At 38.1% G+C, this 144,179-nt stretch overlaps 1 protein-coding gene and 1 long non-coding RNA gene across 4 annotated transcripts; one reads left to right on the forward strand and one right to left on the reverse strand.

Annotated features, from left to right (window-relative positions):
- Positions 1–26,386: 26,386 nt before the first annotated feature.
- Positions 26,387–40,002, reverse strand: LOC108648384. The gene is made up of 3 exons (XR_004219721.1): positions 39,744–40,002; positions 39,454–39,664; positions 26,387–27,207 (listed from the first exon to the last, which is right to left on the reverse strand). It is a non-coding gene; the product is annotated as an uncharacterized LOC108648384 (long non-coding RNA).
- A 1-nt stretch (position 40,003) lies between these two features.
- flrt2 (fibronectin leucine rich transmembrane protein 2) lies at positions 40,004–81,266 on the forward strand. 3 transcript variants are annotated; one of them, XM_002933192.4, is made up of 2 exons: positions 40,004–40,773; positions 78,548–81,266. In XM_002933192.4, the coding sequence occupies exon 2, from the start codon at positions 78,879–78,881 to the stop codon at positions 80,952–80,954; it is 2,076 nt and encodes a 691-aa protein (XP_002933238.1). In that variant the 5' UTR covers positions 40,004–40,773; positions 78,548–78,878; the 3' UTR covers positions 80,955–81,266. The 3 variants fall into 3 exon arrangements, with proteins under 3 accessions (XP_002933238.1, XP_031747011.1, XP_031747010.1); XM_031891151.1 differs by lacking the exon at positions 40,004–40,773 and adding an exon at positions 44,630–44,711; XM_031891150.1 differs by lacking the exon at positions 40,004–40,773 and adding an exon at positions 72,730–72,938.
- Positions 81,267–144,179: the final 62,913 nt, after the last annotated feature.

A 144,179-nucleotide genomic window follows, 5' to 3' on the forward strand; every position in this document is an offset into this window, starting at 1 on the left:
GACCTTGCTTGGTATAAACAGTTATATATACAGTCCTAACAGTCTCTATACTGTTGCATCCCCTGCAGACTAAACACTTGAATCCCTGTACTGGTGGATTATTCACAATGAGGGAACTGATTCTTGTGCACATTGGTCCAATGTGAAGGTCAGTTAGAATGAAAATCAGGGTAAATGCCCCCAAACCATATTTATATATGTATGTCATCATGTTATAAGCTAAGGGCACCTCACCAAATATTTGCCCTCAAAAGGGAACCTGAATCCAAAAAGTCTTAAAACCACTTCCTTAGAGGATGCGCTAGTTTATGCCGTTTCACATATAGTACATGAGTCTTGTATATTACATTTCTGATTCATTATACTTCTGTCAAAGGTTTATGTTATATCATAACAAGCTGCAGTACAGGATTATCAGTTTAGTGCAGTTAGAATGTTGAAGATCAAGTTGTTTGATTGGATACTATGGGTCACTAACCCAGAAAAACTTTTGCCCATGTTCCTACAAAAGCCTGTTGGCATTATGATTGCATTACTGAATCAATAAAGCCAACACAGAGGAAAAAGTGATCACTTTTTTTATATTCATATTGTTCAAACCTCTATCATTGCATTGCCCCCTTATTTTACAATGGAGGACTTTTATATCAATATATTATCCAAATTCAAGAAATGACTACGGCTGTATTTTTCCTGTACCTCAGTGGAAAGTTTTTCACTGGATATGCATCAGTTGGTAATCCCGCTCTTGAAGAGAATATTTTTCATAAAGAATGATAACCAGTGTAGGTTGAGAACTGACAAATGGACTTAAACCGTGTCATAATTAAAATATCGAGCCATTCTAAGAACTTCGTTATATAATAACTTGCATAGGTTAAATGTAGCCTTCTGAGGTTAGCAAAATAATTCTCTTGAAGATGTAACATTGGAATGTTTTGTTGATTGATGAAGACTCCTGCACTCTTCTTAAGTGCTGACATTCGTGTTTGAGTAAGGATATTGCATGAAAAGAAAGAATAATCCCATTTCAAGAAACTCCTTTGTGCACCCATCACAAAAAGTTCATTGGGACTTCAAATTGAATTAAAAATCATCAGAAAAGCCCTGATGGCATTGGAGCTTCCTACAGTGAATGATTGATTTACTCAGTCTCTGTTTTGATTTCCTAAATATGAACAAAAGACCCAGACACACTGTATAGTCAATTATATTGGAATTTACAAGTATGGTGTCTAAAGTAGAAAAAACTCTTGAGTCTCTGTAAGTAGTAAAACAAACTAAAAAGGTAGATGTAACTGAATATGGCAGTTTTAATATAAATGCCTTTTTGCCAGAGTTCAGTCATTTCCGGTACATTGCATAATGTTTCTTGGTGAGTCAGCTAAGCAGAAACCTCTGACAGCTTGCAGTGTTTATTCACTTCTACTGCCACATTTGCACTATTTTACTGTAGTATGGTGAAACAATAAAGCAGTGATGCACCGAGTACATATTTGTTGGATTCAGACAAGTAAACAAATTCAATTTCAAACATCATTGTATTATACAATCAGAACTTAATGTCAGTGCTTAAATTACCACTTCCACAAGGGTTAGATTATAAGTGAATATTAAGGGTTCACCTGAAGCTTGCACAAAGTCCTGGAATTCTACCAAATCCCACATTGCAGTAGTACAATGCAGAGTGTCACATCTGATGTCTGCATAATGGAAAGCTCATCTAGTATGGTGCATAAACTAAGAAGTCTGTACACGTTAATTTGTGTAGAAATGATAATTAAACCGGTTAAGCCATTGTCTGAATGGATTCCTTCCTAAGTGTTGGGTTATCCCCAACTTCATTTGAAAAGACTTTATAATATTAAAATATTACTGTAAAGACTTCCCACAGCTACATGTTCTTTCCTGCCATGGCTTTCTCTTTAATTACTTTTACACCCTACCCACACACTTTAGTTGGGAATTATTCCTTTCTTCCGATCTCTTTCCTAAACTCTCAGCAACACTGGGTGAGGCATTTATTAACATTAGGATTTTTGTAGTTTGAAGCCACGAATGTCATTTATCAAAAGATCCGAATAGAAAAAGCACAAATGAAAAAGAGATACAGAAAAACCGTGACCTTTCCTTTTTGTCACACAAAAACCGCAACTTTTTCGTACTGTCATACAAAAGCCAGCATAAAAGCTCTACAGAGCAGGGACTTCTATCCTCTTGTCTCCTTGATTCTTAACTTATTGCAACTGTACCTTGTATTTATTTATATTTATTGTTATACTTTGTATTTCTTATTATTTTAACCCCCTGCTGTATTACTCTATTCTACTGTACTGTGTACATAAGTAGCGCTTTCTAAATAAAGATATACATACTGTACATACATATATTTAAAAAACTGAAAATCTCTAAAACCACAAAGCAAAGAAAGATCTTCCAGTTGTAATAATAAATAAATTATGACAAAATTGCATTTTTGTCTGCAACAAAATCGTATTTTGGTGCCAAAAAAAACACAAAACAAAATAAAATGGACATTAGTTAATGCCCCCCTAAGTTCCAAAGTAAAAACAGCTGACAGCCAAATCTCTTTTGAAAAATACAAAATGAGCAAGAAAATAACAGAAAAAGTTATTCTCAATATTCTATTGCCTTCATTTTTGCATGGCAAATCTTGGATTACGGCAAAAGGAAAGCAGTACATTAGGACTGGTCTCCACTGCAGTATAGCAGCACCTTTCAGTGCCTGTCAAGCCTGAAAGAACTCTGATCAAGGTTACAGAAGGTACATGCCTCACTCAGCCGCATGTAATTAGAAATTGTTCAAAAATAAACGCTTCCATATAAACAATTTTGGCAGACACAGATTTCCTGCCGCCCATACATGTAGGAACAGAGAAACTGACAGCAGATAACAGGCTGAAGGCAGCATGCCCATTTTACTTACAATCCTTTTCCCCTAATTAGCTAAAGGCATATTTACAAGCTCAAAACTTTAAAAGAGCATTGAAAATGTACTTTTGATTTACTACAGCCATTTATTTTTTTATTTTAAATAATTATGAGTAACTGAACATTAATGGTTACTGAGTGGTAAACTCTTCCTTAACATTGTTCTTTAATGTTAAATATGCAGATTCCCTGTAAGACTAATGTGTCCACACACAGGGCTGACTTTTAGAATATCAAACAAATGGGCTTTGGGCCAATCAGTTGCTGTACAATTTGGCAAAACACAAGGATGACCCATTTGCTCTTATCCATGCAGTTGAAACATTGTACAGATGTATGTGAATGTGAAATTTCAGATCAACCAATAAAACAATATATGGTAAACAGACTCATCAGTCAGGCCGGTTTTCCCTCTAGCCAGTAAAATGTTAAGAAATAACCCACTGTTTTACTGTGCCTTAAGTTATTATACTCTTGGTCAACACATCATAATTGTGTACAGGCCACACAGTTCTGAGAAGACATCATAAATGCCCAAACTGCAACCATCGAGCTGTAGCAGAACTTAAATTCTGAGCACCTTCAGATTAGGATTTGTAGTGAAACAGAAACTGGGGTTCTTCATGCCAGAAATTCTGGATTGCATTTCTGTTGGAGCTATATTATTTCTTACAATACATGCATAATATTACATCCTATAACATAAGATGCTCCGAATTCCCATCTTCTACAGGATTCATATACAGTGTCACTGGGAAAGATGGCCACAGTTATACAACAGTCATGCAAGATGACTGAAATTTAAGATAAGTTGATACAATACAGACACAATCATGGATTCACCATTCAATAAAATTTCAGCTGGTGGAACCCAATTTCAGCTGGTGGAACCCAAGGATTGCACTTAAAATGCCTGCCAAAACACAATGACTGTTTAAAAATTATTGTGCTATAAATATACAAGTATATTGGTATATTTCTAAAAGAGAGACTGATTTTTTTAATAACGTTTTGTTATTAGTTCAGTTGCACTCTTTGTACCATGCTTTCTGCTGTGACTCTTTCAGATGTCACTCAGAAACATTTCATGCTTCTCTCTAGGGAGCAATAGATTCTTTATGTGTTTACATTCCTGTATGACAGATCGTGTGCAAAATGTGCCTTAGATATACTGCAGCTATTATTTAACCTCATATCGAGATAAGCTGTTGTCTACCACAATTGCCGGTTGCTATTAAAAGCTTTATTTTCAATCAAAAAGTACCCAGCATTTTAATGAAGAGGGATTTTTTAAGGCCTGCTGAGACTGCAAAGGGTCACTTGGGTTTTTCCACAAATAAAGCCAGTCCTGAGGGTTGAACACCCACTTACTACCTGTGTGATTGCAGTGCTTTAATGCAATTCTTGCAAATATAGGGTGGGGCCTTCTGGTCTCCACCAGTGCCCTCACTCATTATTATATTGTGTTCACTGATGACGAGCCTTTTTGGACAGGTAATACAGTTAGAAAAATATTTTATTTGCCTGAGGCAAATTGACATATATAAACTGTTTAGAATTTAAGATTAACCACACATAAATCATTCAGTTGGGACGTCAGTCATTTGACCCACACTAGAGTAGTATGACTTACATCCAGTTTATACTGGATTATAGTAATTGCAACTCTCACGGAGCAGGCGACTAACTACTCCAATATGGCTATCCACCGGCATCAATAGTAGTTGCCAGTGGAAAGCCCTTTTGCATCGCTTCAGTAATCCAAAATTGTGCAAAGTTACCTCCTGCAGGCAACTTTGCGCAATTTCAGAAAACGAAACAATGCGAAGGGCTTTCCACCGGTTACACCTATTATTGCCAGTGGATAGCCATTCCGGAGTGGTTATCCCCCGAACCGTGGATGCTTACTCTTAGCTCTGAACAGTCAATTTTATGTTAGAAAATGAAAGAAATACAGTATATAGATGGTACTATTTATCACCTGTGCTTGTAAATCAGTTTAGCTGTTTTCAGTGTATGTAATGAAACTTATTCTTTAAAAGGAAAAAATGCTTAAAAAAGACCTTTGTATAATATATTCCAAAATGTGAAGTTTTATTCTTTTATGACTTTCATTACATTCCCCCATAGGTTCCTTATAAATCCTGTCTTTTTCACCTTGCTCAGCTGGGCACCATAAACTTTATAAATTATATGGGAGGCATAATTTGGGGTTTAACCTAAAACAGTATTGCTATTTTCTTTAGGATTATAGGCTTATCCTGCCAGTGACACTGTTATTTCAGAGGTTTAGCTTGTGATACAACAGAGAAACAGGCATTGCAAAAGCTTTTGGAACATCACTAAAGCATTTGGTTTATAATAATTTAAGTATTGGGTTTGCAGAAACTTGAATTTTTGATTCTCTGTCATAGGGCATATTTATTAGGCTAAAGCCCTGTAGGGCTGATTTTTGGCCTGCAGATAAAGGCAGCTGAGAATCAACCCTTACTCTGGCATCAGCCTTTCCCTGTTCCTGCACCCAAAGGCATTGAGTTGGCCAGGGCACAGGCACAGAGTGGAAATTGCCTTGTGAGAAAACTTTAGGAAACCAAATCGTTGCCCACGGTAAAGGACATTAAAGCTGGCCATACACGTACTGAAATAATGGTATAAAACTACATTTTGTACCATTTTCGAGCCATGTGTGGGCTCAGAATTATTGTCACAATAATTTTCATACCATGTTGATCAGTTGTTTAGGCGCTTGGACAGGTTAGAAAACTTCAGTTGGATAATGATAAAAATCTGCGCATGTATTGTGTATCTGATGATATCCTTGGGGGGCCTACAATGTCTCTTTTGTATGATTGGTGTCTGCCAACTATTTCATGTTCAGAACATCCTCCAATCTGGAGGATTTATCCCGTATTTTCAGTCTCTTCGTTTTAGATCATTGCATTTAAATGCACGATCGATATCCGAACATTTGTCAGAAGAAGACTAAAATCTGAACGTGTATGGCCACCTTTATTGTGGACAACAAATGTCCTAGGGGCCAAGTGCGATAATGCTTATCACATGCTTTTTTGCATTAGAAAGCATGCGATAAATAACAACCGATTCGTCAAAGTAATTTTGCATGCGTTAAAACGCGCGCTACTGCAATGCATTATTTTTAACTTATTTCGTTAATTCGTGCATAGAAATAATAATAACACATGATTCACAAACATTAAACAAGCTAAATATCGCATTAGTTTGTGCAAAGATTAACACTTACTTGGGGCAGGTGGTTCGTGAGCTTTTGGCAACACAATATGGACTTTGCAGTGGGATTTTTTTTTCAAGTATGTGTTGGCCCTAGAGCGATGCATCTTCCAGTTTTCAGGGAAATGGTAATTATCGGAACAGTAGTTTTCCGAAAGTAATGGGTACATGCTATTTTAGTACACAGCAAAATAAATTGCGCGACAGGAAATAACGCACGCGGCTGAAAATAACACAAGAAAAACGCTCATCGCGAGTTAAATAACGCAAACAGCATCGCGTCTAAATTATGATGCCTGTCCTTTTGGTGAATCGTGCATTAAGCCGCAAAAAATAAGAAGCGTTAACATTTTTAACGCATGCTATAAATAGCGTGCGTTTTAACGCACTTTAGTGAATCGGCCCCCTAGTGTGCTATAGCCCTTAGCCAATGGCGGTTCTGCATCTTCCTCCATTTCTTAAGGATGTGTATATAATCCCCCTTGGACTGCACTTCATACTTGCTAAGTTCATTTTCCGATAGAGGCTGTGAGCATGCTGGGAGTTGAAGTCGGTAAGCCACAGCCTGCTTATCTCTTTCCAAATATTTTATGCTTTGTTAATTGACGAAAATGGTGTAAGTGCAAATTTCTATGCACATTGTATAAGTTTAGACTTGATTCTAAGTGAATAGGAAAACAAAGAAGTCTGTTCAGCTCACTGTTTCTAACAGTGACAAGGTTAAACTTGTCGTTTATTTGTAATTTGGCACCAGATACAATCCTGCTGTTTTAATGTTTCATTATCTGTTTACACAGACTCTGTATGAATACAGAAGTACAGTCCGGATCTAAAGCAGACATTCAGTAATAGAGTCAAATATTAAGAGAGCGGATTATATTTGAAAGGATTCATGGGGGGATCTGAAATGGGATACAGTCCATCTGCATCTGGCCTGAATTAGGTGCAATATTCCAGGGCTTATCTCAAAAGCTGGCAATGTCCATAAATTGTTAGTTGCCGAAAAGATGAAGGCTCTGCAAATCTTCCTCCACCCACAGGATGAACTGGAAATTCCACTCCTTTCTTATTATCGGAATGCCTCATTCATGGATGTAAAGATGATGAAGTGCCCTGCCTGTAGTACAGAGTCTCATTTGACAGTACAAATGTCTGGGTGCTCTTATTTCCTAGTTTGATGCATTCAACTTAAGGAGAAAATTAGATTGTTTATGGAAATTGCAAACAGGCAGTTATGAGTGAACAGGCAGAGTCTTCCCCATTTAAAACTTGAAGAGAGGCAGTGTTCAGGTGGGTTATAGAGGGCATTTTTATGGGTCCCCAGCATCTCCGTTGTCCCTTAGGGGGAAATTTTTGATAAAATCACAAAAAATAGTCTGTATTTGTAACAGTTGGAAGATATTTTGCTGTATCCTACTGGCTTCTGTCATCTAATAAAAGCTGCCAGAGGATGTTGAGAGTTGGTACAACAACATCTGGAATTCTGCCAGTTGGATATCTATGAGTTACATTATATATTATTTTTTGTCAGATCAAAGTCCCAGTTTGCCCAAAGCACCCTGATGTCTAACTCTATCCCTGCAAATGTTTGACTTTTTCCAATGTCTGCTACCTGTAATTTTCCTGTTGTTGCTAAACTACAACTTCCACAGTCTCTGATTGCTGAAGGCAGAGGCCATAGTCTAGAAACCGTTGCTGTTATGTATATTAATGGAAAAGAGAGAACGCAGACACAGATTTGCTAAAATCAGATATGCAGAATAAATTAACAGTTAAAGATTTAGGTCATGTGGATGGGAGGAAGCGCCAAAATCTTCAGACTTTATTAGAGTAAAAATTAACCATAAAAATATCAGATCAAACAGCCCCACCCATGAATACATTACATTTATTGCTATTATTAAAATCCAGTTTGAATTCTGATTGTATGAAGTACATTCGCTTTTGCATCACATGACAATTCCCTTTGTCAGAACAAGAAATTTTGAACATATGTACGAGGTTTTGGCTGTAAAAAAAAAAGTACCAACATATGGCAAATTATTTTTCTAATGTCAATAAAAGGGCTGCTGTATTTCTTTGGCGAGACACTAGTCCATTGGTACAGTATATCACATACTATTTATTGCTTTAGTCTAAATCTTCAATAAACATTGGTTCTCCATTCATTTTGACAATTATCTGCATATACTGAGGTATAAGTGAATGTGGCAGTCCATTAATAAAGCTGTGAGGTGCTCTGTCTCCTGGTTCTAGGGAAATATTCCATCCACATTATCAACCCCCTCATCTTAAACATTGTATGGGGATGGAATGTGTCCGGTACATTAATGTATGCAATTGTTTCAATGAAATGATACTATGTTAGCGCTACATGGCATGGAATCATTTAGCATTACTACTCTGTTTTAACCCAGTCATTAGTAAATAGTTTCTAATGTTGCCCTTGCAATTTATATGTGCAATTAGGGACACGTTATAGAGCAGTTAGCAGATGAGTCCCAGGAATGCAAGCCTGATTAGGATATGTTTTTTCTGCTGTAGTTTGTGAATCTATATACTGCAAGTCACACAGATCTACATGACAGACCAGCAAGTGAAGCTGCTAATGATCACTCAACAAAAGGCAGTTACTTCTGGCAGACTGTATTAATGATTTCTGCAATTTGGTACAGGAAAGAACTGGCCACTATATACAGATCTTATAAAATAAATCCATATTCACAGAGATTAGCCATATACCTTATGTTGTCACTGCCATTGCCAAGATCAAGGCCCCTCTCTCTAATGATGAATTGCCGAGTGACATTACAGTGCACATCACAGAGGTCACACTCTCCCCCCATGATGATCCTGCCAACTAGGGCACAGATTCTACATATCTCCTCTCACTTCAAACTTCAGAATTCAATTGACTAAACTCTAGTTTTCATAATATTCAAATTATGACTCAGGCTAAACAGCTAAATGTAAAATAATTATATATTTATATAGATATAGGACTGAAATTAAGCACAAATTATTATTTTTTGGTTGATTATAAGGCTCACAAGGTGGCATGTGTGCTATAACAGACACAGCACTTGCCATTTAGGAAGATTTAGGCAAATACAAACAATTTCTCATGTATTTCTCATTTAGTCCTTACATTTTTAAAGAACTGCAAAGTATTACTGGCAGGCATGCATATGGAATGACAAGGCTTCTGTAGGTCACAAGAGATCAGTGATGTGATGGGGTAATGTTCTGGACAGTGTCTGCTTGTGCCTCGCTCATAATTTTTCCACACGTTTGTCCTCCCCTGCAGGACACATCATCACATTCACCTCATTAAAATATCTCTTTTGCAGTGGCATAAATCAAATTTGGATAGGAAGCTTATCTTAAAGTTCCAAAGCTCAGCTAGGGTGATGCTGCTTGACGGTCACTTAGTTCTCTCAAGCTCTGCATTTATGCATAAAGGACACAAAGGTAGTTCATAGGTGCTGAAAATAATGACATTTAATAAAGTTGCCTATGGGATTTTCAGGAGATATTTCTGTGCTAGAGAAAAAATAATAGAATCAATTTTGCTAATGAAAGAAAAACAAGTAAAAAAAAGGCCTATGATCATTGTAATCGATGACAAAGAAAATAATGCTTGTGCTTTATGTCACTTTCTATGTATATGCAGAGGCAGACAGAGAGAGATCAGTGTACAGCACTGCACTCAACAGGTCAAAACAAATGTATCTGTTCACACAAAATTAGAGATTCAACAGTTAGGTCACAGACTGTGACATTCTTTAGGTATAATATATATTTGGTCACTTCAGCTTATTTCATGTCATTTGTTAGCCCAAGTTTGTTATACATCTGCATGCAGCCATTTTCCTAATTAATCTGTACAAAAAAAATCCTGTTTGATAATGCCTCCCATAGATACAAGTAAGAGCGCATTAACCAACCAGGTAGACACGAGCTGCACCTACCTCTTGTTTACTTACAGAGTAGATCAGTCAGTTGTTAGATGGGGCAATAATAAACACAAGCCACTGGGATTTCTGCACCAATTAACCATAAAAGGGACAGACACCAAATTGGATGTGTTGAGGCTCATTAAGCACAATTACGAGGCGGCTTCATTTGACATAATCTGGGATAATTATATATATATTGTGCACTTTTAAGTAGAAGACATAGTTACCGGTGCACTTTTAAGGGAAAGACATTTTTATTTAAATTATTAATTAATTACACATTGTGGATGACTACCTGGTTAATGGGATTTCTGTGTATATTAACTAACTTAGAGGGGTTGTTAACTTTCAGTATTTTATAGAATAACATATTCTTAGTAATGTTTCCATTGGTCTTTTTAATTAGTTTATTAATTACATGTATTTTTCTGCTGCCTTTTTCCAGCCAAGAAATGAGACAATTTTGTTGTTGTTACTTCTTTTTCTACTCAGGTCCTCTCCTTTCATCCTTCTGTCTTTTATTCAAACCACTGCCTGGTTGCTTGGGTAAACTTAACCAAATCACACAGACAGCTCCTGGAGAGCTGCTAAACAAAAAGCTAAATTATTAAAAAAATAATTGTAAATGTTCTTAGAATATGAATATCTACATCATACTAAATGTTTTTTAAAGCTAAACCACCCCTTTAAGGCACAGATGGGAATATTGTTTAACCCTCAGTGTGACACCAGACAAGTGAGTGTGCCAATCTTCATTATTACTTTGTATTATGTATTTGTTGTATGTATTGTGTATTTATACATTAAGATACATCAGGGATGAGCCCCTTTCATCCTAATCTGCCTGTGTAACCTTTGTATTGTTTTTGTTGTGGGATTTTTAACAATTTGTTCAAACAATTCTTTTTTTTTTTAGCTATAACTATTGTTTCATGCTCCACAATATTCCCTTTTTTTCTTTTACTATTGCTATGTCAGCTAAGGAATTCACTTGTTGATCTAACACAATTAGTTATGTATTAGGTTAAGTCACCTTGCCAAACAAACCTGCATACTAGTGTAGGGACCCTCTTTTCTATTACTGTTGCTGGGCAAAGTCCCATGTATCTAGTTCACCATACCTTATGCCTTATTGGTCTAGTTAGGATGACCACTCCCTTTGCAGACTAATAAAGTGTCTAGCAAGGAGGAGTGGCTTCCTCTTTGGCTGCCTTCTGACTCTCAGGGAACAACTCCATTGAGCCTGGGATCAGAATAGGCCCCAGTAAAGCCACCTGCCCTAGAGTAGCCCCTTGGTGCTCTAGTGAAGTCAGGGACAGGGCCCCGTGAATGAGGTGAAGTTAGTGGTAGGATAGATCTTGTTATAGCACGCTTTAGAGAGTGTGATATAGTTAGGGTTATCTAGTAAGAGCAGTCCTGGCTCCAACATAGGAGAGAGTAAGGTTTCAGCATACCCAGGCTCTGTTGCCTTGCTGTAGGGACCGCAATTAAGACACAGGTATATCAGGCAGTATCTACCCCTGATCCAAAGTTATCTGTAGGGATCCGGTCCAGTAAAGGGTGATCATCCTTGGGATTACTGCTAGTTCCTCATCTATCTCCGCTGTGGTGCTATTCTGCCTTTGCCCTTTTTCAACTGCTTCTACTCGCTGTGTTAACTACCTCAATTATTGTGAGTATAACCCTGCTTCAACCTTGTCTGTGACAATAAACATTCTACAGTTATTCAGCAAGAACCTTCTGGTGTCCTAATTGCTACACCTACACCATACAGCCTCAGGGAGTTGTAGTTCAACAACATACCCATCTCCGATTTAGCTCCTATAGGCCATCTCCCACTTAGCGAAGGCCCATCCTGGGAAAGGGGGATCGCATGTAACACATGCTCTACCATAAATTAGCCTGGATTAACCCCTAATTAGCCAAAAAGGTGTTACACTAGTATGATTTACCTGTCCAAATATCATTGTTCAACTAAAGGAATCATTTCCACATGGTTTTATAAGTAAATGCTAAACATGTTGGCAGACACACCCTTATTAAAGGTGAACATGTCTCCATTCCATTGCTGTTTCAGGAACTAAATTTGATACAAAATGAGTCAGAGGGAATTTATTTCTGTGACGTTTATTAGCATATGCATTTGTGTGATTCTGTCACATGAGCACAGCAAAGAAATGTAACACAGATTACCCAACTAACAAATTCCCTGTTCACACAGTCACTGAGTTCACAATATAAACAGCAACCCAGACGAGAATAGGTATCCCTTATTGTGTTTAACAAGCTCACAGCCTTAGAAACAGGCAAAGAGAGCAGATATGGCATATAGGAACATGCACGAACAGTGCTAAGGTAATTAGCAACATTCAAAATGAGTCTAGGAATGAAAAATATAAAGCAGACTATGAAAGAAAAATGGCTAGTTCCAACCTAGAAATTAATAAAGTTCTTTAAGATTCTCCTTCTGCGTAATGGTGTTTGCCTTTACTAATTTATTGATATTATGTGATTAAAGAGGCGCTTGCGAGGGGACATGATTACTCTGTACAAGTACATTAGAGGGGATTATAGGCAGATGGGGGATGTTCTTTTTTCCCATAAAAACAATCAACGCACCAGAGGCCACCCCTTTAGAGGAATGGAGCTTCCATTTGAAGCAGCGTAGGTGGTTTTTCACGGTGAGAGCAGTGAGGTTGGGGAATGCCCTTCCTAGTGATGTGGTAATGGCAGATTCTGTTAATGCCTTTAAGAGGGGCCTGGATGAGTTCTTGAACAAGCATAGAATCCAAGGCTATTGTGATACTAATATCTACAGTTAGTATTAGTAGTTGTATATATAGTTTATGTATGTGAGTGTATAGATTGGTTAGTATAGGTTGTGTGTGCTGGGTTTACTTGGAAGGGTTGAACTTGATGGACTCTGGTCTTTTTTCAACCCTATGTAACTATGTAAATCAGATAGCGCCATTAGTATGAAATTTAATTATCACATTCATTATCTTCACAAAACTCTTGACATTTTATGGCAAGTGAAAATCACAAATTGTTTGCTATATTAGGAATAAAGTGCAGTGTTGTAGCCTTACTATATAACATTTGTGTGGTTTACTGCACAATTACTGCCATCACAAACTATTGCTATTTCCACCCAATTCTTTTTCCATGCTGCCCATGAGCTGCAATGGCACCTGTGTCACCCGTCTTATACCAGGCAATCTATATAACTAATACTTCTTCTTCAGATATTATAAATACCATTGTGTGACCTTAATACACACTTTGATGTCAGGATATCTTTCCCACAGAGATTAAGCATGAAAGGAACTAATCCGAATCCAACACCGCTGGGTGGAGCTACGTTTATAAATGAGCAACAACTACAAAGTTCATTGCCAAACTATCATCAAAATATGTTCTAGCCATACATAGAGCAACATGGTAGGTTTGTAGCTTTCTGATCAATTGTTCGGCTATCAGTTTGTTTTGGCGTCTACTGAGGGATTTTCATTATGGTCTTAAAGGAGAAGGAAAGGTAAAAACTAAATAAGCTTTATCAGAAAGGTCTATGTAAATACAGCCATAAGCACTCACAGAAATGCTGCACAGAGTCCTCTATCAAAAGATTTGTTGTCTCTGTTTTCCTCTGCCAGAGACATGCAGCTCTCTCCCCTCTCCTGCTCCCCCCTCCCTCAAGAATGCTAAGAACTCCCTCCCACCCTTAGGAATGTGGATCTGAGCCAATCAGCAGGAAGCCTCCTCATAGTCTTACAAATTGAGCATGTACAGGGGTCTTGGTCTTGGTGCAGGAGTGAGGCATTATGGGAACTTTCTTTACAGAGCTCAGCATTTTTTTTTCCTATGAGGCTTCTTATCATCAGAATGGGAGAAATATGGGGAGACTTAAGGGCACTATTGAGAGAACTGAAGGTATGCCTGCAGCTTGAGATTAACTCTTTATTAGCCTTTCTTTCTCCTTTAAGGAAGAATATCCAGATTTACAATGCCTCCCACTGATACATAAGGGATGTCATAGACTTCAAATGAAAGAAACAGGGGCCACATCTGTCTCTTGTTTATCATGAGATCAGATTGGTAAACTAAGGCTATCCATGTGTAGAGTCATATCATAAGAAGACCAGTCTGTGCGGAGTTAGATTTACAAGTAACATTTTCAAGAAAATGAATTAGTCACTCCCTTCACTTAACAAGTAGCCCATCTCTATAGACCTACTATGTGGTCTGTGATAATCAGTCAGCTAAGGTTATCTCCTCCATTTCTCTTTCCACATGGAAAATAAAGAATCTATAAGGAGACCCATTCTTCTAACCTAGATAATGATAACTTCATTAACTTATTTTCAAGAATTAAATCTGAAAAAGAATGGCTCATTAGTCATTTTTATTCTTTGTAGTTATTTAAAATATATATGGGTGCCTTCGTGTCATTCTGGCGTATAGATGGCAGGAGTCCACACAGACAAGGCAATGCAAGAGAGGACTATGGAATTCCAGCTATGGAAATCTTTCTTCAACTACTGGGTTCACTGAGCTTCAGAGTAAAACAACAGGATGACAATGAGGGTCTCCTCATAAAAAAAGTGTGTTTTACAAGTCAAATGGAATAATGTTATATAAATGTGTCAAACCGGTTTACCAAGAGAATACAAACAGCCATATAGAATACATAACTGTAAGAGATGGTCATGAGTTTGGCAAAGTCATATCTGAAATTCTTTTCAGTAAGTGAAGCTGACATACAGTGTGCTGAATTTTTCATAGTCACACAAAAACAAAACCACTGTCACCATAATTTCTGTATGCATGAAAGCAAGCAGATCTTATTTGTAATTACTTAACCACTAATGGGGAATGCAATATGTATCCCACAATGGGACCAAAATGGTGCTTTGTGACATGGCTTTTTTTCGCAACAACAAAAAGCCCATTAGTGAACCCTTTGCATTTCTTTCAATAGAAGAATTATGCACGTGCGCAGTGGATATAATAAAACTGTTTAGTGAACATTATTACATTGCAATAAGCAACAAACATTCGCAAAAATGCCATTTTAAAAAGTGGTTGGGATTTTTATTACAACCCCCCTTAAGATTATTTGTGTATTAAACCATATGTGCAATGGCAAAAACATACAAAATTTGTGTATTATACCATATCTGTAATAGTAAACTACACTAACTTTTGCAGACAGAAATCCTGAGAGACAAAAGATAATAGAAGCAGCCCTTATTTTCATTACAGACAAGTCCTGCTACACAAACGTTTGTTTGTGGCACATTCCTATGAGGAATCTATACTTGGATGCATTCAGCTGACATTGCTTCAAGCCCACACCCTGTGACAGCGATATCCTGCAGCCTGAACTCAGTGTTAGACTTTCACAGTTCTTAAAGATTGTAAAATACATTTAATTATCAGTGTGCTTGTAGCTTCCTTGGTCACCCCCAGTACAGTTTGAGGTGTGATCTATATAAAAATAAAAGTAATTTATGAAGTTTATGATATGATGTTTGAATCCTGTGTGTTTCAGGGAAGCTAGCTGACCCATTTTATCTGCAATACAATAAGCACAGAGTGAAGACAAAACAAATTTCAACACATCCCCCTGGCAATACCTGGATGAATTGTCAGTTACCTAAGTCATGATGTACTGTTTGTTTATTTTGTTGGTTGTTAAATAAAATGGTGGGGAGGCTTCTTTTTATAGCTCATTTGTGCCAGGAAGTCTGTATAATGTAAAACCACTGTAAAGGAAACTCGCCTGAAGCTTTCTACTAGCAATAAAATCTGCTAATTGTGGACAATTGATGGATAGGTGCCGAAGATATCCACAAAATCCAGAGCTTAGTGCGTTGCTCTCAAGCTGTGGTTTAACTACAAATCAGAAGATGGCAGGCCACAGCTTGGCTGTCAAAGGATCATGGGGCTGGTCTCAGTGGCAGCATGGGTAGGTCAAGTTGGTATTTCCTGGTTCAAGTAAAGAAAATTAGTTACATGGTAAGGAGCTTTATTAATGAATTCATTTTGTTTAAAAACATGATGCATTCAAAACAGAGTAGAATTCCTGCTACTATTTAAGTACCTGTGATTCACTAAAAAAAATTGCCCGCCCATGTGGAACAGCATAATAAAGGCTCAATCTTGGCACCTAACATAAAAGCTTAATTAATGTCCCATGAATCATGATGCTGTATCTAGCAGCAATAGTACTATCAACATTTATTTGTAATTCCTGTCCTGGACTGGGAAATCTGTACTACCAACATATTTTTCTTTACATTTGCAATAGGCTTTTGCCATAGATTTTAAGGTAGTAAATACAGGCAATGTACTAGCTTCAGAGTATTAAACTGTCTGCTTCAGCCTTAGATCCTACGAATCCCGATCTCATCTCCCCAGGGACAAGTTCCAGTTGGTCAAACACATCCTCTTTCATCATCCCATATCTTAGCCAGAAAATTGCCTCAAACTAGGGCATGTGTTTATTAACGTGTGATAGATGGCCATAATGACTTATGTCACACATAACACAAAAACATCAGAAAAATATGGCATAGCTGGTTTGCTAAACTGCAATCATACTGCCACTGCAGATTTTCCGATTTTATTTTTATTTTATCAGTAAGTCTGAAGAAGCAGTGAAAAGAAGTCCACTGGTGAAGAATTAGACTTATCAATGTATAATTAGTTTATTAATTATTAATAAAATCATATTCATCCACTGAGCAGAAACATAATTTAATTTTCTAATAAATACTTCAATTGCTAATAATTACTATTTTACAGTGTTGCAATGTGCAATAGCACACAATCAGAATTATCACCAGTCTCTATTCAAATGCCACATATGCAGGTCTGTAAATTTGCCTATAACCACTCATCAACAGTATCCCAGATAGGAGGGGTCCCTAAAGGTGGCCATACGCGTTCAGATTTTAGTCTTCTTCCGAGGAATGTTCAAACATTGATCGTACATTTAAATACAAGACCTGAAACTAACATTCAGACTGAAATTGTAGGATAAAACCTTTAAAATACAAATCAGAGGGTGTTCATGAAATAGTTGGCAGACACCAATCATACGAAAATGACTTCCATTGTTGGTCCCCCAAGGATATCGTCAGATATACAATACATGAGCAGATTTTATCATTATCCATCCAAAATTGTTTAACCTGACCAATTGACTAAACAACTGATCGCCATGGTAAGAAAATTATCGGGACAATAATTTGGAGCCCCCACATGGTACATGTATGGCCAGCTTAATGGCCAAACCGCCCCAGACTACCTTACTGGAAAAAGCAGACCAGATCATAAAGTAGGTACTCCTATACACAATCAACATTACCCATATTAAATTAAAACTTAATATGTATTAAGCCATTTGATAAAAACGCACATCAGATTAGACTGACTACTCTTACAATGCAAGTCACATCTGCACAGAGCAGAGAAATACCCTTAAAAACATTTAAAATCTGACTAGGTGGACCAAAATCAGTTAAGGTAGCCATACACTGTAAGATCAGCTCATTTGGAGAGGTTACCAAGCGAGCGGATCTTCTCAACATGTAGATGTGGCCCCCGGTCCGACGGAAAAATCAATCCTGCTCGATCGAGATCTGGCAAATTTCAGGCCAGATATCAGTTGGGGAGGCCCATCGGTGGTGTCCATACACAGGTAAATAAGCTGCCAAATCAGTCTAAAGGACCGGTTTCGGCAGCTGAGTTTGGCCGTGTATGACCACCATAGGGTGAAGGCAGTGACAAAACACTTTATTGCTGTCAACCCATATCAGGAGGAAACAACTACACCTATAACGTGGCCCTTAGCTGCTTCCTCAGAATATGCTTTGTTAATCGTAATCTAACACCAAAGGCTTATAAGGTGATTAATGCAAAAATAAAAAAAAGATATGAAGCACCATATATTTTTTTTGCACAATCCGCCCTGCACTTGACACCTGCTTTAGTCAGGAGTATGCAGCATTTGCAAAGCAATGCATAGTTTTACTGTACAATACCTAGGTGCCAATTCTTTGTATATGGTAATAGTACCCTCAGTCCTGTGGCCCTTAGTACCCTAGAGCAGTGCTGTCCAACTTCTGTAGTACCGAGGGCTGGAATTTTTCTTGCCTACATGGTGGAGGGCCGATAATGGAAGCCAGTTTTGACCACTCCCCTTTTTTAAACTACACCCACTTCAAACTACACCCATGCTATCACAAGAGCTTTTAAGACCATCCCCACATTAATGGTGGCAACACAGCAAAAACCCAATGGTTGGTGCTCACTGAAGGGATATCACCCTTCATTTATATATGGAAGAATTATATTATGTCATACACTTAAATCGATATGCCTCCTCCTCTTCTGTGGATAGCACAGCAACCCCCCAGCATATAATTACACCCCTTGGGGACCATATAATGACTATTTCCAAATGCCAAACTCCAGGAACAAACCCCTGCCAGGTTCACCTTCCACAGGCAGCATAGGGCAGGGAGAGTATGGCACACACAGGCAGCATAGGGAAGGCAGAGTATGGCACACACAGGCAGCATAGGGGAGGCATAGAGCAGGCAGAGTACTGCTTGCCCTACCCCTCCTGTGTGTGCCATACTCTGCCTGCCCTCCCCTGCCTATGTGTGCCATACTATGCTTGTCCTCCCCTTCCTATGTGTGCCATACTATGCTTGCCCTCCCCTTCCTATGTGTGCCATACTATGCTTGCCTTCCCCTGCCTATGTGTGCCATACTCTACCTGCCCACCCCTGCCTATGTGTGCCATACTATGCTTGCCCTCCCCTGCCTATGTGTGCCATACTATGCTTGCCCTCCCCTGCCTATGTGTGCCATACTATGCTTGCCCTCCCCTTCCTATGTGTGCCATACTATGCTTGCCCTCCCCTTCCTATGTGTGCCATACTATGCTTGCCCTCCCCTGCCTATGTGTGCCATACTATGCCTGCCCCCCCTGCCTATGTGTGCCATACTATTCCTGCCCACCCCTGCCTATGTGTGCCATACTATTCCTGCCCACCCCTGCCTATGTGTGCCATACTATGCCTGCCCTATTGCACACACAGGCAGCATACAGTGACACAATGCTGGATGTGTCAGAGGGAATGTCTGAGGTGTGAACAGGGGAACAATGTGGGTGATTACAGCCTGAGCCTGAGGTGTGAACACTGCAGGGGGAAAACAATGAAGGCATTAAAAGGTGTGAACAGTACAGGGGATTACATGATTAAACAATACAGGGGGATTACAGCCTGAATCTGAGGTGTGAGCAATGCAGGGGGCAGTTAATCTCAGTACTGATACCATTTAAAGGTAATACACAAAGGTAAGCCATCAAAGCAGCCAGACAGGTGGGGGGCCACCAGTTGGACAGCCCTGCCCTAGAGTGTTAAGGTGGCCATACACAGGCAGATTTAAGATGCTGATTCAAGTTCTTAAACCAGATTTAGCAGCTTATCTGCCCATGTATAGGACCCCCTGACAGCCCTACCCAACCAATATCTGGGCCAAAATAGGGCAGGTGTCGATTGGGCGGGTTTGCTTTTTCTGTTGGATTAGAGATTGTATCACCTTATTAATGCAGTCCTTGCTCCAATGGCTGTTATACCCGTCATTGTAATTCTATCATTTGGCCCTAAGGCCAAACAATAAAATTAGCTGGATTTTGTCCACCTTAGGTGGGCATATCAGGAGAAGAACCACTTGACTGGCGACCTCGCTACCTTTAGACATGGGGCAATCCAATTAAAGTTGAGAAAATGTGTATAAATCAAGAAGCAAGTTTCCCAACAACACTAAGAAGTGACAGCTATTACCTGCATAATTTTAAAATAAAGCCAGCTCACTGTAGATTAAAAATAAACTTTATCAAGCAACTGATAAATACTGTGGGCTAATTTACAAGTTTTCCCTTATCCCCAGCTGTGTAAAATCAACCCCATTTACAGAAATAGTGTTCACTGTGGCTGATTATTATGGAGCTCTATAAGAAACAAAAGCAAGTGTTTTTATGTTTTCTGTGTTAATGGTTGAAATGACACAACCAGAAAGATCTTAGGTAAGTCCCTTATACTTTAAGTGATGAGTTGTTGATATGATATGACATAAAGCAAACAGATCATTTTTTAATCTAATGCCAATTGAATGTTGAATTACAGGAAATACAATTTGTTGAATTTGGAATTTGGGTTAGCTCACAAAACTGGTATGTCTGGTAACTGACCTCCAAGTTCATCTTAAGCTATGAGCAATTCAATGGGGGAAAGCACACCTTTCTCTTAATTAAGCAATACTTATGAATACACATTCTTTTCACTTCCTTCTATAGACTAAGATTGTGCCCCAGTACCATGTTTGCGCCTGTATATACAATGCATTGTACATTGTATAAATAATTTTGAAATGTATGAGAATGACAATACTGAGAATTGCCAAGAGAGCAGATCTTCACCCGATGTCCCCACCTACAGGTGGGAGATATTGGGGAACATGTAGGCTAATTCGATCCCCTAGGGCCAAACGGTCGGATTATAATGGCGGCAATGGGGCAGTCGGTTCGGGGACCGCATCAATGAGCCGATGCGGTCCCCGATCCGACTGAATCTTTTAACCTGCCGATATCGGCAGCTACAATCGGCCAGTGTATGGGGACCTTAAGGGCAGCGGCACACGGGGAGATTAGCCGGGAAGTTGCCTTGAGAAGAAACTTCGGGCGACTTCGGGACATCACAGCGACGCGTATGCCATCCCACCGGCGATTTACATTCCAGTGGGATGGCATTGCGGGGAGATTAGTCACCCATGAGAACATGCGCCACTGCCCTTAAGGTTCTAAAAAAGCAGTTTGTTTCAACAGTATCTGGATATTTAGAGATCTGGCTCCACACTTTTAGATTAATCGCCCTACTAATCAGATAATCAAGAGCTCTCCCAGTTTATCAGCATCTAAACATGAAACTGGAGCCAAATATACGAACATGCATAACTTGGAAAAAGTTATGGCAAGGCATATTCTAAGTTGTCACCATTCACCTCCCATTGCAATCAATGGCAAATGTGGGATGTACAACACACAGGCATGAATATCAAGTAGATATGAGGATGGGCTTGTTTCCAGTCTGGCAGTACAAAACATAATTCCCTTGCACTACAATTGGAAGTAATCCAAAACAATTACAAAGGAATGTCATAAAGGTAAAACACCCTAGACACTAGTTGAAGACTTGGTTACATGGGGCCCTTTAAGGCTTGAGAAATGGGCAATAAGGAAAGCAGGTGTTGCTGTCCTGTCTGAATGCATTAGGGATGGGGTCTGGGTTAAAAACAAAGTAAGATCATGCTGTTCCTCAATGCCTGATTGCCTTGCCTGGCAGTAATGACAGCTGCATGAGACAAAACATGTCCCCGCTGGCAGCTGCTCAGGACACACCATATTGCTGCAATTGAAGTCCCATGTTAATCTCTGGCTCTGCATCCCTCTGACATTCAGTATAGTATAGTAACATGATTATTCTGACAAGGAAGCCTATTTCTTCAAAAAAAGAAGGAGTTGTCTACAGTTTCATTTTTGTCAGCTACAAATTTAGGCCTAATCTGTTATTATTATCCAGATCCAGCATTATCCAGAATGCTCAGGGTCAAGGGTATTCTGGATAAGGGGTCTTTCTGTAATTTGGATCTCCATACCTTAAGTCTACTAAAAATCAATTAAAACATTAATTAAACCCAATAGGGTTGTTTTGCATCCAATAAGGATTATTTATATCTTAGTTGGGATCAATTACAAGGTACTGTTTTATTATTACAGAGAAAAAGGAAATCAGTTTTAAAATTCTGAATTATTTGATTAAAATGGAGTCTATGGGAGACAGGCTTTCTGTAATTCGGAGCTTTCTGGATAACGGGTTTCCGGAAAAGGGATCCCATACCTGTACTGTAATTTGCAATTGCCTGAGATAGCAGTGCTGCATGATGGAAAGCAATCTTGGAATATATGAAAATAAATAAATGAATAATAGTACTAATGCCAAGTGGTTTTGTCAAATAGGCCCAAGAAAGAGTGGGAGGTCCAGACTGACCCCCCCCCCCCCCCCAAGCATGTGGGGTAACTGTAAGGTAGCTAGCATTTAGCTCTCTGGGGGGCACGTTAAACTACTGTTGAGCTGTTTGCACACAGGATGCCTGAAGCACGTCAATGTATACTTATGCTTATTTAGTCCTTTGTGATCATAACTAGTAACACACTGCACTTGACTGTAATGGTTCTTGAACAGCCATACAGGATGCATCTAAATAAAATACCAAATTAAATGGGTAAAATATCATCCTTAGTTGCCTAGGATTTTTCTAGCAGCACTTAGGTGCTAGAAGAACACATGCTTAGAATCAGGAGTAGATGTGCACTATATTATAAACAGTAAAGTGGCATGTATCTAAACTGAATAGTAGTCATTTATTAGGTCTGTTTGTTAAGCATCCAGTTTTAGAAAGAAAATGATGGCAACTGGAAATATATGGCACTATACAAATATAAAAAAACCTGCCCAGATGAGTTTTATGCTCCAGGGCTCAGTAGTAATTACCAAAAGCCATAGATAAAAGGCAGTAGTTACCTCTCATCTGCTTAAATGCAGCAGTGCAACTAACCTCCTGCAAGTGATTCAAGACAGAGAGCGTGAACAGTTGAAGCAACGTCTAAATCAGGTTCAAATAGGCATGCTCAGTGTAATAGCTTGGAAGACAAGATTAAAGATGGCCATACACTATAATATCCCCTCGTTTGGCAAGTAGATCTCTACCTCAACATGCCCACCTAAGGTAGATGGTATCGGGATAAAAGATCTACAACAACAAGAATACAATCTGTTGGGGCAAAAACCACATCATCAAATTTTCCAAAAATAAAATCAAACTTGTCCAATCGACAAGGGCACATTTATGCCTGTATATGGCCACCTTAAGGGTCATGGGATGGCTCCAGCCAACCCCTCTGTGCTACTCTGATTTACTTATAAGGTAAAAATTTGCCCAGATATCTATTAGGCAGATTTGGAAATATCGGTTAAGGTCCACATTGGTTCATTAAGGCCTGCATTATGATGTCAAGTTGACTCAAGGGCTAACAATCAGAATATCGGAATAGCCCCCATTTGCCCTGGCACATGGGTTGCCATTTAAGACAAAGATCTGCTTGTTTGACAACATCACCTAATGAGTGGATCTAAATATATGGCCAGCTTTACTCAATCTACAGCAGAATCTGCATGAATTGCCAACAGCCAAGCATCATGATGATTCTGCTACTGTTGTGTTTTAAAATGAATTCATTAGCATATTTTATCCCAAATGGATTATTTATGATTTAAACAACTTTGCTCTAATGGGAAGTTGGACAGTTTTTGCATGTAAAATATTAAATCATGTACAAATATATTAAAAACTCCAGGTATAGTTTTCTTCATCCCTATGATTGAAATGCATGTCTTCCAAGTCATTCTGCAGAAGCTTCTGAAATTAATTTGCTACTTAGGACAAGTCACTTAACATGTCTACTCCAACTGTTACACCCCCCCACCCTCATGTCAACCTGACCCCACAGAGTGGTAAGCATATTGCAAACAGGAGAAGATGGATAACAGATTATTTTTACTCCTTCCGTTATTCCATATTGCTGAAGTGTTGTTTATATAACTGAAGTTGTTTCATGAAACACAATGGGATAATTCAGCAGTAACGCTATGCACAGGAATTTAGGTTTATTTTCAATGCTGGAGGAAATCATAGTTTTGTGGCTTTTTGAGTAATGCAAAAATAGAGATGAATAGAATGGGGTCTGCTAAGAATAGAACAAGCATACGAAGATTGCTCCAGGAAACCCAGCCACACTCAGCTTTACAAAGAGAAAGAAACCCAGAAAAATTCAGCTTTGAAACGCCAGATAACACAATCCAGATGGCAGCCATGTTGGCACATGAGAATCCAAAGTTCCCGAAACAAGTAGTCTTATCTAGTAACTTTCATGCATTTAGATTTGTTTTGAAGATAATCCCATTAAACATTTTGCTGAGGAACTACTGATATAAATCAGTTAACAAAACTTACCTGTGATTGTATGATTTATGGATTACACTTAGATACATATGGATATGTATAACATTAGATACATAACTGCAAAATGGAGGACATGCCATACACTACTATATGAAAAGCTGGAATACAGTAAGTAAACCAAATCTGACCCTTATGATACAGAATAGCTTTAAAGTGGACCTGTCACCCTAAGAAATAATTCAAAATTATTTTCTATTGTGTTTATTAAGCAATAAACTTCACTTACACTATATAAGTAACATAAATCTTGTTTCCTTCTGTCCTGAAATTACACAATCACAGCAAATAGGCAGGTGCCATTTTGTGGACACTGTTACTAAGGCAAGCTTTGTATCCCAAAATCTTGTGTATGTGCCAGCCACAATGGGGGACCAGATGCCCATGCCCATGCACTGGCTACACAATTAGATGGTCAGGAGGGAGGGGAAAAGTAAGAGCTCATTTGGAAGTTTAACTACCTGCCCCACCTCTATGCATAAGGCATAGAGGCAGGGCAGGCAATATGATTGACAGCTGGGATGTTTAAAAGCCTTTATAATGGGTTTGGATGTGTTAATATAGAAATGAATTTGGGTATCTTGTTTAACTTGAAAAGGACTTTTATTATTTATTATACAGCTTTTTATGTCTGGGTGACAGGTCCACTTTAAGAAATTATAATAATGAAAATTCACATAAAATGTTTACATCTGGGTGTATGGGCTCGCTTTAATTAAGTTAATTCCAAATGGATGCAATTTAAAAAAAAGGTCTGATAAAAGCTGAATTGCTTTGTGAGGCAAAATTAATAAAAACATCAGTCTTTGGCCAGAGCTGATCATTCAGAGCTAACCTTCTGGCCAACCTAAGCATCTCTCTCATTTTTGACATTCTGTCCAGGCCATGAAACATTAACTGTGCACTTAAACTTTCATTTTCACATCAGTTGTTCAGCATCAGAGTAATGGCATACATGGTGTTATCACGGTCAGTATTAGCTCCAATCCACCCCATGCTGCAGAAGCAACATGCATACCACCTGTCAGTGAGCATATGGGGTAGATTTTGGCATGAAAACACAGACATGGTGTATTTTTACATTGAAATATGCCCACATAAGCACTGACAACAAAGGGCAGATAGAAAAAAATAAGTGTTTTTTTCTCTCTGGCATTAAAGGCACTGGTTAAAAAAAAAAACTGCAACTGTGCCTTCCAAGTGTATGGCCAAAATGCACCCTGGGGCCTATTGGTGTAAGTGTCAAATTACTGAGAAATCTGTCTGTGTGGGTCAGTGTTCACCAATTCTTTCTATTTTCTAAGAGCCCAAAATGCAAATAAGAAATCCCTTCGATATTTGGTGGAATCTTTTGTAAAGGATTCAGGGGTTCAGCCAGATCCTAAAATATTTTACTCATCACATCCCTAATGGAGTCTATAGCAGATGGCCTTTCCGTAATTCAGAACTTTCTGTATAACAGATTCCATACCTGTACACAGTTCGCCACTCACAACTTGAACCTACAGTAACTGGATTGCACTCTCCGTGCCAATACCAGGTCATAACGTTTTGTAAACGTTTAGTCCTTGCTAATTTTTCTATTCCCAGCTGTTGCTTTACTACAATGTTATGCATGCTTCAATAGGTGAAGGTATACTGAAGCATGCTATGAGTTAAACTAGAGGTCAAAATAGTTGACAATCACTGTTTAAGACTACAGGAACCAAGGGGGCCATTTACTAACGGTTGGATTCTTTTTCCAATTCAGATTTTAAGTGCTAAGTAGCAGAAAAAAAAAATGTTGCGACTTTTTTGAGATTTACTATGCAACAAAATTGCATAAATCCAAATCTGACAATTTGCCATCTAAAACTTGTCAAGATTATGTAGGTCAATGGCAGATATCCCTTTCCTTTCTTGGAGGAGCTTTCTTTACTTCGAATAGTTAGTTTGACAGGTTGTTGACGCTGCTTTTTGTGCTACATTTCAAAAAGTAGAGGTTTTCGTGCACAAATTAGAAAAAGTTGTGAAGCTGCAACTTTTTCCCACAAGTACTTTTTCAGTTCAGGCTTTTTAATAAATGTCAGACATTCATGGAAATGAGTTTATTCAAAATGTAAAATGTACATATTTATACACCACTGTATAACTTATATCTGTATGTAGTACTGAGCAAAAGGGGATGCAGTGAGTAGCTCTATAGGGGAAACACTTCTATAAATCCACAGGTAAACTTTACAGTTTGTATAACTAACCTTATAAATAGTTTAGACTATTTTTGATGACTGAATTGTGATTAATTGCTTTCAAGAGATAAAATTGGGCTGTAGGGTATTAGAACCTACTGTATGTCCCCTGGTACATTGCTGCTGATGGAGGTCCAGTCAAGAATGCCAGGAATCTACAAGTAGAAGTAAGCATAGCCAGTGATCTTTGCATACACACAACTGATACAAATTCCTTGTGAAACAGATATGTTAAACATCCACTACAGACAGTTATGTGAATCTTTATAAGAAAAACACTTCCACTTTAAACATATAAAAATGAGCATAAATGTGGAGAAAGAGACATGAATCACTCTTCCACAACAATATGCAATTTTAGGGTATGCAAGACAAACTGTAAAGGCACAGATTAAAGTATTTTTCTTGATTGTTTCTTTTCAGATTCCCTGTTTATCAAGATGTATTCTGTTTGACTGATGACAGTGAAAATTGTAATTGTGCACAATGGAAATGCGACTACCACTGATTTCCTTCAGTTTTAGGATTAACCAACATTTACTCTGATGGACACAATTTTCTCAGCAGGGCTGCAGGTAAGGAATATTTTTCCGTTGAAGCTAATGTCACCCTTGTCTTTTTCTGTATGTGGATTCTTATGTGGATACACGTACACTGTAAATCTCCTAGAAGGAAAAAAAACAGTGAATGGCAGATTCAAAGATAAGGATAACATTTAAGCACTGGAGGCCTTATGAAATCATACATTGAATATCTGCTCATATTTGTTATATGGTCTGGACAAAACTAAATGTCAACTAAATGCCTAGGAACTGGTTGCTGGTTCACCCTTATGTTAACTTTTAGTATGTTTATTCATAGCAAATTTTACATGGTTGTAACACCTATTTGGCTATAATATGGCCAACCCAGGCTAGTAGCGTGCTGTAGAGCATGTGTTACATGCGACCTTAATGCACAGGAGTGGGCCTCCGCTACGTGGGAGGTAGATAATGGAGCTAAGGAGTTGTTGAACTACAACTAGCTGAAGTAGTGTGGTGCAATAGAGATAAATGGACGCCAGAGGATTCTTATAGATTAACTGGATAGTACTTTATTTGTCCAAGACAAAGGTAATCAGGGTATTGCAATACTCACTTAATAGATGGTATACAGTATGCAGTTATACAATTGATGTAATTCGGATTAATAGCAGAAATATGATGCTCCCCTGTGTATCCCTTCTCATCAAGAGGATTGGGCAGGTAGAACAACAACAGTGTGATAGGTAGGAAAGCTCACCGGCATAGTCCCATGCTCTTTTGGAGGTTAGGGCAAGGCATATTTGCTAACCTATTTCCCTAGCACTTCTGTGTCCCTAATCTAAGGCCAGTAATGCCTGTTAGGAAGACTACTCCTTTGCTATTATCCTGGATGGAGCAAATGGCTGCTCTTTCTATATAATTCTGTCTGAACTCACCACTTCTAGAGGGTGCTATGAAATATGCTGCTATACTGTCTTTTCCTCATTCACGGGGCCCTGTCCCCGACTTCATTTGGATGGATAGTGGCTTACTGGGCCGGATCTGTACCCAGGCTCGATGGAGCTCTGCTTCAGGTAGCAGATCAGCAGCCAAAGAGGAAAACACTTCCTTGTGCAAGACACTATATAGTCTGCCAAGGGGAGTGGTTAAAGGAACAGAAACACTAAAAAATAAAAATGTTTTAAAATAATTAAAATATAATGTACTGTTGCCCTGCACTGGCAAAAGTTGTGTGTTTGCTTCAGAAAGACTACTGTAGTTAATAGAAATAGCTGCTGTGTAGCCATGGGGGCAGCCATTTAAATTGAAAAAAGGAGAAAAGGCACAGGTTACATAAGAAGATACCAGATAAACTGTGTAGAATACAATAGGAATCTGCTAATTATCTGTTATCTGCTTAGTAACCTGTGCCTTTTCTCCTTTTTTCAATTTAAATGGCTGCCCCCATGGCTACACAGCAGGGTATTTATATAAACTGCAGTAGTGTTTATGAAGAAAACACACAACTTTTACCAGTGCAGAGCAATAGTATATAATATATTAATTATTTTTATACACTTTCATTTTTTGGTGTTACTGTTCCTTTAAATGGGCTAAACCTGTAAGGGATAGCTTTTGAAACTGTAACCTGAGTATAGAGGGGTCTGCCCTATAACAGTACAGATAAGGAAAAGTAGGGAAGTAAAGCCATAAGGAGCTTAACCCTATGGGTCCCTACATGGTCTTTATTATTTTTTTTTTATACATTTTTAATCATTTGCCTTTGTCTTTTGGCTCTTTCCTGCTTTCCAGTTGGGGTTACTATGAGGCTACAATTTTATGGTTATTGTTACTTTTCAACACCTGTATTCCTATTGACACCTTTTTTCATATTACAGTCTCTCATTCAAACAACTGGATGGTTGCTTTTGTAAAATGATCCTAGCAACAGGCAGCTTCTAAAATATTAAAATGGAGAGCTGCTGAACAAAAAGTTGAATAACTGAAAAACCACAAAAAATTTAAAATGAAATCCAATTACAACTTGTCTCAGAATATCAAAGTCTCATTATACAAAGAGTTAATTTAAAGATAACTAACTCCTTTAACTTATAGTTGTCAATATTTCTCAGCATCATTTTCAGGGAAGGGTGGATGGAACAAATGTTCAGCCTTATAAATAGCTAACAGTTCAGTTAGTTATACAGTCATTTCCAAGCTTTCTACTAATCATTCTGATCAGTAAAATATCCAACCAATCTTCCAATGGATGATATGGAGTGGATTGTTCACCTTTCAGGCATAAAATTTGTACCACTTAGGGAGCGCAAACCCATGAGGTCACAGATGTTAATGACTTCACACATTCTTTGAATTGGGTCATCAGGCTTGTTGGTTTTCATTTCTTTTTACTGGTACTGATTTTTGGTCTAGGTGTTGCTGTGACAAACAGATGGTTTTTAAGGGCCCACTTGCACAATCATTCAACTTAGATTAAAAGTGTAAGAAAATTTATAAAAAGTGTTCCTGGTTATTGCCTGGAAGAGTAGAGGGTACGTTAAAATCCAGTGAATTCTAAAGTAGAGTGACTTGCTAGAGTAGTCACTGCTAGAGTAGACTTTTGCTAGGGACTGAGCTTATATGGCTGTAGGACTGATGCAACCAGCTCTGGACTGGAGATCAAAACAGGCCCAATATACAGTGACTGTCTATGGCATTGCCAGTCCTGTATAGAACCATAGGTTAGTGCCACACCGCATTTTTTTTGGGCTTGTGTTGGCCCAAATGCAGACACACGGAGCAGATTTCAGTACATACTCACATATTTTTCTGAGTGCAGACACACCATAAAGCACATCAGAGCAGAGGGGGAGTTTCTCTGCCTGCTTATAAGCCATGTGGCAATGACCATAGTGTGGGCTGCCAAGTAAATTTCACATTTTTCATGGGCTATTTAATACCTGTTGCACATCCGCTTATCAGAAACAGAATGCAAAGGGTGTGCAACAGAATACAGCAATCAAAAACCCTTCATTTCCAGTTGGTACATGCCTAGGATAAAAGAAACCAAGGTACCCAAAAGGATTGGGCACATAAAAGAAAATGTAGTGGCATGCATATCATTTGTAATGTAGCATTATATGTAACATTCTCAGTAAAGAATGCAAAAAGCTGAGTACAATGTGCTTGAATTGTTCAAGAACACACTGTATAACGCTAGTTTATAGAGTTAACATTGATCAAATGCCAACATATTGTGTGTAACTATACAATTGGGTACAAGAATACAAAGTATGACACTGATACTTACTGTTCCACTGCAGGAAAATACATGCAGCAAGCGTGTCAGCTTACTGTTTTGTTTGTGGGCATAAGCATTATTTACAGTATTTCTCAACTCGTAGGTAGTGCAGCTCTAAGCTATGACTGTTTCCTAAGCAGATCACCTCTATGTAATCTTATTTAGGAGCTCTATACATTGATGCTCACTTGCATTCTGTTTTTATCTCAGGAGATTATTCAGTAACTGTATTCTTGTGATTAGCAAGCCTTAGGACAAAGACATGCAGGGCAACTAATCGGCACAAGTATTTTAGTCACAGCGACCAATCATCACATGTACTTTTGCCCTTAAAAACAGTATCTGTCATACATGCAACAAATATTACATAGTTACATAGGGTTGAAAAAAGACCAGAGTTCATCAAGTTCAACCCTTCCAAGTAAACCCAGCACACACAACCTATACAACAGCCCAGTTCTACACTGTGCAAAAGGCAGTACTCCCTTTGCTAGAAGTTTAAGTTAATAATGAATTTTCAATTCGCAATATAAAATACAATATTCAAGTTATAATAAATATAAATAAGCTTATTTGTTGATGAAACTGATGTCAGTCATGTTGGATCCCACAGGCTGTTGGGTTTTTACAGATATGAAACTTATAACTTATATATTATTTACATAACTGTAAAGAATTACAACATATAAAACAGGTATTTTGGTGTCTAAAAGTTTGATTGCAGATGCTATTCAATCAGAAATAATCTATACAACATGAATAGAGCACTTTTGGTGTCACTGACACTTTAACAAATATTTGAAGGAAAACTGTGCATGTTACTAATTTGTAAAAAAAAAAAAAAATATATTATATATATATATATATATATATATATATTAACATTTACAAACATTTGGGTTAATGTCTACAATTTCATATCAGTATGCTACCTGCCAAGTGGAGCCTAAATACACCCTCTGAATCCTGAACACAGATAGTAATGGCCTGTACCGGATAACCGGAGGCTGCTAATACAAGCCAATATTTTATTTTCTACAGTGTAACTGCAACCTAATGTTACACCCTGCAAAGAAGCATTGCACAGGAGTATTCATCCAGAATGGATTGTAATGATTAGGGTAAAACAAAACCTTATTCTAGTTGACGTATTTGTGCTTGTGAGGCTATTGTTTCCCTGTATTTTTTATATGCTTCAGCTCCCTTTATGTATACACTTTTGCATACAAGAAAATCCCAGGTACATTCTGGTTTTGGTACATATATTTTCTTATTTATTTTTCTTAAAATATCTATGAGTCTTGTCTTGGAGGGAGTCTACTTGAGTCATTAAGGAGACGGCTTTCTGTGCTTAAAGAGATACTGACACCAGAAATTAAACCATTTTTACATCTATTATAGCATTGGCTTTGCATGAGCTTTATAATTTTGCCATACAGCGCTGCGGAATATGTTGGCCCTATATAAATAAATGTTAATAATAATAATAAAGAGTATTTCCTGATGCTTTTACATTTCAGATTGATCCCCCATGTTCCTCTATGAGGGGGCTGCCATATTTGTGCATTGTACCATTAGAAGCTATAACTGACAGGTTGAGAAGGGACAGTCAGGTTGACAAAACAGTCAGGTTTAAGAACTTCGAGTAGCCATTGCAGCAAAAAATGATCAACATGACTTTTGGGAACTTTTTATGTTTTTTCTTGTCAGTATAATTTTAATAACTACACTTCTGCAGGGTAAGTAAGTCGTAATGAAACTTAGGTTTATAGGTTGCTTTACATCCCTTATTACTTTAAGGGCTCTGGTACACGGGGAGATTAGTCGCCCGCGGCAAAACTCCCTGCTCGCGGGCGACTAATCTCCCCGAGTTGCCTTCCCTCTGCCATCCCACCGGCGAACATGTAAGTCGCCGGCGGGATGGCAGACGCGGCGGCGCGATTTCGCGCAAATCGCCGAAAAAGACTCGCGAGGCTTTTTCGGCGATTTCCCGAAATCGCCTCGCCGCGTCTGCCATCCCGCCGGCGACTTACATGTTCGCCGGTGGGATGGCAGAGGGAAGGCAACTCGGGGAGATTAGTCGCGAGCAGGGAGTTTTGCCGCGGGCGACTAATCTCCCCGTGTACCAGAGCCCTAAGGGTGAAGACATATGGAGCTACTAGTAGCAGCTACTTGTCATGGCTACTAAAAAAGACAATGCTGATCATTTACTGATAATTGTCTCTATGTGTGTTTTAGCAGAGGCAATTCTCAGTATTGTCTATGGCAGGGTATTTTCTGGAGTTCAGTAGCCTTGAAAAAGTAGCTGCTACTAGTAGCCCAGTGTGTCTTCACCCTAAGGGCAGTGGTACACAGGAAGATTAGTCGCCCGGCGACAAATCTCCCTGCAATGCCATCCCACCGGCTAGAATGTAAATCGCTATTGGGATGGCATATGCGTCGCTATTTGCTGTATTAGAGAGCCTGATTGTGTTTTATCTGCTATCTCACTGGATAATGCAAGTATAAAATAACCAGAGACCTCTAAGAAGAAATGCTTACAGGTCCTGGATCAGTGCATATTTTTTTTTTTTTTAACTTAAAGAATAAAAATAAGGCACATAAACAAATTCCCATTTTAAATAAATGAGCAGTTGATGGGGCCAAAATCTGGGGAAAAATGAGGTTATATTTTAATTTTACTAATTGCCATGTCAGCATCATTCACAGCGTACATGGGTAAAATGGTATTTATTAAGAATCTGTGCTTATAGACTGCTTTGCACCTAGAACCAACGTGCCTGTTGTGTTTGTTAATATGTATCGGTTGGCAGAGACAATGTGCAGTGGTGCAAGGAGGCCCTACATTTTTACACCTATCATTTACTGCAGGCATTGCTTCTACATGCTAAATCTTTGAAGCAAAGAAAATGTGTGCAAGCAAGGGGTTGCTAAGCTTTACACCCCATGCCCCTTCATAGTAATACTCATTTCATTGGAGACAATATTGAGAGAGATTTAACAAGTGGCAACAAATTAAAAAGTCAAAAAGTGCTGCATTATGGGGCAGCACTTTCAATTTGCCCCCATGGACAGTAAGCCTCTATGTTAAGTTCTATGTGTCATGCCATAGTTATAGATGATATCCCAAATAACCCTTTAGCCCTCATGGCCCAGTACCCATGAAAATGATTATTACAGGAAATTCACAAAAATCTAACCAAGATACTTAACTGCTCCACTTAAAACAAAGGTAAACCTCAGTATATAGCTTTGTGCATTTATATAAGTACAGAAATTATTAGAGCTAGATATTATATAAATATAGCTTACATGGATGTCTGAGCCTCACCTCCTCCTCCATCCTAAAGTGAAACTTGACAAATCCATTGCTAGCACTCCCTTTGTTTCCCTATAACTTGATGAGCCTGTAAAGCTTATCTTATCTAAACAGTCTCCAGGTGGAAGGCTCACAGCAGCACAGGCGACAAAGTTATCTATTCAGTAGCTTGTTAAACACGTTTATTACTCAGGCTGAAGTGAGGGTTTGTTTGGATACTTTTAGACAGTACAATGTTGTGTTTGCGGCATTGTTAGCATTTATGTGCTATGTTCTTAGCCTAATTATCATGGCCACATCTAATTGACAAACTGACTGGCCTGGGGCAGTATTTCTCAGTCTCCCAGTTTTGCAAGAACTAAAATCGCAGCACCAGCAGCACCATGCATGTTCATAAAGCCAGAGGGGGCCTATATGGGAAATGGCTTGTTTTAACTCTTTGTGTGTGTGTTTAAAGGAAATGAAATAATGAGAAGCACTAAACAAAATCTCAAATCAATGATAAACATAAGCATGCATGTCTGAGGCAGAATGTTCTTTTTTTTTTTTTTGCTCTTTTTTTTCAGAAGGCAAAGAACACTTTTGGGTGCAAGGGAAAAGATGGTTAATTGTTAAAGTGCTTTACTGTAATGATGCACTTCTAAACAACTCACAGGTAGAAGTGTTTTCTACAATATGCTTAATAGAACAATGCTTCTAGAAAGCATTTAGTCTTTATTTTTTTAATTTACTGGTTTAAAGTAAATTTACTAAATGCTTATGCACATTAAGAATAAAGTCTACTTGCAAATATATACTCATAGAGTAACACAGAGAGCAAGATCTTCGGTTTCACAACTCTTCTCACTTCTTTGTCACATGGTTATAATTTTGAAGATAATTTTCTCTTTGTAGCAATATATTCGTGCCCAGAGTATTTTCGCATCATTGTAACTATGTAAAATCAATCTCCTCTCAGTGTCACATTTGTTGCTTATATAATGTCTGAAAGCTATGAATAAAGTCCTACAGTGCGGTGCATATTTATACCAGTAGCAGCTGCTTCAGGGTCTATTGAGACTTTCTGCCTTGATTTTGATAGAGTGTCTTGAAGCAGACTTCTGAGTGGCATCTGTACTTTTGACAGAGTCCTAGCACAATATAAACTTCCCCTGTTGCACATCTCTGGTAGCCACATATCCTAAGGGTGAAGACACACTGAGCTACTAGTAGCTGCTACTTTTTCAAGGCTACTAAATCCAGAAAATACCCTGCCATAGACAATACTGAGAATTGCCTCTGCTAAAACACATATAGAGACATTTATCAGTAAATGATCAGCATTGTCTTTTTTAGTAGCCACGACAAGTAGCTGCTACTAGTAGCTCCATGTGTCTTCACCCTTAGAAAAATGGCTAATGGCTAAGGATCTGAATGTCCTCCTGTTATGCTATCCACAGTAGCAGAACTAATGTTTTAGGGCTAGCATGGAGCTACTTAGTAGCAGCTAGTTGAGATTTTTATCAGTAAATGATCAGCATTGTCTATTTTAGTAGCCACTACAAGTAGCTGCTACTAGTAGCTCAATGTGTCTTTGTCTTTTTTGCTGAAAGGGCTGCTTTTGTAAGCAATTGCTACTTGAAGTTCTAAAACCTGACTGTTTTGCCAACCTGACTGTCCCTTCCCAGCCTGTCAGTTATAGCTTCTAATGCTAACGAGCTTCTGCTGCACAAATATGGCAGCCCCCTCATAGAGGAACATGGGGGATCAGATAGGTAATGTAAAAGCATCAGGAAATACTTTTATGGCAAAATTATAAAGCTTATGCAAAGACTGGGTAACTTTGGCGATTTGCTGAAATCGCCTGCTCAGCGTGTGCCATCCCACCGGAGACTTACATTTTCGCCGGTGGGATGGTAGTTTGGGGAGATTAGTCGCCCGTGACAAGGGAGATTTGTCGCGGGCGACTAATCTCCCCGTGTGCCAGAGCCCTAATAGATGTAAAAAAGGATTCATTTCTGGTGTCAGTATCTGAGAATTGCCTCTGATAAAACACACATAGAGACAATTATCAGTAAATGATCAGCATTGTCTTTTTCAGTAGCCAGGACAAGAAGCTGCTACTAGTAGCTCTGTGTGTCTTCACCCTAAAGTTTGCTCTGACTTCAAGGAGGGTGGATTCATAGTAAACCAACACTGTTATCCCATTTTTGTATTCAAACCTCCTGCAAGGCCAGCAGGCGTTAAATAAATTCAGTGCTCCCCATCTTGTCACCTATAAACTGCTCTCAAGTCCAGTGACTATGAAAGCTCAGTCTCTGCCAAGGCAAAATTCTTGAATCAGGTTCAGAGTTTCCTTAATGTGACCTTTCAACTGTTGATGTACATTTCCCAGCATTCCCAGGCAACCACAATGTGCAATAACAACTAATATCACACCTTTTAACATGACTAATAAGAGAATTGTTCCTCTATAAAGGTCATTACAAACAACAGCTTTCTGTTTATCCTGCAGAAAGAATTTAGGCTTTAGTTGTACAAAGATGCTGGCCACTAGATCTGCATTATTTTAAGCACACAAACTTTCATTTTGTTGTTATAAATGCTGAGTTTATGTTTAAGGTTATGAAAAGCCACCCACTCACATTGCTCCCAGGTTATCTATTTGTCTGCCACATACCTGAACTAAGGTGTAGCATGAGGTATTCTATGTGCTATACTGTGACCTGCAGGCCAGATTTTAATCAAAGATTCTCCACTAACTTATAGGGTACCACCAGGTTTAGTATCTTGTTTTGCTTAATGCCCTAAAGGGCAACATAGTTGGTGCTATAAATTGCACTTGACATGACTAACTTCAAGCTGTTTGATGTAAGGTAGGGCGATGAGATCAATTGAAAATTCAGGGACACGTCTAATAAATACATGTTGCTGGGCAGCCCTGATTTTATTTTAATTAAACTGCAATCAGTTCAGCCCTGCTGGCTGGATTTTCTAAATGTGTCTCTGAATTGAAGTGATCTGGTCACCCTAACGTAACTACTAGCATGTTTAACGATATGCACTGCACACACTCTACATATACATATACCTTGCCTTTTGCAGCACAGCGTTACTGCTTAACTACCACATTCACAAAAATGAAAGTAACGTCAGTGATTGTGCAGACCTGCCACCAGCATCTCTTGTGTCCACACACGTTTTCCAGAAACATGAACAGGTTAATGCGCTGCAGTAATAAAACCAGACGGACCAGAAATCAATTAGTTCAAAGCAAATAATATGAACGGGGACTAGGAACCACAATGATATTTCACTCCCACCGCCTATCGCAATCCCTGTACTGCAGCGCCACCTGTGGCAAACCAGCAGCACTGCAACATACCCCTCGCTATTAATCTTCTCATAATCCCTGGGAGAAACTCCTGCACAGACTGAATGGGAGATTTGCTCGGCAAACCTGCAGCGCTGCCGGTATATGCTGGCGTCATTATGGCAGCACGCAGCGTCATTTAGTGCTTCTTTCACTCCATCAGTCAGGGCTCATTTCAGACGGGTTAAAGCATCGTATCATTTCCTTTAGGAGAGAGTAATTAAAATGCTCCGGATAGCTTGCACTCTAATTGGGCGGGGTGGGGCTGCCCAGGAATGATGACTATTACACACGAGTCTGTCACTCACTGGGCTACCTGACTTGTGTTGGGATTATTCAGGAGCTGTGACATCTCCCATTGTCACCCCTGAGTGATTCATTCAGCGAGATAAGATCATTCATTTTCCTGGAATCTTTAGAAAACCCTTTTAAACGCCACTCTTTGCCTTGTCAAGGACATCAATCCACCGCTAGGCAGAGGCGATCAACAACTCAAGCAGCCTCTTTGTATTGACTGATCTGTCCCCAATATCTAGTCCTTTGCCGTGTGTGTGTGTATGTGTGTGTGATTGTATGTAAGTGTATGTGAGTGTGTATGTGAGTGTGTAAGTGTGTGTGTATGTGTGTGTGATTGTATGTAAGTGTATGTGTGTGTGTGTATGTGTGTGTGTGTGTTTGTGTATGTGTGTATGTATGTATGTATGTATGTATGTATGTGTGTGTATGTATGTGTGTGTGTATGTGTGTGTGTGTGTGTTTGTGTATGTGTGTATGTATGTATGTGTGTGTGTGAGTGTGTAAGTGTGTGTGTGTGTGTGTATGTATGTGTGTATGTGCATGTATGTGTGTGGGGGGGGGGGGGGTCTCACTGGGAACAGACACAGATTTATCCAAAGTGAAACACCAGTACATACAAGGTTGCTAAATGTTTTCCTAAGTGAGTAAGTTTTGGGGGACGATTTTCGACCAACTGTTAGCGCCCCATTTAACGACAGATAAACTGCGGACTGAAATGGAAGAATCGTCAGTTTAAAGCTTAAATCTGCCCTTGTATCCTTGTACGGCCGGTATATTGGCCACCTTACACACGGTCACACCAGTCACTAAATGTGCTATATTGCACTAAGCTCTATGCGATACGTTATATTAGGATTGTTTCAAGCGTTCTGAATATTTCCGTTGCGGTGAAATGCTCATATTTTTCATGTTCCTTTTCCACAGCCCATTTTCCCAATAAAACTACATTTCATTCTCATAAGGGAACTACATTTCTGGAGTGTGAAGTCGCAGTTAATTATAGATCCAGCGCTGCGCTGGCAGAATGAGCCTACGGACAGTGTTACACGTGTGTGTGCCTCTCTCAACTGGCACTTTAATTAGCCCTAATGTTTAACAAATTTCTCATATATATATTTATGACTTAGGACGTCATCACATGCCTGTTGCAGTCTGTGGCCGTATATCTCTACCTGTTGCATGTGATGTGCATGATGGAGCTGTCTCTTATAAGAGCCTAGTGTCTGTAATGGTTCCTAGCTGTCACAAATCTAGTGTCTCTAGGGGTTCTAAGCTGCCCGTAACACAAGCCGAATATCTCTGAGTGGTTTGAAGCTGTCCCTTTATACAAGCCTTCTGTCTATGGGGGTTCTGAGCTCTCCCTTACGCAAGTCTAGTGCCTCTGGGGGTTCTAAGCTTTCCTTTACACAAAAATTGTATCCTTTCTGATTCTGAGAAGTCCGTTATACAGTCCTTGCGTCTCTGGTGTTTCTGAGCTGTCCCTAACACTACCTTAGGGGGGGTTGGAGCTGTTTCTCACAATTTTAGCATCTCGGGGTGGGGGTGGGAGCTGTCCCTTACACAAGCTAAATGTTTCTTGGGGTTCATAAATATCCTTTACACATTCCCTTTGCCTCAAAGACTGTGACTACTAAACCACCCTCGTGTTTTCCCCTTATCCCTACAGAATTGCTCTCCATATTCTCGGCCAGATAACCCTATCCATGTGTAATCATTCTAAGTATCAGTGGCAAGAAAACTGTCACTTGCCCACCCCTTTGGGACTGTCCGGGATTTGATCCGCAGCAGCAGCAGGACTGCTTGTAGGAACCAGTGAGTCTTCTGCAGCAGGGTGGTCTTCTAATCAATACAATTAAGTGTCAGGGAAAGCGCCTAATTACCAACCTAATTACCAACCTGTGGCCGTCCAGCTGATTTTTAAAGAAGTCCAACTACCATCACCCCTCTGCCCGATAAAAGCAAAGTGCGTTTTGGAGAGCGCCAGTAATCGCTTGGGGCATTTAGCCCCGCACTCACTTATACCGGTGAATTGTACCTCTGTTCTACATATACAGGGGATGTACATAGTTCCCAAGTCAGTGCAGGCAAATTCCCACCCAGCCAGCATTGGGGGGCACAGTCTTACTTACAGTCACTTACCTACGGTGCCCCACGATTTAAGATAAAATGTAGCGTTCCCTTTTCATCCGCTAATTTCCTATTATTACTCCTGGGTTGCTGCTGGCTGGACTCCTGCCTTCTCTCAAGTGTCACAATCATTTGCCCGAAATGCCTCTTTCTTCCAGTATCTGATTCATGGTTAGACATGCGAGCAGGGAAGGGGTTACAAAACGCTAGTAGTGGGTTAATGCTGTTTGGACAAGAATGGGTTAAACGACTTGGGAACTTTGGAACAGTCAATTAGTTCCTTATTAGATTGCAACACTTACCTGCGGGTTTGCCCAGAATAGCTCGGTGGGAGAGAGAGAGTGGGAAAGTGAATGGGTGAGTGATTGCCCATGAGAGTGAGGGATGTATATAAGGATGGGGGCCGGGGTGCTGCTGTCCCTGTAAGATCCAGTGAGAAGGTTCAGGCGCGGAGGGAGAGAAGAGGCAGCGGGGCAGTAGAGAGGCAGCGGGGCAGGTAGAGAGCAGGTAGATCACATCGCACAGATGTCAGGAGTCCCTCGCTGCCGGGTCGGGGCCAGAAGGAAAGAAGTGACACATTCCATGTGCTCATTTTCATAGCCACGCCCCGAATCTTTTAACGTCTGCAGTGCTGAGCGCAGCGGGGATTTGGGAGGCAGGACCAGGGAGTGGGAGGCAGTGTGAGGCAGGGCTAATCTGTGCTGCGATCACACGACTTGTTGGGACAGACACACGATCGTCTCCGTCAGTGCAGTGCGAGCAGCAGCCAGAGCGCAGCTCCCTGAGAGCGCCCAGTGGGATTAGGGGCACCTACAGTTTCATAACGGAGTCTCCTACCTGGGAGCTGGACTGGGTTCCAGTTAGTTTTCTTTGTGGACACAGTGGGATCCATTGAGTTACTCTGGGTGAAACTAGATTTGGGCTCCAGGAATCTCTACCCCTTGGGATTAAATCCAACAGGCGACCTGGTTACCCCCCGTGTGTAATTCCGTGGATCAGGGGCGCGGATATGTCCCACTCGTGTCTGTGGAGGCGGACGAGAGGCGGCGGGCAAGATGCCCCCCTGTGCTAGGGGTTTGGGGCTGCATCTGGTCACCCCCCGCGGGAAGCAGCAGCAGGAGCCTGCGGGGGTGAATGCTCTGACTCCCGGCTGCCTGGGATGCGATCAACCGGGTGCTCTTCTGCTTACATCTGGATAGCGCCCATGAAAAACAACTCAAGGACCCGCAAAGTTTCATTGGAATTTCAATTCATGTATTTTGGTTGTTTGGTGAGAGGATCCGAATTGGGGATTATGCTGAGAGCCGGAAGAGGACAGAGAGCCCCAGTAAGGTACAGAATGACATATGTCTCTCTGGGGTAGAATAATGTGCAGCTATGGGTCTGACTGTTTCATTGCTGGGGAGTTGACTCTGGAGCATGGGTTCATTGTCAGAAGGTGGCATATACCACTGAGGGGTAGTCTCCTTTCCAATGCTGGGAAGAGGGTATCACCTGTGAGTCTCATTTGGTGCCTGGCAGAAATGTGCTGTAGCAGAGTCAGTGTGATAGATGATAGATAGACTTTCTCCTTAGGAAAGAAAATGTCTTTCTGGGTGGGAACATGTTGACTGTGGAGAATGTACTACTGGCGTGTGCATGTTTTACATACAAGCAGGTAGTAATTGGGGATCCCTTATATATTTTTATAGGTACATGTCACTGGTGAAGAATGTGCCACTGGTGTACATACCTAGTGACTTAGCAAGATGTGTGAGTGTGTGCAGACACTGCATATGTTTTGTTCTTCTGTCTTATGTGCCACTGAAAAGTATAATCTTGACCACTGGACAAATATGTGCCACCGGGTTCATAAATAGTGCCAGTTAGGGGGAACTGAATAAACAGTATCATTTAATAGAATGTATTAATGTTATGCACGAACAATGTTGCTGGGGGAATATGAGCCACTGGGGTACTTAAATAGTGGCAGGAGGGTTAAATATGTTAATTAGGTGCATAAGAAGAGTGACTAGGGAGAATGTGTCCTTGGGATTCTTGAATGGTATCACTAGGGGGGAAATGAGCAACTGGGGGTGCATAAACAGCTTCCCTAGGAAAGTGATTTGGGTGCATAATAAGTAGCAGTGGATGAGGATGTGCCAGTGGGATGCTTAACATATGGAGTGCATAAACTGTCTTACTTGGGGTGAATGGATGATTGGTGTCAATAAGTAGTAATACTGGGATTCATTCACCTCTAGTGTGTGCAAGTAATGCAACTGGGGATGGGAGCTTGGTCCAGTGGGGGTGTGAATGACAGTTTAGGGCAAAATGTGTGATTAATCAGTGTTATTAGGTCATAAAAATAGCCCGCGGGGTACATAAACAGCATCACTATGGAGAATGGGCAACAGGATTCATACAAAGTTACTGGTGGAGAATGGGTCAATGGGTGCATTAAAGGTGTCACTTGGAGAAAATGGGCCATAGGGGTGTAGAACAATGATAGGCGCAATTTCCTTACATTACAATACATTGTTTAGGAGGCATAAATGTGCAACTAGTATGAAACTGCTTACAGAGTAATATAAGCCAAATATGGCACAGGGATTGTTGGTTGTACTGTGTTAATGCTCTAAATCTGCCATTAAAGAGAAGGTAATATGGCACTTAGTGAGTGGAAATAGTCTCACCCATGCTGAATGCTACAGTGTGGAGGAGAAGCCATGACAAAGTGAAGGGAGATCTGCAGTTTCTTGATATAGATTTTACCTGTGTATGTGTTAATGGGCCAATATAGATGCTGAAGCAAGATTTCTATGTGGAGGGACAAAATGCAGAGGATCATTGGGGTATGAGAGAGTAAGGGAGTCTTTAGACAATACAGCTAAATAATGTCAAGCATATCTGGTGAAAATGATGTTGTTGCATGTGTAAGGTAGGAAAGTGTGGGAAAAGGAAAGGAACAGTGTAGGGAGTACATATGACTTACTGTAGGGGAACAGTCTGAGTGACTTGAGAGAACAACTCTTATTCTGTTCAGAACACAGACAGTGATTGCTAATGCTAAGGGGGATGCAGTGATCTGTACTGGAGAGGTTCAGTGTGTGAAAGTGGGCAGATTACAAGGGAGGGTGATGGCTGGACTACCTGCTTAGCTTGTAGGTAGCACTGCACAGCATGACGATCGGCTGATCCTGGTCTGTAGGACATACATAGCATAACAAATCTGTCTCTACAATACAGTGGTATGCAGCACACAACCTGTCCAATATCACAAAAATGTACAATAAGTACTTCTGTGTCATAATGAGAACTGTCATTAAAAGGGTAAAGCTATGGACGTATTGAAAGAGGGTAAGAAATGGTGAACTGTACACACACACATACATATATACAAACGCAAAGAATCACAGTTGCAACACAGTTTTTTGCTTATACAGAACAGATCCAAATGTTACCAATAACACAAGCCAAGACTTGTGTAAAATGCTCTTTTCACCTCTCCAGCGCTGGGCTGATTTATTCGACTGTTCTGTCTCAGAGCTCTCAATACAGATTCTATTGAAAGCCTGCCTTAACTCACACTGTGCCTGCATATTTGTTGGCAAGCAACGCCTTTCTGCTGAATGCCTGGCAAAGAAACCCTTTGGAGCCTGTCCTGTTTAATTAGCCATCTTTAGCTATAGCCTTGGTAAAACATAAATACAGACTCTTCTAACTTCATACCCCACACTTGGCCACATTCATGTCCATGTCTCAGAATGTTCATGTGTAAGTGGCCTGCCTATGGGCCCAAATCACTGTAGAGCTGAAACACTGTGTCTTGGCTCCCTGCTGGATTCTTAGGGGGCATTTAACAAGGTCTCTGGCCGCTGTTTGCATGTTTTCACATTTTATGAAGCAATTTTTTTTTTTGGATAATACACGTCACTGATCTAATTTTAAAGACCGCCAACAGAGTGTTCTCCAAATGGCAACTTTTACATTACCAGTGAAGCATTTTTACTACTAGAGAAATCTTCTGCATGATCTGAGTTGCACAAGGTCTAACTTCCCTCTGTTGATCCCGTGCCCAGCAAACGGCCGTATAATTGAACACCATATGGGCCATTATCGCCTTAACTATATCCAGCGGTAGCAAAATTCTTGCATTCTCAGTTTAAAGCTGATATTCCCATTATATTTAAGTAGCACAAATTGAACAGATTACAGTATTATGGGTTATGAGGCAGAGGGCTGCCTTCTCCCTGTCTGAAGCTGGGAAGCTATTCAGTGCCGTTAACCCCTGCGTGCAGACAGAGTGCTGCATTCATTCAGTTACAGATGAGGCATTTATGTATTTCCTTTGGTTAGTGAGAGATATGGGAAAGGATTGCAGTACAAACATGCAGTCAGGGAGGCTATAATGCAGAAAAACTTAAATCCGTCTAAAGGTGATTTTCAATAAAATGAAAATTCCTGATAAGCATTATAGTATATACTGTAAGCCTTTATGATGAATGCCACAAAATCCCATTCAGATGTATAGGTAATCATCATATTCTGATGGCAGGGAGTTGTGGGTTTAAAGAACTGGTCTCTGCTGATGGCAAATGCTTTTCATGGCAGTCAATTGAAGGTATAATTAACATTCAATTACCTTTCAGCCCTTTCTGTGGCATCTTAACGACAGGGCAGGACTTGTTATTTGAAAATAATTATTTTATAAGAATAAAAAGCAGCACCACAATGCATGATGGGCTGATAGATAATGGCATGTGACTTGTTCCCTTTATATCTCTGACTGCAGTAGCTTCAGTAACTTCAGTGTCAGGGGCCTATAAATATAACAATTGTTATAGTTTTCTGTGAAAGGTGTATTCAGTGTGACAATGCTCAGTGCCTTATAAACTATAAAGATAGAGTAGTGTTGTATTATGTTTGTCATAAAAAAGTCGAAACAGTGAGATATATATATATATATAAATAGCTTTTGTCTTATATGGCATTTTCTGGAAAATAAAGTATGTGATTTTCTTCTGTTCTTTTATCCTCCTCCGCTTTTCTTTCTTTTATTTTGGAGAGGTGGGGTTGTTTTAAATGAAAGCAATTTCAGTTTATAATACCTATAACAAAAAAAAAAAATTGGGTGGAGTCATTACGTTTACAAAGTTTAAGCAAACTCTTAAATGTTGGTCACTTCCCAGTAAAATTCATTCTGCTTATGTGAGAAGTTGTGGGACTCCTGCCTTCATCTTTGGAGAAGAGGCTGATACTTTTAACTAGCACCCAGACAAGATCAAAATGTGAGTGCAGCTACCTAGACAACGAACATATATTACATATGTATATGCATTCAACTAATAGGATATAAAGACATATATAGAAAGATAGATACTTAGATACGTTTAGTGAGTTTTAGTAGGTTTTCAAGTAGTATATATGTGTGCGAATGTGTGTGTATATATATATATTATATATATATTATTGGCAGAAGGTCAGTTATTTGCATAAATGTGTACAGTGTACAGTGGAAATTATGCAGACACAGGGCCCAAGAGAGAATCGGAAAGCTGAAACTAAGCAAATTAGCCTTAATGACGCATCCTTTACCAATAATAATTGGGGTCACACGAATGCAAGATACAGTTTTGCTGTTGCCAAGACTGCCCAGTGTTAGTTTTACAACATGAAAGGCTTTCTAAACATGAAAAGTATAAATACATTGCAATCGTATTGTTCAGGAACTGATACAATATAGATGTGTCTATGCCCTTCTTTTCCAAACTATTGTGGTTCTATTGCTAAAGTTTGCTGTGACAGACTTAAAGAACATCACAAGCTGGTTAGTTTAGTGGGTTAGTATAGAAGGACTCTTTACTTCTTCGATTTAACTGCGTGGATTTTTTTTCGTCTACTTTGAAATTACGGAACAGTTATGCAAGTAGTCCAAAAAGACTTCATTTCATTTTCATAATCCAACTTTTGCCCATTGGGAAGCAGAAATAAAATTCTCCAGCTCCTCGTGTTTCTCTCTTGTAGAGCTAGTTAAAGCAGTTTCTTGACTGAGCAGTTTGTACTGAGTTGATTCAAATTCAGTCCATTACTGACCTCTATCTGCAAGGACTGTGCATTCATTGTTTTTCAGGGCTATGGAAAATGCACTTAGGAGAGCCAAGTTCTCGCTTGGTAACCAGAATTTTTATATTTATTTATTTTTAATCCTAGACAAATTATACATTATACTCTCTCTATATTTAGATAGATACATGATATATAAAACAGTATATATATATATATATATATATATATATATATATATATATATATATATATATATATATATATATATTCATTCAAATCCATGTGGAATATAGACAGAATATTTGCTAGGTTTTATAGGTTTCCCTTTTATTGTAAAGCTATAATGAACTTGTTTAAGCATTTTAGGTTAGTCTATTTTTTTTTTTTATAACTCTAGAGTATCGTTTGACATTACTGTAATAAAACCAAGGGTGCAAAAGCAGCATGCAGTCATTAATTGCTTTTAGCCCAAAAAGTGTTACAAAGAGGAGTAGTTGCTGCCAAGGTTCAACTAATGGTGGAGAAAGTTCAGAGGGTGCTAAGAGCTGCACATTTGACATAGTTATATCATGGCATACTAGTTAGGTCAAGGCATCCAAGAAACATAGATATCTCTTGCTGTTGACCAGGTCAAGAATGAACGTGGCTTTTTGTTCTGGGGCCCCAAAAATATTCTCCTCAGAAATTGAACTCTGAAGCATAGAAAATGTAATTTGTGCAGCTAATACTTCATACGTCTCGAGAAAGTGTGTTGTAAACCCTGAAGGGAAATGACACAGTGTCATGAGAATAGCCTGGAAAGCAATTATTATTTCCTGCTTCTTTGGGAGTGTGTTTTCTAATGATACATATTGGCAATACCATTATGTTTTCCAATAAAGCTTTTTCCCTTGCTGTCCTGTATCACAGCAGATCTCTATGTGGAATCCCAGAGATTTGTCCATTGACACCAGAAACTGATCTGACAGGTACAGAGTGGAAAGAGTGAGAAATTAGTGATCAGGAACAGCATCGCCAGCTACAATATGGGCAAAATAGTTTTTTTCATAGTGAAGTAGATTAGTCATAAAAGGAAAATTACATTATTTAATTTGCACTCTAAGGGGCTGATTTACTAATCCACGAATCCGAATCAGAAAAATTTGGATTGAAAAAACGAATATTTTGCGACTTTTTCGTATTTTTGCGACTTTTTCGTCGCCGTTACGACTTTCCCGTAAATTGTCGCGACTTTTTCGTAACCGGTACGATTTGCGCGAATTGTCGCGATTTTTCATTGCCATTATAACTTTCGAGAATTGTCGCGACTTTTCATTGCCATTATTACTTTCGCAAATTGTCGCAACTTTCGTATTGAGAGCTCGAAAAAGTCGCGACAATTCGCGAAAAAGTCGCAAAGTACCGATCATTACGAAAAAAACGCATTCAGACGCTTTTCGGACGTTTGTGGATTAGTAAATGTGCCCCTAACTGTAAGAGATGCTGCTAAGCATTATATTTGGAAGTACATTTATCTTAAAAGTCAGTGAGTTAGGATTAAAAGTTACTTCATTTTAGCATATGTTCTTAGGACTCTGAGGATATTTTTTTTAAGTTAATAGTATAATCATTCTCCCAAGATCCGGTTTGAATTAAGCAAGACCCTCTTATTACACGAACATTCTGAACATCGGTCACTAAAGACAGAATTGATTCGGATTACGGAGAACATTTCAGGTCCAGGAATTGACTGCAGAATAAGGAGAATTTTAACTCCACACCTACTTAAATATTTCTGCCATATAAGTGATTGTCCACCAAGGTGGAGGCAGTTGGATGGCAGGGGCACTGTTTTACCATCTTAAGTTCAATAATTCAGACCAAGTTTTATAAGTTTGTTTCTTTATAGGCTTTCTAGAGATAAATTGTAGCTGTTTTATTTGATGGTCCAAATCAATGAGCGGCAACAGGAATATAGTACTGCATGTGAACTGGCTTTGGTATAATTTACCTTTTAGAGCTTTGTCAGAGAAATATATTATTACTAATTGCAGGCCGGCAAGTGAGCAAAGAAAAAAAAAAGTGCATTAAACGATTTTTTTTCATTGGTAAAAGATTGAATTGTTACTATAAGAAAGGCGTGGCCTTCAGCTGTTAATAAACTACAACTCTCAGCATACCCAGTAGTCAAAGGCTGTCAGAAGATGCTGGAAGCTGTAACTGAACAAGTAGCTGGCTGGCTGCAGGTTGGTCTTTCTCCAAGTTAAGGGTGGAAGGGCACTATTTAATTGAATAGAGAGTAGATGTGCATATTTGCATCACAGTGGAATTGTCATATGTAACAAAGGAAACTAACTGAAAGAATACTCAGCATAAAAAGTCTTTTACAAAGAATATTATATGTTTTAGCCCTGGAATTACATTAAACAGGCCTTATGAACTAGACAAAACTCTTGGATTATGTACTAAAACTAGTAATAGATGTAAGCTGGATATTTCAATATGTGTCCTTGTATGTGCATTATACTAAAACTACTTTCTTCTTGAAAAGTAGATGCAAGTTTTCCAACCTTTACAGAACTTTAAATATAACATGGGTCAGATTCAAATTGAGGAGAAAAACATATCCCTTAATTTAATTCTTTATAGACTTTCATGATTAAAGCTCTTCTCATTGCATTGATTCTGGTATGTGGAACCCATACACTGTTTTAAACTGGTTGAGCAGGAAAAGTCTTCTTTTGTGCTGAAGATGTTATGATTCCTACGTGCCAATCACTTGTGTGTGTGCATGTGTTTTTCAGAACACAGAACATAAATAAAGTTGTTTATGCAATATTTCACTTGTCGGAGGCCCTCACTTTTCACAGACACTTGACATACATTGTGTGCCATTATGTATAATTGTTATAACTTGCACTTTAAATAAGAAAGAGGTGTATCTTGTAATATGCAGCTAACAATGTGCTATTATCCTGTAGAGAAGGTGAACATTTGTAGAATTCTTTCAAGTTTACAGAAATTTAGCTGCTTCCCTCAGTTTTTTAAACTACTACATAAACTACAGTTATAGGACTTCTTAACTAACTATGGGTGAAAGTCAGACCTCTTGATGCTTTACTGTTTTATAGTTTAAAAAAAAAAAAAAAAAAATATATATATATATATTCATTAGCACTTAAAAAAATTTGTAAATATGTAAATGCCCTGTGTGGCTGATGCGTTCTTAGTTTTCATATTCCATCGAATGTATTTTATCTTCAGCCTTCTAGCTGCCTAAAATTATGTTTTCGGGACTGCTAAAAGAAAATCTGCATTATTTAATATTAAATATTAAATCCATATGGATTTTAGCTCTAGTTTCCATTTTAAAGATGGCATTGATTGTCCTGAGTTTGAAGGCGATTTCTGTTTTAGATCCATTTTATGTAAGTGCAAGGCATTTTTAAAGGTTGATAATGAGGACTGCGGGAAAGAATATCTGGCGAGCAAAGGTCATGTCAGGGGCTTTGAAATGTAGCTTTTGTTGGAAAAGTGTAATCTGGTTAATAGAGTTCTTATAAAGCTCAATGTAAATGACAGACTGGCTTTGGCTGAATTCATAACTCTTCTATTAAAGAGTGTGCTCTGTCAGACACTTCTTTTTGTACTACAAAGTAGCAAGTTTGCTGTTGCTGTGCAGATTCTTCTGTTACTCAATATAGGGCAGCATGTAATCTTTGTAAGCACTGCAGTTTCCTGCCTTATGGGGTACAACTTTGGTCAACTACATAGTGATAGTGATTTTTTTTTAAGATGCAAGCCACAATTTTATAAATGTGACTCTATGAATATATTAATCTATTTTACATATGGATCTTTTGAGTTGTGGTTTATTGTTCCTGGGTATATGAAATAAATAATATTACTAATATGTCTATTATATATGTGTGCAAGGTATGAGTGCAGAAGGTTGTGGGCAGCTGTAAAGAATTGAATAGCTTTCTGAATCTGGCCAGGAAGTATTCATTCAGCTGTATATATATGTTTTGGCTTCCAGTCATTCTCCTGCCCCATTTATATTGCTCTGCCGAACAATGTGAGAGGAATAGTGCAAAGCCAAAGGGAGGAATATGTCTGCAAGGAGAGAGAGAGAGAAAGACAAACAGAATTGGGAGAGCTTAATTTAGATATACAGAGGTTTTGTTTGTTTTATTAAAAGATTACATCTGTAAAATATATACCTAATTTGGCACACTTATATTAATTAGTGGTTGTACAATTTATATTGGAGCAGATCATCCACTTTGGGGGCCTGCGCTATAAACAAATTTTGTGCCGGCCTTAGAGTGATAAATCACATGCAGTGTCACCTTGCTAACTTGACAAAAAAATAACTGGGTGTTAGCTAATGTTTGCAAAGAGGTTAAAGAAAAAAACACAGGTCCTGGAAGGTTTCAATTGTAATCCTGTAGTAGCTGGAGGGCCGCAGGTTAGGGACCTTAGATTTATATGCTGCCTTTATTGGAGAGACAGAGGCCTTTATTACCTGAAGGACTGATTGTTCCGTACAGAACATTGTCAGCTCCTTTCAGTTCCATTTAACATTTCTTCCACTCTCTGCTTTAATTTTCTCCTTCCAGAGCTTCACATTTTATCTTTTCATACAGGCAGCCGATTTGTCCTCATTATGTGTTAGGATTCCTAATGCATCATAAATTTGGAAGGAAGGGATGAGCACAGAGCAAATCCAGTACCAATGTGGGTATATTAATCAGAGCTAACTGCATAGAGGGTCATCACAACATTTCCATCAAACGAACCTAATAAATAGTATCTTTTTTTTATTTTGGTCATAACAACAATGTGCTTCAAACCCCTATTTATTTAGCTTCATTTTCAGATTTACAATTTGACCAATATTTAATGACCTCTAGCCGCTATGGGAATTAGCTGGTACATCAGAAGTATGATTTTACCTTGTAAAAAAAAGTAAACAGTATAATACATACTAAAATAAATCCTTATAAAAGTCTGTTTGTCTTTGTGCCTACAGGTCAGACATAGGAGTGATTCCTACTCAACAGTGGGCTTGCATTTGTATATAACAAGAATAGAAAGAATGTTCACAATAACTTTTTCTACCATCAAAAAGTCCAGCTTTTCTGTAAGCCCAAAGGCGTTATTTTACAGAACTAGTATTAGTGAAACAACTGTAGTAAGCTATCTATATTGAGACTATAGGTATAAACACATGTTTTTCAGCTATTTGTGGCAATACATTTAATCAAATCTGGAGTGGAACAGGCAAAGTAGACATGGCAAAGTCTACTTATACGCCTAAATCTTCCAAGATGTTGGGTAATGCTACACTTGTTATTCTCTATGTCTTTCCTGTTTCTTCCTTTATCTTGCTCTTAGTAATGAGGAAAGATAATAAGGGTAAGATAATAATAGCAGTTGTGATATTATTCAATTATTCAATTCAATTATTATTCACAGCAGATGTGATATTATCCAATATATAAGGTACAGATTTATATTTTTTTTGGAGAAAGCATAGGGCCAGCCCTGCCTGCAGTAGAGCTGAATGCTGCTCATTGCTGCGAGAAAAAGGCATTTTATATGCTTGGCAATTTTTACCTTTTCATGAAAAGCTTCTCTTGCACTTTTATTCTCATAACGAATTTACAAATAAAAAAGAGAAAGCATGTGTGGGGGTTTTTATATTCTAAATGATACTGATTTAAATAGATCCTTTTTGTTTAAACAACTGTCTGTGGGATGTGTTGCTAAGGATATATCTGTGATTAGCTTCAGTGCAATAAACCGTGAACAAATCTGGAATCTATTAAGCACCATAAAAATACTTCTAGAGGAACTGGATTACAACTCATAAGTAATTGAGGGGTTTATCTTGTGGACCTGAAAGCGATCAGTGGTAATGAGTTACAGGCCTCCGAGGGTTAATTCTTTAGAGTGGCGTGTCAGGGTTCATCAGATCAGCTCCAATACTTGTTTTGAAGATCATTGCTTGAGAGTGGAGAAATGCAAACAGTTTATCATTGTGGCTCAATTTCTAGGGCCACTCTTGGGTCTGAGGGCTACAAGGACGTGCAGAAAAGTCTCATCTTCAGATTCCCATGTAGACAGTAGTTGCTCACAATGTCAACACACTGGTGAGCTGTCTGTCAGTCAGGGGGGTTCGTGGTGGAGTGTGTGTGGTGTAGTGGGGGCCGGTGGGGGGGGGGGGGGTTCTAAGTAAATGTATGTGCTTACAAAATGTTCTCGGCCTCACAGTTTTTTATGATGATAATGCCATAAATTGCATGTGAGTACGGCATAATGAGAACAACAGGATTGCTACTTTGCTAATGATGTTAATAGCAATAAACAGTAAAGTAAATCAGTGACTAAAGCTAATAATGTCTATGACTTGACAGAAGACAAAATGGCTGAACCATGGCCTTCCTTATAACCTACATAATTTATATCCTGTTATAAAACAATATAAATTCACATCATTACTGATTGAAACTGCTGTAAATTGTGATTGTTGGAGCTGTGTTTTCTTATGTTGAAATGATTTGAATGCAAAGTTAGTCACGTGTTGTATATAAACCTTGTCACTGTCTGTCCTTCCAAGTGTTAGCTTCTTCTTGAGTCCCTGCTGGTCTGCCCAGGAAAAATTACTTGAGTATAAAGTAATTTCTTTGGCTCACATGATGGTTCAAGATACAGGATATTTCACCTACTAAACTGCTTTGGCCTAAAGAAGTTGCTTTTTCCATCAGGATAGCATTCAGCGAAGCAGTTACATATATACATATATATACACACACACACATATATATATATATATATATATATATATATATATATATAATATATATAATATAAAATGATATATATATCATTGTTGTAATATAAAACTGTGTTTCACTTTATTTCATTTGCAAGGGTATTAAAAATTACCTTGGTTCTATTACCAATATTAATGCTCTCATCCTTCAGTTTGGGATTTGACTGAGCTAAGAACTTCTTAATGACTGTATGTAATAATGTACTGTAAAATAGAGTAGTTGTCACATTGTCCCATCTAAAACTCTGCTAAGCAATGGTACATACCTGTGATGTGAAGGTTACAGCATGTTCTTTCATGTAAGGCCAAGTCTGGTAATGTAAAGATTTCCTTCTGCAGAATTCTAATTTCTCCTTCTGTTTTTCAGTTCACCAGCTCCCCCTGTTGCTCTATTCATGAAATATCTTCTCCCTATGAAAGAGATCATTATAAAAGCCAGTGTTCTGTACTCTTGCCTGTGATTTTTTTTTCTTTAAATCTTGAGTGGAACAAATACCTAGCCCTGCTGTAACTTTAACATTAACCTGGTGCTATTAATCTTTCTTCACTTTCATTTTTATCAGCTAATGCCAGAAAAAAATTATTTTGACCAGGGTTACTCATATTTTCCAGCCATGTATTCGTATGACAGAATGTATTGTCACTGAAAATAAATGATAAAGGTCAGTTTGTGGTGTTTGGTGGAAGAAACACCTTTCTGTTGGCTAAATAAATGATTTTTTGATGTGTGTGTGCAGTATGAAAGTTGGTACGTGATGGAAATCCTGTGAAAGATGCAGCAAAAGACATTTATGGGCTGAAATGAAATGTAAGGTTAGATCAGGTTATAAAGTAAAATATGAAGCTGGGAATTAGCCCTCTAAGCAGTATAAAGAAGAGTTCTTTGGGTGGGCCAAGCTGTTTTAATGTGGTTTCTGGGATTGTACTGATGCGCTAAAAAACAAGAAGTGTGCTGGAGCTTTCATTTGTTCCAGTTGCCTTTTGAATTATTTACCAATAATTTATCTTGTTCTGCTGCTGTAAGCAGAACTAACCGTTAATGCGGCCTAAACAGAGGCTCCCAGCTGCTGAGCCAGAGGGGAAGACTTTGATTAAAATACAGAGAAAAGGCAAACTAAATTGTGGTGCTTTCATCCATCTTTAAAGACAAAAAAATCCCCAAAACTTGCATGCAGAATGGAATACTTTTCCTTGTTATTTTGTGTTTTTTTTACACGTATTTTAACACAAGTATTTATCATAAATTTTTAACCACAAAGCAGTATTTTTCCCGGATTTTGAAAGGGATGAGGAAATGGCAGATTAATAAATCAATGGAACCTGAATTTTTACAATGTTTGAAGGATTCTGCCTTTGTTTTTTTTACCTGTGTCATCATGCAAAAGGTATAGCTGCTCCTGAATTCCTGTTGTATTGCATTAGTTATGTAGCATGCAGAAGAACTTCAGTCATTAAACTACCAGTGTAAAGAAAAGACTGATATGTTAAGCAAAGGCAAAGACTGATGTCTAGACTGATAGGTAGACAGATATCTTTCACAATGTTCCTACTTTTCTGAGCAACTTGCCCTTTTGTATATTTTCAGTTAACGTAGCTAAAATGGTCAGCCGTAGAACAAAATCTTTCACAAGTGGAATGGTTAAAATGAATAACAATGCCGTGTGCAGTTCCCTAAAGCTATATATAACTCGCTGGCCGCCTCCATGTGTTACGTCTATGGGAGGCTTTGTGCTGCAATACAGTTATTTGTGTGCAGACATTCAGTAGGATACAATATGATATTTTTGTAACTCAGCTCTCAGTAATATCTGTGAAGGGAATTTTACGCTGAGAGGGAATGAGGTATGAAGGGAAAGTAAGCAATGGAGGAAGAAATGTCTCCTGACCCTGCCTATTAGCTTACGCTAGAAATTGTCTTTTTACTTCACTGCCATCCTGTTGGTGTGCCAGTGCCACTAAGCCTCCAGGACCTTGTGGGTTAAATTAAGTTTGCTTGATTTCTGCATTTTGTTTGTTCTTTGCTAAAGAGCTGTGACATTTTGCTGTGCCCTAAGCAGGAATAATGAGCTTTGCTTTGCGCTTATGAAACTATGAGATGAACTCAGTCTGATTCCCAAAGAGAATGTGACTGCAGACAATGTCCTCATCTAAAAAGCCAAGTGTCTGATACACATTTCTGCACAGAGGAGAGAGCTGCAGAACCTCTTATGCTACTTGCAATTTTTGTACAGACTTATACTAGTGACTAATACCTATCCAAGTTATAAGGCTTTATTTTTCTCCAAATGAGTTAATAAGAACAAAGTGGTTACATGTTACCCGGGGGTTGTATGGGGTGTAGGAGTTCTTCTGTTACACAGAAACAATTGTCAGTCTCACTCAGTCATATGATTCATTAGATTGCTGCTGATCACATGCTGTTGGTCACATTGGTAAAGAGAATAGAAATTGTTGCTCAGTGCTTTTATCACCACGCAGGGCCACAGTCTCGCTTGACCTCAAGTACCATTCCTCCCACTCTCTCACTGCTAAAAACTTTGAGCAATGCCCCTCTAACAAGAATTGCTGCTATTCTCTATATAGAAAGTATAACAGCTTATGGTATAGAGAGTCATTCACTTGTTTATTACCATCTGGGCACACATTAATGAGTTTTCCTGGCCTCGGGGGCCGTAGTACCAGCTCAAAGTGAAGATGAAATCTGCACCCCAAATCAGGGCCGTATTTACATTTTATGTTGCCTTGGGCTGTTTTTGTTGCAAAATCCCCAACCCAAGTCGATAAGATAACTAATGTAGCTCTCTTCATCCTAACTCAGTTAATTAAATTAGTTGAAATTACTTTTTAAACCTCCCCTAAAGTAAGTGATAGTTCAAACTGTAAGCATTGATGGACATTTTAGAATCTCAAATTTACCAGTACCAGCATCCACAATCCAACCTGTTCTGCCTAAACCTTAAAAGAAGGACATATTTGCAGCATAAAATTGATTAATTGTTTACTAATGGGATAATTTTTCTATATTATGTTTTTCTATAAAAAAAAAACATTCCTGAAGAATGGTATTTGAAATACCCACTACAGCTGTGCAGAAAGGTGAAGCTCAGAGAAACCTGCCAGTGAGTTTATTAGCGTGAGCAGTAGCCGCCACCATGAAGACATTTATGTCTATGTTGGGAAACTCCCTTGTAACTGTAGTGATGCCAACTAGCACAAAATATGTACAGTGTCATTTTTATTATTTATCAATGAAATACTAACTTATTACACAGCAGTTTTCATTTGGAAATAAGCATGCATGCTTTATAATACAGGAACATGCCTTAGAAGCTCACAGGGCCTAAACCAACCTCTTTTCAGCTTTACATTACATTACATTAACATTTATTTATAAAGCGCCAACATATTCTGCAGCACTGTACAATAAGTGGGTTACATACATTGGACATACAGAGTAACTTATAAAGCAATCAGTAACCGATACAAGAGGTGAAGAGGGCCCTGCCCAAAAGAGCTTACAATCTACAAGCTATATTAATGACCTTGCTCTGTACCCACTATGTAAGAAAAATTTCCATGGTGTTGCAGTTACTGCAGACTTGTGCTGTTTGTGTAAGAGGCAGTAGGTAGATACTAGATTCTGCAGGTAAATATTCGCTTCATGAAGTTTTTCTTTCTTTTCTCCTTCGCTGTCAGCGTCTCATTGCCAAATCGACACATCATTTCTTCTTCCATACCCCCCTCTATTGGTGCTGCACACTCTGCATTGACTCCTGCTACTTTCCCCTTCCCTTCTGCAGTTTTTTTACAAATCACAGTAAATCTCTCAGGCCGCATTAAGAGAAAGCCGTTCACTGCTCCCTTATCTACAGCTTCTGAATTTGCTGTAATGAAAATACATCTTTTAGAGCAAAGCAGAACATCCATTTACAATTGTAAATGGAAATTACAGTGCTATAATAACAGAGAAACAGATTTTCTTTTTCTGCCCCGAGCTGGCAAACGTGTCAGTGATGACTGAATGCAATGCTTCTCTTTCTTTGCTTAGAGGCATGTCAATAACTGCCTCATATCTAAAGCAAAATCAATGTGTTTTTAGACTTCTTGTACTCTGTTCAGAAAAAAGGCAGGAGAGAAATAAAGCTGCATTATGCATTTTACCCTAGAAGCACTTATTTCTAATGCCAGAGGCATTCCACCTGCATGATAAACATGTTTGTGCTTAACTGGCTTCTGCTGTTATAAGCTACGCTAGGAACACATTGTGTGGCATGGAAATGGTTACCAGTGGCCGTAATTCAATTATAAGCCAATATAACTTGAAATCTTTAACTCTGCAGGAATTTTAAACACTCCTCAGCAGTTACTGAACTACCATCCCACCTATCTACCTCCCATACTATCTCATAAGGGAATTTAAAACATTCTAAGCTGAGGTCCATTTGACATCTTTTCTAAAAAATATACCTGATTTATATAGGGGTGATATACATCTATGTACATCATGAGGCCAATACTGTAGGTCCTGTTTAAAATATGTACTATTTATTTGTTTTCTTTATAAAACCCATATTGTTTTTGCTTTGTTTTTTATTATCAATCACTAATGAATCATTGTTTTTTTTATCATTTACCTCCTCCCCCTGTGTTTTAACAGAAAAAATAAACCTCCCAATAAAATAGGCCCACCCTTCCCCTAATACATGTCCAAAGAAGCAAAGAGCTTAAGAACACTATAAATTACCTGTTTTATTACATATAAAACAGCACTGCATAATATTAATATATGGATAGAAAATGTTGCATTAATTGTGCATTAAAGTTATCAAAACACATTTAATAGATTTCATTGCCTTCAGCTTGCTTAATAACAGATCATGTAGTACCAGCTTCCAATTCTAGCAAGGTAAGAGAATCGACTTGGCATATCTGAAATCTCTGATTCTTTCCATGTCCTGTAGTTTCTCATATAGGCATAGGTCATTGAGTTCTGGCAACATGCTGTAACAAGCAGAATGTCCATTTGATGGATTGCTGTCTAGGAATGTCCATGACAGGTGCAGACATTATTGACAATAATGTTGACTGGGGGCAAATGATCATTTCCCTTATCAGTTTTGATTTAGACTGAATAATTCAGCCAGTATAGGATGTTCATGCTCAACCTAGTTGTGCAGGCGCCACATTCAGATTAATCAAATTTAGCCAAACACATTGGTGTCTCAGTTGGGTAAGGCTGTGCTTGTTGTGCAATCCAGCTGAAGAGGAGGTTTTTGTACTGTATATATTTAGCTCTAAAATTCAGCTTTAATGCCCATTAATTGACAGACAAAAATCATAGCACTTGCAATAATATTGGCAACAGTACATTAGGAAAAGAAGAATATCATTTGCAAAACTTGCAAAGATATTATTGTTATCTGACAGAAATTTTATTACCTGTCCTATCAACTAAATGATGTATCGCCATTGCATGAAAATTGTTGGGACGATTATTCATAGCCCATACGCAGTCCGAAAATCATACAAAACTTTGTCTCATACTATTATATAGGCACATGTATGGCCAGCTTAACTCAAGGACTGTTTTCTAAAGGCTAATTTTCTTTAATAACTGTACTCATAATACAGTCTACTGCTTCTCTTTTACTGCTACTGCATTGTCTTTCTAAAATTGCACTGCAGTCCCAAATAGAGCACTGGGATGGCCAGTTTAAAAAGGAGAATCAGATTTTGCATTACAGATTCCAAAAGTACCAGCTAGTCAACCCAGGAGGGCCAAGGACAAGTACAAATATGTGACAACTTGTCCACATAGTCAGCTATTGAGTTGCCACATTATTGTAACTTTGTATTTGGGTTTTAATTCCCCAAAAATGAAATCATTTTTAAAGTTACTTTCTGTAGTATACAATTTTACAGGTTTTACACAAGGACAGCTGGCAGTTTGCACAATGTGAGACTGCTAGACCTATCGAACCAAATATATTCCATACTTTATATCTTTTATATATCTTGAACAAACAGAGGCAGCATAGATGATTTGCTCCATGTTTAACATAATTTCCTATTGTCCTTTGTTAGGCTATTTGCAGTGCACCTCCTTCGCCAACAGCAAAAGAAAGGAATTGTTTCCCAGGAATACATTATAGCATCATTTATTAAAAATATATTACTGGGCCTGTATCCCTGAACTGAGAGTTAATTATTATTATAAAAATGTGAAATGATGTGTTAATAGTGTTCATTTAACAGGAGCTTAAAGTGTACTTCCACAGGATTAATTTAAGTGCTTCCCAGCTTTCTAGAGGTACAAAGTGCTTGGAAAGTTGAATAACTTCATCAGAATCTATGTAAGGACTGACCTCCTGGCTTCTTTTTTTCTGCTTTTCTGATCCTAAGCTTGTGATGTAATCCCCCCAAATCTACCTTAATCCGTGTCAGTGTGGGTTCATCCCTCTATGATGTTACAGGAGTTTCCTGATAACATCCGAGAGCAGAGATGCGGAGTGCTTGCTTGCCAAGATAAGTATTTCCCATGAGGCTTCAGGACAGTGCTAGAGAGACATAAATGAACTGCTGAGAGCATTACTTGTCTTAGCAAGGTCATCAGGACCATCATGGATGAATTCCTTTTGCTTGCGTGGGTCACAAGCACACTATAGCCATACTATATACAGTGTATTCTAAAATACCATATAAGTCACTGAAATATATTAATGGAAAAAAATGTATATAAAAAGCAAAGTAAAAAGCAAACCTATCAGTGAAGAAGAAATTTATTATTAAAACATATAACATAAAAAGAATAGGGCTTGTTTGGGTTGGGGAGTTAGTCTCCCTACTGCATCTTGTGGCAAATAATGTACAAAAAGTAGCTTCTTCTGATTGTGAATAATAATCTTTTTGGGACAATTTTTATGTATCAGTATGCTAACGTATCAGTATGCTATATATACTGTATATATTCTATTATATATAGGCTGAAAGTTCTGCTGTAAATAAGACTCTTACCTGGTGTCTCTCTTTAGACCATATCACCCCATCATTAAAAAATTAACGTTTTGCCTAATGAAGGAAAATGTAATTCTAAGCAACTATTATGGACTGTTATAGACAGGTTTAGTTAGTTGCTTCTCTTGACATTTAAACAGATGTGCAGGAGATTCTAGGTGCCCATCTGGTGCCCCTAGAATGTATGGGATGTAGGGATAACACCCTACTTTGACCACCAGACCACATGCCTTTATGGCTTCTTGTTACAGAAGAGGAAGGGTTTTGGAGCTTATGTGTAAAGGCAGCAGGTAAACAGTTGCAGTTAAGTCTCTTCAAGCTAAATTAGTAACGTCTGCATAAAAACTAATGATAACTAATACAAAAAAGAAATAACATCATATTAGCTATGATTTTTCAGCTATTTATATTTCCATACAGACAAAAAATTCTAAATAATAGCAATTCTTTAAATGCTAATCTTACTTGAATGTAAAATGCATGTAATAAAAACCAGATTTCTTGATTATTAATAACAATAGTCACACAGGCATTTACATAATAATATTGAGTGTTAATGAATTTTGGCCCTAGAAACCTAACTGCCAAGTATTAAATAGATTACAAGTCCTTGTACACAGGAGCAGCGAAAGGTGAATGCTTGCATGTTTCAGGCGACTAGTTGAGTTCTTTGGTAACATAATCCAGCAAAAGTAACCTGATCTATTGATTGTGCTGTGAATACTTCATTAACTTTTGGTTGTCTGCCTAAATCCACTGCATAGTTTTCTTGCAGGTGATTAATACTTGCAGGTGCCCCCTCCATAGTACCTGCTGTCCTCGCTTTTCCGACGCTTGTCTCTGTTGTGGAGGAATTAAGTGATTTCAACTATAAGCTCTTTTTTATAGAATGAGGGTAACGTTTGCCTATCTCTTTTACAGCCTTTTACTCCTACTAGGAGATTGAATGTCCTTTATGACTGAGATTAAACACCTGTGACCAAGTCCTTGTTTGGAAGGGTGTGGCAGTAAACACCTTTAAGGAATTATTGTCTATTCTTTTCTGTTCTTACAGAAGTCAGTATGATTTAATTTCCAGAGATATCTTGCATGAGTGCTTATGCTTAAATGTACCTTGAAAGCCTATGAAAGAACTACAAATATATTATATTAATTCTTTATCCCGGGCACAAATTAAAGGGTCACATAATGTAAATTACACAGTTGAGCATTTCTTTTTTTAAGTGGACCCCAGATGTAGGTTCACCCTTAAACATACCTTTTTGAGCATATGATGCACAGCATGATGGAATACCTTATGTAATTGTTTCTCAGGCTGCCCAATATAAGTCAACCCAAAAAACTGATTTATTTCTAGAATATTTATTATTGCTGGAAGAAACTTCATGTTATTAACCTCAAGCCTTCAGTTCACATGTATAGACTAAACAAATCCTTTCTACAATATAAGTAATTTAAGACATTGCTTTATATTGACTTAAGCAAAAAGGATATTTATTAAAAGGGTCTTCCTTTATCAAGTGATGAAGTCCATGCAGCACTAGGAAGGGAAGCAGTGTCATTAAAAATATGCTATGTTTAGGTCAACGCTTGTCCTCTTATGTTACTGCCCTAATTAAGTTATTTGGCATAACTGCAATGGCAATGTACTTTTCTTTGGCGTACTGTGCTTTTACAAATATAGACCTTACTTAGTGGTTCACATGGAAACTTCAGTTACACATACCTATGAAAAGCATAATATTTTTCAAGGGTAATATAGACATATATAAGCTATTCTTATATCTACAGTAATAAGTATCATGTCAGATGTTGTAGTAATTATTATGTTGGATGGCATAGAATAGCTGCCCTACTAACTAATAGGTAATGGTGGTGTTTGATGAATGGTGCCATCAATATCCCCCCCAAAAAAATGTGCAGTATCCAGTAGAAGACTTTGTTTAGGGTTTCTTACTAAATTACCCAAATAAGCATAGAAATTAGTTATTTTTTAATCCATTATTAAATAAAAATATACTTCTTTGCGGTGACCCCAGTTATTACAAATTGACATGACATTTATGTTTTTGTAATCGTCCGGTTATTTACAATTTTTTTATTTCTATCCCTCTTTTTTTTTGGTTTTACTGGTTGCCATAGAATTAGCAGGTAAGCTGACCCCTAATGTTTGTTGCAAGTTCAGAATCACAGTGGAAATCGAAAGCAGACTTTGTTTCATGGTATCAGGTTCGTCTGGTGTCTGTCACATATTCATATTTCTTGGAACAGACGCATGCCCTTACTTGTACTTTGCTGAAACCCTATCGTACAAAACTTGTTCTCTAGACACAAGGCCAAAGGCTACTTGATGCTATCTAGCTATTTAGTCTGATGGAGTAATAGAACTGTACCTTCCATTGTCTCCCTTACACAGCTTATGTGATATGGCTGGAGGCAAATTACTACTTAGAAACATACATTACAATTGCAACAAAACTAAATGCATTCAAGCATGCAACACAAAATTTCACAGCTGCCTTAAAATATATCATTTTCATCTTTGACGGAATGAGGTCCAAATCAGAGCTAATAATAATCCATTTCTGACAGACGGGTTATTAATGTGTTCCTGTGCAAAGGCCACATAGGATTAATTCTAAATTTGTTGCCTTTTTTCCCCCATGGATCATCTGTCAAACTATATCGGAAAAGAACATTACACTGTAATTTTAACTTCCTTATGTTATGTTACAAGATCATGGGTGTAACATAAGGTAAATGCTATTTTTGTGGTTTGCCAGCTAGAAACTTGCCCCAAGAAGGTAATTTACCCAAGTGTCTAACAGTGGATAGGCCGCTGCTCAACCTGTCCTGATGACTCAAAGCCATTTGCTCATTTACCAGGTTGCATATGCCAGGACAAGGCATGGCTGCAGTTGGTGAGTAATATTCATGTAGGAATTTGAGGTTCTGCTGTTCCAGTCATACTGCTATTTGAGCTCATCCAGACTGACATATGAGAATGACAGCATAACCCTTTGCTGTCACATTTCAAATCCAGAATTCTGGCTGCTTGTCTAATCCAACCCCGATTGTGCTTTCAGTGGGACTTGAGATTGGCGACATAGTTCTGACAATATCAAAATATACTGACATAAGGGTCAGAGGATGGAAAAACCACATAAATAAATAAGGAAGTCTTGAAGAGAGGGTAATATTTTTATGCTGGGCACTATGGGTAGTTGGAGAATTACGCAATGAATGTCACATTCCCAGGTAGTTGTACCTTCCAGGAGCAGAATAACCCATGCCTTTGAAAACCCATTCCATCTTTTATTTACTTTAAAAAAAGTAAATAAAAGATGCTAATTCTTAAATTGAAATAGAATGTGTCCATGGCCCAAGGCCCTTCACCCTTCAAGATAAATAAGATCATGGCACATATTCTTCTCCTAGTGGTAGGTGGATTTTAGCCCAAAAATGCACAGTTTCTGGAAAAATTCTTCTGAAACCAACAGTGACATGCAGTTTACATTCATGCAAATGACAGGATGCACACCAGGGTTCAAGTGCTTTACTAAGTCTAAAAGTCTGAAATCCATCTATGTGGTTGCTGTTGCCGGAAAGATTCATTCATGTTCAACACTTGATTAGTAGTTTTAGTCAAGAAGTATTTCTGTAGATCAAAACTACTAGAAAACTTAATTTCCCCTGTAAATTAGACACTGGCAACTTCCCAAAAGGTACTACGTTCTCAAAAAACCCAAAGACCAGTATAATAGTATAAAAAAAGGTGGCATCCCTAAATTCCGAATGGAACAAGTGGTAACAGCTGGAATGGGGCATTTTGATCGCCACTCTTTTCCACCTGATTATGGCAGCAGTCAAATCGTCCCATGTGCCACTGGGTGTTAGTAACTTTTTCAGTTGAAGCTGGTGCGTGTTTGCTAGTTTCAAAACATACATCAGGTCTATAGATATTATGTGTAGATTCAGGCTGTGAAAACAGAAAACAGAGAAAGGTTGCTTTGACTTTATCTGTGACGAAAAGGAATGTTGAACCAGCCCAAACCTTGTAACATTAGAACCACTCTTTAAGCAAAAACAATAGAAGCTATTATAGAAACTGTGCAGAATGCTTTGTAACGATAAATACTTCTAGCAAATTCTAAGTAGAACAGCAGTTTCAGTGTATTTGTCACCATATAGCAATTCATCTGTCAACAGCTACCTGGCTGGTCACAGACACTGAATATCTCCCTCAAGGTCACCTTTTGTGTTGGTATCATCAGATCAGAGCTCATCCGATAAACTATGAATTGTCTTTGCTGTGAAGATACATCACTGTCTGCTAATTTCATTTCATTTATTCTCCTGCCGAGTCGGCACCTCAACAGGAAGTCGAACATTTAAAAGTATTTTCTTGAACAAAAGTGTGTAAATTAACCGTGAATTAGGTGTGTGTTAAAACTATATTTTTGTGGGGAGGCCTATGTCAGAACGGTGGGTTAGATACCTACCAAAACTTGCACTTACCAGGGAAAAACCTTCCACCATGTTAGTGGTTTAAACAGACAACCATCAGCCTCCTGTCATAAATTCCTAATAAACCTTACAGATTACAGAAAAGATTACTGTAGGCTCGTTTGTTTTTTTAGCTTTTTCTGGTGGGGTGAGATTTGTTATCAAACAAGACATGCTTTGCATGTTTTAATCTGGTATTTTGCAGGTAAAGGTTGAGGTTATTTACCTTGGCTTCTTGCTGGAACGTGGCTTTGGTGTACAAAAGTCCTGTATACAAGTTGAGTAATGTTTGTGGTATTTTCCATTTGTGCTAACTAGACAGTAGTGTACATCAGCTGAAATATTGATTTACCAAATGTGTGAGGCCACTTATATGTTTTAGTTCAGAAGATAAATACCAGTTACCTCACATTTAGCAGCATCTGTCTGTACAAACCATTTAATATAGACCTTGATCCCTTTCACTTCTGCAGGCCTTTGGCTAAGGTCCACATTTCCTCACCAAACTCTTAAAGTACTGCCCGTACCTTGTTACTTTTTGCCCATCCTGTGAGGGTTTTTCTTACAAGCTAGAGGATATTCAGTGCTTGAAATGTGTAATGCTGTCCATTTATTAGGACACATAGGTGAACACACAATGTTTTGGGGGGTATTAGTTTTCCCTATTTCTCAGGAGACAATGCTTTCAGGTATTCTGTATTAGTAGCCAGTGGCCTTTTTTCTTTAACCTAACTTTCTTCAAACCTAACTTTAATCTAGACACTTTCTAGTAAAAGGTATGGGAGAATGAATTTCGAATCCTAGTTTTAAGATTACATTGCCTTGCAGCAGATGAAATTCTGTCTAAAAAGTCTGTGACTCAACAGAAGTACATATTTTTCAAACCTCAGAAATGGGACCTTCTCTAGCTCTTGTGTTTTAGCTATTGGTCTGGGAATAGTGGCATACAGCTTGTGCCCTTAGTTATGCAGTTATCTACATTACACCATGGTGACATAGACGTAGGTCAGGAGTGGCCAAATCAAAAGCCAGTACTGATAAAAATATGGCTTGCTATAGACAGACTACTGTCATTGGAGAATTTTGTTGCTGTGTTTTTTTGCGTTTACAAAGTCTGTTGGGTTGCCACAAAATGCATTTTGTGAGACAGGGGATCAACTAATAACAATCATGCTATTGTTTTCTGTTTTCATAATACAAAGCTGGCTTTTTGCTAATTTTTTGTTAATTTCTCCAAAATATATAGCCATATATATAGTTAGAATTACTCCAAAAATATATTTCTCCAAAGTATATAGAGTTAGTATCTGGTGAGACTAAACCCCCAGAGCCTTCATTATTCTCTTCCAATAAACTAAAGAATGAGAGAATAATATGATTTCTGAAATTACAAAAGAACAGTGATTTGCTCCTTTTGCACTGCTGTAATGGAGAGATAAATTATTTATTGGCATGCTCTACAGTAGATGAATCCTGGCATGTCATTGGGTTTTTGGAGATGAGCGCACTTTGTAGCCAACATATTAACTGTTTCCAGAATCCAAAAGCTAAAACCACAAATAAATTAGCAAGTATGCAGATGTACCCTGCAAATACAACTAATAGTATGCATGTATGTCTATGTAGCTTTGTATTATTTATTTTTATTAGGCTTCTCCATAAAATGTAAGTATATTAAGTCTCAAAATAGAATTGGCCTTATAATATATTTTGCTGAACTATCTTTGGGCAATGTCAGACAATCCACTATTAACTACCAAAAAAAGTAGGCAGAAATAACAAACAAAAATTGAGCGATGACACATAGGGCTTGGGTTGGAAGCACCACATTGCAGTTAATTGATTGAGCTTCAAGGGAACAAACTCCTTACTGGAGCAAACAATATCTGAAGAAAGTATAGGTGACTTAGCTGGGCATGTGACCCCAGCCTTGTGTATACAGGGTTTTCTGGATAAGGGATCTTTCCCTAATTAAGATCTCCATACTTTAAATCTACTAAAAATAATTCAGCATTAAATTAACCCAATAGGATTGTTTTTCCTCCAATAAGGATTGAAGGAAAATAAAATAAGAAAATATAATGTACTACTGCCCTACACTGGTAAAAGCTGTGTGTTTGCTTTAGAAGCACAACTATAGTTTATATAAACAAATCTGATGTGTAGCCATAGAGGCAGCCATTTAAACTCTGCTATCTGCTATGTAACCTGTGCCTTTTCTCCTTTTTTTCAATTTTTATGGCTGTCCACATGGCTACAGAACAGCTTTATTTATATTAACTTTAGTAGCGATTCTGAAGCAAGCACACAACTTTTACTGGTGCAGGGCAATAGTACATAATATATTAATTACTTTGATACACTTTTATTATTTGATTACACAATTTTTTGGTGCTACTGTTCCTTTAATTATATCTTAATTGTGATGAAGTACAAGGTATTGTTTTATTTATTTATTGTTCAAGCTTGTTGATATCCTATGAAAAAAGGTTATTTGTTTAGATATCAACTTATACTTATACTCCTACATTGCAGAGTAGCGATAAGCTGTTTACAATACAGGTCTTCTATTTACTAAGTACAGAGGTTTGTACAGACAGTAGGCGTGAAATTTGGTTGTTGTAGACATTATAATCTCTTGGAAGTCATTAGTTCACTTATTCTTACATGCACAATGGTTCTGTTTAAGGGGAGTTGTCAGAAAGAAGTATATTGTAGACTTCACACCGATTAATGCTGCAATATCACCCCTTCCCTTTCCCCCCAGCAGCTGATCAGCAGAACAATGGGAAGGCAGCAAGATAGCAGCATCCTGACAGCTGTATTGCTAAAAGTGGTAGATATCAGAAGAGCACTCAATAGTAAGAAATCCAGGTCTGCTTGGGACTCCTCCAGTTACATGGGAGTAGGAGTAACAATAGTTCACCTGAAAGCAGTTCTAATGTGCAGCGCTGGCTCCTTCTGAAAGCTCAGACTCAGGCACAATGCAGTGAGATGGCTGCCTACAAACCAATATTACAACTAAAAAAATACATTTGTTGGTTGAACAATAAAATTTTAAATAGTAGAGTGAATTATTTGCTATGTAAACAGCGTAATTTAGAAATAAACATGACAGAGTCCCTTTAAATAATGAGGCCTAATCTTACATGCGGTTGCAATTACTGACTTAAAATTCCTCTTATTCTTTGACTTTTACTTACTTTGACTCTGTTCTCTTTCTGCTATAGCACTTTCTTTATTATGCTTTCTTAGGCTCCTCTTTCTCATAGGTTGTCCTATTTGCTTTATTTTTCTCATTTCACTTATTTTCTCCCATCTCTGTCTGTCATTGGTTCCTTTTTTATTTGCAGTCCTCATGTAATGTCATCTGTGTCGTTTTTCCTCTCTTCTCCTTTCTGTTTCCTCAGTATCCACAGATTTTCAGACTAGCAAAGAACCAAAACCTTGCAAGAATGGTGAAATATAGTGTTTAAAATGTAGGTGGTGTTGCCTTTCTCACTAGTTTCTGTATAGCGTGCATGAAAATGTCAGATCATATTGCTTCTTACAGGGGATATCAAGTTGCCCAGGAATGTTCCCTTATTTTGCTATCTCCCACACTAGAGGTAAATGTCTCATTACTTCACATTTACTGCAGTTACACTAAAGACAAAGCAAGATATAATTGGGGAAAAGCATAATATTGGATGCCCTATACTTAAATCTTCTAATTTTGCTTTATAGTCTAACATTTAGAACTGTGTTCTGCCTTCCATTTAGTTTTTTTTTCAGCTAAGGGTTATGGCAGCCTTACTGCACATTATTTTTGGACAAAAGACCAGCGTGTACTTGTAACTGCAGACCTTACTATCTGTCCTAATGGTTCATTCTAAAGCTCCAGATATCTAAAATCACTTTCAGCAGTGTCTGTGCGCTCTGAAAGCCGTCTTTCAAATTATCTAAAGACACATTTTGCCCACATCTCCCAAGATAAAAGCAAACTGCTAGCTTCATTGTGCAGAATAATTCATATGGGGAGAGCAATTTACTTACTGAACAACTGCAGGTTGTCTGCAGAAAACACTAGAGGCGGAATATTGCACACATATCAGCTTCTACTTTTAAAATCTATTGTTGTTTAGTGAAGTGCAAGATGACTACAGCTAAATATATGTCTCTTTAAAGATAATGGCTATGCAAATTGGGATTTAGTGATTTCTGATACTTTTCTTCAAGTTTCTGAAAATATTATTCATACACAAGTGTTTGTCAGAGGGACCACAGCAATAGATTGCATGGAAAGTCTAAAAATATTCATACAGTCGGGATCTTGAAAACTCAAACGCAAGTTTTATTCATATCACATATTTTTTGAAACAAGTGGAAATAAAAGCAACAACAGATGTTTAATATTTTTCTAAACCTCATTTAGGCAAAGTGCAAACCTTTCATTCAGTAACTTTTGCCATGCTAGGGGATGGATTCTGTAAATGTTAATGGACGTGAGTGCCGTGCAGAGCAAATACATAATTATACAGGGAATCCTCATATTAGATGACTTCCCATGTGTTTTAGGATCAGCTACATACATCTGCTTGACATCTAATTGTAGAACTTGCAAGAGAGTTATCTAATGTAACATAAGTTAAGAATCCAAGCAGAAATCTTGAAGGCAAAAGGTACATATGTAGGCTGGTACTAAGCAGTTGCCTACACATGTGGCAAATTTATTATAGTGTATGAGCCAACATCACTGGTGGTGTTGCCCATAGCAACAATTAGATTTGAATGGTCACCTACAAGTTACATTGCCAGTGATTGGTTGCTATGGTGCTTATCGTGGTGTTGACTTACACACTATAATAAATATGCCCCAATTATTTAGTTCTAACTAACTAAGCTATAATTGGAGCCAATGGACGTCCTCTTAAACATGAGCAAATAATCAAGTATAAATGTCTTTACTTTTTCCATGCTAAACTTTTCCACTTTGCCTTGGCTACAAGAAAACAACTATCAAGATAGATCCTGTTCATTTAGTTAGCCATACTGGGCAATTATACAACTTAATGTTGTTCAGAACATGATAGAGAAAATATGTTCAAAAACATGGCTTATGCCCATATAACATGGGAAGTATTCCCATTAAAGTGAATGGAAAGAGTTAAAACTGTAACCCTGGTAATTTATTTGAAACTCCTAGATGATAATGGCATTGTCTGCCCGCACACAGTGCTTGAACATCAGTTTCAGGGCACAGGAAATAGTGTTAGATACCCAAGACATGGTTATTACTAATGAAGCACTTTATCTAAGCTCAGATTCTTAAGGCACGTTGAGTGATGGTTACTATTTGGCTGAGAATTTTCTTTTCACTGGTCAGAGTAACTTGAATCCCCAGCACAAGCAGAATGTGATAATCTCCTGGTGACTGGAACTGAAATGTGGACCAGTTGTCCCTGCCACAACAGCTGTGGCTCCAATTTTATCAAGCCTGGTATCTTGAGCAGGCATGGAATCACTGCCTCATCTGGGACTGATGGCATTTTCACAGCAGTGGAGAGGTGACATTTTCACTTCTTCTATTCTAGAATTTACATTGTTTTGTACTAATAATAAAAATCAGTTCCATACTCTCTGTGTGTGTATATATATATATATATATATATATATATTTAGATGGGCTCCCCCCCACATTTACTGTTTAGCAACGCCTGTAAAGAGATAGCTGAACACCCATATGAGGTTTTCATAGTTAAGAACAGGTGGCCTGAGTGCTCAGTTACACTGCATAAATAGGCCTATAATATTAAATTGTGCTTCTCCAGGGGAGTGGTACAGTGTTTCGGGGTGTGGAATCTTATTATTGGAATAGTCTGTTAATTGACATTCATTTTGTACACCTATATCAGCAAACTCTGCCCCCTTAAATAGAGGGGCATTTGAGAAAAACTTGTTAGGCATGTTGGGTGAAATATTTGCAGTCATACTTGGGCATAATCCATATGTTTTCCTGTAGGAAGTAAAGGTTTGTTGAATTAGAAATATCATTATGAGAATAATCCTAGAATCTAGTGTGCCTGTGTGAGCATGTGTGTTCTTAGTGGTGCTATACCAAAAAAAAACCATTGTGTACCGCTTTAACCACTTTGTCTGAAAATATGACATTGGTGATATTTTGTGTATAGCAATCACTCGCTAATGCACACAGGTTTTATGTCGAACAAAAACTAATGGTATGCCTGGAATGCTTTTTCCTTTTCCCATGAAGAAAAAAAAAAGCTGTAAATATATGCAATTTTCCCAGTTTCTTTCATCCTTATGAATATACAGAACAGCCAGCTATAGATTGGCCTGCTTATGTGTATTTTAATGGTGCAACCATTTTGCAGAGATGCAAGTGCCTTGAGGAGAATTGTATCCTTGTGCAAATTAAGCATGGTTATGCTTTAAAACAAATAACTAATTTGTTGGGGTTTGCAGCAGAGGCAGGACTAACAAGTCCATTAATAAAAGTCATGCCCATTCTCCATGGCACGTTTATTAAAGGGGGGAAATAGTATGATAAATCTGAGACATTTGTCCTGTGAAATTTGTTCAGTGATTTCACTTATGCTGACAGCAAAGTGTGGGACAATACCCTGTTATGTGCACAGGACTGTATTTCTATATTTGCAATTCTGCATCTGAGTGGGGCCTGTCATATGGCTTTGTTTCCTAAATCTATGTTGACATACCGTCTGTTAAAGGGGAAAAATGACACTTCCTTTAAAAAGGATATATTTCCCTTTAACCCCCACACAGCTGACACATATGCTTGTTTTTTTAAGTCACAGTCACATATTAGAATACATTTCATATCCAGATACAGAACTGAAGAGATAGGCACATGATTAAGAGGAAAGGCTGTGACAGATGCTAGAGATTTCAGCTCTGTTATTATTGAAGTTTGTCCTGGGATTTCAGGATGATTTCAAAATTAGATATGTTTCATAGGAATTTCCTAGCCTTCTGTTGTCATGGTAAATAACTCCCCCAAACACACATTATTAAATGCATTGGTGGACATTGACAATATCCAACCTGCTAGTGCACTAACTATATCAAAGATTCTGAGAGCTGGTAGTTTAACAACAGCACATAAATGGAAATTAATTGAAGTCTGAAGTCTGAAGTCTGTGTGTGGGTGTATTTCACAGTGTGAGCAGCTAATCTACCTAGAACACTAGATGGCTTGATACTTGGAACCCTATCCTTTTACTACTTTATTCTACAGAGCATTCAGCAGGGATCTCACTGTTGCTGAATGGTAATGTTGACTGGTGATTCTGCAGGTTGTAGTTCAGCACTGGCTTGAAAGCAGTACTTAGAATATTGTGCTAGAATGTAATCTTAAACTTCCCTATGGCTTCATGTTGTGCTGGCACCTACAGCTTTAAGTATGGGTCTGCAGCAGAACCCAGCTCTGTAGAAATGGAAGCTAATTACAGTAATTTATGAGTGATATATGTGTGGCCAGGCTAGGTCAGGAAACTTTAAGGCTATTACCCACTTTTTACTACATTATGTTTAACATTTTCTAATTGCTGGATCTTTTTTTACAGGAAAGAAAAGAGAAAATGTTAGTCTTTACATAAAATGTAGGGCTCCTGGTTGTAAATAGATATGATAATGTCTGTTTGTAGTGTACAACTCGTGCTTCCTCATATGACTGACACCTTTGTTAGGGGCTTGTGGGTTCTTCTTGGAAGACCAGCTGAAGTTTGCAGCTCATAATGAAACTGCATAGGCAGCTCATAATACAACTGCTGGAGCATGTCTTAAACAAGGAGCATTTACAAAAGGCTTTTAATGTATGAAAACCACAAAACCATGTGGATTTACCATGTGATGTCATTCATATCTGATAGTCTGATAGCAACAGTGACAGCCGTGTGGTTTCAGAAGTCTTCAGACAAAGATGCTCTCTAGACCCATTGTCCTATGCATTTCTAAAGGTCACTTTCATTAACTGCATCTCAGGGCTTATGCTTAAAAAAAAAACCAAAACAACTATGTCTGTGTTTTAAACTTCCACTTGCTGACGGAGGTTTAGGAGTTGTAGTTTGAAGAGCTATAATTTTTCTAAACTGTAAATGTTTCTCTGTTCTCTATAGACAACTGCAGTGAACAGCTCTGTGTATGGTTCTCATTATTCAAAATATTTCGCCACATTGCACAGGGGATATACAAAACATAGTTTACATTATATGCGTGATGTCTGGTACTCAACAAACTGGTTTATCTTGTCAAATTGGCAAAACCCTAATGCTGAAGTCTAGGAGCACTGCTGACACCTGCTGGTAAAACATAGGGTGCTAATGATAAAAATGCTATCGCAAATCTGCCGGTTTTATTATGAGCACAACATGTTATTTATTATATTATTTACATACTTAATACGGAATACAAATTAGAGAAGTGAGCCCTCCTATAGATAGTTTCTTTTGTTCCTGTCGGAGCATGTTAGCATGGGTTAAAGCAATCTGCACAGCAATTTCCTTTACAAGAGAAACCGTTCTGTGTTAGCAGATTGATATTTTGTTGTTGAAGGACAGCAAAAGGCAACATATCAGATTTTATGATGCAGGCCAAATTGGCCGTTTATTGCCCATCTCAGTACTGTAGCTGACATTTATGGATATTATTGATACTTTCAGTAAGGCAGTTACAGGTACCCAGGTACATTTAACAAAGCTGTTTTTCCCCATGTAAAACCTTAACAGCCAGTAGGCAAGTTACTGTGCAGTATAATGAATATGTCTTTATGACTTCCCTGGTCATATTGGTAATGTTGCGTTCAATGTCATTTGGTTCACACTGCAACGGGTTAAAGTCCTTTCTTTTTTTCTCCCTATTCATCTTTAGGTTGTTAGATGTTTCCCCTGGTGTTCTTGTCTTCTGATGGAATTTCTGAAATGATAACCATCAGGGAGGTTGCGCTGTGCTGGGATTCCTTTGCAGTGTGTTGATTAATGTTGAAAAAACAGTTTCATCTGACATTCATCAGATGAAAAGACTTGTGTAGTCCTGTTCTCTCTTCATTCTTTCCAATATCCATCACTAACCTCACCTATGGAAGCTGCTGGTAGGCTAAAACATTTGTTTTCTTAATGCTGTAAAATATATTGGCTTTAGAAGTATGTTCCTTGGGGGTATTTATGGGACTGGTTGCACCACATTTCATATCAGACACACACAATAAAGGGAGGTAAAGTAATAGAAGCTGCACAACTTGTGACTGGTCTAGTATCCATAGCAACCAATCAGCAGGTAGCATTTACTAATTACCTGTTTAAATGTAAACTTCTGATTTACTGTTGCCAATTTACTAACTAAACCCACCTTTTTTGCAACCTGAACCTAAACTGACCTGTGGTGAGTAACCAATTTAATGGCTTGAACCCAGCAAAAGTTGATAAAGCCAGTTGCAAAAACGTTAAAGGATAAATAGGGCTATAGGACACAGGCTTTTTGGCCTTCTGGAGAAAAGCTATGGTGGGCAAAACACTCCTGTCCATCAGTCACCTTCCCATCAGAGATGAACAAAAAGAACTATACTGAACACATGCAGAATGGCAACAGATGGATCTCTTTTTTGCCTTTTACCACTTTATCTGTGTCCGAAACATTATTTGTTTGTTCTGTCTGGAGTAATTACAGGCGGCCAGGTCAATTTCACAATGGCTTGTATTCCTAACTAGCACAGGCAAGATACGACTGCAGCCTGAATTTGTCCAACCTACAAGTTCTTTGAATTTCTGCTCCACTCAGTCATCCCTATAGGTCCCCATACACGGGCCGATCGTAGCTGCCGATATCGGTCCCTTGGACCTCGCCAAGCGAGCGAATCTTTACGTGTATCGGCACCTTTACAGACACCCTGCTGTACTTCTGCTAGTAACAGACACATTCTAATCTCACCTAAATTTTACACTGATAGACTAGCCCCGACCAGCCATAAAGTTTGGGTTCTACAGCACTAGACTAATTGGGATTTTTGAGACATTCAGGACTAGATGTAAATATGAGGTATATGCAGCTCTGACACACATTGAGCATTCTGCTCTATCAGATAAATTATCAGTGCACTTAACAGCATAATTAAAATGGAAATATTTGCCATAGAATATAAAAGCCCTTATGATATCTAAATTGTCATTTTGCTGTCAGCAGTAAAGTCATAAAATACTTATTACAATTTTCTATGCAGTTTGCTTAAAATGATTTGTGGCTTTGATGTGACAATTTAGATTTTCTATGCTGAGGCTTTAATGACCTCTGTTTATTAAGCAGAACTGGAGTTGGCCTCTAAAGGAAGGTTTGAATAAAGGAGGTAAAGTTGAATGAACTCCAATCCACTTAATATGGATGTCAGGGAACCATTATTAATGCAAAGTTTAGTGCAAAATGCAATATTTTAGGGTGACAATAACCTCATTTTGCACATTAATAGAATGTCTGGTAACACCCTACACATTCTAGCAATAAGGACAGAGTGCAAAGATTATTGATCGCCTGATAGGGTAAGGTATTTGTAAATACAGATCCCCAGTTTCTGCTTCTGGAACCCACAGACAGAATAACTCTCTTACAAGCTTCCAGCTGTTGGTGACCTGTCTGGGAAATGTATCAATGTGCAGCTGCATCTAAGCCATTCTTTCTATGTGTCCCGATTTGCAACCAATTCACACATTTTAATAGCAGTTTTTTACATCACTGTACATCATTTTTGGCAAAGTGTATTTTAACAGCTAGAGTCATGGTGTCATGGACTTCTGAATTTGACATTATTAACACAAGGAAAATGTAATAATAATTAAAAATGGAAGCTAACTCTAATCGTTTATAAGGTTTTCTGATCAGTTGGTGGTTAGTCTAGTTACTTCAACTAATTCCTGCTGGTATTAAACCTCCTATTATCTAATGCAGTTCTTTGGGGTTTTTTGCTTTTAGTTTAGTTTTTATGAGTAACGGTAAATTAACATCTAATACCAAGTCAGAGCTAATGTGATTTAGTAATCAGTCACTGCATTTTTTATATTGTGGGAGGGCTGTTTAATCTTCCCTCAAATACATGCAACTATTGTGCTATGGCTTGTCAGTCATTATTCAGATTGTTCCGCAATAGGACTATGTTGCAACTTTTTTTCTGTTTGCACTGGTGTCCATGGGAATGCTGTAGGATAACATATACAGTGAATACATTTTCTAACAATGATCTTACTTGTATTAACTCGTTGCTCTCTGTAACTTAGTTCCTTAGTTCAAAAACTTATGTAGTTAAAGGAGAACTGATATGTATGACTCATATGGCTCATGCTTCAAGACTGTACTGTTTCAATCATTAGCTGTGACTTACAGGTATAGTAACTTTGGTCTGAAATGGCTTAATGTGGTAAGGTGGAAGCCATATTGGAGTCAGTGCAGTATTTGGGCTGCTGTGGATTGGGCAGAGTTCAGGGGATAGACTGTGTGCAGCATTCATAAACGTCTACCTCACTTGCCATTCTCCGTTGTGTCTGTAGTCTGTCTGGTTAACAAGCTTTTTCACTTAATTCCCACAGTATTTAATACTGTCTGAGAGCTGACAGAGTTTCGGTTAATAACTGTAAATTGGTATAGCAATAGCAGAGAATCCTATAAGTCAAGTGCAGTCATGTCTTTGCATGTGCACAGTGTGATAGAGCTAGTACTGTGGTTTCCTCGGCAACAACTGTGCAGTTACATCATTGTGGGGGGGGGGGGGGGGAGTGAGTCGGACACCTCTCATGATGAAAAAATCTATCCTTATTAAATACATACAGACTGACTTTCCTATTGTTGACAGTTATGAATAAATACAGAACGCAAATTTTTTGGCCATGTGCTTCTACCTGATGTTTTTGGTTTAGATTCCATAAAGTCCAACACATTCAATCATTTTAGCTTTTTACATAGTGCATGCTGGTTAATTAAAGAAGTCTGAAAAAATGATTTCATGTAGTGAAGTATATCTCAGTACTTTCTGTTTAATCAGTGCCTATGATTTAATGCAGAATGTATAAATGCATATGCGTGTGTGTATATATGTGTCTGAGCCATGGTATCATTCATTTCGTGGAAAGTGTTTTATTTTTATCTGCCTGTTTCTTTAAACAGCATCCGCCTTGCTAAACACCCTGCTGAGAATGAATTGACAGAGCAAGTGAATAGAGTAGAGTGGAATTTGATTTGTCCCAGGCTGTGAAAGGAGAGAATGAAGACTGAATTGTCTCAGTCAGTAAGCAGTGGGATGTGACTGCACAGGGAAGTGTTTTCATGAGGCTGGAGAGGTGCTGCAAAGCTGGATTTACAGCTAAAGCTTTCCTGGGAGCTAATGCTGCACCTGCCCTGGCTATTATGGGATTTAGGGGGGTGACATAAGCTGTGAACTTTATTTATCCCTCTGTGACTTCTCTTACTGAAAAGCACAGCCGCCCTTGGCTGATTGTGTGGCGCAGAGTAACAGATCAAAAACAAGAGCAGAAAGGAGTTTTCTGTGAAGATGATTTGTCAGATGCAAATATTTGGGATAATTTGTGATGAACCCTTAATCCCCCTTGGGCAAAAAAGAGGGCTCAGTTGGCAGTCAGGGCAAAGGAAGTAAGACTCTTATTAGTGTGCTCTGTGCCGCCATGGCAGCTTATTAGTTAACACAATGCGATGGGCATTGAGAAGATCTTTTGCCCAGCGAGACAGAGTCATTGAGATTCAGTTCGCACAGACAGATGAAACCGTCACAAACAAGACAGCACGATCGAGACACAAACCTCACTGCGTTAAGAAGGATAAACTGTGACAGTCAGAATTGAGTTAGAAACCTAATCCAGTTACAGGATCTTTTTATGCAGCCTCACGTCACTGGCAATAATTGGAGCCACACTGTCCCTGATCAGCAAGTTGACACGTGACTGCACTGCTTTTGCCCCATTCTCCCATTTCTAAAAGAATTTAACAGCATGTATTCTACATACGGTGTGCAACTTTTGGGTCTGCAAATGCAGCCTTTCAGAGTTCTGAATTAAACTACAACTCCCAGGAACCCCTGACAGTCAAAGGCTAAAGTTTTGCCAATCCGAGTGCAAGTAGTATTCCTGTGTAAGAGCCAACATATTCTCTGAGATGATGAGTGCTTCAATTAAACCCTTTTTTATACAACTGTCATGTTTCAGAGCACATCAAATGAGTCAGTCATTACTTTCACAGTTTGCATTCGTAATTATCATCATTCCTTTAGTATTATTACATTTGTATTTTCCCGGAGGGTGCTCACAGTATATAAGTGAGTTTCCTTTCTGTGAATATATCTTGCTTCCTCTAGAGTCTAGAAAACATCAGTGTTTGGAGAAGGCCCACAACCCTTCACCTCTGTAATACTGCGTGAAATATAACAAATCTCCCTGTGATTTACTGGTGATGGTTGGTTAAGTAGACAGGCCCAGTAACATGTAGCTATTGTATGATTTCAGAAAATTGGCTTCTTGTCACTGTGAAAAGCTGAATGTGCGCCAGCCTGATGTGCAAATCTTGAAAGCCGCTTATCCTTTGTTTACCTGTTGCTATTTTATTTTTTATATACCTTAATGGTCGACAGTGACAGTTGAAATGTAGGTTATTTTTGATCGCTTTTGGCAGTGGGCTGTATTATTTTAAGGAAAGGGAAACATGAAAAGGACAAGGCGAACAGGGAAAAAAAATCTGTACTCTTTTCTAGTCATGCTTAATAGCAAGGGTGCAAGGCAGGCTTTGTTGTCCAATCAAACCATCCTAAGGAATTCAATAAGAAGCCGCAGGCTACAGCATTCTCCAAACACCACATATAGTTGTAATGGAAGAAAGTCCCCCAAATACCTGTATTTAAATAATGAATTAATAAGCCCATTTAAAGCAGCATTGTTTTGTTTAAGGGCATCTCCGCAATTGTGTTCACTCAAAGAAGCATTGCACTCTGCAACTTGTCTACATTAGGGCATTTTCACTTACCTAAACACAGTGTGCCAAGCGCAATTTCGAATGCAATGTGCCTATTGATTTTTTTCTTTTGTGATAAAGCATAGAGGAGTATTACGTAAATTTTGATGCTCCGGGGTAAAGCGGAGTTGTAGTCATGCAGCAACTAAATTTGCAAAGGTTACTAGTGCCTGGATGCACAGGCTGATATCGGCGAGGTTAACCTAGTGGGGTATGTTTCCTAATTATATAAAACAAGAATAGGAGCATTGAAAGCAAAACAATTTCTCTGTGTTATATTTGATTTCTGTCAGATTATACTCACCCCTCAAATGGATATATTTAGACATACTGATTTCAGCTGGTGCCAAATAATAGCGCATTCAGTCTTGCTTTTTGTGTGTGCCTTGCACTTTCTCAGTGGCTTTCCGGTTAGCAAACCTACACAAGCTTTTAAAAGGAGGCAGGACTGAATTAGAGACTCACCCCAGTTGCTTTAGCCTGTCTCTAGAGAAAGAGACACTTTTTTATTTCAAATAACCCAAATTCTGAAAGTGAGATGTTTGATTGTTAGATCAAGATTTTGCTCCTGGAACTACTTTTATCTGAGCCCTTGCGTCTCTTTAAACTGATGGCCATTTATAGCATTGTGCAGTGTTATATTATCTGTGTTTGACCAGGGCTTTTATCCTTTCTGACATTTTATTTCTATTTTTTTCTACACAGGCTGTTCAGCCGGAGGTTGAAGCAGATGAGATGAGAGTCCGTATCTAACAAGACTGTTCCAAAGGATACCTGAAAATCAGAGAGGACACTGTCAAATCCCTTGTAATTTTCACAGGACTTTTCAAAGGCTGTTTACTTTAAAAGAACAGAAAAGGAGTGGTTAATCAGAATAGCAGTTTGTATGGATAGGTGCAGTAAAGTGTGCAGTCCTGGCTAACAAGACTTCAGTAGCCTCACGGATGGCAGAAGACATGCCAGTGTGAAAGGATTACATTACCTTTAGCTGCTAGTATATCTGTGATTGCCAGATGGCTGAACAAAAGCACGTTAAATGCTGAGATTTGCACTTCATTTTCTTTCTCACCTCATATTTCTACAAAGGCCTTTTTTGTTTTGCAAACCAGAGATGGGCCTTGGGACAGTAATCTGGCCCAAAAACTGGGTATCGTTTTTGAAGTCATGGCTTGTGTTTTCATTTGGACTTTCTATACAGTTATCCCAATCTGTGGCGTGTCCAAGTGTGTGCCGATGCGACCGGAACTTTATCTACTGCAATGAGCGGAGCTTGACCTCAGTGCCTCTTGGAATACCGGAGGGTGTAACCGTGCTCTACCTCCATAATAACCAAATTAATAATGCTGGATTCCCAGCAGAACTGCACAATGTCCAGTCAGTGGACACGGTTTACCTGTATGGCAATCAGCTAGATGAGTTCCCTATGAACCTTCCCAAAAATGTCAGAGTGCTTCACCTCCAGGAGAATAACATTCAGACCATTTCAAGGGTGGCACTAGCACAGCTGACAAAGCTGGAAGAATTGCACTTAGATGATAACTCTATATCAACAGTAGGGGTGGAGGACGGTGCATTTCGGGAAGCCATTAGTTTAAAGATGCTATTCCTATCCAAAAATCACTTGAGTAGTGTGCCAGTAGGCCTTCCATTATGTTTGCAAGAGTTAAGGTTGGATGAAAACCGCATAGCCACAATTTCAGATCAAGCCTTCCAAAATCTTACTAACTTAGAACGTTTAATTTTGGATGGCAATCTCCTCACTAATAAAGGAATTACAGATGGTACCTTTAGCCATCTACCAAAACTTAAGGAATTTTCAATGGTACGTAACTCACTCACCACTCCTCCTACTGACCTCCAGGGCACTTATTTGGTAAAGCTTAACCTACAAGACAACCAAATTAACCATATACCAGTGTCAGCCTTTGCCAGTCTGCACAAGCTTGAGAGATTGGATATTTCTAACAACCGCCTCAAGATGTTGACTAAAGGGGTTTTTGATAACTTAACAAATTTAAAGCAGCTAACTGCAAGAAATAACCCTTGGTATTGTGACTGCAGTATTAGATGGGTTACAGAGTGGCTTAAATCTCTTCCAGCAGCTATTAATGTTCGTGCTTTCATGTGCCAGGGACCAGAGCATTTCCGCGGAATGGCTGTTAGGGAACTGAATGTGAATCTATTATCCTGTCCAACAACCACCCCTATTCTGCCACCAGTTACATCTGCCTCTCCAACTATTGCACCAACCACACCACTATCTACTGTCTTCATTGTAACACCCACTGAAGCACCTACAGAACCAACACCTACCCCATCATTACCCCCAATATCCCCTACTTTACCTGACCAGGTAATCATTGTTGACAAGGTGACTCCTTTACACCAAGATCGTCTTCAAATAGTCATTCATTATGTGAATAACACCTGTGTCAATGTCAAGTGGATTTCATTTATTTCAGTAATATCCTTCAAACTCACTTGGGTTAAAATGGGACATAGTCTGGTTGAGGGTATTGTTCATGAACGGATAGTTAGCAGTGACAGACTGCATTTCACTCTAGTGAATCTGGAGCCTAAGTCCACTTATAGGATTTGCTTGGTTCCGCTTGATGCTTTTAATAACTATCAAGCAGGTGAAGAGACAGTGTGTGCAGAGGCAATCACAAAGGCTTCTCTTTTAAATAATGGCAGCAACAGCCCATCCAGCCATGAACAGACAACCCCTCAAGGCATGGGCTCTCCATTTCTGCTGGCAGGATTGATAGGGGGGGCTGTAATTATTGTACTTGTTCTTCTCCTGAGCATCTTCTGTTGGCACATGCACAAAAAGGGTCGCTACACATCTCAGAAGTGGAAATATAACCGTGGGCGACGGAAAGATGACTATTGTGAAGCTGGCACCAAAAAGGACAACTCCATCCTGGAGATGACGGAAACTAGCTTTCAGATTGTCTCCTTAAACAATGACCAGCTCCTTAAAGGAGGTTTTAGACTGCAGCCGATTTATGCCCCAAATGGGGGTATTAGTTACACAGATTGTCACATCCCCAATAACTTGAGGTACTGCAACAACAGCAGTGTTCCAGACTTGGAGCACTGTCACACGTGATAGACACTGTAATGCCTTGGACTCTGGGAGATGCTAAGCTACAATTAAATACAGACCTTCCGAACCAGAACAAAGACACAAAGTTACATTTGATATATGATAGGCAGATGCGTTTATGCATCAGAATACTCCATAATTTATACAATGTACTATATAATGGAATTTAAAAAAAACAAAAACAAACAAAAAAAGCGCTATCTTTTCTATTTCCGGTTCATCGCAAACAGTTTTGTAACTCTTTGCTTTTTAAATCTTTAAAAATGCTGAAGTACTGTACAGGGTTCTACAATAATAACCCCTTTGCCATGATAAGGAGGCATTGTGTGTGTGTTTTTTTCTCCAATATTTGAATGCTCAGTAACTGAGAAGGCTTTAATGCAGCTATTAAAGTCAGTATTACAGATATAAAGCATCAGGTATGTTCTCAGAGTAAAGGATCCCTAACCTGCAGCCCTACAGCTTTGGCTTATTCAAACTTCTTCATTCTCTGCTCTTCTTTAGCTAAAGAGCAGTAGGAGAAATGCTGCAGGCTGGAGATTCAGGATCTGAATATGATGAGATAAAGTTGCTGCTTTTTCCCATATTGATCTTTATCTCTTTATATCCAGTTATAATATTGGAGCACATAAATATAATGACCGTGTGTTTAATTGGTTCCTCTGCCTTCTGGGGCCTGGAGTGTACATCAAACAGTGTGAAAGCGACAATTTTTTTTTTTTTTACAAATCAGGTTTCTTCTCTACCTGTGGCTGCAGGCTAAATTCTGTGGAAGAAGAAGTGCAGGGAGTCTTCTCATCACCCTGTGGTTTCTTAATGCTATAGCACAATTCTAAATGGTTATACATTCCAAATTAACTCTTCCTAAGGATACATACCCATGATATGTGTTTTGTTTTTGTGTGTTTTACTCTACACAAATGTTAATTTGTTGAAAGACAGACTTGGGCACTGCCCCAATTCATAACAATTTAACACATAAAACTGTCTATATAATATGTTTTTCTATGTAATATTTTTTGTTCAAGTAAACATGAAAGCCAAAATGCTCCATGGGTATGTGCCCTTAAGGCTGGGGTCTGAAGGTCAATTCAGCCTAGAAGTTGCTATAAATGGTTGGACCATGAACTTTTCTAAAGGGAGCCAACATCAACACTGAACACAGAAAAAGCAGGTTTTTAATTTTTTAAACGGGATTTTTTTCTGTATTCTATATTGACGTCTGAGTCCCTTGCTAAAATAGCAGCATGGAAAAACTACATTAGACACCATTATCCTTATCACTCAGGTAGGCCTTGCCTAAATTGAAGTTCAGCTAAGAATTACAATAAAGTGTTTTTTCTTAGGGGGTGATTTATCAACGTTCAAGTTTGATAAAAAAAAAACTTGAATTCAAATTATGGTTCAAAAACTCCAATGTCTGGTGTTGAAGTGCAAAAAACCCGAAAACTCGAATGTAAAACTTTGCCATCTAAAAGCTTGCAAGTTTCTATAGAAGTCAATGGGAGTTATCCTAGGCAATGTCAAGCCATATTTTCAATTTGAGTTTTTCGAATTTATCTCGTTTTCACGAGTTTTCCTAATTAATAAATAGGCAAGCATTCAATATGCAAGTGTATTCGATTTAGAAAAACAAACTCGAATCCACAAACTCGAAAATCAATATGCCCATTAGTATTTACTTAACCAGATGACTGGCATCTAAATTAAAGAATGGTGGTATGAATTTATTTTTAACACTACCAAATATTTTTTACACCGTCTTCAAAGGAAAGTACATATTATATGAGTAAATTTCAATTTTATTTTGTTTTCTTGTACATGTACAGTAAGGCACTTTTGCACAAGTGATTCTGACCAGAAAGCTGTATATAGCTGCATATTTTGTGTATTCATATGAGTAGTAGTTTAGATGCTGACACTTGTCAGAGCAACCAGTTAAAGGGCCACAGTACCTTTATTTTTCCCCTGTAGATGTTTAAAGTAAAAATGAACTCATTATATATTAATTTTACTGTTGCTTTATTGGCTCCAAGCTTCTGTAAAGGCATTACTGGTTCAACCTGCAGTTTAAGCCTTACTCAGTCAGCCATTCCCATGCTGGTGTTCAACAAGCTATATTAAAAGCTCCATGGATCTCCTATTGTTTAATAATCTCATAAGAAAAAGACAGAGAATGTCCTGGCAATCTATTGGCATTGCAAGATTTTTTGGGGTATTTCTAGCCCATCAATTTCTTCACTTTTTGTATCATCAGCAATATCTTTAGGTTCATATAGACCTTTACAAACAGTAAACAGTAGAAATCTCCACCTGCATAATTATTCTCTTGTATTAATTACTTTCCTGTGGAAAAAATGGGGGTATAGTGGTCCTTTAAGTCTCATCCACGGACTTTAGTAAAACAGAGGTCTCAAATGGGCAGACTGCAAAAATGGTAGAATGCTTGCTTAGTACCCAAGTGATTACTTTTGCCATAGGAACAATCTTGTTTTACACAGCAAGAAAAAATGAAATAAAATTGCGGTTGTTTTTAAAATTCCCAGCTGATCACTGGTGTTGTCCATTTCTCCATCATGACCAATATATATAACTTGTGATAGTGTTTGGTTACTCTGGTACAACAAGGACTGCTAATCTCTGCCACACTTTAATAAAGGGAGATGTTCCATTCTATCAGAAAAGGGGCACATTGCCAACATATATTTGTGTCCCAGACAGAATAACGCTTGCAGAAATTCAAGTATCAAGTATTGATTGACAGTATCAATGTTTTCAGGCAAAAATAAATATTTTATTGAGAGGTATCAGTATCCCTTTAAAGGGGCGGTTTACCTTTAAAGAACCAGTAACACCAAACAATTCAAGTGTATAAAAGTAATTACAATATAATGTACTGCCCTGCACTGGTACAACTGGTGTGTTTTCCTCAGTAACACTACTATAGTTTATATAAATAAGCTGCTGTGTAGCCATGGGGGCAGCCATTCAAAGGAGAAAAGGCACAGGTTACTTAGAAGATAAAACACCATTGTATTCTACAGAGGTTGTTATCTGCTATGTAACCTGTGCCTTTTTTCCAGCTTGAATGGCTGCCCCCATGGCTACACAGCAGCTTATTATATAAACTATAGTAGAGTTACTGTAGCAAACACACCAGTTTTACCAGTGCAGGGCAACAGTGCATTATCTTTCATTTACTTTGAAAAAAAACTCTCATTTTTTGGTGTTACTGTTCCTTCAAGTTAACTTTTAGTATGTTAAAGAATGGCCAATTCTAAACAACATTTCAATTGGTCTTCTTCTGATTCCTTGCAGCTTTCAAAAGGGGGGTCACTGACCCCAGCAGCCAGAAAACTATTGTTGTGTGAGGCTACAGCTTTAATGTTATTATTACTTTTTAGACCTTTTTTTCCTATTCAGTTCACTGTGTATTTATATATCTGTCGAAATTCCAAACTGGAAAGCTGCCAAACAAAAATTGAAATACCTAACAAAAACTACAAATAATAAAAAATGAAGACCAATTGCGAACTGTCTTAGAATAGCACTCTCTACATCACACTGCAAGTTAACCCATAGGTGAACAACCCCTTTAAGTTTTTTTTTTACCTTTGAAGACACTACCTGAGAGACACTAGTGTATAGGTTAGATGTCTTCTTGAGATAAAAAGAGAGTGACTTTGTTATGGGAAGGGACCTTTATCGCCACCCTTGCCATACAGATCAGCATCAGTGGCACATACTCATGCATTTTCCACAGAAGAACAAAAGGATCCCTTTCTGATTGTGTTCCAGCAGCAAGTACTGTGAGATTTTTTTTCCTTGCTTTCAAATAGCTTTTGCTCGTCGGTTTTCCAGCACAACAGGAGCACCAATGTCCTCATACATTAAATTCTGTGTGTGAATGAAATATAAAACTTTGTGAACAATAAGTTAAACAAAGATCTTACATTTACCCTTTCTGCTAATTTAATTAATCCATTAAGTGATACAGTGCATTTATTAAAAAAAACAGTAAATCAAAACTGGCTCTAGACTTATCTCCCAGCATGCTTTGTTAAATAAGGCAGACGCTGTACTGCTGGAGTGATGCAGCATGAGTGTCCAAGCTATACTTTGAATACTCTTTTTTTCTCATTGTCGATGGCATTTTGAATTGGAAATTGTCAAAATACTGCACTAGACTCTTGATACTGCTCCATCTTTTTAGATCCCAATGGAGACAATAAGTTTTGATCATTCTGTTACAAATTAGATTGTTTGGCACAAGAAAGTGCTGTAGTACAGGCACATGGAGTTGATTTCAGTGCAAAATGCTTACTTGCACATTTCTGCGCTGAAATGTGCTCAGTGTGCCTGCACCCTGGTCAATGCTTCAGGTGCAGGTACAGGGAAAGTCTGATGAAGCATTTGGCATTAGCCAAATACCTCTTAATCTGCAGTGCAAAGCAAATTTCATTTGGAATAAGTTAAATATTTGCAACCTGCTATAAGAAAAGCCAGACCTTGTGAAGACTTATTACATACATGTACATGGTTCTTATCCAATTAATCAAATATCCATTTAAAGGTACAGACATACCCAGGCACAACTCTAGCAATATTCCAGATGAATAGCAATAACACATGCACAACAGGACTGTTGGTTATACCACATATTTCCTCCTTAACTGAGGCCTTCGAGGATGGAATCTTATCCTATACAGTTGGTGTCATCTGACAGAAGTTTTACTAGTACTCACTCTGCTTTTATATATATATATATATATATATATATATCCAGTACATCTCCACATAACCCTAACTTCAAGGATTGATAACAATAATCTGTAAAGTTTACAACAAAGCATTGTTTATTTTGTTCCTATTCATCTATAGCGCAAGGATTGCATCTGGTACCATCCAAGTCTGTCACTCCAGGAGGCTGCTGCAGCAGCTGGGCTAAAAATATTTCTTTAATTCCTTAACAATTATGTGGTTTATGTTCACAGTACACATACAGTTGGATAATGTGCCATCTGGTATATAAAAACAGTTTTGCAGTTAATGGGTTTTCCCATTGAAATGTACTATGTATACTCTTGAAAAGTACTTTCTGTATATTATCTTAATGCCAGTTTGATTGATGGCATTGAAAGGGTATTATTAGCAGTATTCTAGATATAGTTATTGACTTGTGCTTGTTAGATGCTTTAGCAGGTAGCAAGAAAAATTATCAGGTATTAGGTATAAAGGAACAAAATAATTTAATCCCATCTGCTTTTCTCAACATGGCACTGTCTGCAAAAGCTCAAAATTCATTAGTGCTTATTTATCTGTTTCATGCTATGGAAACCATTGTATCTATACTTGAGTTTCTCAGATTTCTTAATGATTAACAGTAGCCTGTCTCCCAAGAATATACTGAGCACATGCCGGGGCTATTTTCATGATTACAAGTATGCAAATGGTATATTAATTTAGAAGATTTACACATTAAAAATGTAATCTCCAGGGCCACAATGTCACACAGCCTCTTATCTGTGGTTTTTTAATATTCATTTCAGTGAAGTATATCTCACAAATGATCTCTAGTTTTACAGTCTGTTTCAGACACTGCCACCTGGAGATTTGTCGAGTGTTGAAAAATCACAGGCAAAGCCTGTCCTAATTATATACATAAGAGAATACTCATCTTAAAAATAACTGTATAATGTAGACAGTGCTACAGGTTTGGGATCCCAAATCCGGAAACCTGTTAACCAGAAAGGAAGGTCATATCTCAAATAACTGTAAAACAGTACCTTGTACTTGATGGTAACTAAGATGCATAAACCCATATTGGCAAAATTACACAATTAGCTTAATTTAAATTAAACTAATTAAGTTGAAAAAAACAACGCAACACACAAACCCCACCAGCTATTTCCATGATCACCAGTGGGAAAGCATTAGTTGCCCTCAGTAGTGCAGATTTAAGGTATGGAGATCCAGATTATATTTATATATATATATATATATACAGGGAAGAGTGGAGCACACCCTATAAAGGTTTAAATGCCTTAGGTGCTGGCCAAAATAAGGACAGTAAATAAAAAACAGTATGTAATTATTTCCTTTTTTGGTATTTAAACTGCTCTGATAGCTAGGGTCCCTTTTTTGTCAGCAGCCAGACATTTTGAATGTAAGAATGTAAAGGTAGCCCTACATGGGCAGATTTAAGCTGCCAATTTGGATCCTTCAGACTGATTCAGCAGCTTATTTAATGGACTTCCCTGACAGATATCTGGCTGAAAATTGGCCAGATGTTCATTGGGCAGGCTTAAAACCAGCCAAAGGCAGTTCCATATCTCTCTGCTTTTGTCACTTTTATTTATGGTCTAATTGCTAGAGGCTACAAAGCACCTTTTGTCCCCTCTGGTTTGCCTTCTTTTGTCGCCTTTCTTTGTACATAGATATGACAGACACAGAGCAGGTGCAACCATGGAAGGTGCATTGTGGGTAAACAAGATGGACCTCATTGCCTGATAAAAAAAGACCTTGTATGTTTATCATACATGACCACTGAGACTAATCATCTACAAACAGTTAAGTGCTTTCTGAAATGCCCAGTTTTTCTATGAGCATGATCCCAATTTGTCCTATAGTCCAGGCCAAAACTGAAATATGTTTATCCACAGATAAAACAGCTGTAAAATTATTTCAACTTAAAAGTAGAAATAATTCTTTCTGTTAGAATAAAATTCTTACCTAAATTAGAGTAAGAATTCTTTCTGTTGGAATAGTTCTTTCGCTTTACATTCTTTCAGATGAATTACATTCAATTAGTAGTGTGGCCCAGTAGTGTATCTCTGATTCTGAGCTTTGATTTGCTGAGAGCATATTAAAATTTTCCCCTTGTGTAAGTAATTGGAAAGAATAAATGTTATCGGTTCATGGACTAAGAATATAAATCATGCTGCTTGACAATGATTTGTAGCCAGAAGATATCTCTATATAGCAAAAATGCTATAAATTGAAATATCTATTTCATTGCCTTAAAGAAGTATCATATCTATATCTTCATATTTGTGCCGGAAAACAAGGTTTAATACTTAAGATAGTCCATGTATCCTTTCCTCTTCCAGAAAGCCATTATCCGGAAAGCTCTAAATTACGGGGAAATTAATTATAGGCAAATACTTTTAATTTTTAAAAACAATTTCCTTTTTGTCTGCAAAAATAAAACAGTACCTTGTAATTGATCTTAACTAAGATATTATTAATCCTTAATGGAGGCAAAACAATCCTATTGGAATTTACATTTTTATCAAACTTAAGGTATGGTGATCCAAATTACAGAAAGATCCCTTATCTGGAAAACCCCAGATCCGGAGCTATTTGGACAAATTATTTGTCTTAGAAGTAGCAAAGTTCAAGGCCAGCCAGCAGGTGGCACCAAGTCCATCTGAGAGCCTATACAAGGCAGTGATTATCTGTGCGCTTACCCTTTTGGTCTAATAAGATCAGCAGACAGACAGACACCACTGTGTTCAACAATGTGGGCCACCCAAACCTTGTTAGGGAAAATAGAGAGGTAGAAGGTGAAACTAGTTTCTTCTAGGAACAAGAGCTAGGCAGGCTAGGTAGTGAGGACAGTTTGGGTCCCCACAAGGAGTAAGTATTTGTGTAGAGGACAGCTGTCGAGAGAGAGAGACAGCTGTGAGACACTTGGGCACTTTAATGAGACAGGGGTATTGGAGGCTTCAGAGAAGGTGGGCTGTGTGAAGCTTGGACACTGTAAGAAGACAGAGGCCCTATAGGCTTAAGGGTAGATACGCTGTGTGAGTATAAAGAGAAGTTTCCTAGTTGGTCTACTCCAGTCTGTCCCGCTCTGCTTACTGAGAAGCCTGCAATTATGACTACACTGGTCCCACGCAGAGAAGGTAACTACCCCGGGTACCAAGTTTACCAGTAATGCTTACATATGAAAGTATCTCATTCCTTAAATGGTGCATTGTCAAGCTGTTTAATCAGACCTGCCCTTTTACCCATTGAAGACTATACCTTCTTGTTACCCTAAGTGACACAGGAACCGCTTCAGCCAAAATAACTAAATATAAGCAACATTATAAATTACCATACCCACACAGAAATGCTTGCCTACCTGACTTATCATAGTAGCTATGTAAGAAACCCACACAGGGAATAAAGATAAAGAAAGGAGGCACTCACCAATTAAAGGTTAAAAATGTTTCCTCTATTGTGCAACTACTTGCACACACACACACCTCTGCATAAATTTTTAAAACCATATCAAAAGCTCTAGAGCTTCTGAGGAAGTAAATTGTTTTGTTCCTGGTGTAGGCATATTCACTGTTTTTAAGATGTACTTAAGATGGATGTTAGTGTTTTATATTGATTGAAATCATCCATTTTTGGTGCACTGTGCAAAGGTCTTTTTTTGAAAGGCACAAAAGGTCTGAGATCCAGACCTGCAGAAAAGTCCAATGCACCACACCTGACTAACCTCTATTTATACTCTAGCATTAGCCTTTTACTTGGTAAGCATTCCATCATTCAACCCCCTCCACCAAAATTGGCTGCCCTAATACCACTATTTTGTATGGCAGTGTGGGACGCTTCTCCCTTGTGCAAATACAGATGTGGCAGACACTGCCTTACTTACTTCTTCTAGATCTCCCTCGGGGGATCCTGACCTCTGTACCTGAGGTGGCGTTTCTGGTGCCAACCCCATCACCATGGTTGGACTAGGGGTGGGGGCCCCCTCTTACCTTATTCTTGCCTTTGGTGCAAAGTGAAGAGTGATCTTTAGCCCTGGGGAGAGCTAGCCTGGATTGGCCCAATATGACCCTACCCTCACCCCCCAGTGCTTATCTTTTTTAGGGTAGCAGAGGGCGAGGAGGGGCCAAATTGATAGTGCAGAAAGTATATTTGTGCTCTCTGCACTAGAAGAGCCAGAATTCCGATTTAAAAATCAGATTTTTTCCCACCCTCACTTACTTACTTACATAAGTAAGTGAGACTGATTTCTGAGACTATACGTATTGTCACTCTATAGTGCATTCAAAGCATTCTATTGCAGGGGAGCAAATGTAAAATTGCACCCTTAGAGCCCATATGTGAAGCACTAGCTCCCCTATCTACAAGTAGAGCAGACAACAATATTTGCCTTGCAAAGGAATGAAAAGTATGCGTAGAGAGCAGGATATCAGAAGCAACAGATCTTTACACTAAGGGGCATATTTATTATGCTGAGTGAAAAACAGCAAGAAAATTCGCCACTCATCGCCAGACTTCGTAGTGTAATATTTTCTGGCATAATTGCCCATAATTGATGAGTGATGATTGTGATTAAAAAAAAAACTAAAGGAAAAGAAAATCAAACTACCTAGAACTAATTTTGTATGTTTAAAGGAAAACTGTCAAGGGAAACCATGTTTTATTAAAAATGCATCAGTTAATAGCACTGCTCCTGCAGAACTGCAGAACTCTGCGCTGAAATCAAATCAAAATCAAAAGAACAAACAGATTTTTAATTTTAATTTTGAAATTCACATGGGGCCAGCTATGTTCTTAGTTTCCCAGGTGCCCTCAGCCATATGACTTGTGCTCTGATAAACTTCAGTCACTGCTGTGCTGCAAGTTGGAGTGATATCACCCACTCCCTTCCCCCCCCCCCCCCCCGATTAGAAGCAAAATGGGAAGGTAACAAGAGAACAGCTCCCTGACACCTCTATTCTGCATATAAAACTACATTCATTAAACGTACTGCGCTTCTTGCACTTTATTCCTGTTCTGAGTCCCGCTGCACCTATTGACGTAAAGGAACCTCTGGCCTCTGACCAGGCGGTAGCTCCAGGGTTCCTTTAGTGCTCTCATGATCCACCTAGTGGTAGCTATGAGAATAGTAATCCGTGTCCAGCTCACTTAAGTCATGTCTCCTCCTCCACTTACATTGAGTTGGAACTAGAGGTAGGCAGAAGCAGTGCCTGTCTAGATGCAATGATGGGGGGCTCCAAGCAAGTACCTCTCCTGCATACCCCTAGCATGTGCTTCCTTGTCATTGCCCCTGCTGCTTGTCATTACATGGCAGGGGCAATGACTCCTCCTCCCCACGAAGGCACTGGGCATGTGCCCACACATCCAGTGGCCTTGGTCCACCCCATAGCAGTTTTAATGTGTAGCGCTGGCTCCTTCTGAAAGCTCAGACTCGGACACAATGCACTGAGATGGCTGCCTACACACCAATATTACAGCTAACAAAAAAACATTTGTTGGTTCAAGAATAAAATGTTAAATGGTTGAATCAATTATTTATTTGCTATATAAACAGTGTAATTTAGAAATAAAAAGTACACCATAAAAATCATGACAGGTAAAAACAGTGGTGCTTAAAGGGAAATATTATGGGATGATAGTAGCAAGAACAGCTCTGATAGCTGGGAAACCAAATATTCTTGTGTGGTATATTTCTGTGTCAAGCAGATACCTATTTCTTACTGCCAAATGTCACGCTGTGCAAAGTGAAGTTGCAGGAGGCATCAGAGCGTGTCAGATGCAGGTGTTATTGTGCTGCAGGTTCATTCCTACCACAATCTTCCTGCCTAGTAGGTGCTTAGAAAACCATTATATATAACACCATTGAATATGTCAGTGTGAAACATGGATGTTTTTGATTATTTACAAAATGTTCAGTGAACATCAACAGCTTGAAATAAAAATTTCCTATTGATGCAGTGCTTTACAACAGTTTTCAGGATGCCAGTCTGATCCTTTCATAAATAATGCAATCACATTTCAAAGATTCTCTCCTTTTCTTTGTGACCATTGCTTTACAGAACATGCAACAACTTTGCATGTTCTGAATGACACTCAATATAGGGGTGTTCCAGGGCATGCCCAGGTGCTACCCCTTCCCCCCATATGTTGAGTGAGGTACAACACATTGCTCTTTATTCTACAGGTACAAAGAATTTTGCCTCTGGTAGGACTGCCACCTTTCGGTGGACTTAACTTTGGTCAAGGATATGATGTCACTAATTTGGAAAATCAGACAGGTGATTGTGACCCGGACAACCCTTCTGAAAACCAGGGTGCCCAGGTCAAAACTGGACAGGTGGCAGCCCTAGCCACTGGGTGCAACATGCAAATGCAGTTTGGGGAGGTACATTTCCCAGAGAGCTGAGGATCATAAAAGGGGCACACAATGTTTGTAAAAGACAGCAAAGGGGATTCTGACTGCTGTTTTGTTGCTGTGTTTGCTGTGGGTGGACCAGTTGCCACAGGGAAAGACCAGCAGAGATCCTGATTCAGTAGACTGCTACAGAGACAAAGAGAGACCGGAGAGAGCCTGATCCTGCTATCCCAGTTTAGGATTAGCACCTTTAAAAGAAAGATTATCAGTATTAAGGTGGCCATACACACTAAGATCTGCTTGCTAAGCGAGGTCACCAAGCGAGCGGATCTTCTCCTGATATCTCCACCTACGGTCAGGCAATATCGGGCTAATTCAGTCATTTGGCCCTGGGGCCAAATGATTAAATCAGAATGACAGGTATAGGCGTCCATCAGTTCAGAGACCACATCAACGAGCTGATGTTGTCCTCGATCCGACTAAAAATCAAACCTGCTCAATCGAGATCTGCCCGATTTCAAGGCAGATGTTTGTTGGGCAGACCCGTCGTTAGTGCCCATATACGGGCTGACAAGCAGCCGAATCAGTCCGATATCGGCAGTTAGAATTGGCCTATGTATGGCCACCTATGAGCTGATAGAATTCACAATCTGTCCCCCTATTGTGCAGGAGGCTTCTCTAAATCAGGGATGAAGTTCCCATTGTTATTCAGGGTGTGAAGGGAAAACCATTTAGGCTAATGTCCTACGGTGCAAGTTAGTTGCCCGTACGCCCGTAATAGATCTCTGTTATTGCGGGCAACTGATCACTCAGAAATGCCTTTCACCTGCAACATTAGGAGTCACTGGTGAATAGGCGTGCACATAGCAGGAGAAAACTTTGCACGACTTTGTAAAAAAGAAGTGATAGATAGGCCTTTCCACCAGCGACTATTGTTGCCAGTGGAAAGGCATTGTGGATCGGTTAGTCATTCGTGGTAGCAGAGAGCTAACTCTCTTCATGGGACAACTGCCTTAGGAAGATAGGGTTTTTTTCCATTGCACTGGTTCTGTGTTTTGTTAAATCTGCAGCAAGAAGCAGTAAGCAGAATTTTAATAGGCAACAGTCACGTTATAGGTCTTTTTCAATGAAGACTAATCATCTTCCTGATTAATCACTAAAGGATATATGTCTTTGTGAATTATTTTATAGTGCACTTTTAGCATGACCTTGATTGCTTCTGCATAATTTGAGACATTTTCTGCATAGTTTGACACATTGATTTCTTACTTTATAGAACAAGGGACTTCTACAAGTGGAAGATAGGGCCAAGGGTGATAGCAAAAAGAGAATGAATTAAAGAACAAGAAACACTTTAAAGAAGTAAAAAAATACTTCAAATTCAAATTCTTTAGTACGGTGTTCCTTAAATTCTTATGGCTTGCACTCTGCCCTGCCTTTTTTTGCCACCCAGAATATAAACCAACATTCCTAGGTAATAATGTTTGAATTATTTAATGTTTTGCTGCAGGAAAGTCAGATTCCTTTACAGTAGCAACAACAGCCCTAATTCTGAAACACCAGAGGCACAATAGAAACCTCTTTTGTAACATATAAAAGTCAGTTGTTTTTGGACCAGGAAGACATTCCTTCCCTGTTTAATATATATGTCACTAATCATGAGTAGATAATTGTTATGTTTCCAGATGGAATCAAGTAAGTTTTGGTTCTTTGTATGTTGAGTTGATTTTCCTTGATTCCGGTTCCACTTAAATTATTAAGATACACCAGGGGGCATATTTATCAAATCTTATTCAGTTCTATAGGAGTTTGGAATATTCCTCAGGGAGAATCCTGTGCAGAATTGTCTCTTTACAGACTGAAATCAAATAACCATAAAAGATAATATTGCAATGTGCCCTTTTTCGACAGCCTCTCTAGAAAGCATGATACAGTATTATGTATCTGAATATACTTGAATTTTTCTGGTGATTTCATTTTTGAAGTTTACATAACTTTTAAGCTTAAATAATGTCAGGGATTGATACTTTGCTTTCTTATCATAATTATGTGTAACCAGTGAATTTCAGTATTCCACATAGGAGATATTACGAAAATCAAATTTATTCTTGTCTATTTATATTGGCTGACTGTTTAGCTCTGGAATGTCTAGGGACCTTTGATATATTTTTATTCAGCATAATTCAAATATGCCAATGTCTTATTTTATGTGAATGGTACACACTATCCCGCAGTATCCTGTTGGTTGCAAAAGTAGTAACACTTTCTGTACATGGTGTAGTCACTAAGGAAATAGGGCATCACTGTACATCACCTGAATGAAACAACTTTATAATACCATACTTTTTGATGCTGTGCACGCCATCATTAGATAGAAGTAAAAATAGAAGTAAAAATGGCCTGAAAACTGACAAAAAACTGATAAAGTCATATAATATTGTTAGAATGATGAGCAGAAGTGCTCTGTGGTTCCACAAGTAGCCTGGACTATTTTTAGTATTCACGGAAAAGGAGAAAGCTCCTTTATGTGGGGTGTTTTCAGATGAGAGTCTGAGGATGAAGTCCAAAGCAACACTGCTAAACCCTTGCATTTATTCAATGCAACCAATGCTATTGCTCTTAGATTTCAAAGAAGAGAAAAATGTAATTAAAAATAAACCAAAGGATCAATGATGACAGTTTGAAAAAAGCCTTATGTGTTTATAGAGACAAAAAAAAAGATAATTATTTACAATGTACAGTTTCAATAAGTGGAACTGCACCCGATGCCTTGTATTGTTTCCAAAGAGACAAGAAACAAGAAAGGGCATTATTTAACCAAAAGATTATATTTCGAAATAATATTCATCTCTCCCAGGAGCAGATATTTATAACATGCTGCATAAAATATTTTGTAAACAACAGTGGCGAAGACCAGATAAGAATGAAAACTACAACTGTGAATTTCATGCAGAAAATTGAGAGAAAAAGTACATTCACACAGTTATGGCAGTACGTTATACTGTATTTATGAGTAGGGGATGCAGAAAAGTTAACTTCTTTCTACTGTGTAAACTATTACCTGTGGGAGGGAAGTGGTCCCAATGGCCAAAGAATGTTATGGGTAATCTCTATTTTATAAAAGGTGAGGAATCCAATCATTTTGTTTCTCTGGACTCCACTCAAAGGTAAAGGGGCATTTGTTGGAGAGCCTAAGGCAGGAGACCTCACTGAAGGAGAAGCCTGGACTAGTGATAAGCAAATCTATTCGAGAAACAATCCGCCAATGGCGAAACGCGAAAATTCACTGGGAATCCATGCCAACGAAAAGTTTAGCTCATCACTAGCCTGGACTCTACGTCAGGCTATATCCTTTGTGGATATTGAGGAAAAGGACCCCACCAATGAAAGCTTGTAGTAAGAGAAAGAATAGATAGTATTATAGCATGCTTTATGGGAGGACTATTAAGTGCAGTTTTGTGATCTACCAAAAATTAGGGGGATATTACGTGGGGGCAGCACCCCTAGATTCTAGGGACACTATCTGTATGACCTAGAATTAGAAATATTTTAAAGGTACAGCATGCAGTTCTGGCAGACACAAGCCAGCCCTGTTATAGGCCAGGTGGTAAGTACAGGTTTTTTTTTACACCCTGCAATCAGCTTACAGTATATAACAAAAAGTTAGAGGATTGCTAGGTGGAACTGAAGATCACCTACATGAATATAATGCTGCTTAACACAGGCAATCAGGGCCAGAACTAGGGGTAGGGAGAAGAAGCACATGCCTAGGGTGCCTACTAGCCACACAAAATAGGAAGGTAATACGTCCTACTATTTTCAGTGGCTGATGCACTGGCTCACAAATAGTCAAGATAGAACTAAATGCTGTGCAGAAGTGCTTTTTCTCCCATCTCTCTCTTGTAAAAGAAGGATTCTAGCATTAGAGTATCAAATAGACAGAAGAAGACTGGTTGAATTCATGACCAGTTATAAAGCTGCAGTAGTTCAGGCAGAATAGGATGAGGGCATATGCACAATGAGAGTTTTGCAGTGGCTGTCTGTCACCAAAAGGCAGCAGTGGGCATACTGCACTTGGGTCTTAGTAAAGGGATGGACAAATATAAATATATCTGAAAATCAATATGAACAAAAATCCACAGGAGAGCCTTCTGTCAAAGCAAACTTGTTTATTTGTACATAGCAAAGCACAACATGTTTCAGACCTAATTAGTCCTTCCTCAGGCAAAGTATACCATGAAAAAAACCTTTCCAACACCCTTTAAAACCTCTACCCCATTACCATGTGATCAGGTTACAAGTTCCTGTAACAGGCCAGGAAACAAGAGATTTTGTTGGGTACAAAGTAAAGCAACCAAAGGACACTCCTTAAATAGTCTATCCATAAGAATAGCACCTACATACATATACATTATATGTAAACACATAATATCACATTGAGCGGCAGGTATATTTCTCCTACCATTTTGTAGTTATTCAGTTCAGGCAATAGTGTATAAATGTCCATCTTGTATTCAAATCTGTGAAAAAAAGTTATAAATTAGTAAGAAAATGCAGTTGGCAGTCAGTTTGATCATATATTTGCATGTTTACCCATCTTAAATCAAATCTTCCTCCTGCAGCAGTAACACATCTGAATCTGTGGATACCTTTCATGTGAAAGGAGTTTGTGAACTTTTTATTTAAACACCAGGGAGAAACATATGGTGGGTGTATAGTTACTCTTTAACACAATAAACCTCTGCCTAGGTACATGCTGGGACTTTTGCAGTAAGGCGTGCTATCACGTTGGTTTCTAATGACAAAAGGCTTTTATAAGACTATACTTTGGCAATATTTAGTTGAGTGAGTTATTTTAGTTAAATTGTCATAACTGTTTATTGTGCCACTCAAATAAAAAATTCCCTAAATTGGTAAAGAGACAAATACTCTATTATGCACATTCAGTTCCTATATTTTAGCAGATATTTAATGTGATGCAGATTGTAAAAAGTGTCAGCCTATATCCCAGTGGAAAAAGAAACAAATATTATGGGTTTCTGTTGCAGACATATATGAAAACATAGTGTAACTGTTTTGTTCCTTTTGGAAACATCAAGTAAACATATATTATTTTGCGGTGGCTTTGAAGTTTAAAATACAAGCATCTCGGCTCAAAGTAAAGTAGCACTGGCTGGTTGCATTTTGGGATAGTTGAGGTATTATCTCTGAAATAGAACAGTGACAGTGTTTAGAAGAAAATGTTTCATGGAAGTGCAGTGTTTATAGGAGTGCTACAGTATATTAAGGAATAAAGCGCAGAGTTCTGGGTACCAATTTTATGACTGTAACCATCTCCCAGTAAAGCTTCACATCAAGACCATAAAGGGGTTCATAGTTTTGTTCAGTTCCTACAAATGGTGTCAATCCACCCACCACCAGAAAATAAATCGAACAATGTTTTAGAGTGAAACACCCAAAAAAAACTCAGCGCTTCTTGGTGATAGTCCTTAATAAGCAATCTTCAATGTGATCACGTGCAGATTCCTCTTGGAATCAGCTCCTCTTTAGATGAGCCTCAAATGTGTATGCAGTAATGTCAGTGGAAGCGCATAAAATAAAAGCAGAAACAAAATATAGTGCAAATCGAATGGCTGTGTGCACCAAAACCCAAAAGTGCTTAGCGAATTGCTTAAACCAAAGTGCAACACCCAATCATAGTGTCTAGTGTAAATGCTCACCAGACACCATTAAACATGGAGCATATAGACCAACCCGACCGGGCCTTGATTGGAGTGGGGTCAAAATCCTCAATATATATAGAATGGAAGAGGAGGCAAAAATAGTGTAAATCGTTTAATGAAAAGTAAATCCCTGCTCAATGCAGGCTACTTACAGTGTATGCAACGATAAAAGCTGTAATAAGTAGAAGCTCAACGCGTTTCGCGTGCTCTCTGCACGCTTCCTCAGGAGCCAGTAAAGCAATGATTTACTGGCTCCTGAGGAAGCGTGCAGAGAGCACGCAAAAATTTATCGCGTCTTAATTTTCGCGACTTTTCGCACGATTCACTATAAACATACTTGCGTTATTTTACGCGCGATATTGCATGCGTTATTTAACTCGCGAAGACTATTTCCATGCAGTATTTGACGGTACATGCGCTAAATAATGCACTCGAATAGTCGCCGCATATAAATAGTAGCATATAAATAGTGTATATAAATTGTCGCCGCATATAAATAGTAGCATATAAATGGTAGCCACTAGTGATGAGCAAATGTGTTCTGGTTATCTTTAGTGAAAAATTAGCAAATCTTTTGAAAGATCCACGAAACGGCAAAAATGTTGTGCGGGCAAAAAAATTGTTGCCCGAGACTAATATTTTTTGACGCCTGTGTCAATTTTTGGACGTGCGGTGAATTTTTGTGTGGTGAATTTTTTCATGCGTTTTGCCATTGGCAGATGTTTTGCGAAACGCATGAAAAAATTCGCAGCGGAAAAGTTCGCTGCACGTCCAAAAATTTGCTGCAAATCCATGCCACATATAAATAGTCGTGCGAATAAATGCACGCCATGTTAGCCATACACGCCAATACTTGCGGAAAATTACTGTATTAAAAATGACCATTTCGCTGCAAACTGGCGGCTGCGTCACTCTGGGGGAAACACATACTTGAATAAATAACACTGCAAAGTCCATATTTTATTGCCAAAAGCTCATTTACTGTACTTTTCTATAATTATCGCCTGCCTGAAGTAGGTGTTAATTTTCGTATAGCCTAATGCGATATTTAGCGCGCCTAAGTGATTGTGAATCATGCGTTAGTATTCTTTTCTGCGCGCTAATTATCGATATGGCGACTTAGCGCACGCGATAATACTATGGTGAATCATGCACTAATTATCACGTCTAATTTAACGCAAAAAAGCGTGCGATAAAATTTATCGCACTTTAGTGAATCAGCCCTAATATGTTTAAAAAAAAGCAATTTCAGGTATTCAGCTAGTAAAAATCCAGGCACTGGGATAATGCCAACCAACTGCAGATGAAAATTAAATGGCATTTATTTTCAGAACAGAGTGCGTTCTGCTGGCATCTTGTCACAGAAATCTGAAGTTGGAAGTAGGGTTTCATTAAAATTTCGTTACATGGTCACAAACTGCAATTTATATGTTATCTTTGCCATTAGCTTTTGTAAGCAAAGGAGCCCAGAGGAGAATGAATGTGAACAGAAACACATGCAGGACATTTATCTTGCCATCACAAAAAGCAATGGGAGCTAACTGAGTGAATCTTGTCCAAAAATGGCAAGGACAATTTAGCTGTAGATTAAGATTTACAGGGCCTGATTCACTAAAGTGCGATAAAAATTATCGCACGCTTTTTTGCGTTACAAAACCATAGTATTATCGCGTGCGAAAGATCGCCATTTTCGCATGGGTTATTTCTCGCACTAGTTTTACCGCATGTGTTAATTTCCGCGCTGAAAAGAATACGATCACATGATTCACTATAACTTTTGCGCGCTAAATATCGCATTCGGCTATGCGAAAATTAACACCTACTACAGGCAGGCGAAAAATTATACAAAAGTACAGTAAATGATTTTTTGCAATAAAATATGGACTTACAGTGTTATTTATTCAAGTATGTGTTTCCCCTAGAGTGACGCAGCCGCCAGTTTGCAGTGAAATGTTCATTTTTCATACAGTAATTTTCTGCAAGTATTGGCGTGTATGGCTAACATGGCGTGCGTTCATTTGCGCGACTATTTATATTTGGCTACAAGTGATGAAATGTTTCGCCAGGCATGGATTCGTAGCGAATTTTTGGACGTGCGTTGAATTTTTTTGCGGCGGATTTTTTCATGCGTTTCGTAAAACAATCCGCCAATGGCAAAACGCATGAAAAAATTCGCCACGCAAAAATTCACCGCACGTCCAAAAATTTATACAAGCGTCAAAAAATAATAGTCACAGCAACAATTTTTTTGCCCGCACAACATTTTTGCCGTTTCGTGGATCTTTCGAAAGATTTGCTAATTTTTCACTAAAGAAACCAGAACACATTTGCTCATCACTAGTGGCTACTATTTATAAGCATCTACTATTTATATGATACCATTTATATGCTACCATTTATATGCGGTGACTATTCGCGGGCATAATTTAGCACATGTACCAGCAAATACCGCATTGAAATAGTCTTCGCGAGTTAAATAACGCATGCAATATCGCGCGTAAAAAAGCGCGAGTATGCTTATAGTGAATCGTGCGAAAAATCGCCAAAATTAAGCCGCGGTAAAAAATTTAGCGCACAATAAAAATAGCGCACGTTTTATCGCCCTTTAGTGAATCAGGCCCACAATGTCTAGATTAAAAGTTAAGTGAAGAAAAAAATTAGACTAATAAAGTTTTTTTGTAGCTTTCACAACAACACTGTTCTAAAAGGAGAATGAAAGGAAAAAACTAAGTAAGCTTACAGAGCTCAGCTTTTTTTTTCCTATGAGGCTTCTGAACATCTGAACAGGGGAAATATGGGAAGACTTAAGGGCACTATAGAGAGAGCTGAAGGTATATCTGCAGCTTGAGGTTAACTCCTTTATTAATTTCCTTTATTTCTCCAGCTAAGGTCATTACTTGAGCATTGGAGGCCCATTTACAAATAGGTTTTTACCCACTCTGCAGGTATTTCAAACACTTATCATAGCAGTGTGTAGTCTAAAACCCTGGAGGAACATGAGGGTGGAGGAGAATTCAACCCTATACGTTTGATGCACCATAATATGTAGCAGGGATCCCCAACCTTTCTTACTCGTGAGCCACAGTCAAATGTAATAAAACTAAAAGTTTATGGAGGTGCCAAATAAGTGCTGTGATTTGCCATTTGGTAGTGTCTTGCAGACTATCAGCCCACAGGAGGCTTTGTTTAGTAGTATATCTTGCTTTTATTCAACCAAAACTTTCCACCAAGGAATTCAGAAATAAGCATCTGCTTTGGGAGTACCGGACAACAACATCCAAGGGGTTGATGAGAAACATATTACTGACGAGCCACTGGTTGGGGATCACAGGTTAATAGGATACCTAGCACTATGCATGTAATTGTGTCTCTAACAGTCATTTTGCTTATCGTGGCGGTAGATGTATGTTTAGCTGGGGCCACTGGAATAGAATGCAGTATGAATTGTGCCTTGCTTGCTACAATGCAGGGTAACAGTAGGCGATCAGTTTGCATGTTTTTCATCCTAACTGTGCTTAACTGAACTCTGTTGATCTTATTTTATTTTAATACTAGTCTGTTCTGCTTCTCTTTCCCTCAAATTCTAAAGTACTTTCTAATTTGGGTGTACAATATGTATAATGTCTATTATTTATTCTTTCTATGGCCAGATAACATTTAGAGCTTTTAAATTTGTATATACTAAAAGCAATCATGCAGGGCTCTCTGTTTCTTTCAATTTGTTTCTGCTCCTTGCATTGTTTATTATTATTTCCTTCTTTTATTCTGTACGGCAGTAAAGAACACACTGGCACATTAGAAATGAACTATAATATTCTGTGATTCCTCCCCAAACCATTTTAGTCCTGGCAGCTCTACCTTCCCCCTGTGGGGCTTTTCACATAACACAATAAATTGTTTCTGTTGAATTGTTCTTTTTGCCACTGCATGTGTTGAGTTTCCCCCTCTGTCTTCTGGTAAAGCTTGCTCTTTCTTTCCAAGACTTATCATAGAAACTATAATCATTTGCCATTGCCCTTTCTTGGCCTCCCAACCCAACTACCACATTTTTCAGACCTGCTTTGTAGAACTGAGAATTGGGAACACTTGTAAAGTTAAAATTAGATGTTGCTTCCATGAAGGAAAGGAACAACGTGACTGGCTACCAGGGAGCTTCCAATTCACTCACTGAACTATATAAAATGAGCAGTCAGTTACGGCAGCAATAATGTGTATTGCTATTTGACAGCCCTTGTGAGCTGGGATCTAATTATCTTCTCACTGGCTACCAAGTGAGCTGAATATGATTCACAGCTGTACTGGTGTACGGTTCAGGATACATTCCCTCCCAAGGGAGCACACAAAACAAGGCTTTGTAGGCAAGCAAGAGTGGAAAGTACAGTCAGTTATATACAACTGCCCCACAGAAGACTGATTTTGCAGCAAATCAAACTCCTTTTTTCTCGTAATGATAGATAGCAGAAACCTGTAAAATGTAATTACTACATGACATGGATTCACAAGTCTTGCCTGGTGTGGTACAGACAGTGCATGTGTGTTTGTGTGGTAACATTTGCTTCCAAAATACACAACTACTCCAATGAATTTCATTATACAAAAACAGCTCATTAAACAACCTCATTAAAATGCCTTGCCCATTGTTACAAATGTAGTTACAAAAATTCACATGTCATACTTTATATAAAGCAAGACTGGGCCAATTCCTTTTGTCACAAGACAAATTGTAAAGTGACATGTGAAGCTGAGATAATTGTTCTTTTTGACCAGCTCACAAGTGCAGCAGTTCCAGAATTAATGGAACCCACCGGGTTTTTTCTGGCCCAGTCCGACCCTGTTTATTAGGCTATAAATATGATTAAGTGTTAAACAATCATGGATTTAAACAATCTAGTTTAGCCCTTGAAAAGTCGTGGTTGGAGTGGGTGTTTTGGAGGTCTCTTCATTGCAGGACTACCTAACTTAGATAGGTAGATGCCTGCTCTACCATATTAAGGGAAAACCTCTGCAGGCAGACTATAACCAGTAACTTTAATAAAGTACCTATGACTTGCTTTTATGATCTTCTCCTCAGGAAACCAGGAGCACTTCATCACTCCAACCATGCATGTAAGCCATGAAAATAGTTTAAACAGGATGGGGCTTTATGAAACAATGATTAATATCTTAGAATCTGTTAAGGCTTCTCTACAAACCAGCAGTAGAGAACTCAGTTTGTACTTTCCTAGTGGACTTGCTGAAAACTTGTGTCATGAGAGAAGTTACCAATGACAGAGACGTGTTGGTATCTGCTCAAAAAGGGAGTAGAGCATAGAATTATAATACACATAGATATCCTGTAATTTATATTTTTATATACAGTGCTTAGTCAGGGCCTGATTTCTGAATCACTTCGATCACACATGCGCACACCCGCAACTTTAGCGCAGCCCCCCCCCCCCCCGTGCACGCATGCGTCCCTTTTAAGTAATACGGAGCAGTGGGGAGAGGACGCGCTAAATTTCTGCACACCCCCTCCCCATTGCTTTGTATGCGGGTACAATATTTTGGTGCGGCTGGGCAGCCTCGCCACAAATCCGAGCCTGTGCTTAGTGATATCATCAGTTAAAATCAGTGCTTAGTGAAATACTGAAACTTGTGTATTATAATTAATATAGCACCCCTTGTTGTTAAATATCAGGATGTTAGAAGTCACCTCGGAGTTCCATGACCGTTATAAATGCACTTGGTCTTTTGCCTTGTGCTTTTATATGATCGTGGAACTCTGAGGTGACTTATAATATCCTTATATTCTACAACAGGGGTTACTATATTCAATATATAAAGTTCAGAGAAGGTGCATTATTAATAATTCATCAAATATGGTATCTTAGTTAAAAAAAAATAGACTTCCATGTTGGGACTGTTGTAAAAGACATGTTTTATGGTTGATAAGGTCTGTCTGTGTTAATATATAAGAGCAGTGCATAGTAAAGTCTCTAGTAATACGTTGTACCTTATCCCAGGGAAAACAATGGCTTCCTTTGAAATGAGAAGAAAGATAATCTTATCTTCTGATGCAGAATGAGTTTTTTTACAGTGAGAACAGCAAATGTGTAGAATTGTCCCTCACAAATATTACTGTGGTAGAAATAATAGATTCATGATTGAAATCCTGTTAAGAAAATATGAACAAACATGATATATCTGTGCACAGGGATCCGTCAACTGGTTGGAAAGGATCTTTTTCTATGTTCTTTCGCAAATTATTTTTTTTAAATTGAAAATGTCTGAGTAAAGAGTATGTCTGATGGATGCATGGCTCTTTAACATTTCAATAACTATGTATCATCTTTAGGCAAAATGAGCATCCCCTCCCCCCCCCCCCAAAAAAAGCAATTTTAGACCTGTCAATCAAAATCTTACTTTAATTTCTGTGAGTGGAGAGAATGAAGAGAGACGGATGCTAAGAGGGGGGTAGTGAAGAGTAACTTCATAATTTAAGAAACTGTACAGAATTTTAATTGATTATATTTAGATATATGAAGCTTATATTAATAAATTGTCAAATTTTGGAAATTTTTCGAAATTCGATTTTGGAATAGTTCCCCTCTAAAGATTTGTACAGGAATTTGTTAGTATCACTAAAAACATTTCCAGGAACAAATTCAAATGTGTTAATACCAAAAACTAACTTATTACCCCAAACCCCTATTAATAACCGCTAGTGCTTTCAACCATGGCTGCTTTAGCAGCAACTTTTGACTTTGGGGCAAGGTTAAGTCCAGCTTTCCTATTCTTTGAGCATGTGTGTAACTTGATCCTGTCTCCTGTTCTGAGCTACACATGCCCACCAGCCAATCAGAAGCGGATCTGCCAGAGGGGAGGGGGGGAGGGAATGAAACACATGTGCAGTATGAAGCAAGGAGGGAAAGGAAGGGAGAATACCTTTTTAGAGATGGCTGCCTGTTCTAGAAAATGTGAAGTAAGTGTGACTGAGTAAATATTTGATTAGGTGAGCCAAAAGTGTGGGGTTTTTACTAAACAATAGGAGGACTATTGGGCAGTATGCTTTTTAAATTTTGACTTGCATTCTCCTTTAAGACATCAGTTACAAGGACTGGAGAAAGCGGAAGAGTTTACTATCCTGAGATAGTTATGTAATTCCTCTATACTGTAGTAGTGTTAAGCAACAGGTGCTTTACTAAGAGCAAAGTTATATGTTTGACTTTCAGAACCTGCACAAAGAATCCAATGCATAGCTTCCTGGAGTATTAATTGTTTTCATACTAAAGAAATATGAAACACAGCTTGTGCCCATTGCCCCCTACGGCTGCTTGGGCTGGCAATAGTTCAGAAGCAAAGTCTAGAATAAGAAGAGAACAATATCATTTTTCATTTAAGAATGAAGAATTGGTCTTGCCATAGCACCAAGGCTTGAAGTCAAATAAATCCGTAGGTCAAGAAAATTTATAGCTATACCTCTGAGATTTAAGGGCTCTATCCAATATTTTGTCAACCTGTGCAAATAAAAGTTTGGTGCTGCTTTCCGTTCCATCTTCCAAGTCATACATACACACCTCTAGACTGCCAGGACAACACTGTGGCCATGCAAGTTTTATAGAATCAGAAATCTAAAGGGGCTTTGTGATTTCATGCATACTTTCTGTATGGAAAAACACAGTAAAATGACTCAGTTCACATCCACTACATGGATGTGCTCTTTCTTCTGTATATAAAGGGATTAATGATTTTATTCATACAAAAATAAATGAGGAAATGTGTAGCACTCTCTAGCAAAAGCTAATAAAAGCATAGCTAAAATTATATCAATAGCAAACTGACACCAAATTAATTCTGCAGGTTCCCCTATGAACCTCCTGGCAATGAAAGTCCCAGAGAGCTACTGGTGAAGGGCTTTACATTCAGCATTAAAATGTGTCTATTAATCATTTTGCATCATGGGGAGTAATTATAAGAATAAAGGGCTGGGGCAGCTATTTATTGTTCATGTTTATAAATATATAGGGGAATGTATGAGCCAGGGAAATTGTCTCTTCTGATCTGAGATAGACACCAAGGGAACATCCTCTGACAGAGACAGAGCGGTCACAAGTTTGAATCTGTCTGCCATTCTCATTAACAATCCAAACTTTTGCATAATGATAGTGCTGGGGGTAAACAATCCTGTCACAGAAGCATAATGTTAGAAAAAGGTTTGGTGGAATCCTTTCATGATAACATTTTGATTATATAGGTGGTTCATCCACTCCAAAAACCACTTTCAAGGGATCAAGTAGATTGTGGTAATAAGTGTCTTAGGTGTTGCACAAATGTGATTCTGCCACAATTGCTTGGCTTTTTATAAGTAATTTCTTTTTGTACCTATTATACGTCTTCAACCAAACACATCTCAGATGTTGGAAATTACATGTATTTCCTTGCATCTGTAAATGAATAAAAGCTTTAGCAAATGTGTTTATGCCCCTTGCACTTTTACCTTTTACTGGAAAACACTAATGTGGTCATTTAATACTAGAAGGGCAGGGTGCAAGGTGCAATCCACCATGCTTTTGCAGTTTGCACCCTGCCTTAAACCTAGAGCCTTCAGGCTCTGCATTCAACAGTACTGTATTAATTAGGGGCGGCAGGGGGTGGAACGTAGACATCCCCATAATTTGTATGTCATTCAAATTAACAATTTAGGGAGGGTTGGCAGAAACAGGTTGCACCAGGTGTTAAGGGCAGGGCTGGCCTGTACTCACCAATGCTGCACTCTACACCTTGTGTTGTATTTTTTATCTGCCATGAGGGTCAGAGCTCACCAAGAACCCAAACAGAAATGCTCTCTGCAGGAGCACCAATGGGTGCACTGCTCTCTGCAAGAGCACTAAGGGACGTGCTCTTGAATTTCTGGGGTTTTCTAAAATGAGCCTTTAAATGGTTTACATAACATAGGAGAGGGGTAGTTATTGATGCTACCATAAGACTCTATTTTTCTCCAAGTTCAAAGGTTAGCCTACACCAATATGATATGCCTGTAGCCAGCAGGTAATTGTTGTGTAAATGAATTCATGGCAGCTGATTCAGGCACTATGACAGTTTGATTGTAAAGAAAGTTAGATTTACCATTGGTAGTTGTAAGTGTTCTTTGGTGTGCAAGTAGTGATGTTTCTCAATAATGGGATAGGTATTGGCTGATACACATGTAAAGCCACTATGTCTGATTAATTTTTATTTTTCCTTAAAACTCCACTCCTTTTTGGGGTCAATGATTTGGTACTGTCCCATTGAATATGGGAAGACTAGTAGGTGTTATTATTATTTTCAACACCCAGTTAGCATGTGGATAGTGTTTCTCCAAAAACTCCTGACTTCAGTTTGATTTTTGCACTTCTGTATGTGATGTTCAGATGTATTGTGATTTCATGAATCATCAGTTTTATCAGTCCTTCTCTTCCACTTGTTTGTTTTCCTTGTTGTCCTGAATCTTCTTAAAACTCTTCACATACTACAATAGAATTGTCCAGAAAACTTCCATTATTAATTGGCTGTCTGAACACAAACTTCCTTGATACATCCCATAATCCTGATGTCATGTTAAAAAACCCTTTCCCTTGACAAAGTATGTGACCAAGCAACACTAGAAAGGGCTCTGATATAAGCAAGGGTACAACCAGAAGAAAAAAGTGCAAGTAATGCCTTATCCAAGCATTTGTAAAAACAAACAAATCAACTGCATATCTGCTACATTGCATTGTTTACAAGTCACAATTCAAAAGGAAACTAGATCATGTGTCAAGTATGGATAATCAAGATAACCATGGACATTATACTAAGTTTGCCAGAAGCTCTGTGCAAGTGTATAATGTGGTTAGAGGGAGATTAACTCTGGATACAGCTGGATCCTGCTTTAAGATAACATTAGTTTCAAGGTACAACAGGCATAGGGCTTATCTGACCAGACTAGTAAACATCCATGCAAACAGCTAAACAAACCCATTACCTTTGCTGCCTATGCAATAGAGTGTATGAAGACGCCAACTACTGTTGTAAATGACTGTGTTCCTCTTTTACTTTAGGATTAAAACTGCTCTGTCAACCCATAAACTAGTTTGATTAATCTGCCCAGAAAATTCTAACAGCTTACTTTCCTACATGTAGATTAAAGGTGGCCATATAGAAACCACAACGATTGGTTTATATGATTATCTGTGTGCATATGGTGGCCCACTGATCAATAGAAAGCACTATACCATGTGTGACCCCTTGTATGTTCTTTATCCATTTGACCTATGGGTTAATTAGTCAGTGAGTTTACCACATGGGCTTGTGTATGGTTGCCCTATTCCATATCAGGTCTGTGATGCTCAGCTGCTTCCTGATAGAAGGAAACAAGCTACTCATGTAAAAGCTTAAGTCAAATTATAACCAAGCACAGAATATAAGAAGCCTGTAGTTTAATTACTGCTTCTGGTTTTGCTCTGTATAGCTGGGCACACTTTACTGCAACTCTCTAGTCACTGCCTGACAAACCTTCTTTTGTAAATTGCTAAAATCTTAGGTTTTGTATTATTTTCTGGGGGAAAAAAGAAGAAATGGAAAGAAATCTCACAGACGCAAACTGCTGAAACTAATCTATATTTCAGTTCAAAGAAATGAAGTTGAAAGTAAATTTTAGTGCCAAACCTAGAGATTGTCCAAAACCATGAAGACATTATTTCTTCAAAAGAAAGACAAAAGGTGTTTTTGCAGCATTGTTATCGCTTTGAAGGCATGTGGTTGTAGTCCACTGGGAAGATCAGAATAAAGTTGCTATTTCCTCTTTTGTGCTTTCTAGCTGAGACTAATAAAGAAGAAAATCCTCCTTATCAAAAGAATTATTTAACCATATAGGTGTTGGAAAGGAACATCACTTTGCAGTCTCTAACTCTTCACTAAAAATGTCTTTCCTGTATGGTGAAGAGTTGTTAGATGGGAACTTTGACATTGAGCCCTGAATGACTTTTGCAATGAAGTATTGTTGCCTCATACTTGAAAAAAGATTGACCGTATCTTCTCTTTAATGAACTCAGCTAAGTAAACTCTATAAATGTTTTACATTGGTAAAATAAAGACTAGGGTAAAACGAATATCAGGGTGTATTGCTTGATGAAAAATGCAACCTTTTTTTATTAATAACTTTGTAAAAAACCTTTAAAGTAAATTATATTCATAAAAAGACAACAAAAATTTTAAAAATATCTCCATAAACACCATTCAATAATTTTACCTGTATTGGTAGTTGATCTTAGGCACAAGAAGCATGTTTGTACCTTTAATGAATACTTGATGAAGTCCATTTTAGTGCAAACACACTTGTGGCTGCAATGGTAGTTGTGTCCTACTAAGCCTTACCACCACTCATGTACTATAAATATCTGTTGGTTCTGAACTCAGGAAATGCAGGATAGAAAATGAATCTGCCAATGTACCTTGTCAGCACTATGTCGACTAGTTCATGGTGTACAATCAGATGAGGAAATAAAGTGGATTCACAATTCCTCTTCACTTCCTACTGATCCAATAGTTTGTGTGTTCTTCATGAATAATTGGTATAATAGAATAGCTACCGTGTTGCATATTGCCCCTTATGCGCTCATATCTGCTCGCTGGTGGGCCTATGTATGGCTTACCATAGAAAGCTCAAGCCTTTTAAGTTAAACTACTATGTAGTGGCAGGTACTTGCTATGAACCCAAGCCCGCACAAGGGTCAAAGTCATGTTATGAAACATTCCAGCAGCACATTAAATTGTAAGCAATCAATAATGTTATTTTAGCCCAATAGCATACAACCAACATTTAGGACTACCAGGTATGCCTGACTAAATTAATCAAAGCTGATAAAATTAGAGAGCTTTAGTTTATGGCACTGTATGAGAGATGTGATGTCATTAGAATTACTGAAACATGACTGAATGAATCACATGACAATACAATAAATATAGGGTTATATACCTTATTTAGGCAGGACAGGGAAAACAGAAAAGGAAAGAATATGTCTGTATTTAAGAATATTCAAATACAGTGTAAAGGAAGAGGTTGTGGTGGTTGATCGTATATAGTATATGAAGCCATAGAGTTCGATCTTTACCATCATGTTAATGATTAGTTAGAGACTCTGCTACTGTTGCAAATAGAGAAGACTACTAGTGTGGGGCAAGTCTTAATAATGTGGGATATTAATTATCCAGATATTGACTATAGCAAGTCAAGTAAGAGAATAGCATTTAAAACTACAGGCCAGTTTTACCGTCAGTTTTAACTAAGCAACTGTTTCTCAGACTCACTTTCATCTGGCATGGGGCCAGTTCCAACATTTAAAAAGGGATTGCAATATCAGCATGGCAATCACAGACCTGTAAATATGACATCTGTGGTGGGCAAGTCATTAAAATTTGTTAAGAGATTACATTTAATATTGTGTTCTCAAGAATCACACTATAAACAGTAATTAGCATGGTTGTATGCAGGACCTATTATGTCAATCAAATTAACTTGCTTTCAGTGATGTCGTCATTTGGACAGTGGCCATATTTTTGATGCAGTGGTGAATAAACATTTGCTTACTCAAGGTCTATTGGACTAGTGATACTGTTTGTACATGAATACAACATTTGCTAAAAGATTATGAACAGAGCAAGGCTATAAATAATATATTTTTTAATTGTGCTAGGGTTCAAATTGGCATGACGTGGTATGGTATTGGTATGGTCCTGTTTTGGGCCCATCTCTATTTAATCTGTCCAATAAAGAGTTGGAGGAAGGCATTTAAAGCCCTGTATTTGCTATGACACAGACAGCTAGATTGCAAGGGCCCCGCTGCAAGGGTAAAGCATCCTAATTGGATTCAGTTATACAACATAGTTTTATGTGTTTCATTTCCTGATGAGATTCAGAATTGCTAATGATAAGGCTATACAATTGATGAGGGTGATTTTTACCCTTAATGGTACGAAGTTAGACAAATCTTTGCCCAATAAATAACATGCAGTGCAGTTTATTTCTCTAGAATTAAAAAAAAGCTTCAAAAGAGATGCTTAAATAGATATAATTAATTGGCATACATATAAAAGGGTACCATACAATATTTATAAATGTATAGGGGGCATACAATAAACTAACTGAAGTTAGACAGGTTCTTCTTGGAGAAAACATTGAACCTGGATGTGTGTCTTTTTCAAGCTTCATCTGCAATGCAACTATGCATGTATATGTAATTAAAAAAGCGCAATTATCTTTTTAAAAAACAGTATTAACTATTTTGTTTGTCAGTGCTTATATACTTACTATGTAACTATTCCCTCAGGTGTAAAAAAAAAGAGGTTTTGGACTTTCAAGGAGATTTTTTAATGGTCATTGGTCATCATTGTATGTGCATCCTGTACTTGACTAATATAAGATTCTCTATGGTAGGGCATGTCATAAAAAAATCAATGTTTCTCTGGGGCTGATTGTAAAAGCTTAAAACTAAACTGCTCTCCCTCATCTTGATTGGTCATTGCCGTGTTCTAATGTGTCAGTTTTAACTTCTAAATCTGTCAGTTGTGGTGGAACCCCTTCATGTCCTCTTGTTATTTTCTAAAGACTATGACAAATTAAATCTAAACCTGGATTTAGGCATTGCCACCTTTTATGGGCTGTTTAAAGTTGCTTATAGCTTGAGGACAATAATTACTTTTCTAGTAAGGAGCTTTATTGAGTTAGAGACTAATTTACTAATGTACTGTAGGTGCTAAATTGTTCTAGGTGCGTTGCACAGGGCAACCATTTTCAACTTTGCCTTCATTTTATAACTTGTAGTGGACAAAACACATTTTTAATTGGTTACTGTTTACAACTTAATTGACAAGACACTTTCAGATGATTAGTAGTTCCCACTAATGGGTGATCTAAATAGGTATTTATACATAGAGTTGTAAGCTGTTAGATTACCTTTCCTTCTCCTTTAATTAGTGCAACTGAGAACCTATTTTAGTGCACACTGGTGCGGCCTATAAATTGTGTATTTTTTCATTAAGGGATGGAGTTCTGAATGCTTTTGTAGGTTTGTAAAAGCTGTATAATTTAGTACACACAATGGAAAAATGATTTGCAAAAGGAAAAATAGTTCATATTGCAGTTGTGAGGGGACATGATAACTCTTTAAAAGTACATTAGAGGACATTACAGACAGATGTGGGGGGGGGGTGTCTATTTTTCATATAAAAGATCAACGTATCAGAGGCCACCACTATAGATTAGAGAAACAGAACTTTAATTTGAAGCAGGTTAGGTGGGTCTTCATGCCAAGGTATTGGTATTTATAGTTTATATATGTGAGTGTATAAATAGGTCTGTATAAGTATGTTTATAAATGTGAACTTGATTTAGTCTTTCGTCAATCCAACTAAACTATGTAACTAAGTAACTACTATGCAACTACTTCTATTACATTCATCCAATAGTGCCCAGGTTTTACTTGTTATATTCCTAAACTGCATAAATTGCAGATCTATAATACAAGTGGCTAGTCTTTTGGAAATAGGGTGATATATTTAAGGTGTCAAATTGCTTAGAGGTTTAATGTGCTAAAACTAAGCCATCTCTTGACCAATGTAAAAATAAATAATAAAAAAAAATAAAATAAGAATGATCTATCCTAATACACCTAGGCAAACACAAAGAGACAGGCCCAGATTTGTGGGCCAACTTGACAATGAGCTAAAAGTCAGGGTTGGAACTTTCATTGCTTTTTCTATAGGGAGAGATCCAAAGTGTAATTAAAAGTTTTTATGATAAAAATAATAATGTCTAATAGAGTCTAAGAGGTAATTAAACATTGAAATAACAATTGTGCATCCTTTTTTTTTAATTTATCTTTTAAACAGCTTAGAAAGCCATTGTTTAGTTGAAACCAGGGTCCAGTAATGTAAGGTTGATAGAAAGGAAGTGAACATTCTTACTTAGATTATTGTTTGCAACTATACCTTCAAATCTTGAGATCTTATTTATATATAAATCTTGAGATTTATATATATATATATATATATAATAGATGGATAACCTTTATAAAAAATACATCTCCCAAAATACTAAATGATGGCAATATGTGTACTTAGAAATAGCAGCAATGGATTCTGATATATCTGAATCAGTACTGTATGGTTTCTGACTGGTACAAATCTTTCATCCAAATAACACTTTGTTGTATTATGTATATGCCTTGCAACACTGCAGTGTTTTAACTTCTTTACATAAAATACACATGAATAATAGAAAGTTTAGCCTTTCTGTATGGCATTGAGTTATAGCTCCAATATGTTACTGTGTTTCAGAAAAGTATATAGCCTGGTTAACTGAGACCCCAAGAGGTGGTGATTTGGCAAAAGGTAAGAAGAGCTATAAGAAAATGATATTAATCTAGTGGAGTTCCAGTATATGTACAGAAAAAACTGTATGATGTATTTTAAAGCACACAAAATATAATTCATCTCTCAGACTACATGACAATAGTGTAACTAATACTACAAATTTTTTTGCAAAAAATTCTTGTTTTGGCCTAAGATGTATGCACATAGCTGGTCCCTGGTGGTATTTAACACATGGGAAAAAAGGCAACATAAGCACTGTGTCCCTTTCTTAAACTTAAACATTATAACAGTGATTTAAAAGTATGATCCCACCTCCAGGAGAGGTAATTGGTAAAAGTCTTTTTGTTTCCAATGTATATACATCACTTTGTGCCAAACTAAAGAATGCAACGGGGTGCAACTGTGCATGTTTTATTGCAGCCTCTTTACAGATTTGGTGACTCCAAGTAGAGATTTAGTGATAGAAGTAAGAAAGAATTATGTGAATTTATCACAGTCAGTTATTGAACCTAGTGCCAATAACTAGCCAGTGTACATGTATGTTAGTATTCATGGTGCATGGTGTTCCAACACATTAAAATTATTTATCTGCCACATGCAGTTACATAAGGACCTGACTTAATAGACCCCCCCTCACTGGTGCATATTTTTCCATTCTAAAGTAGCACTTGAAGCAGGATTGATAATATTTGGGGAATCTAAAATAGTGATATCAGTGGTCATGAACAGGGAGGAAGGTCAAATACCAGTAGATCAATTAGAAGAAACAATGTACAGCGCACCCAGGAGGTTACTAAGAAAGTAAGGGTCTCTGGCACCTATTTATTTGTTAATGTTACGCATCAGTGGTGCATCACTATGCAGCGCACTGGGGCAATGATGTTGCGGCAGTGGACGCTGCCATCTTCCTTTTTGTTATGGAACAGACGGTATGGGTCCTTGTAAGTGTAGTAACACCATATTGTTGCGTTAGTAGCCTGGTGGGTGACCCACTAGAAAAAGGAGTCTGCTAGCAGTGCCTATACTGTATGGGGCCCATTTATCAAAGTATGATTGCTTCCGAATACAATTTTAAAAAAAAAATTCTAAGTTTTCGTACCTTGTGTATTTCTGCCAATTTTTTTTGATAATTATTGTCGCAACGAGTAAAAAAGTTTCGGATTCATTCAAGCTTCTGTATCGTGACTTTCCTTTGGCCAGGTTGCAGCTGCAGAGTGTCATTGAGTCCTATGGGAGGCTCCAAAAAACATGCCCAGAAGGATCAAAGTCGGAAAGGTTTTCCCGCCGTTTACGTGACTTTCGGATCACCAATACGATATTATCGTGACCAATACGATTTTTTCGTAAGCATTTCCATGATATTTGCGATCATCAGAAATTATTGTATCTAATCCAAATTGTATGCATTTGAGGATTCCAACTCGTACTTTGATGAATCAGCCCCTATGTCTCCAGTATAGAGTGTTTTAACAGTGAGAAAAGTCTATTTGATCTGCTGTATTGTATATCAAACATTTTCAATATTTAAGCACCACCTACAGCCAACATGTAATCCTGTTCTAAACATCACATATTGTTATATTATTATATTCATCATATTTATGTGGGACTTCTTTTGATTGGTGCCTGGTAAAATGAACCTTAGTAGAGTGATAGCTGCTTAAATTCTATACTGGAGAGCAGCTGAACATAAAGCTAAATAAGTAAAAAAAACACAAAAATTTACAAACTAAGGCCAGTTAACATTATACGTTAAGTTAGAAGAAGACACTTATATATCTAATATGTGCCAGGTTGAGCTATTTTACACATTAGGGACCTAATAACAGCGCCCTGAGCACCAGATTTCTAATTGGGGTGCCCCGAGGCCGCCCCCATTCTTCACCCTCTACCCGCCCCCTGCGCAATTACCTGAATCGTAACAGTAAAAGTCCCATATGGAGCAGTGGGGAGAGGTCCTCATTGCTCTGTATGGGAGCAAAATTGAAAAATTGCAATGCGGCAGGCTGGCATGCCGTCCCTAAGTTTGTGACGCCTTAGGTTTGGGCCTTTGTGGCCTCACCACAAATCCGAGCCTGAGCGCCCTGTGGCACTAAATACAGTTCAACCACAGACCAGGCTTGGGCACTGGGGGATTGAGTGATATATATCATGGGCTTGCAAAAAGATTGCTCAATGTTTATAAATGTAATTATTTACATTGTTTTATTTTTGTTAAAGCAAAGAAAAAATAGGGCTGATTAAATTGCACCATTGAAAAGTCTGCCCCAGGGTGGACAGGGGCATTGAATTGCCCCTGCCCATGTGCAGTAACAAATAGAAACCAATAAGATGTTTGGTTTTAAACAAGTTACCAGTTAATGCTACCTGTTGATTGGTTGCTATAGATGGTTATACCTGTAGCAAACTTTGCTTGTTTTATTTTAAAATCCCCTGGAAAGATATCTTAGATATCTTTGCAGATAAATATAAAAGCATCAACCACTGTGGGGTAAGAAGCAAATAGGAGGGCATGATTAAAGGAACAGTAACACCAAAAAATGAAAGAGCTTTAAAGTAATAAAAATATAATGCACTGTTGCCCTGCACTGGTAAAACTGGTGTGTTTGCTACAGTAACCCTACTATAATTTATATAAATAAGCTGCTGTGTAGCCACGGGGGCAGCCATTCAAGCTGGAAAAAAGGAGAAAAGGCACAGGTTACATAGCAGATAACAGATAAGTTCTGTAGAATACAGTAGTGTTTTATCTGTTATCTGCTATGTGCCTGTGCCTTTTCTCCTTTGAATGGCTGCCTCCGTGGCTACATAGCAGCTTATTTATATAAATTATAGTAGACTTTCTGAAGTAAACACACAACTTTTACCAGTGCAGGGCAGCAGCACATTATATTTTAGTTACTTTTATACACTTTAATTTTTTGGTGTTACTGTTCCTTTAAGCATTTACATTTTCAGGCTAGAGAAACATTTTTTAGGAGCTATAAATATTGCAAAAAGTGATACGCAAAAAAAGTAAAAATTAATAAATAGATTACTAAAAAGTACCAGTTGTTGACACTGACATATTTATTAAATTGTATATTTACAGTAGGTAAAATAAATGCGAACAACATTCAGGGCCTGATGAAGTACAGACTAATGTAGTATCTTAGGTCATTTCCCAGGCAATTTCTCAATCTTATTTAGTATGGTACCAATGGGAACTGAAGTAATTTAGATACCCAAACAATGTTTACAGTGTCAATATGGTAATTATAGACCTTAGAAATTTTATGATAGTTTGTTAAATCATACCTTGATTTGGAGAATAGCATATTAAAGGAATTTATGAAGGCATGGGTTTATAAAGGAATGATTATATTAAGCAAATGTAATTGGTTTTATGTTAAGGAATTATGGTGTATAATGTAATTGGACTAAGGATCTAAGTCATGTATAGAAATAACAACAAATAACATTTGCTATAGATGGCAGAGCTGCTCTTTTTCTATTAGTTTGTTATCTTATATAAAAATTGATTTGCTGTTTTTATTAAATAAACTTAAGAATTTTTTTTATGACTAGTTTTATTCCTATAGAAATGAATGGTGGTTATCAATTCTTTTTTTGTAGAATATGTATGTATTAAAAGCTGTCTAGTGCTATCAGTCAATCTTTCTGTAGACAAGAATTAAGCAAGGAAAGAAGGGTAAACCTTCCAACACATTCTGTAAATGCTTTTAATAATGCCTTAGATGATTTCTTCATATTCATCTATCCAAGGCAATTGTGATACTTAAATATACAGTTAGTATTGATGTTGGTATATATGGTTTATGTATGTGAGTGTATAAATTGGTCAGTATAGGTTTGTGTGTGCTGGGTTTACTTGGAAGGGTTGAACTAGTTGGTCTCTGGTCTTTTTTCAATCCAACTTTACTATGTAACAATAACACTATGGGGCTGATTTACTAACCCACGAATCCGACCCGAATTGGAAAAGTTCCGACTTGAAAACGAACATTTTGCGACTTTTTCGTATTTGTTGCGATTTTTTCGGCTTCTTTACGAATTTTTCGTTACCAATACGATTTTTGCGTAAAAACGCGAGTTTTTCGTAGCCATTACGAAAGTTGCGTAAAAAGTTGCGCTTTTTGCGTAGCGTTAAAACTTACGCGAAAAGTTGCGCCTTTTTCGTAGCGTTAAAACTTAAATGGTGCAAAGTTTCGCGTAAGTTTTAACGCTACGAAAAATCGCCAGATTTTACGCAACTTTCGTAATGGCTACGAAAAACTCGCGTTTTTACGCAAAAATCGTATTGGTAACGAAAAATTCGTAAAGAAGCCGAAAAAATCGCAAAAAATACGAAAAAATCGCAAAATACCGATCAATACGAAAAAAACGCAATCGGACTCATTTCGACCCGTTCGTGGGTTAGTAAATGTGCCCCTATCTCTTATTCTTTGTTCCTAACATTACTTTGTCCCTGGGTTGAGTTTTGTCTCTATTAGCAGTACTTTGTGATTAAGGAGACATTCATTTGTCTTCAATTGTCTTTATGTTATACTGAATCCTAAAATGTAATCCAGGTTTCCCTCCTGATCTGAAGAGTCCCAATAGGGGCAAAATCTGCCTGCAGTTGGAATATGATCAGTGATCAGTCATGTTGTGTAACTATAAGAGAGAAGACTTAAATTGTTGAGATTCAAATTACAGGAAAACCCCAGGTCCGCAGAATTCTCGATAACAGGTACCATGCCTGAGCCCCTTAGTCCCTAAGTCACTTTGTCACCCACAATCACAGATTGCATATGGCGAGATAGACTCTCAGTTTTAACAGACACAAACATTACCACAGGCTGTACAGGGGAGCTTGGTTCCTTCTGGGCAGGTGGCCCTCACCTGGCCCACCTGGTTGCAGAAAAAACATCTGCAGAAAGCTCCAGAACACTAGATCCCCCAAACAAAGGACTTTCACTGGACTTAGCATGCTTTGCTGTACCCCCGGTGTGATGCTCCTTCCTGCTTGGTGATCGCTGTAAAGAAGGTCCCTTCCTGTATGGCAACCTGTTAGGACTATATGTGTCTGTGATCTGTGCTGTTCAATCTGGTTCGATAACCATTATGGGATTTATGAGGATGTGAAGCCTAAAGAAAAGGAGATATGAATCCATTTTTATAATCAATATTTTCTCATAGCTGCACCCCCTGCAGTTCTTAGGTCCACAATTCCCTTTCTTTGATCAACAGATCAAAGAAACCAATTGCCCCAGCTTTCCCGCCCAAGATGGTCTGGCTCCAAATTGTCTTCTAACCCAGATAAGTGTATCACCTTCCCACAGTCCCTTGTTGCATATTTAATTAATTAAGGATCTCTTGTGGACCCAAAGCCAAATGTTGCCAGGGTTAACCCTGGACATGCCAGAGAAATACTGTTCTGGCATGACAATTATATTCTATTTCTGTTTTTTTAAACCAAAGTCTTACATAAACAAACCTACCTATAAAAGGCTAATTTTTAAAGTTGTTTATTTAACAACAGGCAAAATAGTATTTTGAAAGGCTTGGATGTTCAACTGGTGTTTAAACTGGTGTTTTGCAAAAATGTCTAATCAAAATGTTTTAGCAATACACATATATTTTCCCAGTATAATTTGTTATTGACTCCAGTTCCAATTTTGCAGATGCCTTTTATTCTTTGCTGAGACATTTTTTACACTTAAAACAATAGGCAAAACATACATTCAGCTCAAGCCCTAACCATTGCTCTCATGTGGAACAAGGCCATTCAATTTTTATATACTTTGACTACTCAAATATATTATTGAAGAGACATTGCTGCACTTATAGGAGAACTATATTCTCTAAACAAAACTTAGATAAGTAATTTATTCAGATTTACATTACATCTAAAGGTGGCCATACATGCACCGATATTATCGTACGAAACCTCGTTTCGTATGATAATCGGTGCGTGTATGGCATGTCGGCGAGTCGACCGATATCGCAGGAAGCTTCTGATATCGGACGACTCGCCGATCGGACCAGTTTGAAAATTTTGATCGGGCGCCATAGAAGGCGCCTGACCAAAATTCTCCCTTCAGAGCTGAATCGGCAGAAGGAGGTAGAAATCCTATTGTTTCTACCTCCTTACCTGCCGATTCAGCCCTGAATGGTGTGTGGCGGATCTTACGATGTTTCGTGCGACTGATGGTCGTACGAAACATCGTCAGATCGCCACGTGTATGGCCACCTTTAGCTGATGATGTACTGTTCACTCCCTGATGTCAAAAATGAAATTATTATATTGCTGGTTTAAAGGGGCTCCAATTCTGCACAACTCCCATTCATACCATCGAATGAACATGTAGTTTGACTAGGCAAATCAAAAATTGAGTCTACACTTTTTTTCTCTTACTTGATCAATCTCAAAACTATCTAGTTTATCTCTAGGGTAGCCTTCAAGTGACTGGTAAACCAGTCATTGCTAACTATGATAAAATATTTATTGTATGTAAATATCTGCTGTGTTAAATTATGCTACTGTTGTTCATGACATATGGTCCAGTTTACTCAAGTCTGGTCTAGTTTAAACTACATATATAAGGACATATACTTTTTGAATATTTCCATCTTAATTTGTGTTAAGAGCAAGTATGAATTAAATGAGGGATAAATGTCAGACATATGTTTGCATGAATCTCCATTTTTATAACAATCACTGTGCTTAGAATGGCTCAGAGTCTAGAAATTAATTTGCAGTGACTTCAAGCACCACAAGACTTCAATTTTTTATTACTAGAACAAAAGCACAATCAGTTTATGACTTCATATGACTGGAGAAGTTGTCTCTTTAGGAGTTGGTCAAACTATTAATTTGGTGTCATGAGCAACACTTCCTGTGAACCTTTTCACACAGCCAGACAGCTTAACCTAATTAAACTATTGTTTTGACAGGTGGATTAAATAAATTAATTCAGTTGGGAGACATACTGGAAAGATCAGAGTAAAATGTTATGAACATATTTCTTTAGAAGAGATAGAATAATCAGCATCCTTTTTTTGCGCTTATGCCAACTTGATGGGTGAAAGAGAGATGGGACATGGTTATAACCATAACTCATTTGTCTAGCCAAGGGAACTAAAGCTTGCTGAAGCTAAATTGTGATGAACTGAATTATTTTTGCAGATATTTGTTATATGTAGAGTATAAGTCTACCCAACTCATACTATAAACTTTCTTAATCAATCAGCATCATAGTAACGTGTAAAAAAATAGTTTGAAAATAGTTTGGTTAAAAATACACATTTCTAAACAATGGCACATTTAATACAGGTATGGGATCCCTTATTCAGAAACCCATTATCCAGAAAGTTCCGAATTATGGAAAGGCCATCTCCCATAGACTCCATTATAAGCAATCATTTTAAAACTTAAATTGTGGAGACTCAAATTACAGGAAGATCCCTTATCTGGAAAATCCCAGGTTTCCAGAATTCTGGATAACAGGTACCATGCCTGTACCAGATTTCATCTGTGTAGCCCATGTAATTTTGTTTTGTTTACTGTTTGTATTTTTCCTTATAGTAGATATTGACTGAGGCCGTGTACTTAATGAATGGAATGACATAGAGCAGTGCTGTCCAACTGGCGGCCCGCGACCCCCCTCTGTGTGGCCCCCCCACCTGTCTGGCTGCTTTGATGGCTTACCTTTGAGTAAGCATTAAATGGTATCAGTACTGAGATTAACTGCCCCCCCTGCATGGTTCTCACCTCAGATTCAGGCTGTAATCCCCCTGTATTGTTTAAATATGTAATCCCCTGTGTTTTTCACACCTTTTAATCTCTGCATTGTTCACCCCCTGCAGTGTTCACACCTCAGGCTCAGGCTGTAATCACCCCCATTGTTCACTTCTTCACACCTCAGACATAGGCAGAGTATGGCACATACAGCCAGCATAGGGCAGGTAGAGTATGGCACATACAGCCAGCATAGGGCAGGTAGAGTATGGCACACACAGGCAGCATAGGTCAGGGAGGGTTTGGCACACACAGGAAGGGTAGGGCAGGCAGAGTATGGCACACACAGGCAGAGTAGGGCAGGCAGAGTATGGCACACACAGTCAGGGTAGGGCAGGCAGAGTATGGCACACAGGCAGGGTAGGGCAGGCAAAGTATGGCACACAGAGGCAGCATAGGGAAGGCAGAGTATGGCACACACAGGCATGGTAGGACAGGCAGAGTATGGCACACACAGACAGCATAGGACAGGCAGAGTGCTGCCTGTGTGTGCCATACTCTGCTTGCCCTATGCTGCTTATGGGAGGTGAACCTGGCGGGGGTTTGTTCTGGGAGTTTGTTAGCAGTTGGAAATAGCCATTAAATGGTCCCAAAGGTGTGTAATTATGTGCTGGGGGTTTCTCTGCTATCCACAGGGGAGGAGGAGGCATATGGAATTTAACGGTATATCTTAATATGACATAATTCTTTCACATATGAATGATGGTTGATATCCCCACAGTAAGGACTAAGCATTTGGGATTTTGCTGTGCTACCACCATTGTGAAAAAATAGGTGTGGTTTGAAGTGGGTGTGGTTTCAAAAAGGGGAGTGGTAAAAACTGGCTTCCATTAGCGGCCCTCCACCATGTATGCTAGAGAAATTCCGGCCCTCGGCACCGTAGAAGTTGGACAGCACTGACATAGAGTGTTGATAAGCACAGTGCTACTTTTAATTGGTATGTAATGTGTGTGTATGTATACAAATTTATTTGTATTGTGGCCTCTTTATTCTTGCTGCTTCTGGCTGAAAACAGTTTCATCTCTTTGTAGTTTTTCAAGGTCGCAAATAATAACTCTTATAGAGGAAGTATCTCATATAAAGTATCATATAAAGGGGCAGCAATTAAAAAAAGTGTGAGTGTTAATCACATGTTTGTTATTCTGCCAGTACAGCCCTTCTCTTCAATTGAAGCCATCACTAAGATCAATAAAATATAATATTATAGCACTTAGAGGTATGGAATATGATTTTTTTATGAGGTGGTCTTCATAGAAGACAGAAGTATTCAGCTAACTTCTAGAATTTGAAACAGACTGACAAAGTGGCATAGTTACAAATTAGTGTTTCTGTGGAACTGTAAAAGCTTGTGTCTACAAGTGACACACTATGGTGTACTGAAGATCAAATTATTTGTTCATGGAACATGATAATTTATGAAATTTGTCACTTCTGGAAACCCTAGGGACTTGCCTGAACGAAGATAATACAAAACAGTGAATTTCAGTTTTTTCTAATATCCTGATTAATATGTTTTTTTTTGTTTTTTGAAGCTAAGGTATTTAGGATATATTTACATTTGGAGATTATGTAGCAAAAACCATTGGGTGGACTGTGATCGTGCAAGAAACCTCTCTCCTGGTCTGGCTTGATAAAAGTTTTGACATGCTTTGTCTAGGGATATCCATAAACTGCCTTATTTGTAAAGGGGCAGCAATTAAAAAAAGTGTTAATCACATGTTGTTATTATGTTGTTATTCTGCCAGTACAGCCCTTCTCTTCAATTCAACCCATCACTAAGATGAATAAAATATAATATTAGAGCACTCGGGTAAGGTGAACACCACCTTAATTTACGAAATACGTCACTCCTGGAAATCCTAGGGACTTGCCTGAATGATGACAATACAAAACAGTGAATTTCTGTTTGCTAATATCCTCATTAATATGACATCAGAAGCAAGGCTGTAATGAAAGTACTGAGAGTGATGGAGAGTGAAGGTCCTTCTGCTTGACAAGGAGAAAAGGAACTAGACTTTTTCTTCCAGATACATCACTCCTTTTTACATCACTTGGCTGCAAATACATCTGCAAGTATCTCTAATGATTTCTTCTACAGTCTTAATAAGCTGCAAGTTCATTTTTATTAATGGTGACCTTTGCAGTGAGCAATTAATTACAGATAGAGTGTACAAAGGCAGGCAGACATCATAAAATATATGCTCGCTGCACAGGTTCACCATACTGCCATCATTTGTATCAGAGAAGCCTGGGAAGGGAATGATGTTCTTTATGTACATATAATTTCTCTACATCTCAGGAATGATTCCAGCTTGTTTGACATAGTTCCATACTACATTTGGCCATTCCAAACTTCTGGCAGCTTCTTTGCTTATCACTGAGGTAGTTATCTTTTGCTAGGATGACAATGAAATGTTTTTTCTGTAGTGTAGAGGATTTGGGAAGGGATAGGTGAATTACACTGTATGCTGTTTCTTATGACATATTGTTTTGTTTTTTACTTTAAAAACAACAGACATAATTACTGATTCATTTAAGGGCACTGCCATTAATAATATGGTTCATTATAAGGCTCTAATAATAAACAATAGCAATTTTAACTACAAGCTGAATAAAAATATTCAAACAAGGGCAAAGCAGATTAAAATGCCAGTGTGGTGTGATTTATTCTGTGTAATTAATTCTACAATACAGGGGAATGCATTTCAAAGAAGTTACCTGTAGTACTGCATGCATTACTATATGATGAGTTGTCAGGAAGGAATTCCTTTTTACACAAACAAATAAAGTGGTGCCACATGTGCATTAACAATGGACACCAGTGCACTTACTATATAATGTGTGCCTGCCAGATATGGCTCCTTTGCAAGGTTGCTGACATAGGCTGTTTTGGCAATAGGGACTTGTGGGATAAATATTCCCAAAAGGTATGTTTGCAGCTCCTGACATTTTGTTGGGGTGATATATATTCAGGTGTGAAATTAGACTAAAGTTTGTGACATATAGGTTTATTGTATGACCAAAGTATTTGCAAATTTATTAATAAAACTGCACCATATTTAGCCATCCATTTGTGCTAAAGGGGTCATTGGCAGGTAGGTGTTAGGAAGCTGGTAATTGGACACTACCTACCTATAGATCAGAATGATGTTTAACTGCTCCAAGTCTTGTTTGTGAAAAGCTTTTCTGACTATAATGAAAACGTGTCTGACAGTCAGTAAAGTTATGATAATTGAGCTACATATCAAACTGCTGGGAATTCTTCATAATTCCCCAGGTTGATATTTGCAAGTCAGCCCCATATTCAAGTTCTATTATACTGCTAAACGGCACCTGTACAGTAGCACATAACAAGCAATCAGATCTTTGCATTTATGTTCTAACTGAAAGTAATTTCTGTTTCCATGGGCACTGCTCTGCTACTTAGTACCCAACAAATAAATAGGCCCCAAAGTATAATCTTTATAAATATTTCAGTACAAGCAAAAGTGGCAGGTTTATAAATATCATCATAGATATGGAAAGCTATGATAAGACTATAGAAGACTATAGTTTGATTAAACAGCTCAGATACTTACTAGAGGGAAAGAGTAAATTCAGAAATTTATTGTATTACTTTCTTTTATAATTCTTAATTTATATAACACCAATTATACTTTATTCGATGCCCCAATGGAGCTCACAATCTTGAGCTTGCCATACACTGAAAGATCTGCTCATTTAGCAAGGTCACTAAATGAGCAGATCTTTTCTCCATATTCCCACCTTGAGGTGGGTAATATCTGATCCTATTGACCTCAATGAACCAATGTGCTCCTTGCTCTGACAGGAATTTTAAATCTGCCCAGTTGACATCTGGCTGATTTTTGGTCAGTCTCAGTGGCGGGTAGTCACCTTAGGGCCAGGCCACATGGAGCATTGGCTCAGCTGCTCTCAGCATCAGGCTGAAAGAAGCAGGTCCATGTGCAGGTATATGCAGCGGAGGCCGTGAAAGCAGTTGTTTTCGACCCAAGCTCCACTCTGCTGCATGTGCCTGCACACAAGCAGAAGCTGTACTTTTAAGTGCAGCTCAACAAAGTTAGGGAAAGTTCCACATGCCCTGGCCCTAAGTCCCTTGTCACACTCGTGCACTCTATTGTTAGTTTTATAAGGAGCCAATTCACCTGCCTGTATGTTTGTAGAGTTTGGGAGGAAACCAGAGTACCCAGAGAAAACCCACAGGGAGAACATACAAACTGCTTGTAAATAGTACCCTGGCTGGAATCAAACCTAGGACCCCAGCACTGGAAGGTATTTGCTGAGATTATACTGCACTGTAACAAAATTATACTGTGTATATTAGCAGGATTTTGCAGATGTCTGCATAACCTATCAATCTATCATTGTGTCTCAGATATTTCTATATGTGGATCCAATTCTGGTGGTGCTAGGAAGCTAAACACATTAAGAAGGCATATGATTTGGCAGCAGCCATTCTTTTGCACAACACAGAGAAGGTAGTCTCTTCTGAGCTCTTCAAATGACCATTTCATCTAATCAGATCTAGCCTTTAATTTTACAAGAAGTCATTATTCAAAGTAGACATCATTGTCTGGCTCCAGCTTTATCTAATATCTGTATCTGATAGAGTGTCATATCTCCATTGTGTCCCTGCCTTGCTGCTGCTTTATGATGACTGTTCCTGGAAAATCACTCAGATCTCTTTAGACATAAATATAAGAGCCACTGATAGGCTATTTCTGTTGCTTGTTTATTTTAGTGCCTCTGATGGGTGAGTTGATCAAAATTCTGTTTTGCCTTGCTGCTTTTTCTCAAAAAAAAAAAAAAGTTGGTAGCAAATATTGTATATTAACAAAATACTCAGTAAAAGTAATATCTAAACTGAACCATAAAATGAACTGATAATATTGGTATAATTTCCATATATTTTCTATTTTTAGTGGTTTCTAAGATACTTGCAACTTCAGACTTTTATCAGGCAATTGGCTCCATGTAGAGTTCACAACCCTACAGTTAACTTAATCCAGGAAGGGCATAGACAGTTAGGGTCACTGACACCTCTTGTTTTCAGAGAGAGCTACTGAGCTGAAGCTCATAGCAGTACAAAACTGTCTAAGAAACTGCTAAAAATAGAAAATGAATGGATAGTGCAAGAGTGCTTAGGGAGACTCTATACAAACATTTCACATACAGATGGTATAGCCGCCTGCAAAGACTTTCTGGAAAAGGAGGGCCTACCATTTCACGCAGTTACACAACTGATTGAGTTTACCTTGACACACAATCACTTCCTATTTGGGCAGGAAATATATCTACAGAAGATGGGAACCAGTATGGGTACACGCTTTGTACCCCAATATGCCAATCTTTTCATGGCAAAGCTAGAAGAGGACTTTCTCTCTACCTGTAACACCAAGCCTCTGACATACCTCCGCTACATAGATGACATATTCATAATCTGGACTGGTACTGAACAAGAACTCATTCAATTTCACAAACAATTTCATGACTTTAAACAGGTAATCAGCTTGAAAAAGGAACTAAAATGTTCTGAAAGCTTGCTATGGTTATCTTAGTTAGCCAATAAAGGTACCTTTATACCACTTTAGTTTTTTTTTATTTCAAAAGGGTTACCCTGTAAACAAGAGTGCTTAGGAAAACACCCTGAGTAAGTTTACATCAATTCATTTTTTTAAAATCCTCTTAAACGATCATGTGATATTTGTTTAACCAACGTACCAATGCATAAGGTAATTTTCAGAAAGTCATACTGAAAGGAATTGAAAAGCAGAATTCGCTGGTGCATGTATTTGCATTTGTCAATGCTTAAATCAGAATAAAAAATAAAAAAAAATAACAACAAAATAAACAAAAGTCATTTTATAGTTGATGCTTTGGAGTTCAGAGTACAAAACAGTGTACAGCATCACAGTTAATTTCAAGGACCTCTTTAGTGTATTGTATTTTTCACTGGCTATTTGTTTGACATTCATATTGTGCGAGCCATTGGGTCTGCCCCTTCTAAATTCATGCTCAAGAATCTGTAACAGAGCCAGTGCTTTTGTGTGTAACATAATTTCCTTCCACAAAACACAACTTAGAAACCTGGCAAAAATCTATGGGCAGTGCATGTATAAGTAGGGAAATAGTGAAATGCTATCCTAGAAAAGACAACCAAGACATTGATTCAGCAGATCAGACCTCTGCGTGAAGCAGTCTTTTAGTCTCGGGTCAGTTCTCGCATGATGTTAGTGAAACGCTGCCCTCAGAGATTATTTCTAAGATCTGATGGGATCAGGTAAGCGTGGGGGCATGTGCAGGAAATATCAAGGCATACTGAGAGTCAGAAGCCAAACAAACCACACTGAACAATTAGCAATCCTCTACTTAGTGACCACCAGACTAAATTTCATGTTTGATGCATGCATGGTTTTAATTTCTGAGGATATTTGAGAAGGCTCATTCCTATGTAAACGGAACAGCTTGGTGTAAGTAATGGGCTCCCGCTTGTGCGTGCCAACTCTGAGACAGCCTTTGTCCAAAGTTCCAGCATCTCCAAGCAGAACTGAATATTACAAGCCCTGAAGTCTTACACCGCTGTGGAATCATACTGGACAATTTATAGAAGCTCTTGGCAAAGCCTGAAGAACGGTCTTGATTTATGCGAACAAGATTTCAATTATGCTTAACTTCTGTTACTGCGGATTTGCATATTTTCCACTTCAGGGGGAAAACCGATTGATTACATAGATGAAATGAATTCACTATTTGTACAGATTTCTTCCATGTTAGAAGAGCTCCCGGGTTTCAGCCAAAGTACATACACAAAAAAAAGTTTAAAAATTCAGAGGATTCAGTCTCATTTAAAATATTTTGTGAGGGATACTGAATAAATGTCCAAGTATGTCTTGCAAGATTACCATTTATATCCTACTGCAAGGTATGTTTATATAGAAACCTAGCTAAGATATAATCTGCTCTTAAAAGAGAGAATTTGTAACATTCTCAACTTCTCCTTCTCTGTCTCGCTCTCTCTTTTAACCCATATGTTGGGAAAAGTTGTGTTTAGGGATTCCCTGTCCCTGCATATTAGAAGTAGTTATGAGCGAACCTGTCCCTTTTCGCTTTGCCAACAAATTTGCGAAACTATGAAAAAATGTTTGAAACAGCAAAAAATTTGTGAAACACAAAAAATGATGTGTGTCCAAAAAAAGTGACAATTTTTTTTGACATGCACAACTTTTTTCCACTGCAAATTTTTGACTGAGCAAGAAGTTTGGTGGGGTTCATGTGAGTTGAGTGTTGGAGAAAAGAATAAGACAGAGAAGAGAATGAGACAGTTGTCCACTTTGTTTATGTGATAGGCCGTCAGGGCGTGCTGGGAGTTTGATAATATAAGGATAGTCAGATTAGGAATACAGGTATGGCATCTATTATCTAAAAATGTGATTGTTTTTAAATAAGCATTAACTTATACTAGCTTTGGGAATATCAAGTATAAGGGAATGTTTTATTATTATAGAGAAGAAGTTAATCAGTCAATAAAAAAGGACTTTCTGGATAGCAGGTTTGAAGGTAATAAAACCTATATGTGTAAAAGAATGCATAGCTCCAAAGAAAACTGAGAGGTGTTCTTTCACAACAGCAGCAGAAATAGACTAGGCAGTCTTATGTTACATATTTAATGGACCCCCAATTCTCTATAGGGGCTTTTACTTTTCCTCAATGAGCAAGTGCTAAAGCTCTAAAGGATGTAAGAAGAACATTTTTTACACTTAGCACACTGGCCAGGAGATCATACATGGCCCCTTATATTTTTTTGTTGCTGCTGTAGCTGCTCATGGACCATTATAAAATGTTGTTTATTGGACCCTTCCTATGTGACAGCTCTAGTGGAGGACAAATGATTCAACAGTGATATAGAGACAGGGGCAGTTGGTGAAGCATGGGTCTTCACTTTTAGAATGTTCCTGTACATGAGCTTTCCAGCCTTGTGCTCAAAACTGCTTTATTACTATCTAAATCTTCCTAACTTGCAAAATATTACCATTGTATGACCCACATCCAACCCATAGTCTTTCTGCTCTCAGGTCCCAAGACAGGGAAACAGTGGAAGCAGAGGTAGTGTACTTCCCCAGTTCTAACCTGCACCCATCCCGAACCTGCAATGGTTGCCCACGTTTGAACCCTAGCCCGCCTGATGTAAGGGTAAACTCGCAGGCCCCACAGGTTGCAGGTCAACCCACACATCACTATTGTCTAGCCCTTAAAGTTGTCATGGATGCTGAAAGATGTTGTCCAACATATATTTTCCACTTTAGAACATTACGATACAGAGAGAAATTTTTTTTTATTCTTAAAGTGATGTACGGCCAGTCTTTTTTTCATCCACAGAAATCTGAGCTCCCCTCAGATGTCAATGCTTCTGAAATATCTTTCAATTGTTTCAAATGAGAATTGTTGGAGGTAAAATGTTTTAATAGCTTGATCATGGGAAAATGCCTTCCACTGCATTTACCCGCTATTCATATGTTTTAATTACCCTGTTATTTCTAAGTGCAAAAATGCTTTTTCTTATAGATATTATTGACCTTCACTGGGTAGTAAAAATATTTTTGACAACATTGAGAAATATTAAAAGTGTGAGCTTCTGTAAAAAAACAAACAAAGAAAAAAAAAACAGCCATATATAACAGGTGTGAAATAACCAGATATGCAAAAGGTGTTACAGGTTGTTATTTTTTCATGATCTGCAACACCTTTTGCATGTTTCTTCTATCTTAACAGTAATAATATCCATATTGCAGACTTCAGGTGGCAGAGAACTCTTTTAAAAGCCATTTTATATGTGTATTTAAGAATATTTTGATTTCTGTAGGAATAAAAAAAAAAGCTGGCATGCAGACAAATGCCTTTCCATTTTGAATCAATAGGGACATTTTGTACAATGTTCATAAAGACAATCCAATGTAAAACATTAAACAAATGAATTAGAATATTTGAAGGTCTTTTTCTTCCTTTGTAAAATAATAGCTGAGTGTCTGTTAAATGTCCTGTTGACGAAAATAAATAAGAAAATTGAAAAGAAATATATCAGGGGCAACAAAATTCCTGGAGCAATCCCAAAAATATCAGCTTTCGTTGACAGTAGCAAGATTTATGTAAAGGTTGTATTCACACCTAGTTGTGGGATATAGTACATTTCTAGAAAAATAAAATTAGCACATATTTCCTTTTCTATATATGTATTTTGTAGGTGTTAATTAAAGTCATCCAGATCCCTCTTCTAAAAAATGGAAAAGTAAAGTTAGAGAATGCATGTATTTTTCCAGATTCATGTTTTTTTTTTTTTACAGAACTTTAATAATATCATCAGCTGTGTTTTCTATTAAATTATACACTATGTTCAAACCCAGTTTTCTTCAAATGAAGCACTAATCTAAAGTGTCTGCATTTCCTTGACACCCTTTTTATACTATTGTGATTCTCCAACTGTGATAAAATTACTAAATCTAACACCCTGTGGAAATAGAGTTGCCACCTTTCTAAATCATTTTTATTGGCCAGTGGGGTGGTCACTAAAGGGGCAGGTAGTGGCTTAAAAGAGGTGGAGCTATGATGTGTGGGCAGCCAGGTTATCCAGTAAGAAAAATGTAAGATTGGGGCTGATGGGGGCAGAGCCAGGGTGGGCAGGAGCTCATCTCAAGGGTATTACAAATTTACTGGCAACTACATTGATGGTAAATTTTTAATACAGGTATAGGACCCATTATCCAGAATGCTCGGGACCAAGGGTATTCCGGATAAGGGGGTTTTCCGTAATTTGGATCTCCATACATTAAATCTATTAAAAAATCAATAAAACATTAATTAAACCCAATAGGATTGTTTTGCATCCAATAAGGATTATTTATATCTTAGTTGGGATCAGTTACAAGGTACTGTTTTATTACTACAGAGAAAAAGGAAATCAGTTTTAAAATTCTGAATTATTTGATTAAAATGGAGTCTATGGGAGACGGGCTTTCCGTAATTCGGAGCTTTCTGGATAATGGGTTTCCGGATAAGGGATCCCATACCTGTACTGGCCTTGGCAGGTGTTTTGCCGCTAGGCCGGGTGTTACATCAATGATACATTCTACTGAAGAATTCCAGTCTTTGGGAAATTAGAAAGAATCCCAGTCACAGAAGTATGGTTGTTTTGTTCAGTGACCACAGCAATTTGGCTTAAATGTTATCCTATTCTAACAAGCAGATGTACCATCATGGATGTCATGAACCACTGTCCCTGTAAAACTCTTACTAAAGATAGTTGCATAGCTGCCATCTCTGACACTTTAACCTGTATTACTAGTTTCACTAGTTATATTTTAAATGTTAAATATTTTAAGGGGTTGAACCACTGTTTCTAGACATACGTTTCAAAATTTCCTATTTTTGCATTGGTATACATATATACATTTTATTTGGATATAAGGTATAAATGTATTGTTAGTTTTGTTTTTTGTTTTTTTGCTCCGATTAATTTTTGCAGCAGTTCAGTGACAAAATTTGCCAGTGAAGAAATGCAGAGTTTCGCTGCAAATCTATGTCTGGCAAAAAAATCACTAATTGCTGTTTTACCTTGAGCCACCATTATGTAATATTGTTTGTGCTCGCTCACATGACAGTAAGAAATGTAAGTTCTAATGGTAACTGAATGAAGTGAAGGAGAAAAAGACACAATTCTGTCCATTCATTGGCTGGTATAACTTAGCAATGTGTTTGTCATTGCTTTGTTTGTGAGCACAAGCCAGAGTGACATACTTATCAGTATTTAATATGGCAGTGTGTTAGTACTGGTTTATCCAATGGCTGATACTATTAGATTTAGAATCAGAATAGTAATAACTAGAAAGGGAAGTTTGAGAACAAACTTCATGTTGGTTTGAAAAACGTGAAGTCACTGAATGAAATCTGATCTGTTGTTGGCTTCACCAGTTTTTCTAACCTTGGACCACAGTTATATAGTAAAAATCACTGAAAAGTTTGGGGACCCTGGTTTTAATAGTGTCTGAATGGCAGAAATTTAAGTTTCCCCACTGAAAGTCAACAAATGACATCTGATTGGTGGTTGGTGGCTCCATCCACTTTTTCTAACCTGGAACTGCAGTTACCCAGTGACTAACTCTGTAAAGTTTAGGGACCCTAAGATAAATAGTTAAAGAATGTCAGCAGTTTAAATTTAAACCAATAAAAGTCAATAGGTAAATTGTGATTGGTGGTTGGTGGGTGTTCCCACTTTTCCTAACCTTGAGTCGAAGTTACCTAGTGACAAACAGTGGGCACCCTGGCATAAATAGTGTGAGAATGACAGCATTTTAAATTTAAGCCAAAAAAATTCAATAGGTGAAGTCTGATTGGCTGTTGGTGACTCCACCTACTTTTTAACGCCTAAAAATGGAGTCTCCTAGTGACCATGGTATTAATACTGTGAGAATGGCAGCTGGTTAAATTTCCCCATTGAAAGTCAATAGGTAAAATCTGATTGGCTGTTAGTGGCTCCGTCCACTTTTTCTAACCTGGAACTGCAGTTACCCAGTGACTAACTCTGTAAAGTTTAGGGACCCTAAGATAAATAGTTAAAGAACAGCAGCAGTTTAAATTTAAACCAATAAAAGTCAATAGGTAAATTGTGATTGGTGGTTGGTGGGTGTTCCCACTTTTCCTAACCTTGAGTCGAAGTTACCTAGTGACAAACAGTGGGCACCCTGGCATAAATAGTGTGAGAATGACAGCATTTTAAATTTAAGCCAAAAAAATTCAATAGGTGAAGTCTGATTGGCTGTTGGTGACTCCACCCACTTTTTAACACCTAAAAATTGAGTCTCCTAGTGACCATGGTATTAATACTGTGAGAATGGCAGCCGGTTAAATTTCCCTATTGAAAGTCAATAGGTAAAATCTGATTGGCTGTTAGTGGCTCCGTCCACTTTTTCTAACCTTGAACCGCAGTTACCTGGTGCCTAACTCTGCAAAGTTTGGGGACCCCGGTGTTATAACTGTGAGAATGGCAGCAGTTTGAATTGCCACCAAGTCAATAGTTAAAATCTCATTGGCAGTTCGCAGCTCCGCCCACTTTTGGGCATCTAACAATCATCATCATTTTTTCATTCAGGCTGACCCCATGACTATGTAATTCAAGTTTGAGGAGTGTAGTTTTAAAGTTGTAAGATTGGCAGCAGTTTCAATTTCCCCATTAAAGTCAATAGGTGAAATTTGATTGCCTGTGGGGCGGGATCACTTAGAAAAGCACAAGCAACCTGCTCCACTATAGGTTGAAGAAGTATGGAGAGTTTAGGTGTTGCACCCCTAAAACTGTAGTAGTAGTAGTAGTAGCATTTAGAAAATGGGGGGCGCTAAGAATAATAATAAGAAAAAGCGGAAGAATAGCAGAAGAACAGTATGTTGGGTTTTTCAACCAAACATAATTATATTAATAATGATAGTAGTAATAATCACAATAATAACAAAGCAAATGCATAGGGTTCTTGTTCCACAGTTACAGAATAGTCTTATATGCTACAATATCCCACATATATATGGTATTTAAACTCTTAGGGGCACATTTACTAATCCACGAACGTCCGAAAAGTGTCCGAATGTGTTTTTTTCGTAATGATCGGTATTTTGCGACTTTTTTGCAAATTGTCGCGAATTTTTTGAGCGCTCAATACGAAAATTCGCGACAATTCGCGAAAGTCGTAATGGCCATAAAAAGTTGCGACAATTCACAAAAGTCATAATGGCTATGAAAAAGTCACGACAGTTCACAAAAGTCATAATGGCTATGAAAAAGTCGCGACAATTTGCGCAAGTCGTACCGGTTACGAAAAAGTCGCAAAATGTTTGTTTTCCAATCCGAATTTTTCTCATTTGGATTCGGTTTCGTGGATTAGTAAATCAGCCCCTTAATGTATCAGGGTATTATGAGATAATTAATAATAAATATAACAATAAAATGTCCTCCTTGCTTCAAAACATAAGGGTGAGATCATGAATAGGCAATACTTTGTTTAACTAAAATATTCTTGTATTTGATATGGCCAGATTAATTATACCTAACAGATACCAGACCACATATTGTAGGTAGTGCAGACCAGCTCCCAGGTCACCCACTTATCTTCTTAGCAAAACCTTGTGAGACCTAAAAGTACGTCTTGCATGGCTGGGACAACAGCCAAAACACGCTTTTATGGAGAGAAGATTCCCCACTGAGCTATCCAAAAGGTGAAAGTGCTTTTGCCTTCAGTGAGCCATTATGGAGTTATCTATCAACAGGTCACTTACTTACTTTATGGAGTTAACAGAGGTCAGGAATTTATTTTTCAGTGCAAAAGCTGGCTTTAATTTTACACTCACCCTTATGTTTTGAAGCAAGGAGGATATTTTTATTGTTATTTTTATCACCTTTGTATGGCCATTTTAACAAGTGGAATGTGGATGAAGCCGGGGGGGGGGGGGAGTTGGAGGGCATGTATACCATAGAACAAACGCTGCCCCTCTTACTCCACTATCCTCTGTGCTTATCCTATTACACCATCACCTACTACATGTCATCACTGTGATGGAGGTGGGTCTTATCATGGAGAATCCCTTTCAGGTTAGAAATGGGCATTACAGAATGATCTCACTAGTATGCAGTTTTTTCTATGTATCCCTTAAAGTGTTGTCAGACTTGTGTAACTGAGATATTCAGGGTCGGACTGGCCCGCCGGGACACTGGGAAAATACCCGGTGGGCCCCAGCGGCCCAGACTCAACCCTGCTGCCGCATCTCCTGGCCAGCAATGTCGGGTGGGAGGACGTCGGGTGGGGGGGTGGTAAAGGGTGTGCGGCGGAGGCCCCTGCAGGGAATTCATCAGCGGAGGTACACTGGGGGGTGCGGGGCCCCCGGGGCGATAGCCCCGGTGGGCCCTTCACCCCCCAGTCAACCCTGGAGATATTAAGGGGTTACATTGTACATATGTTATCTTGCAATTACATTACAATCAATCCCACCATGTTCCAAATTGGACATGTTTAGAGGCCCATGACAAAGCAAAATGAGACCCTCCGGGGCTTAAGTGCATTTAAACCATTATATACACAAACAGGCCATCATGAACGCATGCACACACACGACGCAGCAAATCAAGGATATACTTCCGGACAAACTGTGCAATCAGAATGTAAAAGAGAAAAGCTGAAACAAATTTGTCAAGGGTACAGCAAAACTTAGGTGCTTTTAAGGATAACAAGATGAGGAACATACGCATGCCACTACACATTATATGTATGATCCTAATGCAGGATTACATGTCACATATATTGCACCAGACAATATTCCTCTCGCAAAAGAAGAAAAATAAGCATATTCCTTGGCAAATGTCAGTACTTCACATTTTAACCTTTATTAAAAATGTTGATATAAATCTTGAGTTTTCTACTCTAATTCCCATCAAGTGAGTAAAATAAGATTAATCAGATAAAGTTGTTTAAGTTGTTCTTGAATGGGTGCCTGCGTCTGATTGCTAAGTTTATGAAAGATAACCAGAACTTGGAGACATTTCCCTACTCTGCTAATCTTAGGTACATATAACTTGACACATCAAAACAATGAGGAACTCTTAAAGTGCATTGAGCTATGGCTCAGTTTTCCTTTGCTATTGCACTTTGAAACTGCAGTCAAAGATTGTACATGAAGCTTCTATTTCAGAGACTACTATTATATATATTTATCTATATAGAAAAACACCACATATCCATAAACCAGTGAAAATAGCAGGGTGACCAAAGAATGCTACTGCCCATTTGTGTTTCCTATATAGGCTTTTTGAAGCACTACCTGAGCCTGATTTCTGCACATTTTTTGGGTCAAAATTGACTTTTACAAACAATGAATGATTTGGGCCTATGATGACATGAGAAGCATGTGTGGACCCACTGGGAATTAGTAAGATATTTCCAGCCATCCCAAGTGATACCTTAGTAAGCTAATGGTGTGCTTTTTTAAGAAGTGGGAACAAACAATTTACACATAATTCTAGCCATGTTGAAGCAGTCTGAGAGTTTCATCTTTATAATGTAGCCAGTAATGGTGATGACAGTATGGGGAGTTCTCTGTAAAGAGATGCTGATCCCTATCTTCTATGTGCTTCCAGCAGCACAAACTAAAGCATATTCTTTCCAGGGCTTTTGGCTCTAATTTTGTTAGAATAAATCACAAATATGCAAAAAGTTGTGATGGAAACTGGAGACTAACAGTTACTTTGCAAAACACCACTGCAAAGGCTTTTAGAAACAGCTCAACAGTTTCAGGGTTGTTATTGAAATCACATTAATATTGGGGCCGTCTATATTGTAGCTCTCTTGGGACCCCCCAAATGAGCGAATACATGTTCAGATTCTTCGCATTAGACTTTACGGCCATCACATTAGGTTTTATTTCAAAGAGAAACTGAACACATTGCCTCCTTAGGCAAAAAAGTAGTAGGAAAATCTTTTTCTTATTCCATAAAACATGCAGGGGAGAGATTGAAGGAGACATCAGGAAATGAGAGAAAATAGTGCTAAATCCATTAGTAAATGCACATGTTTAATGCAAAATTATACAAGGTTAACAGCTAATAGGGAAATTCAGTGTCTTAACAGTAAATTCTTATTTCCCCCTGGATTAAGGCTCTCCTTCGTAGAATTAGGTTCCTGTTTTTCCAGATGCAAAAACTTGACACTAATAGCAATTTTTTATTTAAATGTATTTAGCAGGTTATTCATTAGCAGAATAATCGTAATTCAGTTTTCTAAGCATATTATAAATCACGCTTATTGTTGAGGCCTTTGCGCTTGGATTAAAATACGCAATTTTCTTCAATTGCTCTGGAAATGTTTCTAGGCTCTTGAAGATTGCAATTCACAAACGCCTTCAATTGCTCTTTAAACAAAATAACAAACAGCTCTAAATTATTTGATTTGCTGTTTCTGTTTTATGTGTTTTCATAAAAGTTCTGCAATGTTCCAAATGTTTAAGAGACTTTCTATATTGCTAGCATTTTTTCATTAGAAGAAAAAAGTGACCTATCTACGGGGCCATTTTTTCCTTCTTAAAGAAACAGCTCAGACTTTATATTACTGCTGCAACAATGATGGGAGCACACATAGGTACTTAGGCAGCTGGATCATATGGTATAAATGATGGGGCTTTGAATAATTCTATTTATTATTAACATGATTCAATTTATTTTCTTCCAGAAACTACCTTCTCTACAGCATATACTGATAACAGCACAATTTTTTGGCAAACACCCCCCCCCCCCAAATTTTTTTTTTTTAAAATATCCTTAGCTATATAGTTTGGATGCAAAACTGAGCATTTATAGATGCTGTTCACAAAAGGTACATGCACATATATATATGCTCCTAAAACCTAGCAGCTATGCAGAGAGCATCAATATGGCCAGTCCAGCCTGCTCTGATAGATAGCATGCAATTGCTCACTTGGATACTAGGGAACACTGAATCTACTGTCCATTTGGGCATGGCAATATTTCCAGGGTTCCATTAGTGAGTATATGATTATAAAACCATTAAAAGTAATTATTATAAAAAGTATAAAATATAATAAGAGTACATACCTCCATGCATTCCCAAATGAAAATATTGGCTATTTTTAGAACATGCCCATAAACTGTCCTCAACACACCCAGTTATGTCCAGACATATTCTAGTCAGCACCCATTTCCAGTTAAATTCACTAACTTTTGGTTTTGCAAATCAAGACATTCCTATGTTAAAAGGAACGATTGGGACACATGAACATGTAATGAGAAGGACAAATAACGGTGTACAAAGTAGCCTATAGGAACCGATTAGAAGTTAGAATTCACTGATCTGCTGTTGTTGGAATAGTGCAAATAACAGATTGGTTATCATGGGTATCATCTATACAGAAAAAAATATATAAATGACCAAGAGTTTTACTGATAGCTATATAATGGGCAGACAAACACACAGTAAAATTCAGGTGAGTAGTAAATTCTTCTGCTTTCATGGGACTTATTTTTAGCCATTTCAAACTCAGCCAACACCAGCACAGAAAATGATTGGGTGATACCAAAAAATGTACACCTAATCAGTGATATACTGTTGCATTAAAGCAGTTAATATTATGTTTCCTAATCTGAGCCAACCTAAGTGAATGACTGCACTGTTTGAATGTTACACTCCTCCCATAACCCATCTGCTGGTGTGTGTGCAGAACCAGCTTTTTGAATGAGCTGATTTGTGTTACAAAGTTGTCTTTGCCCTACATGGGATAACCAATATGCTTCTGTTTGTTCAGCTCTGGCCTTGGTATAATTGGCTCCTCAGAAGCATTCAGTGTTTAAGAGACTGTTAACCATTATATTTCCTTAGTGAATCCCACTTGTTTTTGGAACAGGGGAAAAGTATTTTAATAATATAAATATTTGCACAAGACTGTAGAGAAGGAATATTACATTTTCAGAAATAAAACTCCTACCCACAGACTCAGAGCTGCAGCTTGGACATTGTAGGTGATTTGCATAGAAACACATAATGAGTACATAATGATTTTATAAGCTAAAAATATTTCCCATCATTCTCAGTTACCCTTTTATTTAATTTGAAATCTTGAAGAGAAGTTCAGCAACAGCTTTAGAGCCCAAGGCTGTCAGTTTGTGTCATGCATATGTCAAATATTGATGGTTGTGAAAAAATAAAGGAAGCCAGACACATGATGCAGAATGAAAAATCTAAAACCTTGCTCCTGATGCATGTGCTGAGTGAATGGGTACTAAGGCTAAAGTCAAGCATGATTTATTTTTCCCGGTGGCAAAACACCAATCTGCTTCAATCTATATCTGCATTTTTTGACCCAAAATGTGCCATGTGAGCATTAACAGGCAAAAGTTGTTATCTATTGATGCTTCTGGACATGAGGTGAATAGAAATGTATTGGCATTTTATTCATCAAGTAAATATGCCACTTGTGACATTAGTCTTAGTGCTCATTCACTCAGCACTTGCTTTAAACATCAGGAAGATACTACGTGATACATTATTTTCAGAGTGAATGCTCTTGCTTTTTTTTTTTTTTAATAAATGAGCCCCGCTGACAGTGAAGAGAAAATAAATTACAGCAAACTCTGACCTCAAGTTAAAATTTTTGTCATAATTCATTTTTATAGGAAACGGCAACTTTGTTATATTGACCTTGCATAGGCAGGAAGAGGGACCTATAGAAGATAAAGTAAGAAGATTAAAGACAGCAAGGGAACGTCCCCACTAATGCTACAGCTTGCCTGCAAACTGCTTTTTATGATATTTTACTTTACAATGCAAAACATACTCTAATATGAGTCTGCGAAATGAAATGTTTGGAAAGAACATACCTTTCCTTTGTGCTTCAGGGACAGATACATGTTTAGCAGTGGAAGATTATAGTAACTAATTCTTTTTGTATTCTCATATAGGCCGTGTCAGCTATTAAGGATAGGTCATAGGGTCATACTGCAAAAGAAAATACATTATTAAAAAAGCTAGTGGCTCCACCTCCCTAGGGATGGACATGTATTGTTTCTTAACTATGACAGAGGAAGATTTTCCCTTTGAACACATTTTCAAGATAATGGAAAATGGTTTAGAAAACACAGCCAAGAATGTGTGGCTCTAAATAACTAATAATACTCAGCACTATTAGTGGTCTGTAAAGGGTTTGTGTTTTCTGTAAAATGAGAAAAAAATGTTCCTCTCAATAAACCCTCTTTGAGCGGGTCTCAGAAGTGTCCATGAAACATGTGATGGAAGCGCATAAAAGATAAAAAGCAAAAATATCAAAATATAGTGCAGTAATTTTTTTTTGCTTTTTATCCTTTATGCGCTTCCATCACATGTTTTATGGACAAGAATGTGTGACTCGAATGGCATGAATAGTGGATGGTTATTTCTAAAGTATCCTAATAAATGCACCCTGCTATGCTAGTGGGGGGGACACACTTTTTTTTTTTTTTAAAGTTGCAGTTGTCACCCATTTATGTGCATAAACACAACCAGCTGGATCCCACAACAGCAGGTAATAGGATTACAATAAAGAGCATACAGCACAATTAAGGGAAATAAACACAAGTGCAGAAATAAGGCTATAAAAGGCATGTCCCGCTTTTAATATACTTGCTTTCTAAATGAAGTCATTGCAGTACATACAGTATCTGCCAACCCAGGCACTACATGGATAAGGTGTGAGTTTCAAACAAATATGGTGTAATGCTGTGTACTTTGTCCCTGGGGCCAGTATAAATACTTATATCAGGTGAGGGCTTGATGGAAAGGCCCTTAGTGTGATGGCTTCAAGTGAGACTTATTAGACTCTATTGTCTTTCTCTTTCCCTGTATTTGTTTTGGCTATGCTGAGCATTTCAGAGGGAATAAAGCTATGAATCACCCTTAAAATGATGCTCACTGCCAAGAGTCATACTTCTTAAATGTAAAACTGCACAGCAGGCATTCACAAGATATGGAAGGGCTTTTTTTCAGTCAGAGAGCAGCAAGCAAACTTAAATGGCAAATTATGTCCTGCTGCTTTCCAGCTATAATGGAACTATATGCACAGCATCCTTATGCAACTAGTAAGGCATCTCCAACCTGTCCTGAACTACAACTCCCGACATATTCAGTTAACCAACAGCTGTTTTGAAAGTATAAATTGAAGCATATCATTTAGTTTATCATTAGATGGGAATCCGTTATAGCTTGACTAAGAACTATTTCTGCTACAGTATCCAGACCACTTCACTAAAAAAAAAAACAATTTTGCCTTTAGTGATTTTTCTTTTAGTGATTGCCCATTTAGTTAATTAGCTAACCCCTAAATGGAGTTACAAGCCAATCGTTATCAAAACATATAACCAGAGTTACCTTTTATCCCAAGTAACAGCTGTAAAGTTACAAGGCATATGATCTGATAGACTTGTTCCATGTAATCATTGTTTTTGCTTCAAGATGTTAACATGCTGGTGAGCAGGTTAACTGGTCTTCCTGTTATGTCTGGTGCTAGAGAATAAGACACAGCAAGTGGCAAGGATAAGAGTTTTCTGTCTAAATAAAGTGCTCAACCAAACATTTTCTAGCATATTTAACTTAAAGCCAGTACAACTTATTGAAGGCTTTTGGACATTGTAATCCATTTGTCTGTGTGCTTATACTTTTCCCACACTGTCTTCAAAATATACTTAAAAGATATGACAGAGTTTCAATGTCTTTGTTTTGGAAGATACATATACTGTGTCTGAAGTACCATTTGCATAAGGTGTCTGACTTGCGTTCCAGCTTACTTTCACAGACATTATTAGAACATATTGTGCTTAATGACCGGCCAATGCAACAGCACTGGAATCTGTCTTTATTTGGCAGTTTACAGTGACACTTTACAATACAGACATGGGGATCCAGAAATATACAAATCCCAACAGAATCCTAAATGTTATGTCTTCATTGTTTATTGGATCCACAAAACTGTTTCAGTAAATCATTGTACAAGGCAATAAAAGATGTATCCTAAAAATAAAATAAATAATGTATTATTTCAATAATAACTAAGGCATTATTTCAATAAAAATAGATCAAATCCATTAATTAACGATTTATCCAACATTTTGGAATCTCCCACGGTGGATCTTCATCTCACCTAATATGTGCCTCAAATATTAGTTATGTGTTGGAACTTACCTACCAGGATCATTTTCCCTGAATAAGAACTGTAGGAGTGCTAGGATAGCCTTTGGCCATGTTTAGTGATGGGCGAAATGTTTCGCCAGGCATGGATTCACGGCGAATTTCCGCGTTTCGCCATTGGCGGATTGTTTCGTGAAACGGATGAAAAAATTAGCCGCGGAAAAATTCGCCGCACATCCAAAAATTGTCGCTGGCGAAATAATAGCCGCGTGCAACGAAATAATAGCCGTGGGCTACGAAACAATAGCCGCGCGACAAAGTAATAGCCGCGGGCGACGAAACAATAGCCGCGCGACGAAATAATAGCCGCGTGCGACGAAACAATAGCCGCGCGACAAAATAATAGCCGCGGGTGACGAAACAATAGCCGCGCGACAAAATAATAGCCGCGGGCGACTAAACAATAGCCACGCGACAAAATAATAGCTGCGGGCGACGAAACAATAGCCGCGCGTCGAAATAATAGCCGCGGGCGACAAATTTTTTTTGTCGCACAACATTTTCGCTGTTTCGTGAATTTTTCGCCGTTTCGTGAATTTTTCGCCGTTTCGTGAATTTTTCGCCGTTTCGTGAATTTTTCGCCGTTTCGCTTCGCCGAAAAATTCGCGAATCTTTAAAAAGATCCGTGAAACGGCGAAAAATTCGCGAAAAAAAATTCGCTCATCACTAGCCATGTTAATACCTTAGAACCGTTAGAAACACAAGACACTGAGACTTTGACTCCACTGACATTGTGATTGGTGTTTGTTCTTCAGCTATGTTAAACACCAGCATAGGGACCCAAGTAAGGTGTTGTTTTTCCTAGTAATTCTCAAGTAGTTTTCTAAGAAGATTTATATCATCCCTGTGTAACAGAGCTATATGTGTATTTCGACACTGCTACACTGACTACAATTACCTCATTGAATGTGTGGAATACAGTTGGTTATCAAGCAAATGCAAAGAGTCACAATTATTCCATACTTTGATTGCAAACCATTCATTTAGTCTTTGGGCTCAAGTATCGGACAAGTGTAGTTTGCACTGCAATCTGCATTCCTTGATGTTGCAAAGTCCCAGACTTACATGGTGCTGTAAAAGGCATAGGGCTGCTATCTTTGATATTAATTTGTACAAATACAAGTTTGTACACTTTGTATGATTATACCACCAAGCTCGGCTAATTTATAAAGCACCATAAAACTTTTTATATGTTTATATCTATTACTGTTTAAGTTGCATCCAGCATGTGGTCTTTTAATTAATACTAGATAAATGGGGCAGATTTATGAAAATGTGAGAGTAGAGCCCACCACAGAAAAATGTACCCACTTTCTATTTATTCCTATGGGATTTTGAGAAATGGTTTTAGATGTGTGAAAGTTAGAGTTCACCATTTGATACAGTTACATCTAAAAATCCCATAGGAATGAAGAAAAAGTATGTGAATTTTTTTTTCACGTTTTCATACTTCTGCCTTAAATGTGTGATTAAATGTTAATCAGTATAATCCTAAATCCACCAATCTTCTACTGACCTACAACTCCCACCAACGCTGATGGTCAGCAATTTCAAAGCCTGTTATGTTCAAGAATGATGTGAACTTCCTTATTCCCTTATTATTATTATTAATTATTATTTTCTTATCATCCAGGCTGCATTATTCAATCAGAGAGGAGGAAACTATTTTCTGATAGGAGCAGGTACTTCCTGTTCCTCAGAATGAAAAGACCTTAAAACAACATGTGAAGCAAGGTAGTCCCAGTTTAAGAAAGTTAAAGGTTTTCCTAGTGCTTTGTTTTTGCAGCTGTCTAGGTCATTTTACAAACCACTAGTGCTTAAATAGTTAATGAATTTCAGAAAGTCAACCAACACACATTTACGGTGGAATAAGTCATAAAAACGAAAAAAATATATGCAATACAAACAATTATTTTGGGGTGTAACTGCCGCTAGATAACATTTTGTGCCAGTGGGCAGTGTATACCACCTTCAGACATATTTTAAAAAATCTGCTATTTGCAATTACAATTTACAGTGTAATAACTTTCTAACTTTCATTATATTGCAAAATGTGAATTTAAAGACATTTATCATATTTACCCACCAGAATTCTCAGAATCCTTTGATGTATGCACAGACCTGTAAAGTTAAATATGCCTAAACCCTTTAGCTATGATTACACGTGAATTGTTTTCATAATCCGTGTATAAAATGTTTATGTTAAGCTTTGGGCATTTGTACAGACTATCATTATTATCTAGCCCTAATTTCAGATGAACTGGGACAAGGAAATAGTAAATAAGAAATTTTACTTGGCATGAAATCAAAAGAAATTAATAAATGTCAAATGTAGTTGGCCATGACTTTAAACGTAAATAGTACCTTGAAAAGAAGCCATTCAAATGTCATAAGGGTTCATACGAATGCAGATCAAGGGCAGCAGCTCCTCTTTGCTTCCTGTTGTTCCTGTAGTTCCTGTAGTTC

The sequence above is a fragment of the Xenopus tropicalis genome, chromosome 8 (assembly GCF_000004195.4).
Source record: "Xenopus tropicalis strain Nigerian chromosome 8, UCB_Xtro_10.0, whole genome shotgun sequence".
Lineage (NCBI taxonomy): Eukaryota > Metazoa > Chordata > Amphibia > Anura > Pipidae > Xenopus > Xenopus tropicalis.

Excerpts from the sequence above, each read along its gene's own strand:
- flrt2 (XM_002933192.4), top strand. The coding sequence starts at position 78,879 with ATGCTGAGATTTGCACTTCATTTTCTTTCTCACCTCATATTTCTACAA.